This window comes from Miscanthus floridulus, chromosome 12 (assembly GCF_019320115.1).
Source record: "Miscanthus floridulus cultivar M001 chromosome 12, ASM1932011v1, whole genome shotgun sequence".
NCBI classification, from domain to species: Eukaryota; Viridiplantae; Streptophyta; class Magnoliopsida; order Poales; family Poaceae; genus Miscanthus; species Miscanthus floridulus.
In genome coordinates this window covers 32,912,457-33,056,635 of record NC_089591.1, presented here as the reverse complement: position 1 = coordinate 33,056,635, position 144,179 = coordinate 32,912,457, and the positions used below count along the sequence as shown (strand labels likewise).

General features: G+C 44.9%; 1 protein-coding gene, 3 long non-coding RNA genes and 2 pseudogenes across 18 annotated transcripts; 5 read left to right on the top strand and 1 right to left on the bottom strand.

Moving 5' to 3' along the window:
• The first annotated feature begins 69,105 nt into the window (after window positions 1-69,105).
• On the top strand, window positions 69,106-71,311 carry LOC136495405 (uncharacterized). 2 transcript variants are annotated; one of them, XR_010768993.1, is made up of 4 exons: window positions 69,106-69,306; window positions 70,331-70,528; window positions 70,878-70,924; window positions 71,222-71,311. It is a non-coding gene; the product is annotated as an uncharacterized lncRNA (long non-coding RNA). The 2 variants fall into 2 exon arrangements; XR_010768992.1 differs by lacking the exon at window positions 70,878-70,924.
• A 106-nt stretch (window positions 71,312-71,417) lies between these two features.
• LOC136495219 (uncharacterized) lies at window positions 71,418-72,782 on the top strand. The gene is made up of 2 exons (XR_010768930.1): window positions 71,418-71,707; window positions 72,385-72,782. It is a non-coding gene; the product is annotated as an uncharacterized lncRNA (long non-coding RNA).
• Window positions 71,976-120,813, bottom strand: LOC136495216 (uncharacterized). 14 transcript variants are annotated; one of them, XR_010768926.1, is made up of 8 exons: window positions 95,055-96,864; window positions 94,360-94,957; window positions 93,923-93,995; window positions 93,703-93,782; window positions 93,276-93,387; window positions 92,593-92,737; window positions 92,427-92,484; window positions 71,976-72,453 (listed from the first exon to the last, which is right to left on the bottom strand). XR_010768926.1 is itself a non-coding variant. In XM_066491206.1 (8 exons), the coding sequence occupies exons 5-8, from the start codon at window positions 93,281-93,283 to the stop codon at window positions 72,845-72,847; spliced, it is 291 nt and encodes a 96-aa protein (XP_066347303.1). In that variant the 5' UTR covers window positions 93,284-93,387; window positions 93,703-93,782; window positions 93,923-93,995; window positions 94,360-94,957; window positions 95,055-96,864; the 3' UTR covers window positions 72,613-72,844. The 14 variants fall into 14 exon arrangements, 6 of the variants coding, with proteins under 6 accessions (XP_066347299.1, XP_066347303.1, XP_066347300.1 ...); XM_066491206.1 differs by lacking the exon at window positions 71,976-72,453 and adding an exon at window positions 72,613-72,924; XM_066491204.1 differs by lacking the exon at window positions 71,976-72,453 and adding an exon at window positions 86,005-86,342.
• LOC136495218 (uncharacterized) lies at window positions 72,931-77,421 on the top strand. Its single transcript, XR_010768929.1, has 3 exons — window positions 72,931-75,807; window positions 75,895-76,013; window positions 76,131-77,421. It is a non-coding gene; the product is annotated as an uncharacterized lncRNA (long non-coding RNA).
• On the top strand, window positions 97,260-98,705 carry LOC136498242 (galactoside 2-alpha-L-fucosyltransferase-like; annotated as a pseudogene).
• A 3,341-nt stretch (window positions 120,814-124,154) lies between the features above and the next one.
• Window positions 124,155-125,600, top strand: LOC136495679 (galactoside 2-alpha-L-fucosyltransferase-like; annotated as a pseudogene).
• Window positions 125,601-144,179: the final 18,579 nt, after the last annotated feature.

The window sequence follows — 144,179 nt, the reverse complement described above, 5'->3', positions numbered from 1 at the left end:
ACTGGTATGACAGATGCAATGCAAGGCCGTGCAATAGAAAGCAAATCTGTTCTCTTTTGACGATACACCCGAACAACCAAGCCTGACAGATTTGGTGGTTGAACGGGTCCGTCGGCCATCGCCGTGCGACTGTACGACAAAGAACGGCATCGATCGACCATAGTATTTTATTGTCTGGAGTCCGGTCCGGGGTGCAATGCAACGCAATGACAATTGACAATGCATTGCTAGGTCAAAATATGGTCATTTCTATGGACTCCGCGACTAAACATTTTATTTTAACTTTTTATGAAATGAAAAACTTAGAAAATAGTTAGAAAATTATAGAAAATCCGTACTAGTTGAACTTGCGGACCGTGTTCAGCTCGGCGAGCATGTTCTCTGCCGAGCGGTAATGGACATCAAGGAGGAGCTTTGATTCTATGAGGGAGAGCGGCAACGGTCATGGAAGACCGTGTTCCCTTCCTCGTAGAATCGGAGCTCTTCCTTGACCAAGTACGGTGCCGTCCGGTGGAGAAATGCTCGCCGAGATGATCATGTAAGCAAGGTCAACTAGTACGGATGGTTATTTATTAAAACATGTTTTTGAGCAATAAATCCTGCTGGCCATCTTCTTCCTCTCCGAGCCTGCTCGAGAGCTTAAGTTCAAATTTAAGCAGTGTTCTTGCTCTTTCTCCATCCATTCTTCGATTCCTCCATCGATTTCTTCGATTCCTCCGTCGATTCTTTGGTTCTAAAGGTTACCAACTTCATACTCTCATGTTTCATCATTGTCTTATCCCATTTTGTTCACTATATATATATATGGTTCTTTATTGTGGTTTTTTTCATTTGTAAGCAATTTGAGCTCAAAATCACTTCAAGCTTGCATATTTACATGAAGGAAGGTTAAAGTAGCTAGTTGAACTAGCGGACCGTGTTCATTTCGGTGAGCATGTTCTCTGTCGAGCAGTAACGGACATCAAGGAGGAGCTTTGATTCTATGAGGGAGAGTGGCAACGGTCGTGGAAGACCGTGTTCCCTTCCTCGTAGAATCGGAGCTCTTCCGTGGCCAAGTACGGTGCCATCTGGTGGAGAAATGCTTGCCGAGATGATCACGTAAGCAAGGTCAACTAGTATGGATGGTTATTTATTCACACGTCCCGATATCGTCGCAGTAGTCTGTCAATCACCGTACCCAAACATAGTATATATATAAATATAAACGATAATCGATTGTTATGTGTGTACACTCCCATTCTTCTGTTAATTTGCGGAAATATCATGTGAATTACTTACCTGCCGCAGTAAAAGACGAGAACACAATGACCATTAAAAATATCATTGTTTAGAGATATAGATAATTTTATAGTTTCTTAATTTTATTTGTTTATAAAATGAGAAATTTATAGTGTATTAAAAAATGAGTATAGAGAGTAGATGGCAATTGCTTCTGGGTCCTCGGCCTCTCATGGGTTTCCAAAGCGACTTAGGCCAGGCCTCCCTCTCATTCCATGCGGCAAGTGTCGTGATGAGATGAAGATTGTGATGGAGTACCGAGTGAAGAAGGAGGGTCCCAACAAGGATCGTATCTTCTATAAGTGTCCGGATCGCAATGTGAGTTATTTTATCGTATTTAATGATTATGGTTAGTTTATACCTATTTTCATGATGGTTGTGATTAAAGTTCTAATTTTTTGTTTTAATTTTAGTGGGATGGCAGTGGACGATATTCAGGCTTCTACTGGGAGGAAGAGTATGTTGAACTCGTGCAAAAATATTTTGCACAACAGGCAGATACGGTGGCTAATGAGGCAGTGATCCAGCCGAAGAAGCCCAAAGATGCTGCACAATCAGAGGATCTGTCTGTTTTAGTTGAGATTGGTCGCTAAATCCTTGTGCTCCTGAAATGTATTTTAGCTTTAGTTCTTTTAGTGGTAGTTGGGATTGTCTACATTGTAGCGATGCTTTCATAAATTTGTACCTTTTGTGGTGGTACACATGTTGTATAAATAATTAATTATGATCTGGGTTTTAATATGGTATTTATGTCATGTAATGCAGATGAGCCGGCATTGGATGTACAATGCTGATCGCCGCTCCCAAGAGTTCATTGACGGCGTGCATTCTTTGTTACGTGCGGCCGAGGCAAACAAACGCGACGGTTTCATGTGCTGCCCATGTGTCATATGTAAGAATACGGTGGAATATCCTTGCTCAAGGACTCTTCATTCACACTTGTTCAAGTCGGGTTTCATGCCAAACTATATTTGTTGGACGAAGCATGGAGAAACTGGCGTTGTAATGGAAGAAGGTGAAGAAGAACAATGGGACGACAATGATATTATTCCCGATGGTGCGTGCTTCAATGATACTGCAATGGGAGAAGCTAAAGAAGAGGTAGCCACAGAAGATGAGCCTGCTGATGATCTTTGTCAGGTCATTCGTGACGCACAAAGAGAATGTGAAAGTGACAAGGAGAAGATCAAGTTCGAGCGGATGCTAGAAGATCATAAGAAATTATTGTACCCAACTTGTGATGCAGGGCAGAAAAAGTTGGGAACCACACTAGAATTGCTGCAATGGAAGGCAAAGAATGGTGTATCTGACAAGGGATTTGGAGAGTTACTAAAAATCCAAAAGAAGATGCTTCCAAAGGACAATGAATTGCCCGCCACTACCTACGAAGCAAAACAAGTTGTCTGTCCTATGGGGCTAGAAATCGAGAAGATACATGCATGTCCTAATGACTGCATCCTGTACCATGGCAAAGAGTATGAGAAATTGGATGCATGCCCGGTATGCCATGCATCGCGGTATAAGATCAGGCAAGATGACCCTGGTGATGTTGAGGGCGAACGTCCGTGGAAGAAAATCCCTGCCAAGGTTATGTGGTATGCTCCTATAATACCACGCTTGAAATGTCTGTTCAGAAATAAAGAACATGCAAAATTGTTGCGATGGCACAAAGAAGACCGTAAGGTAGACAATATGTTGAGACACCCTACTGATGGGTCCCAGTGGAGAGCAATCGATAGAGAATTCCTGGAGTTTGCAAATGACGCAAGAAACTTAAGGTTTGCTTTAAGTACAGATGGTATCAATCCTTTTGGAGAGCAGAACAGTAGTCATAGCACTTGGCCTGTTACTCTAAGTATCTACAACCTTCCTCCTTGGTTATGCATGAAGCAGAAGTTCATTATGATGCCTATGCTCATCCAAGGCCCGAAGCAACCTGGCAATGACATCGATGTGTACCTGAGACCACTTATTGACGAACTTCTCATTTTGTGGAATAAAGAAGGTGTACGTGTGTGGGATGAGTACAAACAGGAACACTTTGATCTACGAGCATTGTTGTTCGTAACAATCAATGATTGGCCTACTCTAAGTAATCTTTCAGGACAGTCAAACAAGGGATATAATGCATGCACACACTGCTTCGGTGATATTAGAGGTGTATTCTTGAAAAAATGTTGAAAGGTCGTGTACCTTGGCCATCGTCGATTTCTTCCTGCAAATCACCCTGTAAGAAAAAAAGGCAAGCATTTTAAAGGGAAGGCAGACCACCTGACCAAGCCTCGCAACCGAACCGGTGAGGATGTACTCAATACGGTCAATGATGTGAAAGTCGTCTTTGGAAAAGGACATGGTAGCCAACCTGTTCCGAACGACGCTAACGGTCACGCACCCATGTGGAAGAAGAAGTCCATATTTTGGGACCTACCCTATTGGCAAGTCCTAGAGGTCCACAGCTCGATCGACGTGATGCACCTTAATGAGGACATCGCCAAGATGGAGTCGAGGACAACTCCAATTCGAGAAGGGGAGGATGATGAGGACATCGCCACGCTGGACACACCGATGCCATGGTCTTCCCCAAGTTGCAATTCGTTTCCAACTCAGCTGCCACGTCGTCCTCGGATTCAGCAGACACGTCGTCACTGTTTCGATCATAACTTCCTCATACGACATCGAAACGGGCTGTTCTTGGATGCGTTGGAAAGGGGACGATGACGCCGTCGTTTTGGATCTGGTCCCAGCTCCAGAAGGTCCGTGGATCATTCTGTGTGACCATGGCAAGGTGCTGCGTCACCTATTTGGGCCAACTTGGCCATGTATTGTGTCGGGCCTTAAGCCCAAGTTGTGGGTGCCCAACCCCTGGCCGTCCCCAACCCTAGGTTGAGTCTTAGACTATAAACATAGCCGCCGCCGCTGCTACACAATTGGGTTTTTGTTTAGAGTTTAGTTTTCCCTCGAGAAACTGAATCGTTCATTGTAACTGTGGTGACAAATCCTTTTACAGTGATCCAGGGCCCCCGTTCTTGATCTCCTCCACTATGTCGATTAGTCCTTTGGAACCGAGTTCTTGAACCCTCTATTGATATTCGCGTCATTCATATTTGCAATTTCAGATTGCGTGTTTTACCTTCTTGCTTGTGCTCTTCGATTCGCTTGCAGGAAAAGCCTTCTTGGCGAGGTCAATCAAGTTGTGCTTGGTTGATAACCAACGGAGCGGTGGTGTAACGGTTGCAGGGTTCGAATCGTATCTGATTTGAAGCCGGATCGCCAACGTCGAGATCTCCACAAATCGAACTTACCGGCTACCTCTCGGAAGATCGGGCCTGTACTCATCACACCTGACGAAGAATCTTTGTGTGAACCTGCTAGGCTTCATGGGTGTGTATGGAAAGCCTAAGGACACATTTGAAGCACGACATGACCTGCGTTGTTTGAGAGAAAGAGACAACCTGCATCCAGAGAAGACAGATGATGGACACCATTACTTACGTCCTGCCAACTACACTCTAAGCAAAGAGGAGAAGGAAATCATGTTTGAATGCTTAAACAACATCAAGGTACCATCTGGATTCTCCTCGAATATAAAGGGTATTATAAATGTGCCAGAGAAGAAATTCTGTAACTTAAAGTCCCATGACTATCATGTTCTCATGACGCAATTACTTCTAGTTGCATTAAGAGGAATTCTACCTCCAAATGTACGTCTAGCCACCGTGAAGCTATGTGCATTCCTCAATGCAATTTCTCAGAAGGCAATTGATCCAACTGATCTAGCTAAACTATAGAATGATGTGGTTCAATGTCTCGTTAGCTTTGAGTTGGTGTTCCCTCCTTCCTTCTTTGATATTATGACACACCTCCTAGTTCACCTAGTCAAGGAGATTTTCATTCTCGGTCCTATGTTCCTACACAACATGTTCCCCTTAGAGAGATTCTTGGGAATCCTAAAGAAATATGTTCACAACCGTGCTCTCCCAGAAGGAAGCATCGCCAAGGGCTATGGAACAGAAGAGGTCATTGAGTTCTGTGTTGACTTTATTCCTGACCTTGACTCGATTGGTGTTCCTGAATTGAGACATGAGGGGAGACTAAGAGGAAAGGGGACACTAGGGAGGAAAACATATATTGGTATGGAGGATGATTATTTCAATAAAGCGCACTACACAGTTCTACAGAACTCCTCTTTGGTACATCCGTATATTGAGACACACAAGGATCTCTTACGATCCGAGTTTCTAGGGAAGACTGAAGCTTGGATTACGCGTAAGTACATGGAAAGTTTTGGTGGTTGGTTACGAAAAAAATGTCAAGGTGATGAGAGCATCCATGAGCAACTGTATTTATTGGCTATGCAACCATCATGGCATATCATAACATACAAAGGGTACGAGATAAATGAGAACATATTCTACACAGTAGCCCAAGATAAAAGGAGTACCAACCAAAATAGTGGTGTCCGCATAAATGCCACAGACCCGAATGGGAATAAGCAGACATATTATGGCCGCATAGATGAAATATGGGAACTAGAATATGCACCTACTTTGAAGATCCCATTGTTCAAGTGCCAATGGGTCAAGGTGACCGGAGGCGGGGTAACAGTAGACAACGAGTATGGAATGACAACAGTAGACCTTAGTAATATTGGGTACAAAGACGAACCATTCGTCCTTGCCAAGGATGTGAATCAGGTGTTCTATGTCAATGACATGTCTACCAAACCAAAAAGAGGGAAAAACGATAATGACTCAACCAAAGAGCCAAAGCACCACATAGTTCTTTTAGGGAAAAGAGTCATCGTGGGAATTGAGGACAAGTCGGACATGTCAGAAGATTATGAAAAGTATGACCGAATTCTACCCTTCAAAGTGAACAAAGACCCTAGCATCTTGGTAAATGATGAGGACACTCCATGGTTATGACGCGATCATAACCAAGGGACATACATAAAGAAGAAGTTCACTGCTGTGCCCATTTGATGATATAGTGATTTAATGTAGTGTGTGTTTGAGATATTATGTAATAATTGTGAATTCAGATGTTTATTATGTCGTATTTCAAATTAAATCAATGTTTGATTTGGTGGGATTTCTCTCTCGAAAAGTTAAATTAGGATATTGAGTGATGAAAAATTAAAATATTAACGTTAAAATGATGTGAAAACAAATTTCCTGTCCAAAACCAATAGTTTTAATAATTTTAATTAAACACTACATTTTTGCATTAACAAAATAATAAATATTAGTTACATTATGTTTTATAATTATAACAAAAAATAAAAAAGTTAGGTTATAGATTTTTCCTATGTGCAATAAAGAAAAAGAAAATCCATATTTTTAACAAAATAATTTTATGCCTTTTATTTAATTTACTATGTATTTAACAAGAAAATCCATATTTCTATTAAAAAAATTTGCTTAAAACAGGCGGGAAACGAAACTGCAGCCCACCTTTACTCCCGGGTGGGAAGCCCACCCGGGAGTAAAGGTGGGCTGCAGTTTCGTGGCCCGCAAAAAAAACCCTTACTCCCGGTTGGTAACATGCACCGGGAGTAAAGGGACATTTACTCCTGGTGCATGTTACCAACTGGGAGTAAAGGTATACCTTTACTCCCGGTTGGTAACACGCACCGGGAGTAAAGGGACATTTACTCCCGGTTGGTAATGCGCACCGGGAGTAAAGGACCTTTACTCCCGGCTGGTGGCTGGCACCGGGAGTAAATCTCCCTGGTATATAACCACCAGTGCCTGGCGCAGATCTATCCCCTTCTCTTCTTCCTCATCGAACACCGCCGCCCTTTCTCTCTTCTTCCTCGCGCCGCCGCCGATTCGTCTTCCCCTACGCATCAGCCCGCCCCCGTGACACCAGAGCTCACGCCTCACCTCGTGCGGCCCTCCACCGCCGACGACCTCACGCCGACGACCTCGTGTGGCCCTCCACTGCGTGCGCTCGTGGCCCTCCACCGCGCCCGCCCGAGGTGAGTTCTCTCGGCTTTCGTCATGCATGGTGAAACGGCGTCAGTGAGGGCCCGTGCATGGTTGGGGTCTTTTGCTGCTTGTCGTCCATAGCGGAGGAGCCATCAGCTGCTGCCGTCATCTTGGGGCAACGACATGCCATGGTTGTCATCACAGTTTCAACAATCATAACGGTGGCATTATTTAATTTGACAATAGTGGTCTAATTATACGATCAAAACTTGAAAAGTCATGTAATATATGTTATTGATTGACAATAAACGAAATGTTGCTAATAACATCACACTCAAACTATCATTTTTTAATAATACAATATATGTTGAAACTTAATTATCATGTCATTATTTTTCATGTTGTAAAGAACGAACATGATGCTAGTTTTTTATCAAAAAAAAGCAAAGCAGAACATGCAATGGAATGACACGGATGCTTCTCACATCGTAGTTTGATCGTGGCCATCCCCGTGACCAATAGCATAGTCACGAGCAAGCTATTCTCGCGGCCTATCGCCACACCCCTGCAGCGCGCATGGCCTCCATAGGTCGGAGCTCATGCATGCGGGATTGACGCAACACTAAACAAGGAAAGATATAACAGACTACATAATCACTTAGCTTGCTAAAACTTGCAACATCATGACATCACGCACCGACGACACCGCCCTGGCCCGCCTCACGTCGTCGTCGTCAGCACACCGGCCCGCCTCATGTCATCGTCGTCAGCACACCGGCCACTGCGCCGACACGTATATATACGTCATTTGTATTCATATGCATGTATATATATGTCGTGGAGCACCATCGCCCTCGTTTGCCCATGCGTTTCTATGTATATGGCAGAGCACCACCACCCTTGTTCACCCATGTGTACAAACATATATACGGCGGAGTGGAGCACCGCCACTCTTGTCACACCGCCCTCTCTCGTGGCCTAGTCGATCAACATTCGTATTATCGTTATCATTAACACTAAACAATCACACCAGGGTGAATTGCGTCGGTGACTAGGGCGAACCGTGTTGTTGATGTCACCGACGTGGTTCACCCTAGTCACCGACGCAATTTGCCCTCGGCCGTTTATGTATAGCCCTAATTCGCCCTAGTACCGACGCAGTTCGCCCTAGTGTGGCGAATTGCGTCCATGACCGAGGGGTAAGATTTAATAATGCATATTGTTCGTAGATTTTACGCATGTAAGCAAAGATTTGACATACTATATATTGGTTTTGTTTTTTTGAAGCTAGATGGCCGACCCGAGAAACATGGATGAGGAGGAGTTGATGATGAATTTAATCAACACTGGCACTCAAGTTGCCGGCGATGATGGTGCTAAAAATAACGTGCAAGAGGATGCAGATGACGGGAGTTAGTACTTAGCTCTTGAACAAAATGAGCAACAACATATTGGCCAAGTATATATTTTTTATTATTAGCTATATATTATCATATGTCTTATGTGTGCTCATGACATTAAAAATAATGTTTATGTTTTGTAGCCCTCTGGATCGACATCAACAACTATAACAAATAGTAAAAATGTTCGAGGTCCCAAAAAGCCATTGGAGGGCCGCTTCATCATCTCGGAGTTCAATGTGGATATAGGCGAACCGGGGGGGGGGCAAATAATATGAAATTCGTGCACCACTGTGGTTACCTTGTACGGGACCGGCTCCCGATCAGTACCCGCGAATGGAAGAAGACCAATGCTCCTCATATCAGTTTTGTCTCCGATCGTGATAAGACGTTAATTTGGAATGATGTCTTGGAACATTTCATGCTCCAAACAGATGGTTATGATGATATAATAGATGGTGATGAATTGAAGGAGCGAGTTAGGGATTGGGCAATGAACAAGATGGCCACCCAGTTTCAGACTTGGAAGAAACACCTATACACGACGTATGTCAAGAAGAACATAGCACCAGATTTTACTGTCCCAGCCCCGATCTCAAAGCAGAGGCCCTATTGGGATGAGTTTGTACAGTACAAGACGTCGGAAGAGGGTGTGAGTCGGGTGATAAAGAACCAACGTAATGCCCAACAGAAGACATACCACCATAACTTGGGATCAGGTGGCTACCCGACTGCCATTAAGAAGTGGAACAAAATGGAAGCAGACCTTCTTGCCAAGGGTATCACACCAGAATCACTCGAGTGGGGAGAGCGTGCAAAGAATTGGTTTTTTGCTCATGGGGGAACACTGGACCAGGAGACAGGGAAGTGCGTTTATGGCGCAAGACTGCAAGAAGCAGCAAAAAGATTGTTTTATGCTCAGAGAGCTACTGCTAGTGGTGCGTTCAAGCCCAACAGAGAGAAGGATGAACTAACATACGCCATCAGGACTATTGAACATGGTGGTCGAACTAGAGGCAAAGGAAGTGTCTCGTGGGAGCATGGATTCCCTCAGGACAGACCTTCCTACAGAAGCCATCAGAGAAAGAAGGAAGAAGAGGCACAACGGCTCCAGAGGTTGGAGGAAGCGGTGCGTGAAGCACAGGAGCGGGAAAAAAAACCTTGAAGTGAGAATGCAGGAGGAAATCAGAAGGCAAGTGCAAATAGCAGTGAGTGCAAGCAAGCAGACATCAGAGCTAGGAATCAACATTAGCCAATCTGTTCAGTTGAAAAGCAGCTGCGCTTCCATAGAGATACCAAATCAAGGGGACACAGGACTATGCTTCCCTGTGGATGATGTCACTGAACCTTGTACATCGTGTGAGCTACACATTCCGAAGGGGAATTCCACAATCAAGGTGGCTATCGGTCTTGTTAATCCTATCGACCGAACCAAGACACCAAGGATTTATGGGAATATAATCCAAGAAGGATATGCTACCATCTTGTTTTAGATAAAGCTAAAAAAGGTTTTAGTGATTTGCCTCTTGACATTCCTGGAGGTGATGGCGAGAAGACTCTAGGAGAAGCAGAGAAGACATTCATTCTATGGCGCAAGCGCTACATCATCATTCCCAGGATGTCGCCTCCACCTCCTCCTGAACTACCTCACCATAGGTGCGGATGAAAACACTATATCATTAATTTATATTGGCTTAAATAATTAACAATCTGCTCATAATAATATGTTATTCCTTTTTTTGTAGCAGATCCTCCCCCAACCTAAATCCAATTGTTCAATCGCTAGATCATCATAGTGCTCTATACGATGACAATGTGTTGGAAGGCAAGGCAGCATCGACACCATCTCCAAGGAGGTCACCAACGCCGCAGCCGCCACCTCCAAGGAGGTCTCCAACACCGCTGCCACCACCTCCAAGGAGGTCTCCAATGCCTCCCCCGCCCCCGCCTACCAAGAAGCCAAGTACTAGCAAGAGGCCAGCCCCGCAAACAAAGAACCAGTCCCCGCTGGCAAAGAAAGCCACCGTGAAACCAAGGGATATTCCCAAAATAATATCTGAAGAGAAGGAAGAAGTAACTGATGCATATAAAAAAGATATGTCTAGATTCTATGACAAACTTAAAAAGAATCAAGAAGCAAGGAGAAACTCGGAGAAACCGTACTTCTTTGTAGCTCCAGATATTCTAAGAAAAAGGTGGCTTCTTACCAGCAACAACAGTGGGAATCTCATAAGCCATCCAAATCAACGTTAACAGACTATGACCGCACTCTCACCAAGTCAATTGAGGCGGCACAGAAAAAGAAGCAGTCAGGGAAAGGAGTTACACAACTCGGACAACAATCGCACCAATTAGTCCCCCCGCTAGTTGTTGGTAATGAATATGGTTCGAATTTAGGATTAATGCATCAGGCAAACATACCTCCGGATGTCGATTTGGATCACCTTGGTGAATTTATTGATGAGACTGGTCTCGACCTTTACCAGATGTTTGGTGATGGAAACATTGAGAGTGCGGCGGAGGTTGATATTTGGAAGAAAAAATTTGTACTAGGCTAGAGTCTATACAACCCTCAAGCCTTATGTGATCTAGGGACGCAAATGTACCTACTAAACAAGTGGTACATGTAGGTGTCTATAGGTGGAGACTTCTGCATTGGTGTCAGAATTAGAGACGAACATTGGTTCCGTGGCGATGATGTTATGTATGTTGACTTTGCAGAATTTCATCAACTATGCCACCTGACCTCTCTGGACAAAGTTATCATTAGCTGCTATTGCCTGTAAGTAATAATTCTTTCAATCTATTATTAAACTCATCATATGTGTGTATATGCATATAAATTATCCTAACAAGTACTATATATATGCAGATTTACAATGACAGAGCTCAGAAAGGAAGGCTGTAATGAAATTGGTTTTGTTGATCCCCATATAGTATTCAAAGACCCAGTTACTCCAAAGACTAATTGGAAGTCTGAGTCAGAGAGTAACCTCATGAACTTCTTAGTGAACCAACACAAGAAGGATATACTCTTTCCCTACAACTTCAAGTGAGTGTTAATAATGTCGATCATCCTTAATGGCTCATATGTTGATTCTAGTTAATTAATGAGTGTTATGCGTTATATTCTATAAACACATGCAGCAATCACTGGATATTGATGGACATCGATCTGGTGAAAAGTCACTTGATAATCTATGACTCGATGAGAAAACCACAACAAGACTACCAAGATATGATAGATATTATCCAGAGGTAATTTTGGTATCTCTAGCAACTATATATACACACAAACATGATGATTAACTATATCTGATGACGTGGCAAATTTTTTATTGGGCAGTGTTTGGAAAACCTTTATTGAGAAGCAACACATGGGAAAATGCAAAGCGCCACTGAATGTAATCCCTTTGAAAGTAAGTCCCCTAAATCGCATCATCTTTATTAATTAAACATATAGCTTTCACCGGATCACCAGATTGGATGACAAATCTTTTTCTCGTAAAGTGGTGTCTGAGGCAGGAACAGGGGAACAACTACTGTGGTTACTATGTTTGTAAGTTTATCAAGATGGTCTCCCAAAGAACTCCTACAGAGAGACTCAAAGTACGTTAAAAATACACTATATATTCATTTAATTATTATTATTGATTGTGTTACTATGTCTTTATATATATATATATGTATGTACATATATTAATTTATTTTCCTTTAATTCAAACCTGTGGGCTCGATGGTTGGAGGAAAAGGTCATACGTAAGACCAAATCAAAGCAATTCAAGAGTCTATAGCCAGATTTTTTAATGAGCAGGTCATCGATTCCAAGGGCGAGTTCTACTTCGACCCAACACTGCCATGGAAGCCAAGCTAGAGGATGAGAGGAAACTTGTTATATCACAACAACTGTAATGCAATCTTTTGTAATATATGCACATGAAATAATATAATGTAAAATACACATATGCATGCATGCATGTAAATATATATATATGATGCATGCATGCATATATATATTTATGCTTGAATTGTGTGATTTAATACGTTCATTGTGCTTGAACCGAAACATACTATACGCGCGTATAAATATATAATTAGCAGCGTACAATACGACTTTGAAAACCTATTTTGAAAAGAAAACAAAAAAATGAAAAGAAAAGAAAAAAGAAAAAAACCTTTAGTCCCGGTTCGTATTACCAACCGGGACTAAAGGGTGCCGGCCATCGTGGCATGTCAGGAGGCACCTTTAGTCCCGGTTGGTGTTACCCACTAGGACTAAAGGTCCCCCTTTAGTCCCGGTTCCTAACCCGGGACTAAAGGACCCCCCCCCCCTTTAGTCCTGGATGCTTGCTCTCGGGTGGGGAACCGGGACTAGAGGGGGTTCCCCACCGGGAGTAAAGCTCTGTTCTCTACCAGTGGATACAGGATGTCTGTGCTAAGAGGGATGAGGTCATTCGCCTTGCTAAGGCTAGGGAGGCAGCTAGAATCCTAACTGTGTTTCAGGCTGCTAGGTAGGCAACGGAGTTTGATCGCAGAGCAGGAACTCATACGCCAGATTGAGGGGATTCAGCTGGATGTTCATTGTCTCAACAACATGGTGAACCCAATTCTTCCTCCAGCTCTAGCAGTGGAAGAAGATCCCAATATGTTGATTGCTAAGGACGATGGCATGGAGGTGGATGCTAAGGCTGAGCCGAGAAGGAGGTCAAGCCTTTTGAGGATGATCACAGTGATGATGTGTCCGACATCGACAGCGGCCACTCTGAGGAGTAGCTTAGCTATAGTACCTAGCTAGATGCGCTAGCTCTCTATCTTCGATCCTTTATGTATTGAACTCATAATTTAGGTTTCAATCTCATGATGTACTCCTTTGATATAATCTCGGAACCTTGCATGTTTAATCTATGTAATTGTTGAACCTTAATAAATGTCCAGTTTGTGTGCTGGCAAGTAATTGGCATGTACGGGAATGCATTGTGTGATTGCTAAGTAATATAATTGGTGATGTTGTGTTGTGGAAATGAATTATTATGCCTCTATTTTATTGTATGAATGTAAATTCTCTCGAGTAAATTTAGTTTGGCATAATTATATAATTCCTCTACAATTTTTCTGACATCATCAATAATTACTTGTGGTTGCAATTTTGCAGATGACGCGCACTCGTAGGGGAGTTGGTGGAGATGATGCGGGTGGTAGTGGTTCCCATGGCAATGATAATGAGGGCCTCCCACCACCACCGCATCCCATGCTAGCGGAGATGATGGCCCAGCTCATGGAAACCCAATGTTACATGGGAGAAGTGTTGCGTGGTCTTGCGTAGAATGCCGGCCATGGACGGCGAAGGGACCAACGCCAAGGGCCTGAACCTAACTAGTTTAGCGATTTTAAGGACTTTCTTGACACCAAACCTCCTATATTTAAAGAAGCAGAGGAGCCATTGCAAGCAGATGAATGGCTGAATATAATTGAACAGAAGTTCCGTCTCTTAAGGGTGACAGAGCACATGAAAGCAGAATATGTATCACACTAGTTGTAGGGGCCTATAGGCATTTGGTGGAGTCATCATTGATCCACTTTGCCTGAGAATGCTCAAATTACCTTGAACTAGTTTAATGCTGCATTTAGGGGACATTATATTCCCCTAGGTCTTATGGGCATGAAGCATATAGAATTCATGAAGTTGACACAGGGTACCAAGAGCCTAACTAAGTATCTACATGCCTTTAACAATCTGTCAAGGTATGCCACAGAGTTTGTTGACACTGATGCAAAGAAGATTGCTAGTTTCAAGAGGGGGCTTAGTCTGAAGCTGATGAAGACTCCAGCTAACAGCAAGTGTGCCACTTTCAATGAGTTTGTTAGTGATGCTTTAACTTAGAAAAATCAGAACATCTATTCAACATCTAAGAGTCGTAAGAGAGCTTATGAAGCAGGTGCATCTCAGTCAAAAGCTCCTATTACTGCGAGACCTTAGTTTTGCCCACCTGCTCCAAAGTATAGACCACCTCAGAAGAAGGTCTAGACCAGTCAGACCCAGAATGTGTATCACAAGGCCTTTTTTGTTGCTCTACCAAAGGGTAGCACCAAACAAGGAAGCTCCAGCGTTCCACCTAGCAACATGCCATGCTGGAACTACAACAAGCCTGGCCATTGGGCAAGAAATTGCCCCTATCCCAAGAAGAAGAACCAGAAGCACGATAATCCAAATGCACGTTAGGGACACATGTACTATACCACCCTAGAAGAGATCCCTTTAGGTGAGTTGTCATTGCGGGTATGTTTCTTGCGAACCAACACCCCGTAGTTGTTTTATTTGATTCAGGAGCTTCACATTCATTTATGAGTCAAATATTTGCATCCAAGCATGATCAAAGGGTAGTTACTATAGATAAGGGTGGTTATTGCATAAGTATAGCTAGAAATAATATCTCTACCAACCAGATAGTCAGAGATGTGTGCATCTCAATAAGCAACCGAGAGTATACCTCAGATCTTGTAGTATTGCTAGGGTTGGGGACAGATGTAATCTTGGGTATGAAATGGATGAGTCCCTATGGAGTTCTCATTGACACTTCGACTAGAACCATCATGTTGAGGGAACCCCAGAGTAACAATGCTTTCCTAGTGCCACTTCCAAGAAGTTTTGATCTCCAAAACTTAGCCTATGCTATTCAGACCATGACCCTCGATATTCTAGTGGTATGTGAGTTTCCGGATGCGTTTCTAGATGAATTGCTCGTGTTGCCACCCGATAGAGATGTAGAGTTTAAGATTGAGTTATTACCAGGTACAACAACCATTTCTCGAAGGCCATATAGAATGTCACCAAATGAGCCAGCTGAGCTTAAGGTTCAATTGCAAGAGCTTTTAGAGAAAGGTCTCATTCGATCTAGCTCATCTCTATGGGGTTGTCCTGCCTTATTTGTGAAGAAGAAAGACAAATCCTTACAGATGTGTGTGGACTACCGACCACTTAATACCGTAACAGTCAAGAACAAGTATCCTTTGCCTCGAATTGATATCTTGTTTGACCAGTTGTCAAGGGCCAAGGTGTTCTCCAAGATCAATTTGAGATATGGTTACCATCAGATTAAGATCAGGCCAGAAGATATACCTAAGACTGTTTTCTCCACTAGGTATGGCCCATATGAGTATTTGGTCATGTCCTTTGGGCTGACAAATGCTCCTGCATATTTCATGTATCTGGTGAATTCGGTGTTCATGTCCAAGCTAGATAAGTTTGTGGTTATGTTCATTGATGATATTCTGATCTATTCAGAAAACGAGGAGGATCACGCAGAGCACCTAAGAGTTGTTCTAACCAGGCTAAGAGAACATAAGTTTATGCTAAGTTTAGCAAGTGTGAGTTTTGGCTTCGGAAGGTACCTTTTTCTAGGGCACGTCCTGTCAGAAAATGGGATCTCCATAGACCCCTCTAATGTAACACCCTAGGTGTTTGTCACTAGTTAAGCAATGGGTTTAAACTCAACCATGGCATGTTAAGTGGTGATGGAGATGTTAGGTCAAACATATGAAAATGGGCCACCACTTAAACTTGGACCATGCACCATTGCTTACATGCTGCCCTTTCTAAAAAGTATGCTTGAGTAATGTTGGATGTGCTTCTTTCATGTTCCTCACATCAATTTCCACCCACATGGATGATTGGAAAAGTTTCATAAAGTTTGGAATCAAGAAGTCACATGAAATGACAAGTTATGTTCTCGCCTGAATTGCCTTATTAGGTGAATGAGAACATGTGATGACAAACAAACATTGCAACCTTGATCAAACAACTCTACTTATACTCATGAACAAAAGTTATGAAGGGTTCATGTTGAGCAAGTGGCCAGAAAATACTCCAATAGATCAAAAAGTGTAATTTAAGCTTTACCGTGATGCTACTTTGACCTATGTTGACCAATCAGTTATAGTGCTTTCATGGAGTTGCACCTTAAATCAAAGTTGAAGTTTGAGTAGAGTAGAACAAACTTTGTTTTTGGACCAAGAGCCAGATCAACTTGGAACTAAGGCGAATTGAGGCTCAAACGTTGAATCGGTGGCTGTTTTCGATACTTAGAATTTTTCTCAGTCTGGAATTCATCGTCGACTCGTCGTCGACATTGGCATTCTGCATTCTCTAAATTTCGTTAAGCAACTCAACTTGACCCCAAAATAAAGGTTGGAGCTAAGTTCATGGAGAAGAGCATATAAAAAGATGGCACACGTTGGACTTCGTTTTGACCATCAATTTTGGACTTTTGTTAATCGCTGTCAACGCACTGACACTATCACTTTGGGACATAATTACTTGCTGATCTATGGCTCTAATGACCTTGGTCCCTAAATGAAAAATGAAGAGAAGTTCACGTCCTTCAAACTCCATTTTAGGCCCAAAGTCCAATTCGCACCCGAGACAGCCCAAATCTGCTCCCCACCATGTCCACTCTGACGCCCGCCACCTGCTCGACCGAATGCCGACGTGGCGCTGTGCATGGATGCCGCGCGCCCTGCCTTCATGTCGGCGTGGTGGCAGACGCTCCCCCTCCACTTCTGCTCACTCCCTCTGCGCTCCTCACTCACCCTTTGTCGCTCTCTCGCACTGTGACGTCGCGCGCGGCCACGTCCGCCATGGCCGGTTGGTCGAGCTCACCACGACCGTGTCCCCGCTGCCTCCGAGCCCCCTCACAACCCACCACGCGAACCACCACCTCCGCCTCTTCCTCCTCTACGACTGGCGCACCTCTGCTGAGATGAAAACCACCAGAGCAGCCCAGTCATCGGAGCTGCTGCCGTCGCCGCCACTTGCTGCCATGGCCACGCTGCCACAAGCCACCTCGAGCCGAGCTGGGCAGCCCAGCGAGTGCGCGCGGCCGTGCTCGTGCTCCGCCGCCACTTCCCCCACTACCGACGAGCCTCCTTCGACCGGCAAACGGCGAGCTCCTATGCAGCCCTTCAAAAATCATGTCAGGGACCTCGTCTTAAAATTAGAGGAAAGGGAGGGACCTAACTGCATAGTCTGTGACCCAAATGAATAGTACCAATAAGGACCTATTTGTAGGAAATTAGCTGAACTTTGGAAATTCATAGAAAAATCATAAAATAGCAAATGAGGGCTTTTTGGAATCCTTGTGAAATTCGCTATGCACTAGATCTATAATATGACATGTTTTAGTTTAAAGTTTTAGCTGTAAAAATGGATTTGTGCAATTAGGATTTGAATGCTAGTCTTACATGTCCTTTTTTATAATTGCAGTTGTTTTGCTCAAATAATTGTGAAATTTTTGTGGAGTGCTACTAAGGTTATTCTTGATATGTGGTAAAAATGTCAATATTTTAGGTTTGATGCTTTAAGAGTTATAAAAATAACAAATGCCCTGTGTTGCTTTGCTCCTATTCTGAATAGGACTGCATGTTTGAATTAATTGGCTTAGTTAAGTTATGAATCATGAATTTATGATAATACATGAGTTGTAATACTTTTATTAAGCTTTTTAAAAAGCTAAATATCATGATTTTTGGTTAAGTAGATCTTGAGTTATACTCGCTTGAATCTCTCTGGCTGCTTCTGCCGAAACCCAGAGAGGGTTTCCTTGTTCTTATTGCGGGGCCTTCTTAGTAGTAGAATTAGCTTTAGGTGTTTACAACAAAGTTGTTTAGAATTTTCTAAGATTTCTAAAAAGTTTAGAACCACATTTATTGGACATGTATAACTCCATTTATAGCTGTTTAAAGTGGCATGTCAGTTTCTGTCTATGTTTTGGACATAGATGCAATTATTGGATTAATTGACCCTTCTAACTGTAGAATCATCTTAATATGAGAATAAGAAAGTTGTAGGTAACTTCCTAACCTTTTAAAAAAGTTATGGTTCATGTTTTTTGGAGGTCTAGAACTCTAGTTATACTTCTCTGAAGTTCCTATCAGTTTTCTGTACCACTGCTGTTGGGCCGCATTTGCAGTTTTTATTGTGCAATTATTTTCATGGTGTAAATGATGTTTACTTTGGTTGTAGTGAATACAAAAGTTGTATCAAATTTCATAATCTTTCTTGTGTTCAAATTTTAAGACCATAGGCCTGATAGTTTAGGAGTTACATGACTTTTAAGTCTTCTGTCAGGTTTTAATTGTATTCTGAGCAGATCTGAAAGATGCTAGTGTTTGATCTAGTTAAGATTTGAATCACATGTAGATGATAATAGAGTAGTTGTAGTGCTTTTGTTGAGATTTCCGAAATGTCTATGAACACCCTTTTTGGTGATCTAGATCTCTAGATACAACTGTCTGAAGTTACATGGCAGAATCTGTCCAAGTCTAGACAGAGGTGTTCAATTGGGCTTGATTGACCTTGTTAATGGTGGAATCACCTTGAGATGATAATAAACATGTTTTAGATAATTTAATAAGATTTCTATAAAGCTAAGGTTCATGATTGTTTGATTTCTGTAACTCCAGTTATGCCATTTTGAAACTACTACTACTTTTCTGTCCTAGTTCGGTGCAGATCTGAAACATTAGCATGTTTGACCTAGTTAGCTTTGGAATAAGCTTTTGGTGATAATAACAAAGTTGTGTATAATTTATGTATCTAGCTGCTGTTAAAATTTGATCGTATTTGGCCTTGTGGGTTGTGAGTTATGCCTGTTTAAATTTGGGTTTTAGAAATGGCTGCTCTCTGTCAATTGTGGATCAGTTTCTGTAAATGGGTATATTTGACTTAGTTAACTTGAGAATCATGCTAAGATAATTAAAGATGAATTGTAGAAAATTTCATAAGATTTCCATATTGTCTTGTTGCATGGCTATTGGATTTGTATAACTCTAGTTATGATCCAAACATGAAGCTGTTGTTTCCAGTCCAGAAATAGACATATGCTAGTTGTGGTTGTTTACTCCATGTGTTGCTAAGTGTGGCTTATGCCCTTGTTGATGGTCAAGTTATGATACTTGTGACCTTGTTAAACTTGTGTCATGCTTGATGTGCTTGCTCTCTATAGTTAGTTGTGTGATGTTAGTTAAATAGCTATTGGTGTCTATGTCTTGCATAATCTTGTGTTTGTCTTGAATGCTTAGGTGATGCATCTTGTGTTACCATTCATTACATTCATACACATGCATCTTGCATCTCATTTAGGTATGCTAGATGAACCACATGAAGGATGTGATGTAGAGCCAAACTCGAAGATTTGGTTTGGTTGATCTATCCCGAAGATGGAAGGACTAAGCAAGTGCTAGGACCAGAGATGTCACCAAGACGGTGCAAGCTAACTGAACTGACTTGTGTCAGATCCCAGGAAAGCCTCAGAGCATTCTAAGCCTCCCATGTTTTACAAATATCTTGAGTATCTTTTATTGTTGATGATGCATTAAGTATAGGAATTGGTTGGAACCAATTGTTGCATTATATCCTTACCTTGTCCAGATAAAATCATGTGAATCCTAATTAAGTGTAGGATTGAATGATGCTTAGCTATGCTTAGACCGGTAGAAGTCGGGTGATTTCCTGTCACCTACGAGATGTAGGATGAGCTCTGGTCACGGTTGGCTATATTTGCTATCATGAAAAAGAACCATGTGTTAATAATAAAAAGAGACCAGACGGGATGATGGTAGTGCAGCAACAAGGCATGGAGGTCTTGGGTGTGAATCTATCCCTATCTGTGTCGTTTAAGGACCGATACGCTGTGCGTCCTTATGTCAAGTTGAACGTAGCCTAACATTTAGCTGGTCGGATAACTCGTTCTGACCGCGAAGCCTAGTAGCTTGATTCAGGCCAGGGACACGAGCAGTTGGTCACAATCTAGATGGCAGTAAGGATGTGCGGAGAACCATTGGTGTAAGCCCAAGGGCGGGTTAAGTCACCGAGCACTCATGGCAGAGTGGTTCTCTGATTTTGCGGCACTGATCAGACCCGCGACTCCTGAATTGTACCAAAGGTGACTTATTTGCGACCCTGACGGGGAAGCAGGGTTTGTGTTAGGAATACCCCTCTAGCTAGATAGGAATCGATTCGAATCGTCGTCTCTCCCAGATAGTGAGAACTTGACTGAGCAGCGGCAACATAGATTCACTAAATTTAAAGATATGGTTAAAGGATGATGATGATGATGATGATGATAATGAGCCATGAAATACCTGACATGGTTATTATTGTTTGCAACTTAATCAAGTGATTGATTAGTACATGTGCTAATATAGATGGTAGGTAATGGCTAAAAGTCACTGCTAGTACAGGTGAATAATGCTAATGGTTACTCAAGTGTTTATGCAAAAAGGTTGTCTAGCAAGATCCACTGATAAAGCCTTGCATAATCCTTGGTGTCACTTTATTTCTGGTTTATGACGGATAAGTCTAGCTGAGTACATTCGAGTACTCAGGGTTTATCCCACCATGTTGCAGGTGAAGTTCTCGACCTGTTGAAGATGGTGGCTAACCGCCGGTGGGCTCGGTGATTCTATATTTACTTCTCATCTATATGCTTTTGTCTAAGGATGTCACTTATGCTAGCAATGTATTTGGAACTTATATTAAGGTAATCATTTGAAAGCTATGTTGTTTTCACTAAGTGGTTTTAAAACCCAAACTTGTACTATTATTTGTGAATCCATTTGTAATATTATTTCCGCTGAACCCTGCGTATGTGATGTGTATTTACTTAATCACGCAATCTTGGTTGTGATGTTGATTTACCGAGGTCTTTCGGGACACTCGGCAGACTACCAGGTTTATATGAGTGAAAGTATGTGTGTGTCAACATGTTAGCGGGGACAACCATACTTGATCTTATATAAATTGGGTGGTTCTGTCACATCTAAGGTGCAAGAAGTTATGGATTGGAAGGCCCTGACTTCAGTTCATGAAGTTTAGAGTTTTCTTGGTTTAGCAGGTTACTACCATCGGTTCATTCCGGACTTCTCCAAAATTCTCTAAGCCAATGACAAGATTGCTTCAGAAAGATGAGAAGTTTGTATGGACTCCAGAGTGTGAAGTTGCTTTTCACACTTTACGGACTTTGTTGACTTCAGCTCTAGTTTTGGCACAACCTGATATCAAGAAACCTTTTGATGTGTTTTGTGATGCATTAGGTACCGGTTTGGGATGTGTTCATATGCAGGAAGGCCAAGTCATTGCTTATGCCTCACGACAGCTGAAGAAGCATGAAGTCAATTACCCAACCCATGACTTGGAATTAGCAGCGGTTGTCCATGCATTGAAGATTTGGAGACACTATTTGCTTGGCAATGTGTGTCATATTTACATAGATCATTAGAGTCTTAAGTATATCTTCACTCAACCCAAATTGAATATGAGACAAAGAAGATGGCTAGAATTGATCAAAGATTACAATTTAGACGTACATTATCATCTTGGCAAAGCGAATGTTGTTGCAAACGCTTTGAGTAGAAAGTCTCATTGCAATTCTTTGTTAGAAGATGGCTTTAATTTGTTACACCCTGCTGTGCTACACAATATTATGATCAGTTGTTCTCTTGAGAGCAAGATCATCGAGCTTCAGAAGACCGATCCAGGTGTGTTCCACATCAAAAGAAAGATGAAAGAGCAAGAGACTAAGCATTTTAGGATCGATGAGAATGGTGTTCTATGGTTTAAAGATAAGGATAAGGAACTTAGAAACCAGATCTTAGGTGAGGCTCACTCTTCTAAACTATCCATTCATCTGGGTAGTAGTAAAATGTATCAAGACTTGATGACCCATTTTTGGTGGACCAAAATGAAGAAGGAAATTATAGCTTATGTTGCTAAATGTGTCTCCAATGCTGCACACAACAGACAGACGTGTCACAGCACTGAATAATAGCAAAGCAAAATTCCTAGCCAAACCTTTTTCATGATCGGTGCTACGGCCAAGCTGCTTGACCATCGACTGGCCCTCGGCCTCCACCTACTGGCGCTCCTTCTTGAATGCCTCAACCTTCACCTCTAGGTCCTCCCTGTGGTGGTGCTCTCAGAGCAGGTACGCCTAGAGGTCGTCCACCGACACCTACAAGTTCTTGTTCTCTTACAGCACCGGGGCCATCTCCTCAAGTTGCCACTAGCGCTGCTCAGACACCTTCATCACATTCTACAGTAGGCAAACAGATTAGCTGACCCTTTCTTTCTAATTTTTTTCCCTCAAGCTTACTTCAATGTGGGCTAGCATCGAAGTCGGATCGGCTCTCAGCTTTTTCACCTCCGAGCTCGCCTCCCTCTCCTCCCGCGTCTCAAACTCTTCACCACACTGAATGACGATGCGGAGGAGTTGGGGCGGTAGGGTGGGCTCTCGCACTATCTATTTGACCACAGCAACGGTTGATAGCAAAGATGCCCTCCTTGACTACTGCATGCTCGGACAGGGCATCCGAGCACCACCGCCGCTATTGATGCACCCGCAGACGATGCTTGTTTGGTAGCTATGGGTAGACCTTGTGCCACATTGCTCGGCACGTGCCCCGTAGGCTCCATAGTTGCCCCCACAAGACCACTCAATGTCACCACTGCATCCTGTAGTCCTCCACACCAAGATCGCCCTCGTCATGCAACCCACCGCTAGGTGATGCTAGTCTAGCTATTGAGGCTCTCCTGTAGTACGGTCGGTTGGCCCTATAGCTATTGATTGTTCCAAGGCAGGGGCAACTGGATCTGCTCTTGTCTGTGCTGGGTCAGCAGGGGGAACCATCAGCTCCCCTAAACACTTTTCATCGCTAGCAGCCGATGGCTGCAGTTCCTCCATACCAAAGCAAACTACCATATCGAAGCAACATAGCAAGTAAAGAAGGTACTTACAATTGTGACTCCCGTTGCGTAGCTCAAAACTGGTGCCCCCGCCTGCTACCCATCGGCCCACCACCCGAATCACTCGGCGTCTCCATCGTCACCGCTAGAGTCATCTACGTGGTCTCGAGGACTGCAGTGGCCACTTGCGCTATTACCACAGGGGGTGTAACTGTGATCTCAGGGGCTTCAGCAGGTGCCTAAGCTATTGATGCTGGCACCACATGAGTCATCGTAGTTGACAATGCCTGAACACTGCCAGGCATCATGGCCGTGGCTTGCCACATACATCACATCTTGCGGGTCTCCACTCCAGCTGGCATAGCCAGTGGTGGCGTCCTGTCCCTCAGAGTTGGTGGTGCTACCAACCCATCGTCATTCAACGAGCTTGAAACCACCATTCGCTGTCTTTGGGGGTGAATGGCAGCACCGATGTTCATCGGTCGCTCTGCTTGATAGGAAGATCCTGCCATCTTCCTTCTCTTCAAGAACAGCTCCTCGCTAGTAGGTCGCTTCCCCCAAAGTTTTTCATGAACATCTAGTGTCTTCTCACCTCCATCTTCATCGTCGTTATCATCTGATCTGTCCCCACCAGCCCCCGAGCTAGCTCGATGCTGGGACTGCTCGGCCAGGCATCAACTCCCCTTGGCCAGTCCACCGATGGCATGGCTAAGAAGTATGCCACTTAGTCCTGCCCATGGATCTTCAAGAGCACGAGTGAGTAAACCACAACAAAAAAGGAATTAGGCCAAACTAATACAAAGACTCTTACCGCTAGTGGGAGGTTCCGAACATTGAAGGCCCTCTGCTTTTCGTCAACCTTGCGGTACCCCACGAGGTTAAACAACACCCTAATCCACCGCTTGACTTCCTCTCTAGCAATTAGCTCAGCCACCTCTCGGGTCCCGTTAGTATCACCCTAGAATTCATAAGCAGGGTGTGCCCTCTCCTTCTAGGCTGGCATCACCGAAAAGTAAAGTTCATCGGCACTATGACCCCATCTACTCTACTTCGGTCAATCAACGCTAGGAGCTCCATCACCTGCTCCATTCCACTAGCACCAGGTCTCTCCAAACACCTAGCATTGCTCATGGGAATCTGATCAATGTTGTACGCCACAAAATGTCCCCCCTATGGCATGTAGAACCATCGCTGTGCCCAATACTTCACATTTGTGTTCAACGGGTAGCGATGTACTACCCAACCATCCCATCTCGTAGCTACAAGTATGTGCTACCCACAACCTTAGATCCAGATCCCCCATGAGATTTCAAACAAAAAATATGGCGGAAGAGATCAAAATGTGGGAGAATGCCAAGATAGTCTTCACAGAAATGGATGAAGACAGAAATGTGAAGGATGGAGTTTGGGCCTAGATTGCAAACACTAATGGCATAATACTCAATCAATCCATGAAGGAATGGATGGATCAGAACGCCAAATTCATGATAGAAATAATCTTCAAACACGACCAATTCATCACCGTGAGGGATAGGAAAGCTCTCACCGTGAGCAGGATGCCATCCTGCCATCACACTATCCAGCAGCATGTCATCCACCACCAATTGGTTGAGCGTCACCTCATTGCTAATGGAGCTCACCCATTCCTCGGCATGATTGAGCTCGCGCGATGCACTGTTCGAGCTGTTGTGGCTTCTCTTGGGTGCCATCCCATAGATATGAGGAATGGTGGGAGATTACGAGCTTGTGGTTGCTAAGATGGTGGAGCAATTGCCGAATGATGTGGTGGGGGCACGAGGAAGAAGACGAAGAGGTGGGAGCAAGGTGGAGAATGTGCACCGGGCCTACGACACTTTATAACGGTTCGACCCCTGACCCTTTGCCTTCTAGGGATTTTAGGAAACTGCACCTAACCCGCTGCATTCCCTCCTAAAACCACCGCACATTGATGGGCCGCTAAATGCGCAAGGTGGGCCACGACGTTAAATCACATGGAATGCGAAACAACGAAACAAATCTCCAGACTCAACGCTGGGTTAATGGAATTCGTTATGCATCTACGCCTAGATATTTTTCTTTGACCTTGCTACAACATTCCTTCATCATCTTCCAGCAAGCTCAAGGACTAAGTGTGTATACTTCACCTTGCGGTGAATGTACTAGTTCCCTGATTGCTCAATCTTTCGGCAAGGATGGGGATTGCATATTTTTCTTTGACCCTGCTACAAGATTCCTTCATCATCTTCCAGCAGGCTCAGGGACTACATTGTGTACAATGCACCTTGCGGTGCATATACTTTTCCTTCTTCATAGTGTGTTGACTTCATCAAGTCTCCACCTATGCTCTGCCCTAATGACCACGTCGTTAGGACCATCGCAATTGGCACTTAAGTGTGTACACTTCACTGACCAAGACTTCAAATGTTTTTACTTGAGCTCCTTACATCCTTATGGCAAACCATGACTTTGAGTGAGTCCGAGCTTGACGCCTAGTTAAACTGGTTGGATGCCTATCTCAGCGGCTTGGACACCCACTTCAACAGCTCGGACTGCTCGTTCGAACTGCTCAGACGCTTGCTTCAACAGCTCGGCCCCTATTTAAACTGGTCAGAAGACTGATCCTGATGAGTTGCTGCAAGTTAGATAACTCAAATGGACGCAAGATGGTGTTGCTTAGTGGATGGAAGGTGTTCGGAGACTAGCTGTGGGGGTATGACCCTTGGTACCCGCAAGGCTCCACATGGACCGAGCCGCTAGGGGAGGCCTAGCCCACAAGACTATGCATGGGTCACGCCATCGGTTGAGGCCTAGCTTGCAAGACAATGCCACACGAAATATGTCGCTAGACGATGTGCTTCACAAGGCAACGTAAAGATTATCGGTGATCGACGAAATCTGCTCGGATATGATAGATATTATACGATCTATAACTTCATATCTTGTAAACCGATCAGAATAGAAATAACCGATCTGTAACCCTACCCCCCCCCCAACTATATAAGGCGGGTAGGAACCCCCTCATTTTAATCAAATCATACACAATACAAACCACAAGGACATAGGACGTAGGGTATTACGTCGAGTTGACAGACTGAACCTATCTAAATCACTATCTCTTGCGTTCTGTGTCACCATCTAGTTCCCTCACGTGCACCTCCACCGATTCATCTACTACCATGGGCATACCCCTCGGTAGACTGTTGATCAGATTTTGTTGACAATGTCTATCTATATGCTTAGAGCTTAGTATTAACCATGTATTTGTAGGATCATCTGCTAATCCTAGCATAACTATTTTAGGATAAGCTAGCTCCAGCTTAGGAATATGCTTTTATTATGTACTCTTTCTTTTCTCTTTATCCTTGACATTGGCTTGAGTGTGTGTCACACTATCCCAATATTTATCCTGGCTTACCCCTGTTATGAACATTGGTCTATTGTATAGTCATGTTATTTTGTCCATGTCCCTATTAGAGACTTTATACCATGCCTTACTTTAGAAAAATATAAATTAATGATACCCTTAATACTTCTGGGTAAAATGCTACAACGGTAATTTTGTGTGCTTGCGGAATATTTTTGTATGCGTTAAGAAATACCAACAAGCATTTCTAGCACCATTGTCGGGGAAGACACTGGTTAAAAGAATCTAATAGGACATGTTCATGATAATATGCATGTGTAGTAGCCATTACTCATGCAGGCTAATCTTGCTTGTTTTCTCCTACTGTGGATGAAAACAGGATAGTGTATGACTGATTTTGCCTTGCTGACAAACTTCATCGAGAACCTAGAGGCACTCCTAAGGAAGAACCAATCTCATGTCGCTTCTTCTTCTGGCACTCTACCAGCAACTGAACCCATCACCCAAGCACCATCTGCTTCAACTACCATGGCCTAGAAGACGCTTTGTGTCCATGATCGCTATTGCCAACATGCCCATTAGGCCTGCTGTCGACCTAGGTAACATGGACTTTGAGCTTCAGACTAGCCTCATCACGATGGTGCAAGCAAATCCATTCTATGGATTGCCTAGTGAGGACACGAATGCACATCTCCAACACTTCCTAGAGCTGTGTGATGATGTCGCACAATAGGGCTCTATGGTGGTCTGGTAGGGCAGCTATAGCCTCCTAGGGCTTGATGGTGCTCCGACAAGCGTGACAAAGGGCGAAAAGCGGCGCCTTGGGGCTCGATGTGGCCGACCATGTGAACACGGTGGTCGTGGCACACGGGGTGGTCATAGCGGCATCGATAGTGTGCAACCGAGTGCTAGACAGGGCTCTAAAGGTCTCTAAGAGCGCCTTTGATACTCCTGTGAGGGTAGCTAGGGCAAAAGCGACGGTCTTTCACTTGCTGACGCTGGCTGTGGTGACAGCAGGTATGGAAGTCATGGTGCTACTACTATGTGCACGGCTAGAGCTCAAGATGGCTCATTTCCTCACGATTATGGTCAACGGTGATTCAACAAAGGTAGCTCCGGTGGCCTTTTATCGTAGCGGAGTCCCCACAATGATGTGGCTCACAGTGAAACTCCGGTGAAGCTTTGACGATAGCTAACTAGGGCTAGGGTAGGTCCTACAACCATCCGTCTACACGATGGGGTGCAAGAGGACACAACAGATGTCGTCAGCCCTCCTCATCTAGCTAGGTGGCCAAAATTGACTAGAACGACTTCGACACATCGGTGGCATGGCGCGTGGCCGTGCCATTCCCGACTAACGGAACCATGGCGGCTTTTCTAGCATGAGTTAGGGCTATGTGTGGCTCTCGGTGAGGCAAAGCTTGCTATGCTGGCGGTTCTACTGCTACTAGCCTAGATCCACCGGAACAAGGGCTCAGCACTGGCACAGACATCCCTGAGCCTAGGTGGCTCGGTGTAACCGTGCTATTGTCGTTGTGGTCGTGCATGCACATGTGGTACTCATTGACGCTGAAAGGCTCCACCTTTGAGCCTCCTAGGTGGGGAGAACATGGTGGCGGCAATGGCATGCACGCCAGCAAAAACATAGCAAGTGAGTGGTGACTCATCGTAGGGCTCATGGGGGTTAGGATAGCGGTGCGGTGGTGAATCGGTGCATTGATGAGGTAGTGCGGTGCCGTGTCGAGCTACTATGTTGCTATAGATGAATGAGGCATTGTCCTCAGCTCCGGTGGTGGCGAGTGGCTCCACAGCGGCATCCTCCTCCTTCCTCTCCTCGACCCTCCTCTCTGGCTTGGTATGGTGGGTGCGTTGCCCTGAAGTGGCAGCGGGGTGGTCTAGAGATGCTAGGGCATCGGAGGCAAGGTTTTATAGGCCAAGCTTAGCCATGGCAAGCGACAGATGGCAGGGAGAAAGGGAGGGACATGTGTAGGGTGATCAAAGCCCTCAGACTAGGGTTTGGGGCTCGGCGGGAGTGCTTGGACGCTTTGGCGCTCCAGATTTTGAGCCGGTGGGTAGTTAAGGGCGAGGATGGGGCGCCGTATAGGGTATCAGGACAGCGGGGCCACACAGTGATGTCATGGCCTCAGCGGGCCTTAGCTGGGGTAGGCTAGGGTGCCATGGATCATAGACCTGGTGGCCATCTGGGGGGCGCCCAAGGTGGTGACATATAGGAACAGCTGTGATGGCGTGGCCTCCTCTCGGATGCCCGTCAGCGCTCAAGCCAGTGAAAAAGTAGAGAAAGGGAGCGGTGTAGGGGATGACAGGTGGGGTTAGGTGGGCCAACCCATCAGCGACGCGCTGAGGGGGTAAAGGGCGTCGGTGGTGGCGTACACCAACCGGGTGCCTTCGGCTAGGCACGGGCGCGGGGCGAGTTGCGTCACGATCCGGTCTTGACATACTTGAAATCATCAGCATCAGGAGCAGCATTGCATTTGAATTTCAAATTCTAGAATCTAATTTGCACTGAAATCTACATTTAGTCTGCTCACTATTGATTTGACGGAGAGTCCGACAGAACCACCGGACTATCCACCAACTCATCTGCACGCTGTTGGTGGTCGTTAACTCAAATATTTAGCCCGCCAAAGTATATTAAAATGACAACAAATAAAATATATCTAAGCAAAATAGGTTTTTATCTAACAAGATCCACGAGTTTTGGTGCTCGAAGTTGTTTTGCAGGATATACTCAAAATACGCGTTAAAAGGATATTAAAAAGTACACATACAGCTCGGCGAAAATTGGGCAGGAAAGAAATTCGAATTTTGTGTCACAGCAAAACAGTCTCAATAAAGATTTGGAACAAACCATTGCGAAGAGCTCGTCAAGACGATCGAAACGGATATATTATTCGCTATATTTGGAGCTCCGAGTAAAAAGATATTGATTTTCCAAATATAAACAAAAGATATCCGTACAGCAGCCTGCACTCCATGCGTTTGAATTAGAAATCCACAGGCGTGTGCAGCAGACAAGGTGGGCCACGCAGGCCCCACTAACCAGCAGAGCAGGAGCCGACCACGTGTTTGGCCTATGGGCCTAAGCCACGCAGCCAGGACAGGCCGCATCCACCACAGAACCCAGCAACCATTTGATCCATGTGCAGCTAGGACATGGCGCTCAGGGAGGTTTTGTTTAGTACCATATTGATTAGCTAGGATTGTTTTCCACCAGTGATAACCTATAAATAGAACCTTCCCTCCCTCACTTGTAAAACACACCACAAGGAAACAACTCCACCACTCTTAAGATGTAGAATTAGAATAGTCTTGTTGGAAGTTAGGTAGAGTGCTCGAGTTTCGAAAAAGTCTTCAAGGTTTCGTATATTCTTTTATCATTCCTTTTGTAACACTTAAGTATTTAATATATTTATCTTCTCTAATTACTTAAATATTTTTTATGGTTATCTATTTTTGCCTTAGTTGGTTAGCTAAAGCATGGTTAGTATAGTGGTTTACACCTTGATCTGGGATCTCCGCTAGACCGAGTGGTCTAGTTGTCATATGTGGCTAGAGTAGTAATCGATAGTGTAGACGTGGTGTCTAGATTATAGATTACCCGAGTTTGCGCCCATCCCACGGATAGTTGTGATAACCCCGGAAGTGACAGCTTTGACCAGGCCTTTGTAATCCACCACGTTCCGGTTGGTGTTTTTGTAGAGCTTTTGGCAGCCTGACCCCGATCACCCCTTCCCAGTCTTTTCGAGGATCAAAAAGGAACTACTGCTCCAAAGTGTTCTTGGTGTGATCGCTATGTCTGACTTTCGCTTAGTTAAACCCTTTGGTCTGCCCTAAAATAGAACCACAGTAATAGAGAAGTAAATAGAAACCTTGAACTCTCTCGTTGTTCTCCCAGCTTATTATGTCTGCTCTTCTATCTTTTATGGAGTTCTCCTGCATGTGTCATTATACAAAACTCCTATTTTACCACCTACCACTACATCAGTCTAGCCGGTATACTAGTTTGTGGATACATGATGGTCAACTATCAAGTTCTTTAACCATTGCTTCCCTAAGGATAAATACGATACCCTGGAATACTCCTAGGTGAAAGCTATAACGGTATCCGTACGCTTGCAGATTTCTTTGTTTGCGTTAACAAGTACCAACACATGCCCTGATAGAATTCAGTCTCTGTCAGTTAAACTTCGACACCCAGCGTATATTCCGCCAACGGCTCGCACAGTCCACCAACACATCCCATGCAGTGAATGTGAGGTGTCACTTGAGAGTTCACCCAGGCCCCACAGCACATCCCAGCTATCCAGCTCGTGCTTCACCCAAGCCAGAGGCCACACCAGCTCACCCTTTCACTTTCACTCTCCCACTCTCTCTAGTTCATCCATCTCTCTCTCTCTCTCTACACTCTCACACACTCTCAAGCAAGAATAGGAAGGAGAAAGAGAAGGAAAGGAGGGGAGAGTTGGAGTTGTAGTAGCTGGTGATGGCCATGGAGATCACCTAGAAGCTCTCATCCACAAGAGGTAGGGGTTGGAAGAGGGAGGAGCCCTCTCACCCCCACCACAAGGAGCTAGGAGCATAAGAAAGCAAGAAACCAAACAAAGGATTTCTAGTCACCAAGGGAGAGATCCAGCTTCACCAACATCTTGGAGAGCTTCTCTTCTTCCTTTTGTAGCCCTTGGTATGGATTGAATCAAGCAAAACCTAGATTTTTGCCTTCATGAGCCAAAACCTAGGAAATGTCACTTTAGACCTAAGTGTGGTTTGCACACAATGTAGCTAGATTCACCTACCTAGTTATGCTCCATAGTACACTAGAAACTTACCCTAGTGATGGGTTGCACATGCAAGAAGTCTAGATGAAGATTTAGATTTTGAGTTGCTAGAGTTGTTCACTGTCAGTGATTTGATGGAGGGTCCGACCACACTAGCGGAGGGTCCATTGAATCCTGATGCTGTCTATCTAACCTTAAACAGAGCATATTTATAATTCAACAAAAAGTCTATTGCATCTGGCAGAGAGTTTGTTGACTTATAATTCAAACACAAAGAGCACAGGATACAGACTTAATCCAGTGGAGTGTCCTATAATCTCATCAGAGTGTCCGCTGAATTATAAGCCTGAGACAGTAGAAAACCCGAGTGTAGCCAGTTCTTGGTGGAGACTCCATCACTTGTGGTGGAATATTTCGCTGAATCTAAATGCTTAGCAGAACTGGTACCCTACAGACCGAATCTGACAAATGGTCCATCACCCTAACGGAACATTCTGATGATTCATAGCCAAGAACAATCCAGTTTCTCGAGAACATGGGTTTGGTACCAGATAGTCCGTGCCTAGCCACGGAGAGTCCAATGGCGCCAGTGTCCTATTTTCACTAAGTCCCTGAACCAACAGACGGTCCAACCCTTACACCAGACTATCTGATGTCTTAGACCGATAGTCCTATAGTGCTATGCTCAAACACTTAATACATGTCATCAATCATTAATCATACAATATCATTGCATGACATCTCATAGCATCAAGCATTTACTTTATGCATTGTACTCATCAAGCATCATACATATATAGGTGACAAGAATCACGAGGAGCCCACAGTTGAGGAGGAGCCTCAAGCGGTGGAACCCAAGGATCCCATCGACGATAACCAAGGCAGGCCTGTGGAGGGTACGGCCCTAGATAGCCACGACAGACTACATGGGCTACGCCGCCAAGGGTGGTCAACCCACAAGACAAAGAATTATGGTGCATGGTACTACTCGTCGTGTACTGTAAGACATCAAGGGTGATATCCTAAAGATGCTATGAGATCTATTATGATATGCTCGATCCCATAATTCCTATAATCTATTATTACTTACCGATTATCTCCTAGATCTAACCGACTTGTAACCCTACCCCCCGGTTATATAAGGCGGGTAGGAGACCCCCTCAAAACACACACAATATCATACGATAGACAATACAAACCAACAGACCACATGAGTAGGGTATTACATCGTGCAGATGGCCTGAACCTGTCTAACTCTTGTGTCTATGTTGCCTTCTTGTTCTTGATTACATGCACCTCCGTTGATCAATCTACCTTCGTGGGATACCCCTCGGAGGACTGCCAATGATATTCTATCTATAGTTGGCGCGCCAGGTAGGGGTGTGCATGCTGTTTCCATGACGAACAAGATTATACACTTTTTAGGCTCTTTGTCCTCTCCAAAGCCCGGCTAGATCTTTATGGTCGGATCGATCTCCTGGGTCATCAATGCTGATGGAGATGGAGAGATCATCAAGCTGGTGCAGATCGATTCTACACCAACAACACCAACACCTGCAATGACAGATTCGATCTCAGAACCACCTCCGAGGTTGTTTTCACCAACAACTCGCTGACTGCTGCCCCGCTACTCGAGAAAGCAGGTCGGCAACAATGATCTGATCGCATCCATCGATCAGGTTAGCCAAAAGTTCATCGACTGCCTCTCCCTCATGAAATTGGCTCTGACCACTCCGATTCGGCGCCGACCACCCTCTGGTTCTGATCTATCGGAGGCCAATCGAGAAACTCCAGGGGTTACGGCCACCATCCATCAGGATGCCCTAAGGGACAAATTCACTAACCAGATTGGAGAAATCTATCCTCTTGCCGACCCAATCGCTGATCAGCTCTCGCCGACTATCAACATGCTGCAAGTCGGCCAACATCCCGAAGAATCCCTCCACACCATTCTGGAGGAAAATCTAGACTCTGAGCCCTAGGTCTCTATGGAGATTGTCGCCGAAATCATTGCCATCTAACCTCCTTTTCCACCCTTCCATGGAGGTGGGATTTTTAATGTCAGCATTGACAGCCCTCCACGAGATGGAGAAACAGATGAGGACCGTGCAGCTCGTGTCAACAGAAATGCCAACCATGCGCAGCGCCGAGCGAATGAGGCCGCCATTGTGCTAGCCAAGGCTGCTCGCAACGGAGAACAACTTGACTCGCAAGGGAGACCATGCCCACTCCACTACAACCTCGATGATGAATTCATCCATGTTGATGGCCATGATGTCTACAAGACCCCAAGCGTCAACTTGGTCATGGCCGCTAATGAGCTCGCTCGGCTCGAGCAAACGCTAGAAGTCGCTAAGGTCGCCGCAATGCTTAAAGTTGTACACTGCCAGGTCAACAAGATCCACTAGGATCAGGGACCTTCCTACTCGACAAGCTCAAATCACCGATCCATCATGCCAAGATCTGATCGCCGCCCCGGTAGAAGCCGTTTCGCCGACCAACATCGTGATGATGGACAACCCCTCTAGGGGGGAGCTAGGGGGAACCGTATCAACAGCCCTCGCCAACTCGACCTAGAAGTCGATCAAGATGTCCGAGCACACATCAACAACCTCCGAGATGCACGACGTCATATCGATAGGTACTATTTCTCTCGGCATGAAGAGGAAGTACGCCGACGTCAAGAATACGAGCAAGAATTCGATAATCCAGATGCAGCCCTCCAGCCACTTAACGCCAGCAATCCTACTGATCCCGATAGTGATGATCTTGAAGGGCCCCGAGCATTCACGAGAGCACTTCGAACACTCTAGTGGCCCCATGGTTTCAAAATCACCAGGGTCGAGCCCTACGAGAGGTGGATGAACCCCACATAGTGGCTACAAGCTTATGCCACCGCTGTGTGTGCCGTCGGGGGAGATACCAGTGTCATGGCAAACTATCTTCCCATCATGCTCATGCTGACCACAATGAACTGGCTCACGAGCCTCACCCTAGATTCCATTGAATCTTGGGAACAGTTGAAGAAGGTCTTCTCCGACAATTACATGGCTATGTGTACTCGGTCGGTCACCAAGCACGATCTGAATCGCATTTATCAGAAACCATCCGAGCTCCTCCGTAGTTATGTCAGACAATTTTCCAAGATGAGGAATTCTATTCCCAATATCACAGAAGCAGAAGTCATCACTGCCTTTGTTAGAGGACTCCATCACCGTGACCTCCGCTCCGAATTCAATAGTAAGCCACCAAAGGGGATTGGCGAGATGATCACGACCGCCGATCAATATGCTGACGCTGAAGAGGCCAAAGTTTGCTTTAATGAAGATGCAGGCACTCACCGCCAAACTCATCGCAATGACGATCGCCTCGACGAACGACGCCATAGTGACCGCTGCTATGACGACCACGGCCACCATTAGGATAGTGGCCGTGATCAGCCATAAGGGTCTAAAGCTGGTCAGTATTGCCGCTGTCGACTAGACAACATCGTCACCACCGTTGATGAACCTCATGCCAAACATAACTACGATGAGCAGTACAAGAAAATCCTTAAAAGCCCGTGCCCCCTCCACAAGAACAGCAAGCACAAGATGGACTACCTTGGTTTCGCTAAGGAGTTCTAGGCCAAAAAGGAGGACAACGACAACAAAGACGGAGCCAGAGGTCGCTGACCACCTGGGGACAATAATAACACCTTCCAAGATCATGACAAAGTGGTCGCCACTATCTTTGGGGGCCTCACCGCCATCGAGAATAGAAGAGATAAAAAACTCACCACCCGCTGAGTGCTTGTCATCAACACAAAAGATGCTATCACGACCCCAGCTATTGCCCCTGGTCTGAGGTCCCCATCACCTTCACCAGGGCCGACCAATGGGCGAACATCTGTTACATAGGGTGTTTTCCCCTCGTTCTTGATGCAACCATCAAGAAAGTACTCTTTAGGAAAGTACTCATCGAAGGCGGAAGTGCCCTGAACCTCCTCTTCACCGAAGCCCTAAAGGAGCTAGGCCTTGGAGTAGAAGATCTCACTCCCTCTGACTCCTCCTTCCAGGGTGTGGTACCTGGCAGGGCATCCCAACTGCTTGGAGAGATCACCCTCCCAGTACAATTTGGCATGGTTAGCAACTTCCGTGTTAAGCACATCAACTTCTACTTCGCTAACTTCAACATCTCCTACCACGCCATACTTGGTCGGCCAGCTCTGGCCAAGTTCATGGCCATATCGCACTAGGCCTATCTGGTATTGAAGATGCCTTTGCCTGTAGGAGTTCTAGCCCTGCAGGCCAATCTCTCCATCATCTATGCCTACGAAATAGAGAGTCTCTCCCTCACTGAAGCCAGCGACCTCTCTATCCAGATGGCCAGCATGGTCACCAACGCCAAGATGGTGCTCGTCGATGACCTAGAAATCCTAGCGCTGGAGCCTCCTCGTGCCTCCGCCAAGTCTAAGGAAACGAAGGAGCTCGGCCCCAACCTCGATGACCCCACCAAGATCACCAAGATTGGGGCTTATCTCGACCCCAAATAGGAAAGCATGCTCATCTCCTTCCTACGTGCCAACGCCGATGTGTTTGCTTGGAAACCTGTAGACATGCCGGAGGTACCACAAGAGAAGATCGAGCACTCCTTGAATGTCTCACCGACCGCCAAGCTGATCAAGCAGAAGCTTCGATGATTCACGCCAGACAAGAAGTAGGCTATTAGGGTAGAAATAAAATGGCTCCTAGCAGCCCGATTTATTAAAGAAGTGTATCATCCTAAGTGGTTGGCAAACCCAGTCCTTGTTCAAAAAAAGAATAAAGAATGGAGAATGGACGTTGATTACACTGATCTCAAGAAACACTGCCCTAAAGACCCCTTCGGTCTGCCTCGGATAGACGAGGTTGTAGACTCTACCGCCGGCTGCGAACTCCTCTCCTTCCTTGATTGTTACTCCGGCTATCACTAGATATCTCACAAAGAGGACAACCAGATCAAAACATCGTTCATCACGCCTTTTGGTGCGCATTGCTATACCACTATATCTTTTGGACTAAAAAATGCTAGGGCAACCTACCAAAGGGCCATCTAGATGTGCCTTGACCAACAGATAGGCCGCAACATCAAAGCTTACATCGATGATGTGGTCGTCAAATCCAAAACCACCGACATTCTCATCGCCGACCTCGAAGAAATGTTCGCCAACCTGAAAAGATATAGATGGAAGTTGAACCCTTCAAAGTGCATCTTTGGAGTTCCATCTAGCATACTCCTGGGCTACGTCATCAGCACCCGTGGTATCAAACCCAACCCCAACAAGGTCTCCACCATTACCAATATGAAACAGTCGACCTATGTAAAGGATATACATAAGCTCACAGGGTGCATGGCTGCTTTTAGCCGCTTTATATCACGCCTCGACAAGAAGGGACTACCGTTCTTCAAACTACTCAAGGCCTTCGAGCACTTCTCTTGGTCGGAGGAGGCTAATACAGCCTTCGAGTAGCTCAAGTTGTTTTTAATGAAGCCCCCCAATCATGACGGCGCCTCAACCTGATGAAACCCTATTGATCTACATCACCGCTACCTCTCATGTTGTTAGGACAGCTATCATCATGGAGCACGAGGAGGTCTGACACGCCTATAAGGTGCAACGTCCAGTCTACTTCATCAGTGAGGTTCTTAATGAGTCCAAAACTCGTTACCCTCAGTTCAGAAGCTGTTATACGCCATTCTGGTCATGTTGCGCAAGCTCCGCCATTACTTTGAGTACTACAAGATCGCCGTGGTCACCGAGTTTCCTCTAGGGGACATCCTCTGTAACAAAGAGGCCAATGGCCGCATCATCAAGTGGGTAGTCGAGCTTGGCACTTATTCCAAGAGCCCATCCCCGCTGCTTGTCCTGAGCATCACAGGCATTGGTTGACTTCATCACTGAGTGCACCAAGATCCAAGAGCCCATCCCCGCTGCTTGTCCTGAGCACTAGATACTATATTTCAATGGTGCCCTCAACATCAATGGTGCTAGTGCCGACATTTTGTTTATTACTCCGACTAAGGACAAGCTCTGATACGTCCTCCGAATTCATTTTCCAACTTCCAACAACACCACAGAATATGAAGCATGTCTCCACGGACTTCGTATAGCCATCGAGCTCGACGTCAAATGCCACATGGTATACGAAGACTCCGCACTGGTCATCAACCAAGTCAACAAAGATTGGTCATATTCCTATGAGAAGATGGACGCATACTGCACCGAGATTAGGAAACTTGAAGGAAAGTTTTATGGTATCAAGTACCACCATGTGGTATGAGACCAAAATTAGCTCGCCGGCCACCTATCTAAGATAGGCTCTTCTCACACCACGATTCTACCTAGGGTCTTCATTCAAGACCTCTTTACGCCGTCTGTTAAGGAAGAGAAGGAAGTTCAAGAAATTCCCCCCGCTGAGCAGCTGGTACTTGTAGTACTTTCACCGGCCGTAGATTGGAGAGAACATTTCATCAAGTACCTAACCAACACTAATGTACCCATCGACAAGACTGAAACTAAATGTCTCATCCGTCGTAGCAAGCATTATGTGCTGGTAGACGGGAAGTTGATGAGGAAAAGCTCCAAGGAAGGGATGCTACAGAAATGCATCACCCAAGAAGAGGGAGTGAAATTACTTCTTGAAATTCACTCTAGCTCATGTGGCAATCACGCGGCCTCTAGAAACCTAGTCGGCAAAGCTTTCTGAGCTGGTTTTTACTGACCCGCTGCTATCTCCAACGTAGAAGACCTCATCCGACATTGTCAAGGATGTCATTTTTTCTCTAAGCAAATACACATGTCGGCGTAGGATTTGTAGACCATCCTAGCTTCTTGGCCTTTTACATGCTAGGGACTCGACATGATTAGGCCTTTCAAGCCTACGCTAGGTGGTTTTTGGTGCGTATACATCACCATTGACAAGTTCTCCAAGTGGATCGAATACAAGCCGCTTGTTTCGGCTACTGCAAAGAAGGCAGTCGAGCTCTTCGAAGATATCATCCATAGATTCAGTCTACCAAACACCATCATCACCGACCTCAGAACTACATTCACTGGTCACCATTTTTGGGATTTCTACAAAGACTGATGCATCTCCATCAAATATATCTCTGTTGCCCATCCTAGAGCCAATGGCCAGGTTGAATGGGTGAACAGCATGATCCTCGATGCCCTCAAAAAGAGACTATACCAAAAAGAGGAAAAGCATTTGGGCAAATGGCTCAATGAGCTTCCAGCTATGGTCTAGGGGCTGCAAACTCAAGCTAGTCGCAACACCGGTGTATCTCCATATTTTTTGGTCTATAGCTCAGAAGCCATACTTCCTGCGGACATTGCCTTCCGAGCACCTAGGGTGGAGCATTATAATGAAGAGCAAGCCACCGCTATTCGGATAGAGGACGTCGATAGAGCCGAAGAAGAACGTCTAATCACTTGCATCCGCATAGCCAAATACCAAAAAGGACTGCGAAGATACTACAATCGCAGTATCAAAGGTCGTTCATTTGTGGTTGGCAACCTCATTCTCCGTAGAAAGTAGAAAACCTAAGGGATGCACAAGCTCTCCTCCCCCTAGGAAGGGCCTTACGTGGTCAAAGAGGTTACCTGATCAGGGTCTTACCGGCTATGTGACATGGAGGGAATCGATATCCCCAATTCATGGCACATCAAGCACCTTATATGTTTCTATCCTTGAAACGCTCCAGATATGTACTCTTCACTCCATAATGAATAAAGTTTTTGTCGCCATAATTTGTCTCCATTATTTCTCCACTCCAGTTTAATCTCCATTTACGATTACCAGCTTCAAGCTACTCCTCAACAAACTCCGACAATTATACGTGATCTCCATAAATGCTTCACCCTGTTTCTCCATACTAAAATATCTTTAAGATATTCCACCAACCATCGAGCAGCAAACGTTCCACTCTGTGTTCTTTGGAGAAAACCTTGTCTCCGATCTCTCCCTACACGTGCTATGGGCTCCAGCGCTCTGCGTTATGGGTGGTCGGCTATGGTTCCTCGGTCATGTCTGTTCCCCCCACACGTGCACGGGCTCTAGCGCTTGATGTTATGGAATATGGGCTAGCCAAGGCCAAGAGCCCAGTAACAGACTAAGTGCTTGGATGCTACTTATACCATGTATAAATGCGTTAGGGTTAACAACACGTCTCTTTTTCACCACAAACACTAGCAAGCCGCCTAAACACGCATATGATGTCTACTTACAACATTTATACAAATACACAAATGTTTGCTTAGGCCCTCGTGCATCTAACTCCCCTTTCTAGTTGTTCCATATAGGTTCCTCCCCACTTAGGCTATTGAGCTTAGCCATCACCATCTCCCTCGCCGAACAGATCGACATTGCCGACCAGCTTCTTCGCCGCGTCCTCCACCTCTTTTTTCAACTCCTCCTTCATCGCACTCGTCCCTCTGGCGAATTCGGCCCCTATCACACAAAAATTGATTGTAGGGTAGTGAGACCGGACCACCGCCAGGGCATGCGTCACGACGGAGACAGCGACATCTCAGTTGAAGCCTTTGAAGTTCTCCCACGCTGCCTTGCACCTATCAATGATGGTGTTCGGATGAGGTGGCCTATCATCGGGCTAAGGAGCTACCTCCATATCAATACAGTCAAGCACCGGCCTGACTCTGGCCACCACGGTGTCAAATTTTCCCCTCTGGATTTTTGCCTCCATCTCCAGTGAGTCGAACTACGCCTTGTTTTGTCGACAGTGTTCTGCAGACACCAAAAGGATTCGTCAAATGAAGAAATCATATCAGCAACAACCCCAACCATGAATGACTCATCTTCTAGATCCTCGGCTAGTTTCTTCACTTGCCTATATGCTTTTTCCTTCTCCTCTTGGAGTTGACCAACGACTTGACGCAACCGGCCGAGCTTTGCATCTTGCTCTACAAACAAGCGGTCGATAGCAACATCAAGACTATTCGGCAATGCAAAACAAATTCACTGATCCACAATACCTTTCTTCTATTCAGAGACGCTTTTCAGCTGCTCAGAGGTGCGCTCTAGCTGCTCGGAGATGGTCTTCAACTACTCAGATAAGGTGCCCTTTTGGTACTCTAGGTCCTTGGTGTTTGATTCAGCAAGATCCCTTTCACACTGGGCCCTCTGGACGTTTTTCTCCATCAGTTTCATCGCCTCCCTCAGTTTCTCGTTCTCCTCAGCGAGGGGCTCCATCCTTTTGATCAACTATTGTCATTGTTCGGTAGTTAGCGCTATGCCCTGCAAAGCAACAAGATTATAAAAGACCATAGTCTCCAACGCCAAAGACGGACACTGCTGATGTAACACTAACCTCAATTTGCTTCATAGCCGTGCAAAGGGTGGACCATAGCCTCTTCACCTCCCTGGTGGTGTCCTCCTCTTCTACCACCACAACTTCCTCCCCTCGCTTGTGGAAGATACGGATAGTTTGAGGTCATGATCCTTCACGCTAAATCTCCTCGACCTCGTCCTCTTCCTCCATAGCCAGTGCTGCTTGTTGGGGGCTCGGTGGCCGCATAGAGCGACTAACCTTGCCCTGTGGCATCTTAGGGTGTGCCACTTGCTCCTCCGACGCTGCCAGCCTCTGCACCCTAGATTCTAGCATGACATTGGCAGCGCCCGCTTCCGCCTTTGAAGACTTGACGACTCTCGCCGTTGCTCCTGGCGTCTCCTTGGAATCGCCTATCATTATCGCTGACTGCTCTCCACCTCCAACTCTATCGACAGCAATGGTTGAATCCCCCGTAAACCAACAAGCGCCCGAGGACTCTAGGATAGAGTCTATCCACAATGTCTTCACGTTGGGACCAGCCCCTGGCTTCTCGCTAGTCTAGCCTGAAGGATTCAGATCCTCCGCACGCCCTGTTCTGCATTAGATTTGCCCATCGATCACCGCCACTATAAAGATTGGATAGCAACCGATCCCAAAGCAAAGATACTTACACATCAGCTTCCTAATGAATGGTTCTGAGTCAGCGCTACCTCCCCGAGCTCCCAGGCCCTACTCTGGGGTCGACCTATGCGTCCCGGGCTGGTGGTCTTATGGCCCTTGTCGTTGGTGTCTTCTCCACTGGCTGCTTCTTGGGGACTCGGCGCTGGACGTCTACGCCTCCCTTCGATCGTACCTCCACGTGCGTTCTACGCGATGACATTTTGGTGCTCAGAGGGGGAGCTACCGGTGCCTCATCATCGTTCGACCACTTGGATATTGCTGCACTCTACGTCCGAGCGGTCTGACTGCCACCAAATTAGATGTCAGCTGGCTCATGGGGAGCTACATCCATCATTCTCCTTTTCTTTTAGGCCGACTCATCTTCCATCGCCCTTTTCCCCTAAACTTTTTCTGATATCGGGGGGGACTCTCCTTTTGACTAGCACCTTCGCCTCTAGATTCGAATGAGGTGCTGAAGGCACCTTCCTCTGGCTGAGTGGTCAACCTAGCATCCACTACCTCTGGCCATTCGCTCCTCGGCACGCCCGAGAAGTACACCGCCCATTCCTACCAATTGATCTTTCCACAAGCGAATTAGTCCACTGCTCAGCACTGGCACAAGATAAAAAGCACCAGGAACAACAATCAACATTTTTACCTGAGGAGGCAAGTTCGAATAGTTGAAGGGTTTTGGCTGCCCCGGCATGGTGTACGACATGTTTGGAGCAAATAGTTCAGTGGCCTGGTGTAGCATAGCCTCCTTCATCAGGTTCTTCATCCTCTCCTGGGTGCCATCAGTATCTCCATTGAAGTCAAAGCCTGCATGAGCCCTCTCCTTGCAGGGCTGGACGTGGCGCAGTATGAAGTTCACCACCACCACCACTCCACTCATCTTCATGACCTTCATTAGCTCGAGGAGCTCCTTCACCTATTCCATATCAGCACTGGTCAGTTTCTCTGACCAGCTCCTTTGATTCTCTAGAATCTGGTCGACATCACATCGGACGGTAGAATCAGTTTGCTTCATATAGAACCACCTAGCATTCCACCCCTTCAGCGAGGTATTCAGCGACACAGGAATGTATCTGTTTGCCATCCCGTCGTGGAGCTATAGATACACACCACCGACAACTTTGGAACCGCCCCTTCCTTTCTCTTGAGCCGAAAGAGATTGAAATGGGGAAGAATGCCAAGATAAACCTCACAGAAGTGGATAAACATATAAATTTGCAAAATATTATTCAGATGAAGATTACATAAGCTCACTCCCCAATACTCCAATAGATCTTGCAAGAAAGGATGTACCAGAAGCCCTAATCCACGCTAGAAGTAATCTTAGAATACAATGAGTTCATCGGTGTGTGGCATCGGATAGGGCTCACCGTTGGCCGGATGCCATCCGACGATGACATGATCAGGAAGAACGCTCGCCTCTACCATCTCATTGAGCTCCGTCTCCTCCATGAGTGATGGTACCCATTACTTGTCATGGCTTGCCCCGGTGGCTGCCTTCTTCGTGTTACCACCTCCCCTCTTCGGTGCCATCCCTCAGATCTAGATCGGAACTGGTCCCTTTACATAAGCTTTTTAGCCCTAGCGGTAGAGCGCGTGTGAATGTGAATGGGGGAGCATGAGGGCGAGGAGGAAGATGAAGTGACAGAGTGTGGTGACGCAGTTATAAAGACACCCTCCTAACTTTTTGCATTCAAGGGTTTTTGGGAAACTGCACCATGCTGATTTACGCCCTTCCAAATTCCCCCAAGCGGCATGCTGGGCCGTTATCTAGGCTTCCATGCAACTACATTTCATATCGCCCATTTTTGCAACGCAACTCGGTACTACACACTGAATATTCGCCGACCTCTCCGTAATACCATCAAGGCTTAGTAATTTCTGCTGTACAGTCATTACTCTGGTTTTTTCTCCACCATTTGAGTAATCGGCACTTCTTGATTTATCCAAGATTTTCACTTGTGGCTCGGGGACTATGTCATCATTATGATTCAGTTTCTCACCATACTAGGGACTTTTTTCTGGTTACTGTTGTTTCTAACCCTAGCACCACATGACCACATCACCTACTGTCAGGCTTGGGGACTAAGTGGGCACACTTCACCTTACGGTGAGTGTGTTTTCTTTAATCTGTTCATTGGAAGACTCCATGCCTCCTGAAGTTGAAGAAGATTATCTCCCTTTCTCATGGTTGGACTCTAAGTGGGCACACTTGGTTCACAGCGAAGAAATTTTCGATTTTGAACTTGAGCTCCTTACATCCTTCTGGCAAGCCTTACTTGGTAAGCCCGGGCTCGACTAGATAGTTAAGCTGGTCAGTTACGGTCCACAACTACTCGATGACTCATAAGGATGGTCGGACTATGAGTCTGACTGCTCGGCTTTGTTTACACCTGCTCGGATAAGCTGAAGATGGCTTTGCCCAGCAGATACAAGGCTCTCGGGGACTAGCTATGGGGGGTATGACCCCGGATACCTAGGGCAGACTACCTAGGCTATGCCACTAGGGGTGGTCTAGCCCACAATATGAAGACTTATGGTGCACAGTACTGCTCGGCGTGTACCGCAAGACATCAAGGGCGATATCCTAAAGATGCTACGAGATCTGTTAGGATATGCTCAATCTCATTATTCCTGTAATCTGTTATTACTTACCGGTTATCTCCTAGATCTAACCGACTTGTAACCCTACCCCCTAGTTATATAAGGCGGGTAGGGGACCCCCTCAAAACACACGTAATATCATACAATAGCCAATACAAACCAACAGACCAAAGGAGTAGGGTATTACGTCGTGCAGATGGCCCAAACCTATCTAACTCTTGTGTCTTTGTTGCCTTCTTGTTTTTTATTACACGCACCTCCGCCAATCAATCTACCTTCATGGGATACCCCTCTAAGGACTGCTGATGATATTCTATCTATAAGGCCCCTATGCATCCCTATGCTTTGCTAAATGCATAATGAACTATGGTTATCTAATGCATCAATATGTTACTATATGACTAGATCAACCATGAGTTACCTACTTGAGCTATCACACCTTGATGATGCCACAACACTCAACCGTTGCTTGAATTTCTTTATTAATTCATGCTTAGTATGCTTAGATCTTAGAGTCGAGCTAATGATGGGTTACTCATTACTCACGCGATGTTAGACATGTTTGTCCACTAAAGCAACATTAATGAGAATGATCTAAAACTTGACCAATGGTGAATAGTTGATGTTGAATGGTCAGCGAGGGGTTGGGTCATGGCCAGAAGAGGGTGATTCTTGAATGACATAGCTCGCTAACCGATTAAGGATCGTGTATCTGTGGTAGTGAGTTACGAACATAAAATTGTACAGACCACTTGTTGTTTATGGAAGTGACAAGCCAAGTAACTAATTGCGACCATTTTGTTCACAAAACTAGCAAGAACAAAGACGGTGCCCGTTAGATGGTAGCATTAACTAGGAACCGGTTGAACCTTTTGTGAACACCTTGGTCAGATTAGGGAAAGGTTGAGACATTAAGGTATCCCTTTTATGCCAATGGGTCTTATGGGCGATATCCCTTGTTTCTGGTGGGGTTAACTTGCACCCCTCTGTAGAGTGTTTATTTGAAAGCAATAAGTTCTAACTTCTAGATGCGAACTAGAGTTGGTTTTGATTTTAGAACTCATGGAAGATCGAGTTCCAACTTGCTAATGGCTTAATTATTTTACCTATGCTATGCTTGCAAATGCTAAGTCTTAGGACTAGCCTATTATTTATGATTTAAATGCTTTTATGCAAAACAATGTAATCCTTGCGACTACCCAAATGCATAATTCTTGTTTATTATATTGGGTAAGTCCTACGGGGTACATTTGATTACTCACCCTATATAATCTTGAGTTTTGTGGGTACCATAGCTCCTATACATGGTTTCTTCTATGCTCTTGAGTTCCCGGTGGATCAGGAGTGGTGAAGGAGTTCATGTTCGTAGATGTGCGGATGTGGCACACCCATACATTAGTTATCATAAATAATGTTATGTTGAAAGACTTCCACTAGAACTTTGATGGTAGAATGTGATGTGTGACTCGTGTTATGAACTAAGTTTGTGAACCATGGTTTGTAAACCAATGTACTTGAACTTGCAATGTAACCTATGTGTGGTTGTGATGTACTCTCTCTCTTTGACTGATCTTGGATGAAGGTTGGTGTGTAGTACATCTTATGGGAGGTGTACTAGGATGTCGCACCCGATTTTCTGAAGAATACCAAGCGCTAACTATATGTGTGCCCAGGATGTCTAAACGACACATATAGAAACAAATGCTTTATTATATACTATTGGTATTTACTAACACACATAGATAAATCCACAAGTGCACGGATATAGCTATAGCTTTCACCCAAACGTATTCCAAGTATCGTATCCATAGGGAAACATGTGAGACTAACTATGGTCTAACTTAACTAAGGGTAGCAACAAGGTTAGGATAAACAGAAGTGTAGAGAGGGTAACTAAGGTTCTTTAGTTCTGACTTTGGTAAGCTATGTCTTCTACTGTTCAACTGGGTACATTACTAGGGAAAAACACCAGTAGTGGATGCTTTGCTTCGTAACTGGGTCCTACTTGGCCTACAAATGGGAGGTGGACTACAGAGGACTCAACGAATGTGTCACACTTGCGTTCTAACGCTACTTTGTGATCTACCACTGATCCGGAATGCAGGGTGCATCCATGATTAACCCAAGTCTAAGCACCATGCTTACACTTATGATTAATACTTTACACTCCTAGAAAGATAATAAAGCACTCAAAAGAGTTGTGATCCTAATAAACAATATAAACAAGATGCTTACTAGAATCATAACTTGATTACCAGAGAAGTCTCAAAAGCAAGCTCAAGTAGAACTTGATTCCACCAAGGTACAAGCCGTAGAGAGAGCACCAATAGGCTGGCACTTCCTATAAACTCTTCCCTCACACTCTATCTCACCATTTCTATTTACAAGACTAGATCCTATAGAGGACTAATCTTCTCTTGATACCTGACTCTAATCCTAATGAGGAGGATATGAATTAGGGTTTTAGGTTGGCTCTCTAGAGGGGGGTACAGGGTTGTATATATAGGGGGTAGCATCAATTCTAGACCCTTGGATCAAACTGACTTGAATAAATGGCATAGATACGATCTTTAAGGCAGTGGAGAACCAACGTAGCAACAGGAGACTGAGCGGTGGGCCTAGGGGACCGGTCGGTCTATAGGTGGGACCGGTCGGTCCCACCTGGTAGCCTCTCACCCTCTGCCATGGTGTGGTGTCTTTTGGTGTCTTCTAGATCCTTCTAGTGTTGTTTATGCCGTGAATAAGTGCGATTAATTCTGACATATAGGTCCACCTTGATGGCTTTCTGAATAAACCCTGCTAAAAACATAGATTCACCAAAAGTCATGGAATTTGTTAATTTAAACCCCTAAACCTTTGTTGGTGATTATATTCATGCCCTTATACATGTTACATTGATGGTTTATAATGTTCGTTATCTACTCGTCCCTGAGCAATGCTAAACTCAGCAAATGGATCAGGAGTTGCATCGATGCTTTCATGCCTTGAAAGTACATAGATGTTCAATCAAGAATTCTCCTCTAGATTAGAATAAACATATCTGACTTTCAAACTCACGCATATTACCTTCAACCATGGGGCTTCTTAGCCTTCACTTGGGTCTTGAGCAATTGAAAGACAAAATGATCAAGTCAAGCACTATGTCCCAAGTTCTTTGTTCCACCATTGTTTCAGAGTTTTTATAAGTTTTCAAAATAAAACTTAGAGATTCCATTGTATGACACTCTCAAGTCTCTCATTATATGTGGTATTTGTGGAACCTCACCAAGGCAATAAAGATGCTATGCCTTTTTGTTCCTACCACTAAGGCTTTATGTGGAGTTCATAGGTAGGGAGAAAGCTAGAACATACTTGCAATGCATATATTGTAAAGTCAAACCTCGGATTCAAAGAGAAATGAGTCTTACAATCAAATCAAGATGTGCATGTGTGTGGAATATATGGTGGCGAACCTAATTCTACTTTGCTCCTTGAAAACATCTCTCTTTTGAAACTTGGAAAGATTTGCTAGAGAACAGGGGCTATCTTGTTCATCTCTTTTTTTAAGGCGCATCTAAGTACCCATTGTTTTGAATATCTCGGACACTTGTCCATTTTTTTCTCAACTCTTTTTTCTATTCTTTTTTTATGAATAACTTTTGCATAGCCCATGCCTTTTTTCTACAACAAAACTTTAAGAGATAGCAACAAGAACTTAGAGCATTTATTTGGTGGATGAAAAACCTATCAAGCATATTTTTGTGTTCACTCCCAGTGTAGGAGTAGAACATTTTTGGGTGGATCTAGATAAAAGGCCTGTTTTTACGCCTACCCCCAGTGTAGGAGTAGTGCATATGTGGGTGGTGTGTACATGATCTTAATTTTAAGAGCATGACAAACCTCTCATAAGGGTCAACAAATCTTGACAAAACTCAATGCAAAAGCAAGCAGCATATATGTGGAAGTTTTCCTAGCCTAGTTAACATGTATGGCTCTGGTGGGAATTTAAGCTTTGTCATACAAGAACTCATCATTTAGCATTTTTGTGTTTTTAAAAAGTAAATCTCTAGAACTTTAGTGCCACTTAGAACAAGATAAACAACAGCTCAAACCTTCTCATATCATATCCATCAATTACCTAGACTTAGATCAAGCATATGCTACCCATGAGTTTCAAGTTCAGAGTAAATCCTTATATCAAAACAATTTTATCCAAAACTCTGAAGAATTTGAGGCTAAAAACTAGGTACTTGAAAGGAATTACAACAGAGTAACTATTCATCATTTCCTTTTCAGAGATTATTCTGAGTCCTTTTTTATTTTATTCAGCTCTTAAAAATAAATTAAATCGAACTAGACACACCTTTATTTTGTTTCCATTTTACTAGATCACACATTTTTACTATAAATGACTAATGCAAAGATAAAATTTTATTTTATTTTTCATTCATCATTTTTTAACTAATTAAAAGAAACTAAAACTAAAACAAAAAGGGGAAAGAATACTTACCTAGATACACGAGAGTACTTCTCCCCCAAGCTAGCTCTTTCGGTGAGGGTTCGATATTGTAAATCCTTCGAACTAGACTTCTCCTTATGAAGTTCATTGATCAAGTACCTCGGTTTGCTCTAAAGACGAGGATTCTTGTGGTGACGCCTCTAATGGTAATGTCACCTTCTTCCACCAAACCCGTCTTGATTTTGAGTTTTGATTTTTGTTTGACAGGTTTAGAACACTTGTAGAAATTTGCAGAATCAACTGACTCTCCCATACTTTACTTGAAGTGTGTCCTGCTCATATAAACAAGGTAGAGATCAAGTGCATGGGCTCTGTTGGTGGGAAAACACCAATAGAACCAAAACTTTACTTATTCCTCTCTAACCTTAGGCACATTGAACAAGATGAAGTTGATGTTATGTGCTTTGTTCAATTATAACATGGGTGATAAGATTAGAAGATTGAGTATGAATGTAGCATTTAAGTATATTTGGCCAAAAGGGTTGAATTGCTGAACCCATGGAACGATTGTCTATCTATACATAATGTATCAATCAATCTTTACATGATTATGACTATCATCTTCTAGAGATAGGATGTGCACTTTTTAGTTCAATTGGTTAAGGCTATGAGATCAAAAAAAATAGTGCTAGTAACAAGCTTAAAGAACTAGACATGTTGAGTTAATCAGATTGGATCAAGTAAGTTGTAACTCAAACATGTTTGTTTTTTTATTTATGTGCCTACTAGAATCAAGAAAAAACTTTTTAAATTATGACCATTTACCTTAGGATGTTACCTTTGTCCTTAGAGCATGATGACACCATGTGACAAAAAGTAGATGACTCATGATGGTCCTTACCTTTTGCTCAAAGTTTTTCCTTGTTCGACTAGCCTCATAGCTTGAGCCGTTCATGAGCTTCTTGTCTCCAAGATTGCACCCTTTCTTTTTCATCCTTTTGTCATGCCATCTTTCTACTCTTTAATCTTGCCATTTTGTTGGACCTTCCGCCTCACCCTTTATTTTAAGCCTCAATGCTTTGTTTTCACAAATGATCTCCTGTTGGTGAGGATTTATTAGGTCTGTTGATCAAGATCTCTCCTTGCATTTAGCTTTTCTTTGCATCATCTGATCCAGGAAATGAGGATGCTACAAGTTGCATGTTCTTCTCTCGTCAACCTCTCTTTGATTTTTGTTGATTCTTGGTTGACGAGATGTTGTTCATTGGAGCTGCAAACTTGAGTTCCTCCATTCATGATGAATGAGTTGTGTCTTCTTTTCACAAAGTTATTAGAGTTCATCATGTGACTTGCTTCATCTTTGATTTGAATTCATCTCATGACTTACCCAAATTGAATTGAGAGTTTTCTGCAGGGGTTAGTCCAACAAAATATCTAGTGACTACTAAAGCATACTATTGGCTCAAAAATCAACCTAGACACCACGTCTAATTTGATTTAGGAAGGCATTCTAACCTAAGCACCATGCTTAATTTAAAAGCCTTTGGAAGTACGATCAGTACCCCTAAACTAAGCTACATGCTTAATTTAAAAGATGTATGAACATACTCCAAACCTTAAGCATACTATAGCAAACAAAGGTAGCATGAAAGCATTATAGAGATTTATTCAAATAGAGATGAAAGAGCATGGTTGTTATTTAGCAAATTGAGCATGGCTTAAAGGTAGAGACAACTAAAATAATTTAGCAACATGGTAAGAGATGTTTTTTAGAGAAGTCTATCCCCTAGCTTGAATTTTGTAGAAAAATCATGTTTGGATGGATATAATTAAATGTTGCATGATAATTGATTGGACATACCTTGCGTCATCATCCTTCATTCTTTTTGCTTCAAACCTAGAATGGTTAGTGACAAAAATACCCAAAGGAATATTTTCATAATTATATTTCTATTCTGATTTCACAAGGGCATTACAGTAAAAGGTGAAAGCTCGTGTTGTCCCCCGAAAGTGTTTGTTTTAGGATAGAAGCTCATCCTTGGGAAACCTTCGAATCACGCTAAGTTGGTGAGGTGGTTTCCCCTCCAACACCAACCTTTGTGTACCTATCTCAAGATTCATGCCAACGAGATTTGTAATATTTATGATAAACATATGCATCAACAACCACCCTTTCAAAATTTTTGTGAATAGGGACTATGAGGGGGTTGATGATCTCATATGTAGCAATGTTGGAGAGACCAATTGATTCAGGAGATTTCTCATGTGAGCATGGATTTGATGAGGCATTTATGAAATAACTTCCATGCTTGTTGATGCCATCTTCCTTTTTAGGCTCCAAGGTTGTTTCTTTATGAATGTCTATAGGTGGAAACATTATCTCCATCATTCCATGCCTATGACATTCATTGGTCATTTTATTGCTCAAGATTTCCCTTGGATTGGTGACTCTTAGGTTAATCTTGTCCAATGCCTGATCCATCCATTCAATGGCAATGGCACATAAGTTCTTAATATCCTCTATCCATTATCGTTGCTCTTCTTTTTCATCCTTGTGGCCTTCATGACTCTTATGCTTTGGGTGTCTTGGTGGATTTCTAGGATTATCATGAGTCTCAAGAGAAAGAGAATAAGAGGAATCATCGGGTCAAAGATGGGTTTGAATGAGACATCAAATGTGGGCATAGAAGGGGTGAAGATAGAAATTGCTTCTAAATGACTTGGCTCTTGTTGATGGTAGTTAACATTCATCATAAACCATCAATATAACTTGTATAAATAGCTAAAATGGATCACCAATGTAGACTTAGGGGTTTAAACTAAAAAATTTCATGAGTTTTGGTGAATCTGTATTTCTAGCAGGATTTAATAAGAAAACCATCAAGGAGGACCTATTTGTCAAAGGAAATCATGGAATTCCACCGCGTAATCGACATGGGAAGACTCTAGAAGACTCCAGGAGGCTCTCCACTAAAGCGGAGCCCATGCCCTAGACATGTGGGGCTGATCGGCCCCACCTATAGGCCGGCCGACCTATGGGCCCCCCATGTCAGCCTCCCATTACTATGTCGATTCTCCACCGCCTTAAGGATTGTATCTCCGCCGTTTATTCAAGTCGGTTTGATCTGAGGGCTCAGGACTGATGCTCTATCCTATATATACCAGCTTGCACCCCCCTCCAGGGTAGATGCATCATTTGATCCTAAGAGCTGAGAAGCTAGAAACCCTAATTCATATGTCCACCAGGATCAGGGCTAGCAATCAAGAGAAGATTAGTCCTCAATAGGATCTAGTCTTGTATTAGAGATAGTGAGATAGAGTGAGAGGGAAGAGTTTGGAGGAGTCCTGGCCTATTGGTGCTCTCTCTATGGCTTGTACCCTGGCGGAATCAAGTTCTTCTTGAGCTTGCTTCTAAGATTTCTCTAGTAATCAACTTCTAATTCAAGTAAGCATCTTGTTCATATTATTCTTCAGGTTTGTGACCCTCTTTTGAGTACTTTAATCCTTGTAGCTCCTAGGTTAAAGTAGTATTCATAGTGTAAGCATAGTGCTTAGACTCGGTTACTCATGGATGTACCCTATTTTTTTGATCGGTGGTAGCTCGCGAGGGTGACGCTTATAGCCTCGTTGAATCCTTTGTAGTCCACCTCCCATTAGTAGGCCTAGCAGGACATTTTTGCTATAGGAAACATACTTTGCCTATGTTTTCTCTAGTAATATCCCCATAATTGAACAATAGAAGACAAAGCTTCCCAAAGTTGGAACTAGAAGACTTTAGCAGTCTCCTTTATGCTCCTATTATCTAGCCTTGATTGTGAAGTTGGAATAAGTTAGATTTGGTTATTCTCACACATTTCCTTGATTTTGATATAAACTGGGTACTCCCGATGAAGTGCTACATCGGTATAATATCCATGCGCTTACAGATTATTCTATATGCATTAATTTATACCAACAAGCATTTTTGGCGCCATTGCCAGGGAAACGGTTGCTGAGTTAACTTCGAACCAAGCTTATCCTTGTATCATTATTCTTTTATCTTTTATCTTTCCTTTCTTTTTTACTATGGATCTAGAATCCACCCCTATCTACCAATTGGAGTGGTTGTGATTTGACTATCAAAACTTCATCTTCTTGTTCAGGAGATGATTCATTCTCTTCCTCAGGGAGTTCATTATGTGTAACACCCTCGGTGTTACACCCTAAATCATTTACTAAAACATGTCATGAGCATCATGTTTATGTGTTAATGCATGTGATAAAATGTGTAGATAAATTTCTTGTAACTGAAAATGATCAATAAAAATGTTAAACGAAAGTTGATTCGATAGTTCATGTATATCAAGTAGGGTTTAAAACTAATTTTTATTCAACAAAAATGCTATAGAACATATATGTGGCGCTTAAATAAAGTTTGAAACTTGAACTTTGTAGATGAAAGTGAAATACTTGCTATCAAAAAATGATATTACTAGCTAATATTTCTACTAGCCTAGAAATTACAAATTGAAATCAAGTTCAGCTCAAAACTTGGAAATTTTTCAAGTTTGTCAACAACTAGACATTGCTATGTTTGGCAAATTATTTTGAGAGATTGTGTTAAGGGGTGGTGTAGTGTTATAGCTCAATTTGGTAGTCTCATATGCCATCTTGAGTATGGTGAAGATGGTTAAGGTCTAGAAGCAACCGTTTAGTTTTTATAGGCACTTTAAAATTCGTGCACGACACGGTTTTGGGCTAGTTGGCCACGTGGGTGCGGTCACCATGCTCAGGCGTTCGGTGTCTCCATGTTGATTGTCCCATGTGCACATGCGCTGCCATGTGTGGCCGGCCATGGCTGCTTTGGTCTAGTTGTGGCCTGGCCGTCACTGGCTCCTGGCGCGCGGAGCCGCTGCTGCTACTTGCGCAGCTGGGCGGTGCTGCCGCCAGCCCCACCACGCTGCCATACTGTGACCCGCCCCACATCGTGCCGCTGCCACTGCCGGTGTTGTCGCCTCGCTGTCATGTCTGTGCCTCACACTGCATCTTTGCGCCGCTGTCGGCCCACTGCGATGTTGCCTCTACCGCACGCATGTGGTCAAGCTCGCCGTCGCCATGCCATTAATGGCACTACGACGCGGGGGCCACGATGGTCACAAAAGAACGCTCCTATCTACTAGCGCCTGCGTGTGGGACTCCACGATCATGTCGACTATGTCCCACCATGGCAAGGACAAGCCAAGCCCACCTGTCGTGCCCCGTCTCTCTCTTTCTCTCTTTCTCCCTCTGCTGCCGCTGTTGAGCTACGCCATCAAATTACTTAGCGAGGATCACCTCCATTCAATTCATCACATCCATGGCTTCACCATCATGTCCTCTTGCTACCTGACCCCACCTAGCCTTGATACGCACATGGCCAAGCTCCAATTTTGAAGTTTCCTCACCGACGTCCCAATAAGTCTACGTCCGACCGTGGATGTGGGCAGCCCTCCTACCGTCCCTCCCAATCCAATTAACCTGCACCACCAGCTTTGCCTCACCTCCCTCTCCAACTTGTGAACATCAATGGAACCGCTATCGCCTTCCCGTCATCGCTGACGTGACCGTGCCGCCGCAGTGCGTCGCCCCATGACTCAGCAGCATGTGGCCAGCCCTCCTCTGTCATCCTCCACCCTAATCGTCACCTCGACTTGGTCCATAGTAGTATACTGATGCTCCCTCGCTCGCTAGTTAGGTTCTTAGGTGCTCTAGATTGTCGGGGCAACTGTGCCGCCGTTGTGGATGGTCATGCGTCGCTACAGCTCACTCTAGCGCCTCCCACCACCCCTCGCCGTGGCTTAGCATAGCCGCTCGGGTCAGAGATGGTGATCGACCTGTTAGGTGGGTCTGCATAGGTCCCAAGTGGTCGGCGTAGGCACCTAGTGCTGCCACTCACCGTGCTATTATGCACTGAGTTGTCGGGATGCGTGTGGGGGAATTCTAGGAAAGCCAAGAGATTAAGTGAAGGTTTAAGAGAGGGGGAAATAGTGTAAGTACTTAGTCATAATTTTAGAGAAGTTTGAGGTCTCTTTTGCAAAATCGCCAACACATGTGAGATTCCTCGCTGTGTGTCATCTCGCGTTGCAGGCCGACCTCGCGTGGGCCACGCGGGAGTTTTCGTTTTTCTTTTACAAAGGAATTAGAATTAGTTTTCTAATTTAATTTTTTAGCTAATCTTTGGTAAATCATATAAAATCATGTAGGTGTCCAAAAATTGTGAAATAAATTTTGTTAGGTTTCAAAATTGTGCTCTATCTGTTAGTGTATTTAGTTCATATATATACATGTTGATACCAGGAGCTATTAAATCATTTGAGAGTGCTTAATATTATGAGGTTAAATATTGTAGGAATTTTTGTGGTAAATGGGTGATAGCTTTAGTCCTGAAATTTTTATGGTAGCTTCATTGTATTATTATGTGCTCACTGTAATATTTGTAGCTTTAGAATAGACTAAGCATTAGGGTAGTTAAATGCTCTTTGTTTCAAATATACATTAAATCATTAGTGGAAATAAAGATATATCCTTCATTTGTAAAGCTAGGTGTTTGTTAGTTGAACCCAACACTTTGCTTGGTAAAATCATAGTTAGCTTAGTACCTTAGTCATTAGAGCTAGCTTAGTGGTTTAGTATGTGTATTCTTAGTTTAGGAGTTGCTATTGCTTAAATGCTAAGTGTTGCATCATCATCGCATGCATATAGAGAATGAGTTGGCGGAGATCATGACCACCGGCGATCATGAGTTTGAGGAGATCGTCGAGGAGTATGAGGAGGAGATTTTCATGTAGGAGGAGGTCCTAGAGCTGCCACTAACTAACTTAGCTGACACCACGCCTACTCAAGGCAAGCTCCAGTGCATAACCCTTATTTTTGGATAATCATTGTTTATATATGTTATGTGCATTTATGTTATAGGAATTTTATGGAAACCACATGCATAAGTGGAGAAATATGACAAAGGAAAGGGATCAACTAAAATTTGGTGATTGAAAGCTCTAGTTTGGTTGTGGTGAATTGATGAAACTCTAAGTGCTAACCTAGTTTACCAAGTGATCATGAGATCGGTAGCACATTCTAAGTGATGAAGCAAATGAAAATCATGACATGATGATGGCGATGCCATGGTGATGATCAAGTGCTTGCACTTGAAAAGAAGAAAGAGAAAAACAAAAGGCTCAAGGCAAAGGTATAAATGGTAGGAGCCATTTTATTTTGGTGATCAAGACACTTAGTGAGTGTGATCACATTTAGGATCGATAGCCATACTATTAAGAGGGGGTGAAACTCGTATCGAAATGCGGTTATCAAAGTGCCACTAGATGCTCTAACTCATTGCATATGCATTTAGGATCTAATGGAGTGCTAACACCCTTGAAAATGTTTTTGTGAAAATATGCTAACACACATGTGCACAAGGTGATACACTTGGTGGTTGGCACATTTGAGCAAGGGTAAGAAACTTCATCGGCGGAGTGTCCGACGGTGCCACCGGCACCCTATATAGAAAAGATAGAGGTCACTATAAGTGACCGGATGCTGGCCTCGGTTGGACCGGCGTGTCTGGTCAGTAGAAGCTGCAAAGACACTGGCGTCAGTCTCTGATTAGACGTTGGGTCATTTAGTGATTGGACACTGGAGGGTTGTGTCTGGTCCTGCTGATGTGGCAGCGCATAGGGGAGACGTCGAGTGACCGGACGCTGGGTTAGTCCAGTCGAGCATGATCGAACGCGTCCGGTCATGTTTTCTCATTTCTGGATGCTTACTAGAAACGACCGGACATTGAGGTATAGTGTCCGGTCACTTCGCAGCAGCGCATCCGGTCATCACTTGATCGTTGAGATCGAGCAAACAACATTTGAAGCTGCTGACACATGTCATGCATCGGGCGACCGGACGCTGGGGTCCTACATCCGGTCACCCCGTGTTGTGTCCAGTGAAGGGGTACAACGGCTCTATTTCATGGTGGCTTCTATTTAAGCCCTATGGCCGGCTCAAGCTCACTCTCTTGGCCATTTGCATTGACATAGCAACCTTGTGAGCTTAGTCAAAGCCCTCCCACTCATCTCCATCATTGATTCATCATCTTTGTGAGATTGAGAGAGAATCAAAGTGCATTGCTTGAGTGTTTGCATCTAGAGGCACTTGGTGTTCATGTTTCGCTGTGGGATTCGCTTGTTACTCTTGGTTGTTGCTGCCACCTAGATGGCTTAGAGCAGTGAGGATTGTCGAGCGGAGGGTGGTGATTGTCTCCGGCTCTGATCGTGGTGATTGTGAGGGGTTCTTGACCTTTCCCCGGTGGAGAGCCAAAATGTACTCTAGTGGATTGCTCATGGCTTGTGTGATCCTCATCTTGTGTTGGTTGTGCGGCATCCTATTGAGGGTTTGGCGTGTGATGCCAATTAGCACGTGAACCTCCAAGTGAGTGAATTGCCACAACGAGGACTAGCTTGCCGGCAAGCAAGTGAACCTCGGTAAAAATCATTGTATTCATCATTTGATTCTGAGGTGATTGGTCTTCATTGGTATTCATTCTTGTGATTGATTGGTTCACTCCTCTACATGGCGGTATAAACAAATTGCTCACTCTCTTTATATTACCGCAAACTAGTTGTCAAACTCTTTAGTGAGCTAGTTGTGAGAGCTTGTTAGTTTGGTTAGTGTGGCTCTTTAGTTAGCCTTTGAGAGCACACTAACTTAGTGTAGTGACATAGCCTTTGTGTGGATAGAAACTTTATAAACTAGAATTGTGGTAGGTGGCTTGCATTTTTAGTAGGCTAGCGCAACACTTGCTTCACGTCATAATTGTCTAACCGGTTTGTTAAGTGTTGTTGTAGAAATTTTTAATAGGCTATTCACCCCCCCTCTAGCCATTAGGACCTTACAGGAGGTCAGCTCTAGGGACTGATGCGTGGGCTCGGGAGCCCCCGAGCCCCAAAACACCGAGGGGAAACTTGTCTTGTTGTGTCATGCCTTGTGCGTGACCCTGTTAGGGGAGCAACTATCAAGGCCACGCCCAAGGTGCTATGTCGAGGTTCCCTCGAGCCTCGTGGCTCGGGGTGTGTCTTCTTGTGCCTGGGCCTTGGCAGGCGTCGTAGGCCGAGTAGGAGCCAAGGCTCGGGCTTAGGTTTCCCATCGATCGGGAGCATAAGGCTCGGGCCTGAGCCCTGAGTGGAGGCCTTAGCAGGCTTAGGCTTGGGCTAGTTCCTTAGTCTGAGGGTGTGCGCAAGCGTACCCAATGGGTATGGCCCCTAAGCCCTCGGGCGGTCCTGGAGGGATCGGTCAGGGGATCTCCTTGGTCTAGAACCATAGATTTTGAGGCTTAACATACCCTTATGTTAGGATCTCGTCACTGCTTTAAGATTCAGGCCTTACGGAGGGCAGACTAGAGCACCCCCAAAAGGCCCAATGCTCTAGCCCCCTTCTATCCATGTTGCTCAAAAACAACATTTTAACCTTTGATTCCATAAGTCATTAATCAAAATTAACATTATAACATTTGGTGATTGCAAGCTAAGCAAAGCTACCCATATGCATAAACCTAGGGTAAACTAGGAATAAGGATATCAAAAGTACTAGGTGAACTCCTTCAGGGTTCATCATATTAGACACATGCATATGAAAGTGATTATAGGGTTATTAGGTAACAAGGGAACTCATGTTACACTTGCCTCCAATCATTTTCTTAGACTTCTCCAACTTTCCTTCTAGATCTTCCTCGAACAACTCCTCTTCTATCGATAGCAATAATCGGCACAAGCTACACATACAAACCTAAAACAATATACCAAGCATTATAAAAAACAAGCTACAAGGGTTTTGAAAGCATATGGCTTGTTCTATGATCATGTGAGCACAAAAACTAACCAAAATAGGAGCCACAATTAAAAGATGTTAGAGTTGAAAGGTATAGATCGGAAGGATTGAATTCATATGAGCAAGGTGGAGTTTGGACTCGAAGAAACATATTTATCATAACAAAAAGGGTTGGATATGTGTATAGGTTCCTTGGAAACATATCATGATAAACTAGTGCACTAAGGTGGATGCTAGATTAAAGGGAAACACGATTATGGTGATTTGTGCATCAGTTGAGCGTACCCAGTGGCGGACAGTGGTGGGTAGCAGTGGCTATGGCCATGAAAATGCAGAGACACATTGAACTTGTTGGCATAGAACTTGGTAGAATCATGTGCAACTATGATACACATGATCATGGTAGAGAGCTTAGCGATTCATGTAGCAGTTTATCGGGGAACATGGTGAATCGCCGAGGCATCCAGAATATGCATGTCAGCGGTCGGCAACGGATATGATGACTATTGCATGATTATAACAAAAACAAATGGTGATTCATTGAGTGGGGTTGCAAGGCACTGCATGGAACATATTGTGGCAAAAGGACATGATGTTTTGACCATCGGTTAGGCACGGAACGAGATTGCAAGGTGGCACTATGTGGCTATTGACATGGCAGGAGCAGCGATAGGGTGATGTTTATATCTTTAGTGTTGTGGTTCATATGACTAAGCCAACTTGCAGAGATGTGTGCAAGTATATGATACACATTGTGGTCGAAGGGCTTGACCACCTGATGAGATCCTAACATATGTGTATGTTAAGCCTCAAGATCTATGGTTCTCGATCGAAGAGACCCCTAGCCGATCCCTCTAGGACCGCCCGGGGGCTTAGGGGCTATACCCATCGAGCATGCTCACATGCACCCTCGGATCAAGGAACCTACTCGAGCCCTAGCATGCTAAGGCCTCTGCTCAGGACTCATGGGCTCGCTCGAGCCTTAGGCTCCCGATCGATGGGAAGCCTGAGCCCGATCCTTGGCTCCTGCCTAGCCTACCACACCAGCCAAGGCCTAGGAACAAGAAGACATGCCTGAGCCATTGAGGCTTGGGGGCTCCTCGACGTAGTACTTTGGGCGCGGCCCTGCTGACCGCTCCCCTAACAGGGTCACGCACGGGGCGTGACATAAGAAGACAAGCTCTCCTTGGCCACTAGGGGCTCAGGGGCTTCTGGGCTGGTGCATCAGCCCCTCGAGCCGAACTCCCTCGCCACCAAGAAGACTACAGAAGGTGCGCCTGGTCCAAGCCAACATAGCCTGACACTCAGTGTGTTAGAACAGGCTAGCCAGATGACTCCCAAGGCTTCTTCGGCCCCATGACATCGCCATGGTCCACAGAGTGACGCTGCAAGACCCTCCTAGACTCCGGCTCATGTAGACCATAGGCTCGTCCCCTCCCCCCAAACCACCATGTACCCAACCTATCTAGATATATAAGGGGTAAGGTCAGATCCTAGAGGGGGGAGGATGATCCCAGACAGATCATTACATTCCTCATTGATCTGCTACTACTTAGGACCAAGAGCAGAGCTACCTAGAGAGGGTCACTGAGAGCTCCTCTACCACACCCATCATCTTCCTCCTTTCCGATGAGGGGAAGGCTCCACCGGCGGTGACGCAACCTTAGGATTAGCATCGAGCTAACCCCCTAGCAAATCTCTCTTCCTCCTGTACACTCCGTTGTAACCCCCAATTTTGGGCCTTCTTGAGTATAAGGATCATCAGCTACTAGACATAGGGCACTAATCGGCCCAAACCAGGATAAACCATTGCGTCCTCTCAGTGATTCTTATGTTCTTGAGTCCACCCGAGACACAAGAGACACATACTCTGACACCAACTCGAACAGCAATGCTTGCTATGGTTCTAACCCCGCGACAGCTAGCGCGCCAGGTAGGGGGCAGTGTCAAGTGTGATTCATGCTCTACGGTGGCCAAAACCACCTACCTGATCACCGGTGCAATCGGCACAGCCCTAGACGGCGGTGTCCGCTTTCCTAGTAAGTTCTTCATCATAGCCGGTGCCTTCACTCTAGGCCAGGTCCTCTACTTTTGCAGCATGGCCTACATCGCCAGCTACTACGGTGAGTTTCATCCACCCGTGGGGGCCGCGCCAGTGGGCGCTGGGTCCTCGGCGCCATCCCCTCCACTGGATCTTTTAGGAGTGGAGCTCCCGGTACTGACTTGGCGTATCCGTCATGACTCAAGCCTGCACCCAGCCCTGATGAGCCAGCATCGGAAGCCTACACGGTGGTCAACAATTTGCTCCTAGGTGAACGTCACATGTGCGAGCAACGTGCCCTCGGCACCTTCTTGCACGGAAGCGCCGCGCGAAGGAAGAGCGATGCGCCAAAGGAGCTAACACGCGAACTCGACAAATAGCTAAGAGAACCCTTTATCATTCATTCCTTGCTCCCTAGATCATCGTTAGGAGGGAGACACGCTCACCTCGCTCAGAGCTGACTCGCTTTCGAGCCATGGACCTTCTCACCCCGGCCTCATGGTCGGGGGGTGGAACCACCCTGTCCTTCCTCTCAAGACCACTAGACGGGATAAGCCAATGCCCTAACGCCAAATGGGCATGACCTAGGCTAATAGAGCTAACAGCTATTAATATTTCTTAACGTCGCTACTTAGAACAAGGTTTTGAATTTAATTTCTAGCAACAATGCTAGAAATGCTTATTAGTATTTACTTGTGACTTGAAAGAATAAATGTATAAATGATAGGGATCTACAAGCGCACAGATAATATACCATCGTAGCACTTTACCTGGGAGTATTCCAGGTATCGTTATTTATATTTTTACCACAGGGAAGGACGTGCAGTTGGAATATATTGATAACTTATATGCAAGATGGAGAGATAAACCATAACCAAACTTCTACTCACAATATGGGTAAGTCAAGAGATAAAGGTATATGATAAATAATGATAAATGATAATTAATCACTCAGAGTACTCCTTTCTATGGCATTAGCATGGCTAAGTAGAATATTAGAGGAATAATTTTGAAACGAACTAGGATTTCAAAACTTGAAATCCCGACTCTCTTGCCCCTCTATGATAGTCCTAGGATACCTCAGCTATCACGGGTGTCCATTTTTCAGCTGATTACAAAGTCATACAACAACATAGTACAAAAATAGGAATACAACTAACCTAAATACAAGCTCTCTAGGCTAGGATCAATCAAAACACTAAGGCTCTACTCATAGCAGCGAAGCTTGGTGAAACTCCAGTCCATGGGCATCCTTGAGAGTAGATCGCAAACCAACTACTATTCTCAACATCACTGCAAGACAGGAAATCTACACACCACCAGATGTGTGCAAGCCATGGTCAGCACCAATGAGCTATAGTGGAAAATAGAAAAATAAAGGGATCTAGCGATCCTATTAGTTTGGCTATAGTTTGCATCCTTAGCGCATGCAGAAGCATCAAAATATATAGTGTATCTTCTCAAAATCCCAACCCATTCACTCATTCTCACCATCCACTCATCATCACATCTCACCGCTCATCATCCCTCACATCACATCTCATCGCTCATCATCCCTCACATTACCCTCATACTCTCAGTCTAAGCGATGAGACAGCCTCCGCAATGCCCCTGATCTCAACGGCCTCTGGCTAGACCTAAACTTCAGGGGGAGAGAAGCTAAAGGGCCAAAACAGCTCACAGAAACAATCGATCCTGACCAAAGAATCATGGCTATACGTGTAGATTTAACTCTACAGAGTGTGTGTATACCACAAGATCTTCGTCCTCGACGTTGTACACCGTCTAGGTGAACATCGTTCAAGAATTAGCGCTTTCCTCACCAGACTGCCCCCAAGTGGAGTTGCATACGACACGACACATATGCTTGGGATCATGATTAGGGTAGCCGAAAACCCCATCAGCATCCTTCTCACTGTGCTCCTAGGGCTAAACCCCATGTGCCTTTCCTCCCACAAAATTAGCTTAGTCCACACTAGCTCAATAGAGCGGGCCCCACCATCATTTGAGGCTCGTGGCGTGCATGTTTAGATATTCCTGATCACTAGGCATCAGCCCTACCCTTAATTGGCTCGAGCAAGCACCTTCCACCAAATCACGTGGCCCCATGGGTGGTCACCACCATAACGCCTGTCACATATCCGTCATGTCCATCATATCACAAGAACTAGAACCAGGGCTCTCCATGCACCATGCGCACCCCTCCAAGATAATCCTCTCGCTCCAGCCGATATCACTAAAGAAATAAGTCAAGGCAAGGAATATCTCTAGAGCTCCTCAAACACCTCCACCCACATGGAATTCAATGCTCCCGTCACGCCAACCAACCATCCATCCCATGGGGAAGCCTCACGGCCTACCCCGTTCCACCAACCACCCAAACAACAACCATCACATAACGTAACAAGGAATATATGTAATTATGATGGAAGTAAATGCAAGCAAACAGGTAGAAAATATATAATTGCGAGCGTGTAGCTAGGTAGTCAGGGTTGAAAGGTTTCAATCAAGGCAATCAAGGCTCAAGCAATAGCATGCATCACATATTCTAGCAAAGGATTAAAAGTAAAGCGCTAGCAATTCTACTTTGCAATGCCTAATAGGATTCTCTAAGATAAGGTGCTGCCATGACACCTGCGATGTCGAGAAAGTTGTGGTATGCATCTCCATCAATTGAGGTTGTCCACCATCAGGATCCATTGCATCCGGGTGCGTCGTCGAATCCATCCGAGCTCGAGTTGTCGCTACGCAAGAAAAAGCCAAGAACGACCACCAATAAGAACCAAATAAAACCACGACAAAACCTAACCCAACTAGACTCAAAAACTACACTAGGAGATAGGGCAGAGTTTTAGAAAATTTTTGAAATAGGTTTCATAATTTTTGGAGCTAGGATGAATTTTCTATGAATTTCTGAAGTTGGATTGGTTTGCTGAAAAGCAGGTAAAAGAAAAAAGGGAAGGGACTTGGCTGGGCCGGCCTGCACTGACAGGCCCAACAACAAGGAAGAAGGGAGGGGGCTGATGCGAGTGTTGCAGGCCGAGCTAGGCCTGGCGCTGCCATAGGGCCCAGAGGGAAAAGGAGAGGGAGAGCCGGGCTGGGCCAAGGCCGGCTTTTTGGTTCAGACGCAGGACAGGGTCTCCATGAGCATCAGGTGTTTGACGGAAGGCTAGGTGGCACGTCCCTAAAGTGCGTGCATGCGCAGTCGCTGCCGTGAAGGCCTACGACGGCTCCTGCTCCGAGCTATGGCTATGGTCGGCCAGAGGTGAGGAAAAGGTGAAGATCGCCGGTGCGGGGTCAAGGCCGTGGTGGGTGCTCGTGGCTATGCCCAGTGGCTTGTAGGAACATGGCGACACTGGGATGGTATGGCTGGGCAGGACGAGGTAGGGCCTAGGGCCGATGAAGGCACGTGCCTGGCAGTGCCCGACTGAAGAGCCCGAGGGCGTGGACGCTGGGCGCGCTCGGCTCGTGATGGTGCCACGTGGCGAGGGAAACGGAGACGGGATGCTCCTGCGTTCCTAGTGCAACCACGAGCGTGGCCGGTGACGGTGGCCGTGTGTGTGGCGAGGAAAGGGTCACCGCGGCTTGAGGAAAGGCTTGGATCAGTGAGCACGGCAGCGCCGATATCGCGTCCTCGGCGGAGCCTGGCCGCATGTCGCACAGCGGCGTCAAGGTGCCGGTGCCAACAATTATTTGTAAACTCGATTTGAATGAGGTGAGAGAGAGTTAGGTTTTTGTTTTAGGAAATAATAAATCAAGTGTAGGGGTTGCATGTTGAATTCGAGTGCGACTCGAATTCAACCAAAGTTTTAATTTATCTGCAAAACCTTTTATTTGAAAACTCCCCTTGTCATGTCGTTGACTTGGCCTGGCCAACTTCACGACAAGTGGTTCGTTGTAAAAGTTTTAAAGCTCGGATTTTGAATTTGAGGCCGGAAGGGAAAACATTTGACTCAAGTTTGACCCAACATTTACATGCAACACACATTCAGGCAAAAAATTTAAAAAGTTGGGATTTTTCTATTACACAGAATTACGGAATGTTACAGTCCTCCCCCCTTACAAAAATCTCGTCCTCGAGATTAAGGTGATACTCAGTCGGTGAAGAGGTGGGGGTGCTACTTCCAAAGTTCTTCCTCCTCCCAAGTTGCTTCTCTTTCAATGTGGTGGCTCCATTGAACCTTGCACATGGGGATGGTTGTTCTTCTAGTTTCCTTAACAGCTCGATCCAGAATCCTGATAGGATGCTCGACATACTCAAGCGTGTCTTGTAGATCTAGGCTTCTGTCTAAACTTGTTCTTCTGGAACTCTCAGGCACTTCCTCAGCTACGAGACATGGAACATAGGGTGTACTCTAGCTAGGATAGGTGGCAGCTCCAATTTGTAGGCAAGTTTCCCAATTTTCTGCACGATCTTGTAGGGGCCTACAAAGTGAGGTGCTAGCTTTCCTTTGACGTGAAACCTCACGGTGCCTCTGAGGGGTGACACCTTAAGGTACACATAACCTCCAACTTCAAAACTGATATCTCTTCTTCTCTTGTCAGCATAGCTCTTCTAACAAGTATAGGCCATCTTCAGGTTCTCTCTGATCTTAGTCACTTGCTCTTCAGCATCTTTTATCTTCGTATATCCAAAGAACTGTCTCTCTCCAACTTCTGACCACATGAGTGGGGTCATGCACTTTCTGCCATATAGAGCCTCAAATGGTGACATCTTCAAGCTTGCTTGATAGCTGTTGTTGTAGGAGAACTCAACAAAGGATAGACTTCTCTCCCAATTAGATCCATAAGTCAAAACACAAGCTCTACGCAAGTCTTCTAGAATCTAGTTCACTCTTTCGGTCTGACCATCAGTCTGAGGGTGGAAAGCTATGCTATAATCCAGGGTGGTACCCATGGCCTTGTGAAAGCTCTTCCAGAACTTAGCTATGAACTGAGGTCCTCTATCCGACACAATGGTCTTGGGAGCTCCATGCAGACGTAGGATGTTGTCAACATACAAGTCTACAAGCTTATCCACGGTGTAAGCTATTCTCACCGAGATGAAATGAGCCACTTTGGTCAAGCGATCAACTATGACCCACATCGAGTCATTTCCCTTTTGAGAGCGGGGCAATCCACTTATAAAGTCCATGCTGATATCTTCCCACTTCCATACAGGAATGTCCACGGGCTAAAGCAATCCTGCAGGCCTTTGATGCTCAGCCTTCACTCTTTGGTAGGTGTCGCATCTAGCCAAATAGGCTGTGATATCAAACTTCATGTCCTTCCACCAGAATCTTTCTTGAAGATAACAATACATTTGGTGCAACTAGGATGAATTGGATACCTTGAGTTTTGTGCCTCTGACAAGATGGTAGCTCAGATCTGATCATCTTGTGGAACACATAGCCGATCCTTCAACCATACCGTTCCTCGTTCATCAATCCGATAGTTCTAAAGCTTCTTTCCTTCCATTAGATTCTTGATTTTCCGAATCTCCTTGCATGACTTTTGAGCTTCTCTAATCCTATCTTCTAGGGTATAGGTGACTCGAAGGGTGTGAAGATAACCACTGTCACAAGCTTCAATTCTAAGCTTCTAAACTCTTCATGCAACTCAGGCAATCGCTCTTTGGCAACCAGACTGCTGCAATAGCTCTTTTTGCTTAAAGCATCTGCCACTACATTGGCTTTTCTAGGATGGTAATGAATCTCCATATCATAATCCTTGATCAATTCTAACCATCTGCGTTGTCTCATGTTTAGCTCATTCTGCGTGAAAAAGTACTTGAGACTCTTGTGGTCGGTGTAGATATCACACTTGTTGTTGATCAAGTAGTGCCTCCAAATCTTGAGAGCATGAACAACTACAGCTAACTCAAGGTCATGTGTGGGGTAGTTCTTCTCATGATCTCTCAATTGTCGTGATGCATATGTTTTGCAAAAAAAACTCCATATTCTTAGAAACGAACCCGCAATTCTGATTCATTCCAATAGCCTCATTCCCGTCGACTCTTTGTTCCTCTTCCTCCCCTATCTACCTCGTGGGAGGGCTTGCCAAACCCTAGCCTCCGTCGCCTCTTCCCTCCTCTCCTCTCCTATCTGCCTCGCCGTGTCGCAGTGCTCATGTGCTCGGAACAACTACCCGGGTACTCCCTTATGCGGAACAGAAGGCGAGGTCCTCCACGTGATGTCGGTGTCGACTGTCAGATCCACGACAGATCCATGCCGGGAGATGAGGAGCGGTGGAACCACCTCCTCTATGGCGGCGGAGACCTACGGCGAGGTCGAGATCAAGGCGCGAGAGCTCGGTGAAGGGTCGAGATGGCGACTAGAGGGGGGGTGAATAGTCTTTTCTAAAACTTAATCGTGTCGGCTAACCGATACAAGTGCGGAATTAAAACTATCGGTCTAGCCAAGACTATACCCCACTATGTATGTTCACTAGCACCTTACAAAGATAACAATTATGCAACAAAGGTGCCGGGCTAGTTAGAGCTCTCCTAAACAATTCTATGAGCAAGGTTACACAAACCTATGCCACTAGTACTTTAAGCAACAAGGGAGCTCCTACACATGCTAGTAAGCAAAAGCACAAAGCTAACGATGCTCACTAGCAATGCTCAATAACAAGGCAACCAATGCCTAATTAGAGAGCGCAAATACTTAGCTACACAAACTAAGCAATGTGACTAACAAGGTTACTAAAACCAAATTAGCCACGCAAGGGAGCTACTTCTATGCTACACAAGCAAGAAGGTAATTAGCAAGCTACACAAGCTATCTAATTACAAGAGCAACTACACAAGCTTAATATGTATAAAAGTGATTGCAAGCTTGTGTAATGGGGATGCAAACCAACGGGAAGAACAAGGTTGACACGATGATTTTTCTCCCGAGGTTCACGTGTTTGCCAACACGCTAGTCCCCGTTGTGTCGACCACTCACTTGGTGGTTCGGCGGCTAATTAGCATCACCCACTAAGCCCGCACATCGGGCGCCGCAAGAACCTACCCCTTGAGTGAGGGTAGCTCAATGACACGCTTTACTAGAGTTGCTCTTCGCAGCTCCCGCGGGGCGAGCACAATGCCCCTCACAAGCACTTCTCCGGAGCAATGCATAAGCTTCTTGGGCGCTTCGACGGAGACCACCACCAGGCCGTCTAGGAGGTGGCAACCTCCAAGAGTAACAAGCACCACCGGCTTGCAACTCGATCACCTAGTACCACTCGATGCAACCTCACGATGCAATCGCACTAGAATCGCTCACTCACACAATCGAATGATCACTATCAAGTATATGTGTGATGGAGGGCTCCTAAGCACTCACAAGCATGGACACTAAGTCCCTTGAGGTGCTCAGCACCAGCCATGGCCGAGGGCCACTTCTATTTATAGCCCCAAGGGTTAAACTAGCCGTTACCCCTTCACTGGGCAACGGTCGGGCCGACCGGACGCTCCGGCCGTGTTGACCGGACACTGGACCTCAGCGTCCGGTCGCTCGCAGACGACCATGTGTCCCGATTCCAACGGTCACTTGACCTGACCGGACGCTCCAACTTCAACTGACCGGACGCTGGACCCTCAGCGTCCGGTCGTTTCCAGTAAGCTCCCGAGCATGACCGGACACGTCCGGTCGAACGCGATCGGACGCAGCCAGCGTTCGGTCACACTCCAGCTACTGCGTCACCGTACGTCAGCCTGACCGGACGTAGCCTTCCAGCGTCCGGTGCATTTAGATCCAGCGTTCGGTCAGTTGACCGACGCCAGCATCTTCGCGACCAACTCGTTCTCAGTTCTAACTTTTTCACCCTTGCTCCAATGAGCTAACCACCAAGAATTTGCATCCGGCGCAATAGAAAATAGGCATTCCATTTTCCCAAAAGCGCCGAATCCCGCCGAGCTTGCGAGGCGGGAGGGAGAGAGGGACCCAAACCCATCTCACCCCTGCAAACACCACCTCCTTTGTAAATGTGCCAACACCACCAAGTGTACACCACCATGTGTATGTGTGTTAGCATTTTCACAATCATTTCCCAAAGGATGTTAGCCACTCAACTTGCCACGCCACTCGATCCTAGCGACAATGCAAAGTTAGATCACTCGAGTGGCACTAGATGACCGATATGCAAACAAGTTTGCCCCTCTTGATAGTACGGCCATCTATCCTAAACCCGGTCATAAACTTCTCTACACACCTATGACCGGTGAAATGAAATGCCCTATGTTATACCTTTGCCTTGCGCATTCCATTCCTTCTCCTTCAATGTCGATGCAACACATGCACCAACACGATCAACAATGATATGATCCACTTCATATCATCACATGATCATATTGGTTCATCGATCTTGACTCTACTTGCTCTTCACCGTTGCCATCGTACATCGGCGCCAAGTCTTGCTCAAGCTTCACCGCCACGCGGTCCATCACTCCAAAGCCTTCAACTTGCCCTTCACGCTTGCAACCGGTCCATCAAGCCAAGTCTTGTCTTGATCTTCTCCACCTTGATCACATGACTCAATGTCATGTCTCATGTGCATTTAAGCTCCTTCATCATCACATGTGTGAGCTTTGCAACATCTCCAAGCCATTTTCACCTTCATGGCATATGTTGCTCACACACATGTACCTGTGGACTAATCACCTGTGTATCTCACATAAACACAATTAGTCCACCTAGGTTGTCACTCAATTACCAAAACCAAACAAGGACCTTTCACTCAGGCTTCCTTGACGGGCTTCCGCCCACCTCGGGCGCCCTCATCCCGGCGGGGTGCGTCCCTGGTCCGGTGACCTCGTCTTGGCTCTACTCAGCCCTGCTGCCTCGACCTCTGCGCCTCCTCTACCTTATCCCTGCTGTCTTGCCTCGACCTCGGCCCTCCTCGCCCGTAGATCCAAGACCTGTTCTGTTGCCCACCGCAAGGTATGCAAAATTGCAAATCCTAGCTTGCTCTGCTATGCTCAATCGAATGTACTAGGGCTTATGCAAATTCTGAGATAAATAAACATTGTGTGTTGCCGAACGCAAGGTATGCAAAATTGCAAATCCTTGCTTGCCCTGCTCTGTTCAATCGAATGTACTAGGGTTTATGCAAATTATGAGATAAATAAACATTGTTTTGTGTAGATAGTTATCTAGGAATTGTATACATATATATATATATATATATATATATATATATATATATATATATATATATATATATATATATATATATATATATATATATATATAACTACTGTCCTGTAGCCGGCTACAGAATAACTTATTCTGTAGCCACTTTGAGTTACGATAATTACTATGTTAATTTACGAGATTATAGTAACTCCTTACTAAGTGGTTTAATATAATGTGTTATAGTAACCCAACTATCGTAAATATGTATTGACATTATGGTAAATTAGTATATAAAATTATAGTAAATGGAGGTGGCTACAGAATAACTTATTTTGTAGCCGGCTACTGAATAGCCTCTCCCTATATATATATATATATATATATATATATATATATATATATATATATATATATATACATTTGTTTTTCTTATTTGCACCAAATGAATTAGACAGAATGTACTAGGGTTTATACAATTTCTGAGATAAATAAACATTGTTTTCCATTGGTGTAGGAGAGTTATCTAGGGTTTGTACAATAACTTGTACAGATCTGTATATACTTGCAACCAAACTTTTTCTTATCTGCACAAATGAATTAGAAATAATAAACTATGGTTTATGCAAATTCTGAGATAAATAAACATTTTTTTTGCATTGGTGTAGAGAGTTATCTATGAATTGTACAGTAACTTGTATGGATCAGTACTTTTTCCTTTTGCCAATTGTCCAAACCAAATGTAGAGAGTTATTTCTGTAGGGGATTAATTCAGCATTCATATTGAAGTCCAGATTTTCATTTGTTCTGACAAATGTTTTGCATATTTCAGGTCTCACACTTTTTAACTGGAAATCTCTTCTCACAGTGGCAAGTGTGTCTGTCTGTTAGCTTTTCCCCCATCTACCACTAGATTTGCCTGATGGATGTGAGTTCTCAAGAGTTGAATTTTTCATGTCAGCAATTTTGGGATGACAGATAGGTGCTTCTAGCTGCTCGGGGAAGAGGTGATCCCACAAATATCTGCTTGGTAAGAACTAATAGTTTGTAGCTCTATACCATGCAGTCAGATTATTATGTACTAATGACAATGTTTACTTATACACCATACTATAATTGGGTATAATCTAATATATAGAACAAACATGAAGTAATCCATGTTATATTAATAATACAGTTCAGTTGTTAATATAATTGCTATTGTCCCCACAACTGGCCTAGAGATGAGTTTCGTAATATGAATCGAAGCTGTAATGTACTACATGATTGAAATTTCTTTGGCGGTCATGGAATATCCAAATATGAATCAAAGCTGTAGTGTCCTGATGTTTGCTAATAGATTTCTTTGATATCTGGTACTATCAATGCCAATGGCGCAGGCATGCTTGGACTTGGACAGTGCGCTCTGCTTTGGATTAGTGAGAATGTGATATTTCTTTTGCGTTCCTAGTCTATTGTACTGTAACAATCAATTTATTGAATGTTTCTTTCAGTGCCACATGAGTGTCTGTGTGTCAATTAGACAATCGTTGTTCCATTTGTCTTGATAAATCATAGTACGAATGATACAGGCATGCTTAGACACCACACTATGCTGTCCATGACGATTTCTTTATCAATCATTGAGTATGCTAATATGGTCCCAACTACTAGTGTCGGCACAGGAGTTTTCCTTCTCTACTTGGTGGTTTACTGTCTGTGTGTTTGGTAACTTGCTCTGCAGCTGACTACCGAAGCTGAAGTCGGTGATGCACTCGCAGAGGCATTTCAGAATGGACTTGTCAAGAGGGAGGATATATTCATCACAACCAAGGTAATCTGAATTACAAAATGCTACCTTCTGTATTCTACTGCAGAGTTTTTTTTTTGCCCCACTCTATTCCATAATCAAGTTTGGAATATGTTCTCATTGCAGCTGTGGAACTCAGATCATGGCCATGTGCTTGACGCCTGCAAGGATAACTTGAAGAAGCTGAAACTAGATTATCTCGATTTGTATCTTATTCACTTCCCAGTAGCTACTAGGCATACATGTAAGTTCACTGCCCAATGGGTCCCTCACAGAAATGTGTATTTCTGTAGGAGTTGGCACTTCTTCTAGTGCTCTTGGTGATGATGGCATGCTAGACATTTCCACTATTTCATTGGAAACATGGCATGCAGTGGAAGAACTTGTTTCCATGGGACTGGTGAGCAGCATTGGAATCAGGTAAATCGAACCAACATTTTTTTTCTGTTGAAGTGTTGAGTGTTGAGTCTAATGGGTGATGCCAGTCCAGCGAAGTACCTCCCTCCCTCGCTGCCTCTGTGTGTACTGTAGTTTAATGCAAAAACTACCCCAGTGTGGCAGCTCAGCCTGGACAAACTCACATTTTCATAGGGTACGTAACGTAAGACCATCGTAGACGATGATAGATATTGGTATGTTGATGTAATAAAGTATTCAAACTGTTAGCTTTGCTGTTGACAATGCTATAGTGTATGTACAACACAGTGACAAAGAATACTCGAAGGGAACTTGTCTGGCACCCAGTTTTTGTTTATTGTGGGAGAAAAGGTGGCTATAGCTTTATTCTTAAAAGACAAGATGTACATGGCACTCCTAACCAAAACTGAACAAAAATATATGTCTGCAGCTAATAGAATTGCTAACAGATGAAGGAAACTCACACACTCACAGCTACACACCAGTCATCAAGGTGGATGTCATTTCAAATCTCCATTACAACCAGCTCTAGACTATCAACCATCATCCCTGTTTAACAAACTGGAGTACATTTTGTTTGGATACTTTGCAATATCATCAGTTCTGGTGCCAATGTGATCAGCTAACCTGGCATTGTGGTAGCAATACCAATGTGATCATCTAACTTAGCATTGTGGCAGCAATACAATTTGTAGAGCTTGGCTGAGAAGTACAGCAAGACGCTGGCGCAGCTTGTCCTCCGGTGGGGTCTGCAGCGTAACACAGTGGTGAACCCCATGACCTCCAAGGTGCAGTAATACATTAGCACACCACTTAACCTTCACTTTGGGACATGTTTGGTTTCAAGCGGGAGCAATTGCCAAGTGAGGACATCGCGCTTTCATCGCGCGCGCAATGAAAGCGTGATCAATACAAAGGATCTAGATATTTGCTGGGGATGTGTATATTACATTTGTTGAAGTTTGGAACAAACCGAGGAGGGTACATTACATGTGTCACCACTTGCAAACAGGTTTATTTGCAGATGTATGCATGCTTCCTGCTTGTAGAATAAAGGCAAGTCGACCTCAATGACATACAAATCGCTGCTGAATTTTTGAAGCCTTCTTTTATCCTACTGTATGAGTAGCTGATCATATCTCAAATTACGTCGATCATACTACAGCATAAAAGAACTGCCCAATTTTGAGGCACTCCCAATGTGTTTTGAGATGTATAGACTGAAATGAGCACATGAAAGATAAATGTTAGGTAAATGTATGAGCGCCAATGTTTTTAAGGCGTCGCTTTGGCGTCGCTTTGGCGTCGCCTAATCGGCAAGGCGCTACAGGCAGGACGACTTGGCGGACGACTCGCCTCAGATAGGTATGGCGTCCGCCTTACTACTATGGCGTCCGGAAGTCGTCGATTTGGCGTCCGATTCGTCAAAATCGAGCAAGGCAGGCGCCATACGGGGATGGCCACAGTAGGAAAACGCGGGTGTGCAGGCGCGCCGCGTGCGGGAAAGCATAGCGTGCGTGGGAGACTAGGCGCGCGGGGAGAGAGGAGCGCATGAGAAATCAGGGAGCAGAGAGAGGAGCGCTCGTAGGGAAGACGGACCTACCTGCTCGCCCGCACCGCCGGTAGAAGCTGCTGTCACCGAGGCTCCGCCTCCCCCTCCCCTGTTCCCCATTTGCGTGAGGAGCAGCCGCCGGCGGGCTACTGTTTCCCCGTCGCCTCTTCTGGTCCTCCGTTGAGCAAGACACGAGCCACTTCGCCTCTCCCTTCCCTCTTCCTCACCCGCGCGAGGAGCAGCCACCGGCGGACTGCTGTTTCCCCACCGCCTCCTCTGGTGAACATCGAGCAGGAGCAGGACCCAAGCCGCCTCCTCTAGTCTTCCCTCGAGCAGGGGCAGGACCCGAGCCGCCGCCTTCAGTCTTCCCTCGAGCAGGAGCAGGACCCGAGCCGCCTCCTCCAGTCTTCCCTCGAGCCAGGTACTCTGCTCCTGCTCTGTATTTTTCTAGCGTCTTCTGTCTTCTCTCGAGCAGGACAGCAGCATGCTGATTTGTTTATATTTGCTTTGCTTGGTGCTTAGTGCTCAGTGCTCACTGCTCAGTGCTTATTGCTTAGCCTCTTCTGGTCAGTGTTCAGTGTTAATTAACTATTTGTGTCCACTGTCCAGTTGTCCATTAGTGCATAGTGTTAATTAATAATTACTTTGCTTGTCGTGTTTCACAGGAGTCCATCTAAATGACAACACAAGACACTGTCAGTCCACAAAGTGTAGGCTCAGGTACTGCTGAATATGATCCAAGGACAGATCCAAAAAGGAAGGCCAGGTCTGGTGATCCTGGGTGGAAGTATGGCTTCTGGCCAGAAATTGGCAACAGAGATTTGGTTGAGTGTATCCTCTGTGGAACTCAAGTAAAGTCTAGAATCAAGAGATTGAAGGAGCATCTTGTAGGTGGATATGGAGATGCTCTCAAATGTGAGAAGACAACAATAGCAATTGCTGCTGAAATGGAAGCAGCACTAGTTCAGGGAAGAAGGAGAGCACTAAACCTAGATGATGATGATGATGGTGTTCAAGTGGTGGAGGTTCAAAACAATGCTAATGCTGCCTCTCAGTCATCTGGTACAACTGTGCAACATCCAAGTTCAGGGACAGCATCCAAAAGGAAGCAATCTGCTCTCAAATTTGCAAATCTACCACCTAGACCAAAAGAGAAAGAGAAGAAGTCAGTGATTACCATGCTTCGGAAAAAACCTGAAGAAGTGGTTGAGGAAAGGCATTCTAAGAATGGACCTGCACAAAGCAGTGTGGAGGGAAGGATCAGGACCAAGGAAGAAAGAGATGAAGTCAATATGCATGTGGCCAATTTCTTCTATGAGTGTAGAATACCACTCAATGCTATCAACTCAAGGAGCCTTGAGATTATGTGTGAGGCCATTGGGTAGTATGGACCTAGATACAGACCTCCTAGCTACCATGAGGCGAGGGTGCCATTGCTTGGAAAGGCTGTGGAACAGGTCAACAAAATAAAGGAGAAGCATGAGGCTGCTTGGAAGCAATATGGCTGTACACTAATGTCAGATGGGTGGACAGATAGGCGGGGCCGTCACCTCATTAATTTCCTAGTCAATAGTCCATAGGGGACTTTCTTCTTGGAGTCTGTTGATGCATCCAGTGAAGTACATGATGCACCAATGTTGGCAGATTTACTACAGTAGAGAATTGATCTCATTGGAAGAGACAAGGTTGTTCAAGTGGTCACTGACAACGGTGCTAATTATAAGGCAGCTTGCAAGCTTCTTATGGAAAGAATTCCAACACTGTTCTGGACCCCTTGTGCAGCACACTGTTTGGACCTCATGCTAGAGGACATTGGCAAAATGAAGGAGTTTAGCAAGCCTATTGCACGCGCAAGACAAGTTACTACCTTTATTTATAGGCACGGGAGGCTTCTTGATGCAATGAGGGAGAAGACAGGAGGTAGAGATCTTGTTAGACCAGGAGTAACTCGTTTTGCTACTGCTTTCCTCACTTTGCGCAGCCTACACACTCATAAGGATGCTCTGAAATTCCTATTTGTAAGTGATGACTGGACTAAGTCCAAATTGGCAAGAACAGAAGCAGGAAAGAAAGTGCATGACACCATCCTTTCAACCAAATTTTGGAACTCAGTTGAGGACTGCCTGAGAGCATCACAGCCCTTATTGTTTTGTTGAGGATAGTTGATGGGGATGAGAGGCCAGCAATGCCAGAGGTTCAGTTTTGTATGGAATATGCAAAGAAAAAGATTAAAGAAAATTTCCCTATTAGGGGAAAGGCAGACTTGCTTTAAGCGTATCTTGGCAATCATTGACAAGCGTTAGGAAAGATCAAATGGACCAACCATTATATGGGGCAGCACTATATTTGAACCCAAACAAGTATTTTGACCTGAAAACAGATGATGTTATGGCTGGTAAGCTAAGGTCTGCATTTACTGAGGTTCTTTCAAAAATGGTGCCTGACCAAGATCTTCAAAACAAGATTGATGACCAAGCTTTGGAATATGAGGCCTTAAGGGGTAGCTTCAGCAACAAAATTGCAATCAACAACATCAAAACCAAGTCTCCTAGTAAGTTATTCACTGACTGTACAATCTGATTTTTTTAGTCTTTCCTAATTTCTAACATGAAAATGTTTATTTGGTCACTTGATCTAGTTGAATGGTGGCGTTCATATGGTGGCAAAGCCGTAGAGCTTCAAAGATTTGCAAAATGTGTTGTTGGGCTTTGTGCTTCGGCTTCAGGTTGTGAGCGTTGTTGGAGCACATTTGAGTCAGTAAGTAATCTGTCAATTACATAAGTACTCAATTATCCCAGTTCAAGGAATAAATAAAATCTACTATCTATTAATGATTGCTAAATATTTCTTTTGTTTGCATTTTTACCATTGTAGATTCATACTAAGAAAAGAAATAGGTTAGAGCATAAAAGGCTTAATGATTTGGTCTATGTTCAGTACAACTGAAAGATGGTAGTGAGGTTTCAAAAGCGACATGAGAAAGGAGTAGGCAGCTTTGATCCTTTGTGTTTGGAAGACTTTGATTGAAACAATGAATGGGTTGATGTGGATGCAGAATCAGTCCATAATGGCCGTGGACTTGAAATTACATGGGATCAAGTTGATGAGGCTGTTGGTGCATCCCAAATGTATCATGGTCGTAATTTCCCTAGGGCAGCCCGCGGCGATGCAACTAATATTGATAGAACTTATACTCGTAGGCGGTCTGCAGCAGCTACTGCCCCAATTAGGAGGACTTATGAACCACAGGAGGATGAAGACATGGAAGATGATAACTCTGATGAAGAATAGCTGGTTGATGATGTGGAAGTTGATGACTATGGTGAAATTGCACCTATTGTTGCTGACGAAAGTGATCAAGCTGCAGCTGGTGGTGGCAATTCAGATCCTTTTGTGATGGAGGATGACTTCTATTGACTTAATGATGCTTGAGAGTTGTGAGAGTATTTGTGCCAGACTATTTATGCACTAGTATTGTAGTAATGTGGAATGTGCTCACTGAGCACTCTAGTTATCTTGTTTAGTGGACTATTGTAATATTGTTGAACTATGTAACACCCCGGTGTTATGCTAGCATTTAGGCACTGCAAATCATGCATATTGTGCATCATCAAGCATCCTAAGTATCCATGCCTAACTATCTAAATGATAACTAAAACTATGCTTCGAAACGTATGAAACATGCTCGTGAAACAAGAATGTTGCATACACTTGTTTAGAGTTGTTTTTGCCCTAATTATGCTTGCTAGGTTAGTAAAACATATTTGGCTATCATTGTAAATCATCTAGAATTATTTAGCACAGTTTTTGGAGCAAAGCTTGTATTCAAGCTTTTGACAAAATATGCATTTGAAATCTTTATTGAAAATGGTAAAAAATTCTACCTATTTAGCTTTTGCTTCCCAATTTAAAATCTATGCAAAATTTTTAGTTGGTCCCTAAAGCAAAGTTGTAGAGGATTAAATTCTAAGCAACTTTTATTTTTGGTACATTTTCAAAAGATGTCATTTTCTTGCTCAAAATGATATTTGAAAACTGGTATTTGAAAATTTCTTCAAAATAGAATTTGAAAAAGGGTTTTCTCCTTTCACGGGCCGCCGCCTCCTTTCTGGCCCGCCAGCCGAAGCCGGCCCACGCTCCATGCCGTCCCGCGCTGCGCCTTCGCCGCGGCCCAGCCCAACTCGCGCGCCTGGCCTGCCTCCGCGCTGGCCCGCTCGCCCGGCCTGCCTCCGTGCTACGCCACACCATTCCCGCGTGCCGCGCCCGACCGCGTCAGGGCGCGCTCGCCGCGTGGCCGCCATGCGCCAGCGACGCACGCCGCGCGGTAGCCCCGGCCTGCCTCGCCCTCCCTGTGCTCCGCCTTCAAAGCTGTCCGAACGCGCGCACGCCACTCCACCCCGCATGCCATCCCGTCTCCTCCTCCTTCTCTCCAGTTCAGAGCTCCGCAGGAGCTCTCGCCACCGAACGCCGCCACTGCCCCGCCGGCGACGTACCCCTCCTTCCACGCCTTCTTTCTTCGATTCCTGCCGCCAGCAGCTCCGCCTTGAGTCCCTGCCTCGCTTGCGCTCGCTCGCGGCCGCCGTCGTCGAGGTAAGGGCCGAGCTTGGCCGCCTCCTTCCTCTCCGGCGAGTGCGCTGCCACGGCCGCGTGGTCCGTCATGCCGCCGGGCCAACGCCACCCTCCTAGTCGGTGCGGCTCGGCGTGGTGTGCATGCTGGCACCGCCTGCGTCACCGGGAGAGCTCGCCGCCGGTGAGCACCGGAAGGCGGGGCTCCTCCCCAGTTCTTGGGTCGCTGACCCGTGGGGCCGCAGGGCCCAGCCGTAGTGGCCGGTGGAAGTTCCGGGTGCACAGCACCGGGTGCACCCAGCAATTTTGTCGGCTGGTTTTAAAAAGGAATTAAGAAATGAATTTTCAGATTTCTATTAAATACTTTAGAAAATGTTTGTGTACTCATTTTGGCTCTAAATTTGTTGAAACAAATTTTTCTAGGTTCCTTATCACTAGATCTACATGATAAAAATATTGTATGTTATTTTTGAGATACTTTTCTATAGAGCTTTATTTAATCCTTGATATTGCTGATATCTTGAAAAATGTGTAGTAAAACCTATATGCTGCAAAAAAAATATGCTTCCAAGTGTGTTATTCTTCTTGTGTAATGTACTTCCTAGGAAAAATATATGCCATGCATGTCCTGTAGAAAAAGTATGAGGTGTAGTTCAAGTGCCTTTAATGGCTGATTTTTGTTATTTTTGCTAGAGAGCAAAATTTGTATAAAACATACATGTGATAATTTTTGTACAGTGATTGTATGCTATGAAGATCATGGAAAAAATACTAAATCTGTTGTTTGACACTTTTCATAATACAAAGTATTTTCACATTCATAATTAGGTCCAAGCTTGTCTTTTTGTGTAGGCTATTCCACTTATCCAAATGCCATAAAAATCTGATGGTAGACTACTTAGGGTAGTACTGTGCTATGGTAATTTTCTAAGATTTTTCTAAGTAATAAAAATAGATGTTGCTATTCAAACCTATTATTAATTAGGGTTTAATCAAGTGTTGCTTTGTGTATGCTTAAGAATTTAGTGAAGCTTTGGTGTATCTTTGAAGCATTTAATGAGATGTGTTGACTTAGCATATTAGTAGTAGAAGAGAATGCAGTAGATGACATGTGCTTGTAGTATATGTTCTTGGATGATGTTGACTACCTTGCATTCAAGCATATCCATTGTGTTCATTTCATCCGATGCACTTTTTGCATAAGTACTTACGCACATGCATCATATAGGATCGCAAACCAAGAGCCTAGTCGTTATACCCGAGGAGCCCAAGGAGCAGCTCGAGGTGCAGCCGCAGGAAGTGACCGAAGCCGTCGAGGAGGACGTTGAGGAACTTCCGGAGTGCCCCGATCACCGCCCGAGCTCCTTCGAGAGAGGCAAGCCCTGGAGCATTTTCTCCCCGGTTTGCAATTATTAATTAAATGCTTTACTTTAATTGATGCATTACGTTCAGGAGTTGTTTGCAACCGTTGCTGCATTATACCTTGTCTACCTTTGTTATACTATATCCTTGTTACCCTTGGTATCCGCAGTTCGAGTCAATGCTTAGCTGGCTTAGACCGGTAGAAGTCGGGTGATTTCCTGTCACCTACGAGCTATAGGTGGTTACCTGGATCTGCTTGGATAACTATGTAGTCAAGGTATAACTAAGTGTTAAATGAAGTTGAGACCGGACGGAGACTTACAGAGTTTTGGACTGTAGTGCTTTCCGTCTGTGTCGATTAAGGACCGACCGTTGTTGGGCCTCGAGTCATGTTGAACGCATGCCTTACATTTAGCTGGCCGAATAAAGTACCTTTCGACCGCGAAGCTGGGAGATTATTCGGGCCGAGTAGATTGCCCGCAGCGCACTGTGCCGGAGCAGGTGTGGTAGGACACGGGGGCGAGATGATAAGACCAAAGTGCAGTCGGTCGGCCCCCGGGTACATGTGGTTCCTGGCAAACTCGAGATTCCTGGATAGTTGACTCGGTGACCAATACCTCACTTTAGCGGGTGAGTAAGGTTTATGTAAGGAATAAATCACCAGCTGGTTAGGAATCGATTCGAATCACCATCGCTCCTGGATAGTGAGCACTTGACTTGAGTGACTTCATCGTAGTAATGTTGATGGAACAAGTGGACAGTTATAATGAATATGACATTATGGAAGTTGTTAATGATCATTGGTTATCATTATTTGCTTAATCATATGCTTGCTCTAGTATAGGTGCAAATATAGTCGACAGGTTAACAATAATTAACTTGACAATAATGCTTTTGCAAAGGTTCTTAAAATGCTAAAAATGCCTCTTTTGCAAATGAGTCAGCTACCCTACTATAAAGCCCTTCATAATCCTTGGTGTCACTTTATTTTCGGTTGTGTCGGGTAAGTCTAGCTGAGTACCTTCTCGTACTCAGGGTTTTATTCCCACTTGTTGCAGATGGGCAGATGTATTACGGCTACTGTATCAACTGCCTTTATCCTGCGATGGATGATGCTTAGGACCATGGGCATGGTCATTCCTTACGTCTCGTCTGATGCTTTTGTTGGAGATGATCATTAGTTGGCACTGTATTTGAACTCCGTGTGAGTGTGTGGTTTTGAACAAATGGCTTCCGCTACTTTTATTCGAACTCGTTTTGTAATAACTATGTTTAAACTCTGATGTATCTATGATGCGAACTTTTATGTAATATGTGATGGTGACCGCTAAACTTATTACGATCTTGGCTGGTATGTAAGTTGGTTTGAAATCCTTCATGATTTCACAGACTACTGGGTTATACGGGCTTAAGTTTACTAAATCGTCTGCTCTGGCGGATGATTTTCTTACTTAATTTCGTATAATTGGTCGGTTCTGTTACAAACTACTTGTGTAATGGTTTTATTTGTGGCAGTGTGCTTATCTACTCGTTAATCTTTACCTGTCCCTCAACTAATTTCTATTTTTGCTGGTGCCATATTCCCTATGAAATACCTAGGTACTAACCTGAATTATCTCTCGTTGCAGTGTATTGTTGGATGCACACTTGGGGCTGCGGGCTGCACAGGAGAGGACAACACCAAGGTATGACATGCTTCCAGTTCTCTAGTCTATACTACTATTGGATGGCCGTAAGGCGTCGCCTCGCCTTACGCCTTACTCGCTTTAGCGTAAGGCGGTAGTTGGTCGCCTCGCCTCGCTTTACCACCTTAAAAACATTGATGAGCGCAGCAAAAAAGGTGATCAAAAGAAAGAACCAAGTCCAAACTTTCAAGAAATATCCCCAAACACAGACTTGGGGTTCTTGCATCATATTTATCTTTCATTGCTCATACGGCGTGCTATTGTATGAGTGCCACTTGTTTGAGTGGTAATGTATGGATCATTTGCCTCTACGCCTCGATAAGTGTGAGTTGTGAGAGCATGATCAGATACACCGCCGAGCTAGGGTGGAATGCTTATATGATGCTAGAGTAATTACATGTTCTACGCATGTTTTACAAAGGTATCTCATGTGTGGGTATTCCGTCTGTTGAGGCGATGCCGTCAATAGGATGATGGTTCGGGTAGTTACTACCGTTGTACATGTATCTAGGGATTCGTGTAGAGCATGTAGATAAAAATTTACTACTTTTATGCATTCATTGGGAATTGGGCTAAAATGAATCTTCTGCAGGTACATAACAACGTTATCGTGTAGAACGTATTAGATACGTATTTGAGAGATCGTTTGTATGCCACCGAATTCGTCACTAGAAATTATTTATTTCATAAGTTTATGAGAACGTACGGCACGTACATACATCATATTATTTGTGCATTTCCTTCATGTCATGCATTCCTCCCCTTATAAATTGATTATCTCATTTTGATAAAAGTTGTATCACCAGAAATATATTCCCATGAAGTAATAAAAGAAATTTTGCTATAGATGGCCCGCACGAAGCAGACCGCCCGTAAGTCCACCAGAGGAAGAGCACCACAAATTATTTATTTCATAAGTTTGTGAGAACGTACGGCACGTACATACATCATATTACTTGTGCATTTCTTCATGTCATGCATTCCTCCCCTTATAAATTGATTATCTCATTTTGATAAAAGTTGTATCACCAAATATTTCCCATGAGTAATAAAAGAAATTTTGCTACAGATGGCCCGGCACGACAGCCAGGTGACCGGACCCGTAACGTACCACTACGGAGGAAGAAGCACCTCGATGTCAGTTGGCCCTGAGGGACACCGCAACCACGGACACCTTCTTGGGACGAGTTTGGCATGTCCGAACCTTGCTTGGGAGAGTGCTCCATGATGTGGGGGTTAACCAGAGGGTCAAGAGCCTGTAGTACTCTTGGAATGAGAGCAGTTAGTAGAGAATGGACCTTGGCAGTAGTAGAGGATCATGGCATTCCTACTCTTGGTGATCGCTCAGAGTGGGGATGGAATTGGTACTTGGAGTTTGAGGGGTCGCACTTCTCGTTGAGGCGCTGTAGAGTGACTACTTCTTCCGTGTCATCAGGGATATCATGAGCAGATTTCCCTAGTGAGCTTGCAGCAGCTCTAGCTGGCACCTTTCCTAGGGATGATCCTTGTGATGCTATTTGGGTTCAGCCTCAGGGAAGTGCCTTGGTCAGAGGTCCAGCTGAGGGACAGGCTAGCGACAACCATGCTATGAGTGCTATGTTCGCCGCCATCAGAGCGTATGAGGGTCTTGAGAGTACCTACTGGACTTTGACTGGCTTACGTAGTCATGATAAGCTCAAGGTAGGAAAGCAGAAGAAGAAGCAGGCACGTGCTATAGCTAGTTTGTAGGAGCAGTTGGCTGATATGAACTTACAGCGAAACCAGGCGGTTGAGAGAGGTGATAGAGCTATGCAGCGGGTGCATACGTTGACTCAAGCCAACAACAATGCAGACCGCATGATTGGACAGTTGGTTCAGGAGAGGAATGAAGCCTGGACTGAGAGGGACCTTCTGCTGCAGAGGGTCGATGAGCTAGAGGAGTACAACGTCAACCTGCACGAGGAGTTTCACGCGCTCTACAATGGGGTTGGCCCATATGCTCCTCTAGACTGCCGCTGGCATGGACATCGACGACGAACAACGAGGACTGAGCCTGTAGTTTCACCTAGGGGCGATGGTGACGTCTCCGACCCCGACGACGGCCCCGAGGAGTAGGCTAGTTGCCTTGCGCTAGTGTTTAGGTCCTGTCGCGATGACCTTTCTTTTGTTGGCATGTAACCTAATGTATCTTGCTTCGAACTTATGAGACTTGGCATGTGATTGGAACTTGGCTAGTAATGCGATATCTGAACGCATAAAAGTCCAGTGTATGTATGCTGGCAATTTGGTTGTATGGACGCGATGTTTGCTTTTGAAGTAATTTAATTAGTGATGTTGTTTTAATTGGGATGCGATTATTGTGCCTCTGTTTTATTGTATGAATTTATTCTCTCCAGTAAATTCAGTACGGCATAATTTTTCCTTCACTCACAATTATTACAGCTTCACTCAATCATTACTTGTTGCTGAAATATGCAGATGACAAATACTCGCCGTACCACGTATGAGGCCGCTGAGACCGGTGCTAATGGTGCGGGGACCGGTGGTGGTGGTGGAAACCACGGCAACAACAATGAGCCTCCCCATGAACCGCATTTGCCACCTCCTCCCCCGTTTACCCCAGAGGTGTTCCTCGCACAGTTGCTCGGGAGTCAGCGCAACACGGAACAGTCCCAGAAGAACATGGAGGATTTTCTACGTACCATCGCCAACAATGTTCAGCGTGGTAACAATCAGGGTGGTGGCATTGGGGTGAATCAATACAGCAGCTTCAAAGATTTTATGGACACCAGGCCACCAATATTCAAGGAAGCAATAGAACCACTTCGATGCTGAAGAATGGATCAACACTATGGAAGATAAATTCCGTGTGTTGAGGATGACTGAGGTATTGAAAACTGAGTATGCTGCACATCAGTTGCAAGGACCAGCGGGAATGTGGTGGAAGCACCATCGCACAACCTTCCCTCCAAATGCTCAGATTACATGGAGAGAGTTTGCTGAGGCCTTCCGTGGAGTTTATATTCCACCCGGGCTGACCGAGATGAAGTTGGGAGAGTTCTTGGCGTTGAATCAGGGCACCAAGACCTGTGACGCAATATTTGCATGCCTTTCAATAACTTGTGTCGTTATGCTCCCGACATGGTTGACACTGATGCTAAGAGAATCGCCAGTTTCAAGAGAGGACTCAATCCAAAGATGATGAAGCATGTGGGTACCAACACCCGCGCCAGATTCAATGACTTCATCAGTGATTGTCTGAAGCAGGAAAAGAACAACAACGCCAGCACCGCAGCTAAGACTCGCAAGAGAGCCCTAGAAGGTGGTCCTTCCCAAGCAAGAGCACCTGCGGGAGGTCGTCCTCCCTATCGTCCATCAGCACCTGGCGCTAGGTTCAGGCCACCTCAGCAGAGAGGTCAGAAATTTCAGGGGACCCAGAAGCCTTACAAGATGGCAGTACAGTCTAACAAGGCAGCCGCAACTGTGGTACAGGGCAGCTCCAAGGGAGCTGTGGGATCTGCTGGTACAGTGAGGGGACCCTGCTACAATTGTGACCAACCCGGCCACTTCTCAAGGTTCTGTCCTTATCCGCCCAAGAAGAAGCAGCAGACTTATAATGCTAGGGTGCATAGTATGACTGTGGATGAGATTCCTGAAGGAGAGCCCGTAACCGCTGGTAAGTTTCCTATCAACGAAAACCCTACAGTTGTTCTATTTGATTCTAGGATCATCGCATTCTTTTATGAGTCAAGCATTTGCACGGAAACATGAACAACTATGCACAGAATTGGGTTATGGTTACCGTATAAGTTCAGCAGGGGCTGATGTTTTGACCAACCGGATGGTTCGAGGGGCAACCCTTGAATTAGGTAGCAGGAAGTTTCGAGTGAACTTGATAGTTATGCCTGGACTAGTTTTGGATGTCATTATAGGGATGAATTGGATGAAGGATTGGGGAGCAGTTCATAGATACCGGAAGTCGGGTACTTACCCTTAAGGATCCCCTGGGTGAGGGTACTTTCCAAGTACCATTGCCTCAGAGAACAGACCTTATAAGTGTTACATGTGCTACTGAAGTTATTCCTATTCATCAGATTCCGGTAGTGTGTGAGTTTCCGGATGTATTCCCGGATGAGCTACCTGGTCTTCCGCCAGATAGGGATATTGAGTTTGGAATTGAGTTAATCCCTAGAACAGCTCCGATTTCAAGGAGACCCTATCGGATGCCTCCCGATGAATTAGTTGAGCTGAAGAAGCAACTAGAAGAGTTATCAAAAAAGGGGTTTATCCGGCCAAGCAAGTCTGAATGGGGATGTCCCGCCTTGTTTGTGAAGAAGAAGAAAGAGGGCACGTTGAGAATGTGCGTAGATTACAGGCCACTTAACGCTGTAACCATCAAGAATAAGTATCCCTTGCCTCATATTGATGTTCTGTTTGACCAGTTAGCCAAGGCTAAGGTGTTCTCAAAGATAGATTTGAGATCCGGTTATCATCAGATCAAGATTAGGCCACAAGATATACCAAAAACTGCATTTTCCACCAGATATGGGTTGTATGAGTATCTTGTCATGTCCTTTGGCTTGACAAATGCTCCTGCATACTTTATGTTTTTGATGAATACAGTTTTCATGCCAGAATTGGATAAGTTCGTGGTTGTGTTCATCGATGACATTCTGGTGTACTCCGAGAACGAGAAGGATCATGAAGAGCATCTGAGAATTGTCTTGACCAGACTTAGAGATCATAAGCTATATGCTAAGTTTAGCAAATGCGAATTCTGGTTGAAGAAAGTTCCTTTCCTTGGTCACATTCTGTCAGAAAATGGAGTTTCAGTCGATCCAAGTAAGGTGCAAGAGGTTATGGATTGGAAGGCACCGACCACAGTTCCTGAGATTAGAAGTTTCTTAGGATTAGCCGGTTACTACCGTCATTTTATACCAGACTTCTCGAAGATTGCCAAGCCTATGACAAGTCTACTACAGAAGGATCACAAGTTTGTGTGGACAGAGGAGTGTGAAGCAGCTTTCCACACCTTGCGGAAACTGTTGACCACTGCTCCTGTTCTAGCACAACCAGATATTGAGAAACCATTTGATGTGTTTTGCGACGCATCGAAAACTGGATTGGGCTGTGTTCTTATGCAAGAAGGGAGAGTCATTGCTTATGCCTCACTGTCAATTGAGAAAGCACGAGGTCAACTATCCGACACATGATCTTGAACTTGCTGCAGTTGTGCATGCCCTAAAAATTTGGAGACATTATCTACTTGGTAATGTGTGCAACATTTTCACAGATCACAAGAGTCTCAAGTACATCTTTACCCAACCAGAGCTGAATATGAGACAGCGAAGATGGTTGGAATTGATCAAAGATTACAACTTGAATGTGCAATATCATCCTGGAAAGGCCAATGTAGTGGCAGATGCTTTGAGTAGAAAGTCGCATTGCTTGAATGTGCAGCCATTACTTGAAGATGGGTTCGATCTGATGCATCCTGCTGTGTTACATAGTATTCAGATTAGTTGCTCTTTGGAGAGTAAGATAATAGAAGGCCAGAAAACCGACAAGGGATATTCCACATCAAAGAGAAAATAAAAGAAAAGCCATCAAAGCACTTTAAAGTGGATGAACAGGGCGTGTTGTGGTTTGACGACCGTCTTGTGGTTCCCAAGGATCGAGAGCTTAGGAATAAACTCATGGATGAAGCTCACCTTTCTAAGCTATCTATCCATCCAGGAAGTAGTAAGATGTATCAAGAACTAAGACCTCGTTATTGGTGGACCAAAATGAAGAAAGAAGTTACAGCATATGTTGCCAGATGTGACACGTGTTGTAGAGTGAAAGCTATTCATATGAAACCTGCCGGTTTGTTGCAACCTTTGTCCATACCTAGTTGGAAGTGGGATGATGTAAGTATGGATTTTATCTCGGGTTTGCCCATGACTCAAAAGGGACATGATTCGATTTGGGTGATTGTGGATCGTCTTACCAAGACCGCTCATTTCTTACCTATCAAGACAACTTATCGACCACCTCAATATGCCGAGAAGTATATTGCAGAAATTGTGAGGTTGCATGGTATACCAAAGACTATAGTATCTGATAGAGGGCCACTAGTTCATGGCTCACTTTTGGGAACATTTACACAAAGGCTTAGGAACTAGTTTGATTCGTAGTACCGCTTATCATCCTCAGACAGATGGTCAGACTGAACGAGTGAATGCTGTTTTGGAGGATATGTTAAGAGCCTATGTGTTGTCTTCTAGGGGATCATGGGAGTCATGGTTACCATTAGCTGAGTTTGCTTACAATAATAGTTATCAAGAAAGCATCAAGATGGCTCCATTCGAAGCTTTGTATGGCAGAAAATGTAGAACACCATTGAATTGGGTCGAGCCAGGAGATAGAAGGTATTATGGCATTGACTTTGTAGAAGAGGCCGAAGAAGAAAGTTCATATTATTCAACAAAATATGAAGGCGGCCCAATCGCGTCAGAAAAGTTATGCAGACAGAAGAAGGAGACCCCTTGTGTTTGAAGTTGGTGACTATGTTTATCTGAAGGTCACGCCAATGAAGAAGAAACGGTTTGGAGTCCGAAGAAAGCTTGCAGCTAGATTCGTAGGACCATACAAGATCTTGGAAAGAAGAGGTCCAGTAGCTTATAAGTTAGAGTTACCTGAGACCATGAGTACCAGTCTTCCCTAGTTTTCCATGTATCACATCTCAAGAAGTGTTTGCGTGTTCCGGAGGAAAGAATAGAACCTCGGGGCATCCAACTCAAGTCAGATTTGGTGTATCGTGAGCAACCGGTCCGTGTGTTAGACACTAAAGAACGTGCTACTCGGAATAGTGTGGTGAAAACATACAAGATACAGTGGGATCATCATGATGAGGGAGATGCAACTTGGGAAACGGGAGAATATCTACAAAAAGCTTATGAAGATTTTTATAACAAATGGTTCGTAGCCCAAATCTCGGGACGAGATTTTTATAAGGGGGGAGGGCTGTAACACCCTGGTGTTATGCCAGCATTTAGGCACTGCAAATCATGCATATTGTGCATCATCAAGCATCCTAAGTATCCATGCCTAACTATCTAAATGATAACTAAAACCATGCTTCGAAACGTATGAAACATGCTCGTGAAACATGAATGTTGCATACACTTGTTTAGAGTTGTTTTTGCCCTAATTATGCTTGCTAGGTTAGTAAAACATGTTTGGCTATCATTGTAAATCATCTAGAATTATTTAGCACAGTTTTTGGAGCAAAGTTTGTATTCAAGCTTTTGACAAAATATGCATTTGAAATCTTTATTGAAAATGGTCAAAAATTCTCCCTATTTAGCTTTTGCTTCCCAATTCAAAATCTATGCAAAATTTTTAGTTGGTCCCTAAAGCAAAGTTGTAGAGGATTAAATTCTAAGCAACTTTTATTTTTGGGACATTTTCAAAAGATGTCATTTTCTTGCTCAAAATGATATTTGAAAACTGGTATTTGAAAATTTCTTGAAAATAGAATTTGAAAAAGGGTTTTCTCCTTTCACGGGCCGCCGCCTCCTTTCTGGCCCGCCAGCCGAAGCCGGCCCACGCTCCAGTCCCGCCGCGCGCCTTCGCCGTGGCCCAGCCCAACTCGCGCCTGGCCTGCCTCCGCGCTGGCCCGCTCGCCCGGCCTGCCTCCCGCGCCCCGCCGTTCCCGTGCCGCGCCCGACCGCGTCAGGGCGCTCGCCGCGTGGCCGCCATGCGCCGGCGACGCACGCCGCGCGGCAGCCCGGCCTGCCTCGCCCTCCCTGTGCTCGCCTTCAAAGCTGTCCGAACGCGCGCACGCCACTCCACCCCGCACGCCATCCCGTCTCCTCCTCCTTCTCTCCAGTTCAGAGCTCCGGGAGCTCTCGCCACCGAACGCCGCCGCTGCCCGCCGGCACGTACCCCTCCTTCCACGCCTTCTTTCTTCGATTCCCCGCCAGCAGCTCCGCCTTGAGTCCCTGCCTCGCTTGCGCTCGCTCGCGGCCGCCGTCGTCGAGGTAAGGGCCGAGCTTGGCCGCCTCCTTCCTCTCCGGCGAGTGCGCTGCCATGGCCGCGTGGTCCGTCATGCCGCCGGGCCAACGCCACCCTCCTAGTCGGTGCGGCTCGGCGTGGTGTGCATGCTGGCACCGCCTGCGCCACCGGGAGAGCTCGCCGCCGGTGAGCACCGGTCGGCGGGGCTCCTCCCCTGTTCTCGGGTCGCTGACCCATGGGGCCGCAGGGCCCAGCCGCAGTGGCCGATGGAAGTTCCGGGTGCACAGCACCGGGTGCACCCAGCAATTTTGTCGGCTGGTTTTAAAAAGGAATTAAGAAATGAATTTTCATATTTCTGTTAAATACTTTGGAAAATGTTTGTGTACTCATTTTGGCTCCAAATTTGTTGAAACAAATTTTGCTAGGTTCCTTGTCACCAGATCTACATGATAAAAATATTGCATGTCATTTTTGAGATACTTTTCTATAGAGCTTTATTAATCCTTGATATTGCTGATATCTTGAAAAATGTGTAGTAAAACCTATATGTATCAGAAAAATATGCTTCCAAGTGTGTTATTCTTCTTGTGTAATGTACTTCCTAGGAAAAATATATGCCATGCATGTCCTGTAGAAAAAGTATGAGGTGTAGTTCAAGTGCCTTTAATGGCTGATTTTTGTTATTTTTGCTAGAGAGCAAAATTTGTATAAAACATGCATGTGATAATTTTTGTACAGTGATTATTGCTATGTAGAATCATAGGAAAAATACTAAATCTAGTTGTTTGACACTTTTCATAATACAAAGTATTTTCATGTTCATAATTAGGTCCATAGCTTGTCATTTTTGTGTAGGCTATTCCACTTATCCAAATGCCATAAAAATCTGATGGTAGACTACTTAGGGTAGTACTGTGCTATGGTAATTTTCTAAGATTTTTCTAAGCTATAAAAATAGATGTTGCTATTCAAACCTATTATTAATTAGGGTTTAATCAAGTGTTGCTTTGTGTATGCTTAAGAATTAGTGAAGCTTTGGTGTATCTTTGAAGCATTTAATGAGATGTGTTGACTTAGCATATTAGTAGTAGAAGAGAATGCAGTAGATGACATGTGCTTGTAGTATATGTTCTTGGATGATGTTGACTACCTTGCATTCAAGCATATCCATTGTGTTCATTTCATCCGATGCACTTTTTGCATAAGCACTTACGCACATGCATCATACAGGATCGCAAACCGAGAGCCCAGTCGTCATACCCGAGGAGCCCGAGGAGCAGCTCGAGGTGCAGCCGCTAGGAAGTGACCGAAGCCGACGAGGAGGACGTTGAGGAACTTCCGGAGTGCCCCGATCACCGCCCGAGCTCCTTCGAGAGAGGCAAGCCCCGGAGCATTTTCTCCCCGGTTTGCAATTATTAATTAAATGCTTTACTTTAATTGATGCATTACGTTCAGGAGTTGTTTGCAACCGTTGCTGCATTATACCTTGTCTACCTTTGTTATACTATATCCTTGTTACCCTGGTATCCGCAGTCGAGTCAATGCTTAGCTGGCTTAGACCGGTAGAAGTCGGGTGATTTCCTGTCACCTGCGAGCTATAGGTGGTTACCTGGATCTGCTTGGATAACTATGTAGTCATGGTATAACTAAGTGTTAAATGAAGTTGAGACCGGACGGAGACTTACAGAGTTTTGGACTGTAGTGCTTTCCGTCTGTGTCGATTAAGGACCGACCGTTGTTGGGCCTCGAGTCATGTTGAACGCATGCCTTACATTTAGCTGGCCGAATAAAGTACCTTTCGACCGTGAAGCTGGGAGATTATTCGGGCCGAGTAGATTGCCCGCAGCGCACTGTGCCGGAGCAGGTGTGGTAGGACACGGGGGCGAGATGATAAGACCAAAGTGCAGTCGGTCGGCCCCCGGGTACATGTGGTTCCTAGCAAACTCGAGATTCCTAGGATAGTTGACTCGGTGACCAATACCTCACTTTAGCGGGTGAGTGAGGTTTGTGTAAGGAATAAATCACCAGCTGGTTAGGAATCGATTCGAATCGCCATCGCTCCTGGATAGTGAGCACTTGACTTGAGTGACTTCATCGTAGTAATGTTGATGGAACACTTGGACAGTTATAATGAATATGACATTATGGAAGTTGTTAATGATCATTGGTTATCATTATTTGCTTAATCACATGCTTGCTCTAGTATAGGTGCAAATATAGTCGACAGGTTAATAATAATTAACTTGACAATAATGCTTTTGGAAAGGTTCTTGAAATGCTAAAAATGCCTCTTTTGCAAATGAGTCAGCTACCCTACTATAAAGCCCTTCATAATCCTTGGTGTCACTTTATTTTCGGTTATGTCGGGTAAGTCTAGCTGAGTACCTTCTCGTACTCAGGGTTTTATTCCCACTTGTTGCAGATGGGCAGATGTATTACGGCTACTGTATCAACTGCCTTTATCCTGCGATGGGTGATGCTTAGGACCATGGGCATGGTCATTCCTTACGTCTCGTCTGATGCTTTTGTTGGAGATGATCATTAGCTGGCACTGTATTTGAACTCCGTGTGAGTGTGTGTGGTTTTGAACAAATGGCTTCCGCTACTTTTATTCGAACTCAGTTTTGTAATAACTATGTTTAAACTCTGATGTATCTGTGATGCGAACTTTTATGTAATATGTGATGGTGACCGCTAAACTTATTACGATCTTGGCTGGTATGTGAGTTGGTTTGAAATCCTTCAGTGATTTCACGGACTACCGGGTTATACGGGCTTAAGTTTGCTAAATCGTCTGCTCTGGCGGATGATTTTCTTACTTAATTTCGTATAATTGGTCGGTTCTGTTACAAACTACTTGTGTAATGGTTTTATTTGTGGCAGTGTGCTTATCTACTCGTTAATCTTTACCTGTCCCTCAACTAATTTCTATTTTTGCTGGTGCCATATTCCCTATGAAATACCTAGGTACTAACCTGAATTATCTCTCCGTTGCAGTGTATTGTTGGATGCACACTTGGGGCTGCGGGCTGCACAGGAGAGGACAACACCAAGGTATAACATGCTTCCAGTTCTCTAGTCTATACTACTGTTGGATGGTCGTAAGGCGTCGCCTCGCCTTACGCCTTACTCGCTTTAGCGTAAGGCAGTAGTTGGTCGCCTCGCCTCGCTTTACCGCCTTAAAAACATTGATGAGCGCAGCAAAAAAGGTGATCAAAAGAAAGAACCGAGTCCAAACTTTCAAGAAATATCCCCAAACACAGAAAAATCAGGCAAGCAAGGGGCCCATATCACAAGGGGTACGAACTAATCTGGAGCCTTAAAATCAGCCTTAAAATCAAAAGAGATGACACAAAAACACTAAGTGGAAATTAATGCACAGGCAATCAATTTAGGAGGAAATGATTTCTAGAAAGCTATTCACAAAGATCATCAATAGAATGATCAACTGGTAGAAGCATGTACGATCATTATCCCTATAGGAAAACCACCAATTTTCTGAAGCCTTGTGATCATGTGCAGGAATCCTCATCAATGTGAGATAGAATTGAATAAACGATTATCTCAAATAGAACCTCACCTGATTGTCGAAGTAGCAGGCAGATACATGCTGAACTCAAAGGTATTGTTGAAGTAACCTGCACAAACTTCAGTTTAGAAAAACTATAAGCAGTACCATATATGTGCAGGTCATCTGAAATTAGAATTATAAAAAGAGGTTGTCGCGTTTCATCTGGCTGGTCTACCCTGTATGACTGGGTGACACACTGACATAGTGACAAAAAATACTTGTTCCCAATCCATTTCAGCACAACATTCAGTATCATTCCATAGGATTCCTCTGTTTCCATTTCCATGATATCCTTGCTTTTATCTTCAAAAGAGTTTTGCCTGAAACCAAAAATAAGAAATATGGGACTTTATGGCAACTACAAAAAGCAGACATTGTTGCTTCAATGTCTCAATTTGCTGACCTATTTTTCAACTATGGGGAAATTTCAGTTTGAGACACAGGGAAAGAACTTGACACAGTAGAGGAAGACACTTAAAAAAGCAGAAAGACAATATGTCGCAACAGAGCATGTCATTAGTTAAGACTGGACATAAAGGTATAATCATGATAAACAGCAGCATGGTATGCTTTGCATATTCATCTGTGAAATCAGCAGTGGGAAGCCGCAAATAAGAGAGAAAAAGCAACCAAGGCTGTACAAGGACTATAAGTGAAGTAAGGGGAAAAGCAAAATTGAAAGCAACCTGCATCTCCGGTACTGACAAACGAAACTGAAAATAAATAGTCTGTAACTCTGTATCCATCACAGATCACAGAACGCATGAAACCTGAGTTGTGCTAACCGCTATCTTCATCAAGAAGTAACCGAAATGAATAAAAAACAATTTAGAAGCATTTCAGAGTCAAGCTCTTCACCCGTCCATTCAGTTTGAATGCATGCTGAATCCTTTTTCACCTCTTACTTGCTATCTGATTGAATGCACGTAAGGACAATAGAGGAGCAGTCAACAGGGTTTAGGCTGTGTGCCTGCAACAATAATAAGGGCGAACGAATGGAATTCACAAGAGTAAAGAACATTTCTATGTCAGCTAGACTTAACAACTACAAAAGGAAAAGACACCACTGGATATATATTTAACCTTGACATCCCCCTTCCCTAAATTTCTTTTGTTGACCACGTGTAGTTGTTAATAAGATAGAAATCAAGAGAGCAGAACATATGAACCTAAAGAAGCTTATCATTCACAATGCTGCAATAGGAGAAACGATAAACGACATGAGCATAGATGACAGCACGAGGTTCTGAATCTAATCACATGGACCAGTGAGGTTGTGACATACCTTTTGCATGTAATGTGCACAGAAGTGTCATCTACCGGTTTAGCAGCTGTCTCTTTTTCCTGGGAATCCTTGTCTTCCAGCTGTGTATATCAGCAAAGAAAAAGAAGCATAAGTAATGTAGGGATATATGCTGTCTGCAAAAGTGTTAGCTTCAGTGGACTGGTACAGGCAGTATCTAGGATCCTAGATTTGTGACTTGTGATGTGAATTCTGTGGATACCTGATCATCATCCCCCCAAAAGAGCCTCAAGTCAAAGTTTGGTTCAATAGCTCATGACGTCTTTCCACAGTTACTGAACATAATAGAAAGGACAATTGTTATACCAATCCGGCACACACCTTTCTAGGAAACCATCTACTATCAACCTATTTCTAAAAAAGGGAACCTACGACAATTTTACTAACACTAAAAATATTTGTTCCTACTCAGAACATAAAAAACAAATGATCATTATATATGACAATTAGCAAAGATTAGCTTGGAAGGGAAAACTGTCATTTCGATGAAAGCAAGGTGTCTGTAACTCATTAGAAACCTCTGTCTAACTGAAGCCTACACAGAGTGCTGGATTGTTTGCTAATATTTTCTTGTCTCTAGAAAATGAAAAAAAAAACCGCCATCTATTTATTCTGGAAGGAAGCGACAAACCACGCTACCTGGTTAGTGGGAAATTGTTTGCACCGAAGTAGTGATGAATTAGAAGGTGTGACTTGGTGTCGTTATTTGGCAGAGATGAGCCTATAGATGGGAAAAACACAGTAAGAGGACAAGTATATAGGTCTCCAGCGGCAGAGATTGATATGGCACAAGGTAAATGGAGAAATTTGACAGATAGGGAGCAATGTAGAGGCTTATATTGTGCGGCAACAAGAGGAATGATCAAAATAATGAAAATCCATGCTTCCAGGTCATGCTGGTTAGGATCATCTATGTATCTACGCTAATCATGAAGCCAGTAACTAACAATGATCATCCTATCTGCAAATACATATAGTGGCATAACTATTCGAAATTAGTGTTAAGACCAAATCTGATCAGATGGAAATAGAAGCAACAACATGGCCAACTCCTGTCCTATTGAATTTCGATAATAGCAGTCCGTAATCTAAAAATGCTACATTCAAAAACACGAAGAGAGCCTGATTCATTCAAATTTCAGAGTAGGCATAGCCAAAAACACCAGAGAGTCATAATGACTGGAGCATAGTAAAATTGCAATTTGATGCCCTGAAACCCCAACTCCAATACTGTATCCTGCATTTATAGCAAACAACAACAGCCAAAAATGGTTCAAGCAAACTTAAGCAAAAACAAAGGAAAATGTAGCAGAAAAGGCATAATATATACTAACCTGCAAATTGTACTGACCAGCAGGGGCACCTTAGCGTATGTTCCCCATAGAACCAGGAGAAGGGCAACATGGTGTTGGATTAGTGCATTTGCAAGAAAGTGGAGAGAGATGGATAGGAATAAACACGTCATTGGCAATGGGGTGTGTTCAGTAATAGAACATCCAACAAATTATGTGAAGTAAAGACATCATTGACAATGGACTTATCCTCAGTAACAAATGCATAAAGTGCAGGAACTAATGAAAACAAAACAACACATGCAGAAGAGAATTGCCAAGATATAAGAATCACTGGACACAGCAAGATTCATGGAACGATGAAATAACTAATCACCATTGCACAATTCCATTGTCTCAGTCTAAAACACTTCATCATCACACAATCCCAAAACCTCGGTAGATAACATGACAACAAAGGATATCAGTTCTGCTCATGACCTGCACATTTTAAAAACAAGAGAGTGGCAGGAGCCAACGGCCTCCTAAGGGAGGGGGGCCAAGATCCTCAGTGAGGAGAGGGAGCTGAGGGAAAGAAGGGAAGGGGGAGAATATGGTCCCTTTTTTTCTTCTTGTTCAGCCCGAAGGTCTAACATCAAGTTTTAAACCAGGCACCAGCGGTAGCTTGTACATGGCAAATTTACCAAAGATAAGTTCATGCCATGCACCAATTGGCTTCCCCAAACAGAAACTGCATGAACTCTCAATCTGGAGATAAAAGTGTGTATGCAAAATCAGGGGCGGGAAAAAGGCAAAAAAAATCCTGGAATCGAACCAGCTAACTGGAGACAAATGAAATGAACCTGAAAGTAGCAAAGAACAGATGCTACATGGCTTGGCGAGGGCATTTATTTTCTGAAACATAAAACTACAAAAGCCAACATTGAAGATGAGCAATTCAATAGCCTAAAACTGAGTATGAAAATTTTACTACCCACTCAATCCAACAATTAAGAAAATCTATAGGCCAAAGCTTAATTGAAGGAAATGATGTAACAGTATTTTTTTCTATATGTTTGCAGGACGATGATTCCAAGAACAACTCTGAAGAAACTATCTATATTTTTTCTTAGCTTGTCTATATTCCTAGGCGCAAATCGGAGTAGATACAGGAAGAAAAAAATTGTTTAGCATCCTCACCTGTGCTGCTGTTGTGGGCATTCTACGAAACACATTATATGCAACTGGCAAAAAAATCTTTCTTTGCTCTTAAATTCAATCAAGACTTGCTGCAAAGGAACTGCTAGACTGCCCAAGTGTTGTAGTTAGCATCCATATCTTCCAGTGCTAGATCGCACACACCTTTCTCTAGCAGCGAGGTCTAGGCATGGCATGACTGCAATTGCTCTACGCTTGAGTAGACGGCCGGCAACAGCAGCTCCAGACCAGCCGACGCTGCGGCAGCCCAGAGCTGTTGCCGTTCTACGCCTATGCTAATCAGCGGGCAACGCACAACCACAGGGATGTATTCATTCACACAACGTACTAGAGAAAGGCCGTGCAGGTCTCCATTGCAGCAAGCACACGCGGAGAGAAGGAAAAGGTGGGAGAGGGGAGACGACGACACATGGTGGTGCGTGGCGAGGAGCTGCGGCGCCCCAGGACGTCCCTATGCCGCATCCCTCGACGCCGGAAGCTGCGAGAGGATGCCACCAGGCCAGATCCCGTGGGGGAACGAACCGATCCGGCCATGGAAGCCCTGGATCAGGTTTTAGAGGCCCCAGATCAACCCAGCAAAGAACGGCAACAAGCACAGACCGACGCTCGACCCCAGCCCCGGCGAAATAAGGAGAGGAGGAGCAAGGGAGAGAGGCCACACCGTCGAGCCGGGGCGCGCTCGCCCCTGGGGTGCCGCCGCGCCAGTGGAGGGGGCGCTTGCCCAGGGCCGCCGCAGGGGGCGCGCTCGCCCTAGCGCCGCCGGCCGACCCCACACCGGGGGGAGGGGTGCTCGCCCGTCTGCCGTGTCGCGCCGAGGTCGGATTGGGGGAGGCGGAGGAAGCGACGAGAAGCGTCGGGACGAGAAGAGGACGACGGTTTTTGTTTGAAGTGGACGGGGCTTTTACATTTTTACCATTATTAAGATTAGTGTTTATCCAATTATTACGCTTAGTTTGGCACTTACAATAAGTTCTTAATTTATCACATTTGCACATATGGCACGCCATGCTAGCCCGACACGTTGGCGCCCGGTCAGCATAGGCACGCGAAATGTCCTTGCTGCCCCTGGCCTGCTTATCTCTCTCCATCTCTGACAACCGGGTCCTGCAGCTCCCTCTCACAGTCAGGTGGGCCCCACTCGTCAGCTTTGTCTTCCTATCGTCATCGGAGCCTTCGGATTCGCCGCTCGAGAGCCGCGACATCCTCCTCGGCGGCCTGCTCTCGCCGGACGTCAACGAGAGCACCTGCCTGAGCCGGTACCTCTCCTCGCTGTACCGCAGGGCGTCGCCGTACCTCGTGTTGCAGCTACGCAAGTATGAGGCGCTCCACCGCAGGTGCGGGCCTAGCACGCCCTTGTACGACAAGTCCGTGAGGCAGCTCGCCTCCGCCACAATAGTATGGGCCTCGCCGAGTGCAGCTAGCTCATGTGGACGCCCGGCAACCACCTCGGTGACCGCATGGTCTCCATGGCGTCCACCTTCCTCTTACGCGTTGCTCACCCGCCGCGTCTTCCACATCGACATGGCCAAGGACATGGCGGGCCTCTTCTGCAAGCCCTTCCCGGGCGCGTCCTGGGAGCTGCCCCCGGGCTTTCCCATGCACAACCTCACGCAGCTCCGCCGTAGCAGCGAGCATAGCTATGGGAGCCTGCTGGGCGCCAAGAAGATCAGCAACGACAACCCCGTCGGCGTGCGGTCCGAGTCGCTGCCGTCGTACGCGTACCTCCACCTGGCGCATGACTACCAGCTGCCCGACCAGCGCTTCTTCTACGACGATGACCAGACCGTGCTGGGGAAGGTGAACTGGCTGCTGCTGCGCTCCGACCTCTACTTCGCGTCGGGGCTGTTCCTCATGCCGCAGTTCAAGGACGAGCTCTGGTGGATGTTCCCGGGCACGGACACGGTGTTCCACCACATCGGAAGGTACCTATTCCACCCGTCCAACAAGGTGTGAAAGATGATCCAGGGGTACTACACGTCGTACATGGCCAAGTTCGATGAGAAGATTGGGCTTAAGATCATGACCCTCGCTAGGAACCCCGTGTCGATGGAGGCGTACTTCAACCAGATCACGACATGCACGAGCCAGGAGAAGATCCTGCCCGAGGTAGATCCCAAAGTGGTGTCAAGTGAGCACGCGGCGGCTGCGATGTCGTCCAAGGTGGTGCTCGTCATCTTGGCGCAGCCGAAATACGCCGAGAGGCTCAAGTCCATGTACTACGAGCAGGCCACGGTGACCGGCGAGCATGTCAGCGTGCTGCAGCCACCGAGAGCCGGAAACCAGCCGCAGAACCACAAGGTGCTGGTGGAGATGTTCCTGCAGAGCTACTGCGATGTGTCCATGGTGAGCGAGTGGCCAACAGTGGGCTACGTCGGGTTGAGCCCGTGGCTGCTACTACCACCAAGGAGGATCTTGCGAGGAGCTCCGCCGCCGCTGGGGAGCTCGCATGGGGAGCAGCTGCTCCGGCGAGGACCTAGCTATCGGGGATGGAGCTAGAAGACGAAGCTGACGCCAACGGCAGCAAGGACATTTGCATGCCTATGCTGACTGGGCGCCAACATGTCGGGCTGGCGTGGCGTGCCACATGCGCAAATGTGGTAAATTAAGAACTCAAAGTTCTCTCATATGGTAAAGTTGTAAGTGCCAAACTAAGAGTGATAATCAGATGAACGCCAATCTTAATAATGGTAAAAATGTAAAAGCCCCAAAGTGGACGAGGGTGTGGTCTGCTGAGGAGGGAGATATTTACCACAACAGTGAAGGTGAATGAGTGGCTGAGGTTTACCTGACTTGGCCTATCTCCCGTGCCGGGGTTAACCTTAGCATTGTAGGGGAGATGTGAACATATCAGGCCTTTTATCTCTCTAAAAGAGAGCAATGCAATCTGATTATAAATGTAACTATATGTCTGCAAGATTAAAATGTTTGGAGTACATAGTGTTAACATGTACTCTTATTGGTTCATTCTCGAATGGATTGTGTCGATTTTATGTTGCTAGCAGTTCCATATGGATAGCTTGATTTTTGAGGCATTTTTAATAATACCTCCATTAATGTTTGAAGGCGTTGCACAGAACGCCTCTAAATAGTATTTTAGACAGTCAGAAAATGCCTTTAAATGTAAATATTAAAAGATATTTTGGAAAAATGCCTCAAAAGACCTTTTCCTTCCATTTTTAGACATCGTTTTAATAAATGCCTCGAAAGGTCTTTGAGGGTGCTTTGACCATTTTTGGAGCATTTGTAAATGACTCCTATAATGCGACGTGCTGTAGTGAGCCGCATCTCCAGGTGGCCACGGACGGCCTCGGAGCTAGGTGGCCGGCCATGGCGGCGGCTCGTTGCTGTAGTGGATGCTCATGGCGGTGCTATAGGTGCTTGTAAGGAAAATGGACCCTAGGCCCATTTACTTTGGATTTTGGTGTTTGATGACCAACACAACCAAATTGGACTAATGAATTTGCAAGTGTTTGTTTTATAGTCCAACAGGGTGCAAGACATGACTTGGACGAGATGATCCGATGATCAACACCTTAAGAAAGACCTTAGGAGCACAAGAAAAGACCCAAGATATCAAGCAAAGTCCAAGCATGAAGATAGGAACCAAGCCGTACGCAAGATCATGAAGAAACGAGCTCGCAGAAGCGACCGGACGCTGGACCAGATGCTGGAAGCGCGACGGTAGACAGGCGACCGGACGCGAGGACTGGACGCTGGCGGCAACCGACCAGACACAGAAACACAGCGTCCGATCGAGTACAGAGAGGTTCCAGGAGCGCGAAACTGCGACCGGACGCTGGTAGCGTCCGATCGGTAGTTCACGGCTGCAATGGTCGAGACGACCGGACGCGTCCAGTCAGGACGATTCAGTGTCCGATCAGTAGCTGTTTCGCGGGAATTCGACCCCAATGGCTACTTTCTCAGTGGGGCTTATAAATACAACCCCCAACCGGCCATTTGAGCGTGTGGAGCTGAGGAAACATACCAAGGGTGTTGATACACCATTTTAGTGATCTCCACATACATAGTGCTTAGTGTCTTATTAGGTGATTAGCATAAGTGCTTTGCGAAGTGCTTAGGTTGATTAGACCACCGCTCATACGCTTGCTCTAGGTGTTTGCCTAGTGTTTAGTGAGGTTTGCATACCTCTTGCCACCCCGTGCTTGCGAGCACAAGTGTTGTACATCGGAGGGGCTTGAAGTCTTGCGAGATCACACCAACCGCGTTTGTGGTGTGGCCGCCACCGTGTACCGGAGGGAACAAGGCCCACGGCGTTTTGGTCGGAAGCTTGATAGTGAAGACGGCGGGGAGCATCTGAGAGAGGCTTGCCAAAAGGCACATCGGAGACCCACTTGCGCGTGGGGAAGGCCTGAGGCTATCCACGGAGTTACCCGACCGGGAGCTTGGTCCTTGCGAGGGATTCCTTGCGAGGGGCTCCAACGAGGACTAGGGGGAAGCTTGCGCGCTTCTCGATACCTCGGTAAAAATACCAAAGTCGTCGACGGGAGTTTGCATATCTCTACCTTGCTCTTTAGCTTCCGCATTTACATTGATTACTTTACTACGTTTGTGGTAGAGATAACAATACACTAGCAAAACCATAGTTGCACATCTAGATAGCTTACCTATTGCATAGGTTTTGCTAGGGTTAGAAAAAGAGGCCATAGTTTAGAGTTATAATTTTAAGTTGCCTAATTCACCCCCCCCCCCTCTTAGGCGTCACGGTCCCTTCAATTGGTATCAGAGCCGGTTGGTTCATATTTGGACCTTTGGCTTAACCGCCGTTGAGCCGACGCTACTTAGAGTGGTTGGGATGGATACCACTAGGCCTCCACAATTTGACGGCACTAACTTCCTCTATTATAAGGCTAGAATGGCTTGCCACCTTGAGGCGGTTGATTTAGGTGTATGGAGAGTCACTCGTGACGGGATGAAACCCATCAAGAATCCCGAAAAACCCACAAAGAGTGACGAAAAAGAAATGCATTTCAATGCTAGAGCTAAGAATTGCTTGTTTGAATCCTTTAGCATGGATGTGTTTAACCAAGTGTTCACCTTAAATACGGCACATGAAATTTGGTTAAAACTCCAAGAGCTCCATGATGGCACAAGTAATGTCCATAAGCAAAAACATTGTCTAGCCAAGCAAAATTATGATTCCTTTGCTATGAATGATGATGAGCTTGTTCGTGATATGTATTCTCAATTGAATCTAATTATCAATGAGCTCCATTCAATAGGATTATTAAAGCTAGATGATGCGGACATCGTAAGGAAGATCATCTCCGTTCTACCACAAAAGAAATATGCAAGCATCATCACCATCCTTCACAACATGGAGAACTTGAGCACCATGACCCCGGGCATTGTCATTGGCAAGCTAGTGGCATTTGAAATGTCACGTAAGATGGGTCAAGGAGAAGCATCTTCATCAAGCAAAGGCAAAGCTCTCGCTTGTAGTGAGAAGAAAAAGATGAAGGGCAAGAAAGTTGAGTCAAGCTCAAGCTCAAGCTCCTCAAGTGAAGAAGAAGATGAGGATGATGATGATGATGAAGATTCAAGTGATGATGATCAATCTTCCTCCTCCACCTCCGACCTTGATGAAGAATCAATCAAATTAATCAACAAGGTGGAGAAGATGATCCAAAGGCTCAATGTCAAGGGTGTGCCCATCCAAATTCAAGACCTCGTTTTCACTAATCAAAGAAACGAGCAAAGAAAGAGGGGATGCTATGGATGTGGCAAGTTGGGGCACTTTGTGGAAGTTTGTCCAAACAAGTCCACACCCAAGACAAAGAAGAAGGCGTGCAAGAACAAAGCCCTCATATCAATAAGGTCATGGGATAATTCTTCAAGTGAAGAAGATCATCACAAGAGGCAAGGGCGCAAGCACTCATCATCAAGCTCTTCTCGTGTGTGCCTTATGGCACGAGGTAATGAAAGCTCATCCTCTAGTGAGAGCGATAGTGATGATGATTTGCCTTCTTATAATACAATTGTGCAACAAAATCTTAAATATGCTAAAGTTTGCACTAGTCAACAAAAGAAGCTCAAATCCTTAAAAGAAGAGCTAGGTAGTTCACAAGAAGCATACAAGAATTTGCTTGAACAATATGAAAACTTTGCAAATCTCAATGTTGAACTATCTACTAAAATTGAGCAACTTGAGGCTAGTGCAACAACAAGTGCATGCACAATTAATGATAAGCAACTTGAAAAGAAAAATGAAAAATTAAAAGAAAAGTTAGCTAGCTCACAAAATGATTATCAAAGTTTGCTTGCTAAAATGGAAATCATGTGCAAACATTGTGATGAGCTAACAAATAAAGTTGCCAATCTTGAGGCCGTCAAAAATACCCCCACCAAGGCATCTAAAAGAAATGACATAATTAAAAAGGATGCATCTACCTCTTGCAATAATTTATGTTTAGACTCACCTTTGTGCAACCAAGCTTGTGTTGAGAAAGTGATTGTAGATACATGCACACAAGAGGTTGCAAAAGAGAATGAGCAACTCAAGCAAGAAGTAGCTCGCCTCACCAAGGACTTGACTCAAGTGAAAGGCAAGGCGAAGCAAACCCAACTTCATCAAGATAACACCGTCAAGGGAGTGAAGAAGCTTGATGAAGGACAAACCGTGGTTTGCTACGTGTGCCGCAAAAAAGGCCACAAGTCCTATGAGTGCAAGGTGAAGAATGGGGGAGGAGCAAAGAAGAAGGAGAAAAAGCAAACAAGCAAGCTCTCCAACACCTACACCAACAAGGTGGACAAGAAGGCCTCCACACCTTATCTCTTGAAGAAGAAGAAAAATGACAAGGTGGTGGCCATCAAGGTGAACAAGCAAGCAAACAATGGGGTCAAACGCTTTTGGGTGCCAAAGGAAATCATTTCCAACATGAAGAGCACCAAGAAGGTTTAGATCCCGAAAGGGAAGTGAGAAGTCCATCGGACCACAGGGAATTTGGAGACTTGGCAAAGTTTGGGTGCATTACATGGGGCGCATCATGAAGGACAAAATAATTGCCAAGTAGGTTAGTGAATACTATGGACCCAAATTCCCCTTCCCATGTTAGGTAACTAGATGTCATTACTTTCAATTAGCAGTTATTTCAATTGGTATTGTCTTTCAATTGGTATACTCTTAAAGCATCTAGTTATCTTTTATGCCTAATGTTTGCATTTACATACTTAAATATTCTGTCATGCATTCAATAGGGGTCAGAGTCCTCGCACTGAAATTTTAAGTTGCCTAATTCACCCCCCCCCCCTCTTAGGCGTCACGGTCCCTTCAGTGCTCATCGTGCTCGTCGCGCGTATTCGATGTGAGTGGACGCTCGAAGGCGCCTAGCTAGGTGGCGGATTAGAAGTTGGGAACAATGGCGAGCGTGCGGCTAGAGAAACGCGACAGATGGTGGAGGACGGGGCGGAGTCCTCGCACTGAAATAGAGACGTGGGGAGTCTGTGGTTCCACCGGCAACCGCATGCCCACTCGCCTCCTCCATGTTTGATGCGGTGGCATGGCTGAAAGCCCTAGTTTGGTTTTAGATAATTGATGAAACATAGGACTAACCTTTGATCTAAGTGTATCAATTAGATAAGGTGGTTCAATCCAAGTGGTGAAGCAAGTGAGAGGTCCATGGTGATGAAGGTGGATATAAAATGAAGATGGTCAAGCTTCAATTTGGAAAAGAAGAAAGAAAAAAACAAAAACCGAGAAGATCAAGGCAAAGATATAAGATATATTTTTGTTTTGCACTCAAGACACCATAGAGGGTGTGAGTGACTTAGGATCGATAGCCATACTATAAAGAGAGGAGATCTTTGGCCAAATGGTTTATCGAGTGCTACTAGGTGACATGATTCTTGCATCTGCATTTAGGAACCTAGTGTGCTAACTTTGACCCTTTGTAAAATGCTTTGAAAAATGCTAACACACGTGCACACAAGTTCTACATAGTGTGGTTAGCAAGTTGAAAGCAAGGGCTAAGTGGTTGTGGACTTAGAAAAATAAAAGGAGGAGATAGTCCATGACCAGACGCTGACCGCGGGATGACTGGACTCACCCCGGCGCGTCCGGTCAATTATAGCGAAGTGGGGCGCTGCGGCTGAGAAGGGCAAGGAGCGATCGGACGCTGCCATCGGCGCGTCAGGTCACTTCTTCAGGCAAGCGGACGCAGGGGTCAGCGTGCGACCAAACGTGCAATGGCTGCGTTAGGTCACGACTGACGTACGCTGACATCGATAGGGTTCTCGTAGGTAGAGACGCGGGGAGCTGACCGGACTGCTGTGCGCGTCCAGTCACTCATGACCTGACGTGTCTAGTCGACAAAAAACATCTCTAGACTCTTACTGGAATCGAACAGACGCGGCATGGCTCTGCGTCAGGTGCGTTGGAGGCGCGTTGAACGTTAAGTGACCATTGGCATCTAATGGCTGAGGTTTAAACGGGAACATGTGGCGGCTATCGGAGCGATCGGATGATGACCGACCGGACGCTGGGTTGCGTCCAGTCACCCCGAGAGTGTCCAACGGCTCTTTGAGTCTTGGGGCTCTATAAATAGGAAGGTACCGGCTTGGAGCTTACTCTCTTAGCACTTTGACATTCCTAACATCCTTGTGAGCTTAAGCAAACACCTTCTACTCAACTCCATCATTGATTCATCATCATAGTGAGATTGGGAGTGCTTCCAAGTCCATTTGCTTGAGTGATTGTATTTAGTGGCACTTGTGGATCATTATGCATGCAGATTTCTTTTGTTTCTCTTGGTGGTTGCCACCACCTAGACGGCTTGGAGTAGCGGAGGAGTTTCGGCACGAGTTGGTGATTGTTCGTGGTCGACTTCGGTGTTTGTGAGGGGTCTTGTACATTCTCCGTCAGAGAGCCGAATGGTAACTCTAGTGGATTGCTCGTGTTATTGAGTTACCTCACTTGTGGGTAGGTTCTTACGGTGTCCAATTATGTGAACGAGGTTCATGCATCACCTCTTAGCCGGCGAACCAGTGTTGGTCGACACAATGGGGACGTAGCGTGATGGCAAGCACATGAACCTCGGGAGAAAATTGGTTGTCTCTTGCCCTTTGATATTCTCCTGGTGATTGATTGGTATTCATATTGTGATTAGTTCATCCCTCGACGCGGCGGTATAATCACCTCACTCTCTTCATTTGTCGGGTTCATAAACCCGGGGTCCCTCGGGGACCGGCTTCCACGCCAAGGCTCGGCCTAGAAGAACGTCCTTTTCTTTCTTCTGGACCGGCCCAAGAGTCTGAACTCAACAGACCAGAGCACTCGCTTCAGGCCCTGGCCGCCATCGGCCCATCTTTCCAACAAGAGCACCAGCTCAGGCTTAGGCCAGCTCCGAACGACCTCTCCGATCGAAGCGCTAGTGTCAGGCCCCGGCTGCCTCCGCACGGCCTCCACTCGGAAAGCCTGACCCAAGGACCGCCTCTGACTCTGACCCCATGTCTCCGACCAGGATTCATAGAAAAACACCGCCATCACTATTCTCCGACTGGCGTGCCAGAACCGACTGGGGACCATCCGACCAGGGACGTCCGCTCGGAAAGAACCAGAAGGCGTGCGGAGAAAGGCAAGGCATGGCTCACAAGTCAACACCACTGTACCAGGGACCTTACCCTGCACGAAGCAGTGCTCTACAGCCACCCTGACACAAAGTATTGTAGGGGCCGCTAGAAACTCCCATATGGTAAGCCCTCTCCGCGTGTCTCTGGACAACGATTGCGGTATGGACTTCAGGATTTGCCATACCGGGAGAACATAGCATAGCTCCTCACATGCCACTAGGCATCTAGAAGTATTCTGCAGGTACCGGTGTCATTCTTCCTGGAGAAGATAGCTCGACCTTCCGTACACATATGACATCCTACAGCGACATCGACAGTATTGGGGGGCTTCAATCATTATCCAGTTCTCATCACCGTAGGCAGCAAGACTTAGAAATATCTGTACTCTCCCCCTCTCACCTGTAAAGCCATCCCCTTTATCTATAAAAGGGGATGCGCTCCCTCCCCCGAAGGGGAGATCGATTTCTTCAAGCCCAGACTCACTAGATCGACATCAACGCTCTCAACCACAGGACCGCCAAGTTCTGACCGCGACCCTTCCGGTCGGAGCCGACCGAACCTCTTGTACACCCCATTCTTCCTCCTTCTTGTTTGTACCCCCACTACAGACTTCGAGCACCTGGGCTTAGGAATAAAGTCGTCGACCGACCCCGACTGGACGTAGGGCACATTGGCTGAACCAGTATAAATCATATGTCATTGAGTGCTAGGCCACCTCTGATCACAACGTACAGCAAAACTATAAATATTTAGTTGATCACTTTCTACACCGACATCATTACTTTCTGGCAAACTAGTTGTAGCAAGCTCTTTAGTATAGCTAGAATTGAGAGCTTACTTAGTAGCTTAAGTTTATCTAGTGGAGCTCTTTAGTATGGCAAATTTGAGAGCTCTTAGTGAGTAGCAACTTAGCTCTTATGTGCCTAGTGATCATAGCAACTAAAATTATTAGAATAGGTGGCTTGTAACCCTTGTAAAAGCTAGAGCAAAATTACATTACATCATTTGTTGTATGAATCAATTGCTCTAGTTGATTTATAGATTTTAAATAGACTATTCACCCTCTCTAGCCATATTAGGACATTTAAGTGGCGGCACCTTCAATTTTCGAAATGGCGTGCGTGCGTGCCGTTCACACAAGACACCCGGTGCTACAGATGTGGCCGTTGCTAATGCGCAATCTAGTCCTAATTTTTAAAAAATGTTGGGACATTTAATGGTTCCAACGGCTACGATTGAACATTATGATAGAGGAATGAATAAGTCGCTCACGAGCCGGTTCGGCAAGCTTTTGTTTCTAAAGCCTTTTGCATTTAGGGTGATTCATCCTTAGTTTTATTTTTCTGATTTTATCAAATGATGTAATTATGTTATCAGATGAAAGAAAGCTGGCCGGATGGTATTAAAAAAAAGAATAAAACTGCCTTTTTACCATTTGCATGATCTCTCGTCCTCTGACTATTCCCTTTTTACTATTTGCATGATCTTCACCCGTATCTCATTTTTAGAATTGGCAGGATAATGGCGAGACATGACAAAAGAAAAAAAAAACTCTGCGCGATCTCCTGAAACAGTTAATTTCTTCCGCATATATAACTTTTTTTCTTGTACTGGTGTAAAAAAACTAAGCAGCGCATACTTGTAAAAAAACTAAGCAGCGCATACTTTAGATATCAGCTATAAAAAAAGAGGCACGGTTTCACACCTTTCAACATATACAAATAAATTATGCTCTGGTTATCAAAACTTTGGCACCGGTAGAGACTTCCTCTTGTAACGGAGAAAAATGCATGTTCGTTTTAGTAAAGAATTTGCAAAAGCAGCTTATAGATCATGGATTATAGAATAAGGTTATGTTTGGTACAGCTCAGCTTCACTATTAAACCTATTTTTTTAGAACACAACTTTATAAGTAGCTTTCTCGGTGAAACTGAACTATTTAAAAAAATATTTGGCAAAATATAGTTTCATGCATGGTTGAGAGAGGAAAATAAGAAAAGCTACTTTTCAGCTTCACCTCTCTCTGCTCCTTTGTGAGAGAATAAAAAAACTTTACCAATGAAGCTATTTAAAATAGAGTGCTTTGCAAAAAAAAAAAAACCAGCTACAATAGCTCATGAAGCTATCCATGAAGCTATGCTAAACATGGCCCAACTGTTTAAGGTCATGAAAACAGATGCTCTCTATGCGCCGCCTACACCTGGCAGGAAGGGTATAGGTTCAGCCTATATCTAGAAGACTAAGGGTGTGTTTAGTATAGCTTCCTCTCGAACTTTCGCAAAACTTTTCTACAAAACATGTTTAGATGAAAATAACTTATTCCTAAAAGCTGTTTTTAGCTCCTCACATGCACAGTTCTCAAATAAAGCTGGACGAAGCTAAAAATACTAGCTTCTCTCAGCTTTCTCTCGGCTATCTTATCTAAAAAGTTATTTTACCAAACGTTTTTAAAACTGCTCTACCTTCACTGGTCCTCTAAAATATCGAATACACTATATTCTATAGAATAGGACAGAAGGAGTAGGAATACACAATATTCATTTCTAGATATAGCCACTTTCCATCCACAACCAGAAACTCAGTACTTGTTTACTCCATCTGTTCTAAATTATAAGACACTTTACATTCTAAATTATAAGACGCTTTGACTTTTCTAAATACATTATCTTTACGGTGTACGTATCTAGACATAATGCATATCTAAGTATATAGTTCTAAATTATAAGACGTTTTGGTTTTTCTAGATACATTATCTTTACAGTGTACGCATCTAGACATAATACATATCTAAGTATATAGTAAAAGTTATGTACGCATCTAGACATAATGGATATCTAAGTATATAACAAAAGCTATATATATCAAAAAGTCAAAACCTCTTATAATTTGGAATGAAGAAGTATTATTTATCTGAAACTGCGGATGCAATTGTCCATTTTTTTGCTAATGTATACATGGGCAAATATAGCCTGGCCCAATTATTTTGCCCTAAAAACTAGCGGGGTCTGTCTAAGCCTGGCCCAAAAAGCAAGCCCAACCTATGATGTGCGACGTTAAAAGCGAGAGCCCAGCACAGCCTGTGTGACGTTCTGCGGCAAGATTTACCGGCCTGAAGAAATGAGCATTTCGGGCTTGTTTGGTTGTAGCCCTGAATCATTTGCCTGAAGAAAGATGTTGCTTGTATGTTGCCTGAAATCCATTCGATTTTGCCTGGCCAGGCAACCGCATGGGTGACTGTTTGGTTGAAGCTACTGCCTGGAAAAGAGAGTTGTGGGCCCCCTGGAGAGTTTTCACGGTGATTAAAGTCCAGGCAACTGCAAGCAGCAGCTAGGCAGTCGATTTTGGTTGCCTGGGGAAGAAGAATCTGCCCGGCCCAAGCTGCTGCCCAGGGCTTCAACTAAATACCTGCCAGGCAACCAATCTCAGCCCCGGGCGATGAAAATTGAACGTCTGGGGACTCTGCCGGGAGCCGGAGATGCCTGGAAGGCAACATCCAAACAGACCCTACAGGCAACAGATTTTTTAGGCAAAAGTGACTCAGGGCTGCATCCAAACAGACCCAAATTCTTGCTCGGGTCTATTGCTGCCTGGTTGTAAGGTCGAGATGGCGGACTAGAGGAGGGGTGAATAGTTCTTTCTAAAATTAATCGCGTCGGCTACCGAAATAAGTGCGAAATTAAAACTATCGGTCTAGCCAAGACTACACCCCTCTATCTATGTTCTCTAGCACCTTCCAAATATACTAATTAAGAAACAAGGTGTCGGGCTAGCTAGAGCTCACCTAACCAATTCTAGAAGCAAGGTCACCACAAACCTATGCCACTAGTACTTCAAGCAACAAGGAAGCTTCTACACATGCTAGTAAGCAAAAGCACAAAGCCAACTAAGCTCACTAGCAATGCTCAATAACAAGACAACCAATACCAAATTAGAGAGCGTAATTACTTAGCTACACAAACTAAGCAATGTGACTAATAAGGTTACACAAACCAAATTAGCCACGCAAAGAGAGCTACTTCTATGCTACACAAGTAAAAAGGTAACTAGTGAGCTACACAAGCTAACTAATTACAAGAGCAACTACACAAGCACAATATATATGAAAGTAATTACAAGCTTGTGTAACAAGGATGCAAACCAATGGGAATACAAGGATGACACGATGATTTTTTTCCCGAGGTTCACGTGCTTGCCAACACGCTAGTCCCCGTTGAGACAAGCTCCAAGGTTACCGCCGGTCCTCTTGCTAGTGGTGACCCACAAGTCACACTCTCCCACGTGGAGTGCTTATCACAAGCTCTAGCACTTGACCCGGCCAGACCACTTGTCGCCCTTGGCGTCTCCCTTTACTAGAGTTGCTCTTCGTGGCTCCCGTGGAGCGAGCACAATGCCCCTCACAAAGCTCTTCTTTGGAGCACCGCACAAGCTTCTTGCGGGTTTGGACGGAGACCACCACCAAGCCATCTAGGAGGTGGCAACCTCCAGAGTAACAAGCATCACCGGCTTGCAACTCGATCACCTAGTGCCACTCAATGCAACCTCACGATGCAATCGCACTAGAATCGCTCTCTCACACAATCGGATGATCACTATCAAGCATATGTGAGATGGAGGGCTCCCAAGCACTCTCAAGCATAGACACAAAGTCCCCTGAGGTGCTCAGCACCAGCCATGGCCGAGACCATCTTTTATTTATAGCCCCATGGGCTAAACTAGCCGTTACCCCTTCACTGGCAAATTTTGGGACGACCGGATGCTCCAGTCAGATCGACCGGACGCACCCTGCCAACGTCCGGTCGCCCTACGCCATCCACGTGTTGCTCTGCGTTCAACCGGAGCCACCAGATCTCAACGGTTAAGTTACGACCGGACGCTGCACAGTGAATGACCGGACGCTGCTGCGCCTGAGTCCGGTCGTTTCCAGAGAGCTCCCCGAGCCTCGGTTTTGTGACCGGACACGTCCGGTCCACCATGACCGGACGCAGACCAGCGTCCAATCAGTTTTGTTGCCGCGTGCCTAACTCCAGTGCCACCAATGTCACCATACATCAGTACTGACCGAACATGCCCAACCAGCATTCGATCACTCTTCGCACCTAAAAGCATCTAGGCCCCTAGTTGGGTTTTAGTGATTAATGACAATATGTGATTACTATGACTAACGTGTGTTTTGCAGAGGCAATTAAGTTAGGTCATGATAATGGAGATCGATTGGGCTATCATGGTGGTCATGCCCCTACGACGGAAATCGTTTTGGTTTTCAAAGGATGGATGGCAAGGTTAAGGATGGACTAGTTCTAAGTGTCGATTGGAGTTGAAGAGACACTTAGAGTAGTTTAGGACTTTTTTCCTTTGGCCATACTATTAAGGGGGGTATAGATGGGTAGCTTGACTTAGGTGAGTCTAGTGAGTTAGGTGTGGTGTACACTTGCTAAATCTAGCACTAGGTAGCTCCTAAAAAGCCCTTAGATCTATTGGAGCAAACTTCATTCACATATGATCGAGAGTTGGAAGTGAATGGAGGGTCAAATACTGACCGGACGTTGGCTCCGGGGTGACCGAATGATGGCCCAGAGTCCGATCAATTCATTTGATCAAGGTGAAATCGTCTGGTGTGATTGGACGCTGTGAGGTGAAGTGATCGGACGCTGAGTCCCAGCATCTGGTCAACTCCAGTAAGGTTCCATAGAGGGAAAATCACGACCGGACGCGTCCGGTCAGTGTTGACCTGACGCTGTCCAGCGTCCAGTCACAACTTAATCACTGGAGTTCGAAGAGAACTGACCAGAGCATCCGGTCAACATGACTGGAGCATCCAGTCACCCCCGCAAAGGCACATAACGGTTCGTTTTTTAGCCGGGTTTATAAATACTTCCTCCACTCATGTGTGGGGGTACTTTTGCTCATTCCAACAACTGAGAAATACCTTGAGAGTGCCAAGAAGAGCAAGGTCCTAGTGAGGTGATTGAGATTTGAGAATCCCAAAGAGAGCCCCTCATTAGTGAGATCAAGAGTAGCATAGTGTGCATCCACCCTTCTCATTAGGCTTGTCATGGTCAAGTGAGAGTTCGTGCTTGTTACTCTTGGTGATCGCCACCACCTAGATGGCCTGGTGGTGATTGGGAGTTTGGTGATCAAGTGTGGAGCTTGTGGATGACCTAACTCAAGTTGTGAGCAATTGTAGGTGATTCACCGCGATGGAGTGTCAAAGAATCAACCCGTAGAGAGCACTTGATCATTGTGTGGATCAAGGGGGAGCTACACCCTTGCATGGGTGCTCCAACGAGGACTAGTGGAGAGTGGTGACTCTCCGATACCTTGGCAAAACATCGCCTTGTTCCTCCTTCTCTCTTTACTTTGAGCAATTCAATTCTTGTCATTTACATTCATAGAATTGCCATGCTAAAGTAAGATTGGAACATAGGTTGCTAAACTTTTGTGCGATAGATCAATAGAAATACTTTCTAGGCACAAGAGGTTAATTGGGCTAACCGTAGGACTTAATTATTGCAAGAAATTTAGAATTAGCCCAATTCACCCTCTCTTGGGCATCTTGATCCTTTCAATTGGTATCGGAGCCTCGTGCTCATGTATTTAGGCTTAACCGCCTAGAGAAAGATGTCTCACGGGGATGGACATCCTCCTATCTTTGAGGGGGATGATTTCCTATATTGGAAAATCCGCATGGAGGCGTATCTAGAAGCTCTAGATGTTGGAATACTTAGAGCCACCTCACAAGGCTTCCCAAAACCTTGGGATGCTACACACCTATAAGGCGATGAGGTGAATTATAAAAAGTGGAATGCAAAGGCTTGAAACACCATCTTTAGAGGCCTTTGCAAAGATGTGTTCAACCGGGTGAGGGAACCACAAAGACGCCCATGCACTATGGTCGGACGTTGTGTGCTCTATGAGGGAACAAAGAGTGAGTGTGAGGAACGCTATCATCTTGTCATGAAAAAGCTTAACTCTTTTGAGATGCTTCCCAAATAATATGCTAATGAAATGTACTCACACTTGAATGTTCTTGTAGAGGAAGTCAATGAGCTTGGGACTCACTCAAATGCAACATCCGATGTTGTAAGAAAGATCTTGAGTGTCCTCCCCATTGACAAATATGGACATATTGTGACCGTGCTTCATCAAGGTGATCTTTCCACCGCTACACCGACACAAATCTTGGGAAAGATCAATGCTCATGAGATGTACATGCACATCACACCTCAAGATGGCTCATCCTCTAACAAGAAGAAAGACAAAGACTTAGGCATTCAAGGCTAGCCAAGAAAGGGCAAAGCAAGACTTGAATATGAGAGCTCAAGTGATGATGAAGTTGATGATGCAAGCCTTGCTCTCATGGTGAAAAGAACCACCAAGATGCTAAAGAAGCTCAACAAGAGTGGCATCAAGTTCGATGGCAAGAAGAAGAAGTTCTTCACAAGCTCTAGAAGGAAGCCAATCTCGGAGATGGATTGCTACAATTGTGGAGAACTTAGTCATCTAGCACATTAATGCACAAAGCCCAAGAAAGACAAGTACAAGAACAAGTACAAGGGCAAGAAAGATGACTCAAGCAATGAAGAAGAAGATGAGAAGAAGAAAAACAAGCCATACAAGAAGAGAGATGGCAAGAAGAAGGACTTCCACAAGAAGAAGAAAAGTGGAAAGGACATACATCGTCGGTGATTGGCTCACGGACATTGATTCATCAAGTTGCTCATCGATGATGATAGTGATAATGAGAAGGTGGCCTGCCATTGTGATTGACTCCTCATCATCTTCACCAACACCACCGATTATCATCCCCTACACACCTATGCCTTATGGCCAAGGGTGAACTGAAAGGTATCAAATGATGATGATAGTAGTAGTGATGATCATGCTAACAATGATGATTGTGATAGTGATAGTGATGATGATAATTTGAATCACCTTCATATGATGAACTTGTCAAATTGCTAAACAAATATACTAGAATCATTAGAAAGACTAGAGCTAAGAATGATAAGCTAGAAGCTAAGAATGATTCTCTTTTAGCTAAATGTGATGTATGCCGAAAAGGCTAGTGTTGAGCTTAGAGAAGCAAATGATGCTATATCATCCAAACTCAAGGAGCTCAAATCTTCTAAGAAAGAGCTTAAAGATAAAAATGATAAACTTGAGAGAATACACAATGAGCTCATCACTAGCCACAACAAGCTAAAAGAAGAATATACTACTCTTAAGATTAATCATGATAATCTTGATCATTGCTCAAGAATTTCTATCCAATGAGCCACATGATGCTACTAACAATGTTGTTAAGATTGATATAGCTACATCATGTGATGATTTGATCATTGAGAGCATTGAGCAAAGCTCTAGTAGCAAGGGCAAGCAAGTGGTTGAGGCCTGATGATTATGATGAGTTTGTCAAGCTCAAGAATGACAATGAAAAGCTCAAGAAAGATCTTGAAGAGATCAAAAGCCACAACACTATTGTGCTAGAAACTCTTGATCATGATAGTGATTTGACTCTTGAGAATGAGAAGCTCAAAGAAGAGAACAAGAAGCTCAAGGAAGAGAAAAATAATGATGCTCTCAAGGAAGAGAACAAGAAGCTCAAGTTGGAGAAAGAGCATCTCAAGATTGGATTGAGCAAGTTCACAAGAGGCAAACATCTTCAAAGTGAGCTACTAATGAACACCGTCATGAAGATGGATAGAAGTGGCATTGGGTACTTGGCAAACCAAGAGAAGAAGGCTCAAGCTCAACAACAACACAAGTCAAAGCCAAAGCTAAAGAGATGTTTTGAGTGTGGACAAGAAGGCCACTTTGCTCATGAGTGCCAAACTCCACCACCACAACCCTTGCCCAAGCATGCTAGACCTTTTGCCTTCAATACTCATTACATGCTTAGAAAGGATTCTAGTGGAAAGATGAAAGTCATGTTCTTAGGACCTCCAAACAAGAATAGGCCTAAGAAAATTTAGGTTGTAAGGTCACTTGTTGAGAAGGTGAAGGGCCCTCAACAAGTTTGGGTTCCTAAAGCTTAATCTCTTGTGTGTAGGTGAACTACAAGACCGGTGGAAGTCATTGGGTTATTGATAGTGGTTGCACAACATATGACGGTGATCCTCGTATGTTCACCTCACTAGATAAAGAAGTAGATGGACAAGAAAGAATCACATTTGGAGATAATTCAAAGGGCGAGGCTAAAGGATTGGGCAAAGTGGCAATATGAAATGTCATTCTATCTCAAATGTGCTATATGTTGCTTCATTGAGCTTCAACTTGCTATCCGTTGGACAATTATGTGATCTTGGCTTCCAATGCTTGTTTACCGAGAAGGAAGTTGTTGTATCTAAGAAGGATGATGATCAAGTGATGTTCAAAGGATTTAGATACAACAATCTATATCTAGTGGATTTCACCTCCGAAGATGCTAACTTGAAGACATGCCTATTCACCAAAACAATACTTGGGTGACTATGACATAGAAGACTTGCTCATGTTGGGATGAGCTCACTCAAGAAGCTAATGAAGAATGATTTGGTGAGAGGGCTGAAGGATGTGAAGTTTGAGAAAGACAAGCTTGTAGTCTCGCGCGCCTAGCCTGCCTCCGCGCTGGCCCGCTCGCCCGGCCTGCCTTCGCGCTGCGCCGCGCCGTTCCCACGCGCCGCGCCCGACCGCGTCAGGGCGCGCTCGCCACGTGGCCGCCATGCGCCGGCGACGCACGCCGCGCAGCAGCCCCGGCCTGCCTCGCCCTCCCTGTGCTCCGCCTTCAAAGCTGTCCGAACGCGCGCACGCCACTCCACCCCGCACACCATCCCGTCTCCTCTCCAGTTCAGAGCTCTGCGGGAGCTGTCACCACCGAACGCCGCCACTGCCCCACCGGCGACGTACCCCTCCTTCCATGCCTTCTTTCTTCGATTCCCGCCGCCAGCAGCTCCGCCTTGAGTCCCTGCCTCGCTTGCGCTCGCTCGCGGCCGCCGTCGTCGAGGTAAGGGCCGAGCTTGGCCGCCTCCTTCCTCTCCAGCGAGTGCGCTGCCGCGGCCGCGTGGTCCGTCACGCCGCCAGGCCAACACCACCCTCCCAGTCGGTGCGGCTCGGCGTGGTGTGCATGCAGGCACCGCCTGCGCCACCGGGAGAGCTCGCCGCCGATGAGCACCGGTCGGCGAGGCTCCTCCCCTGTTCTCGGGTCGCTGACCCGTGGGGCCGCAGGGCCCAGCCGCAGTGGCCGGTGGAAGTTCCGGGTGCACAGCACCGGGTGCACCCAGCAATTTTGTCGGCTGGTTTTAAAAAGGAATTAAGAAATGAATTTTCAGATTTCTGTTAAATACTTTGGAAAATGTTTGTGTACTCATTTTGGCTCCAAATTTGTTGAAACAAATTTTTCTAGGTTCCTTGTCACCAGATCTACATGATAAAAATATTGCATGTCATTTTTGAGATACTTTTCTATAGAGCTTTATTTAATCCTTGATATTGCTGATATCTTGAAAAATGTGTAGTAAAACCTATATGCTGCAGAAAAATATGCTTCCAAGTGTGTTATTCTTCTTGTGTAATGTACTTCCTAGGAAAAATATATGCCATGCATGTCCTGTAGAAAAAGTATGAGGTGTAGTTCAAGTGCTTTAATGGCTGATTTTTGTTATTTTTGCTAGAGAGCAAAATTTGTATAAAACATGCATGTGATAATTTTTGTACAGTGATTGTATGCTATGAAGATCATGGGAAAAATACTAAATCTGTTGTTTGACACTTTTCATAATACAAAGTATTTTCACATTCATAATTAGGTCCAAGCTTGTCATTTTTGTGTAGGCTATTCCACTTATCCAAATGCCATAAAAATCTAATGGTAGACTACTTAGGGTAGTACTGTGCCATGATAATTTTCTAAGATTTTTCTAAGCAATAAAAATAGATGTTGCTATTCAAACCTATTATTAATTAGGGTTTAATCAAGTGTTGCTTTGTGTATGCTTAAGAATTTAGTGAAGCTTTGGTGTATCTTTGAAGCATTTAATGAGATGTGTTGACTTAGCATATTAGTAGTAGAAGAGAATGCAGTAGATGACATGTGCTTGTAGTATATGTTCTTGGATGATGTTGACTACCTTGCATTCAAGCATATCCATTGTGTTCATTTCATCCGATGCACTTTTTGCATAAGCACTTACGCACATGCATCATACAGGATCGCAAACCGAGAGTCCAATCGTTATACCCGAGGAGCCCGAGGAGCAGCTTGAGGTGCAGCCGTAGGAAGTGACCGAAGCCGACGAGGAGGACGTTGAGGAACTTCCAGAGTGCCCCGATCACCGCCCGAGCTCCTTCGAGAGAGGCAAGCCCTGGAGCATTCTCCCTGATTTGCAATTATTAATTAAATGCTTTACTTTAATTGATGCATTATGTTCAGGAGTTGTTTGCAACCGTTGCGGCATTATACCTTGTCTACATTTGTTATACTATATCCTTGTTACCCTGGTATCTGTAGTCGAGTCAATGCTTAGCTGGCTTAGACCGGTAGAAGTCGGGTGATTTCCTGTCACCTGCGAGCTATAGGTGGTTACCTGGATCTGCTTGGATAACTATGTTGTCATGGTATAACTAAGTGTTAAATGAAGTTGAGACCAGACGGAGACTTACAGAGTTTTGGACTGTAGTGCTTTCCGTCTGTGTCGATTAAGGACCGACCGTTGTTGGGCCTCGAGTCATGTTGAACGCATGCCTTACATTTAGCTGGCCGAATAAAGTACCTTTCGACCGCGAAGCTGGGAGATTATTCGGGCCGAGTAGATTGCCCGCAGCGCACTAGTGCCAGAGCAGGTGTGGTAGGACACGGGGGCGAGATGATAAGACCAAAGTGCAGTCGGTCGGCCCCCGGGTACATGTGGTTCCTGGCAAACTCGAGATTCCTAGATAGTTGACTCGGTGACCAATACCTCACTTTAGCGGGTGAGTGAGGTTTGTGTAAGGAATAAATCACCAGCTGGTTAGGAATCGATTCGAATCGCCATCGCTCCTAGATAGTGAGCACTTGACTTGAGTGACTTCATCGTAGTAATGTTGATGGAACAAGTGGACAGTTATAATGAATATGACATTATGGAAGTTGTTAATGATCATTGGTTATCATTATTTGCTTAATCATATGCTTGCTCTAGTATAGGTGCAAATATAGTCGACAGGTTAACAATAATTAACTTGACAATAATGCTTTTGCAAAGGTTCTTGAAATGCTAAAAATGCCTCTTTTGCAAATGAGTCAGCTACCCTACTATAAAGCCCTTCATAATCCTTGGTGTCACTTTATTTTCGGTTATGTCGGGTAAGTCTAGCTGAGTACCTTCTCGTACTCAGGGTTTTATTCCCACTTGTTGCAGATGGGCAGATGTATTACGGCTACTGTATCAACTGCCTTTATCCTGCGATGGGTGATGCTTAGGACCATGGGCATGGTCATTCCTTACGTCTCGTCTGATGCTTTTGTTGGAGATGATCATTAGTTGGCACTGTATTTGAACTCCGTGTGAGTGTGTGGTTTTGAACAAATGGCTTCCGCTACTTTTATTCGAACTCGTTTTGTAATAACTATGTTTAAACTCTGATGTATCTGTGATGCGAACTTTTATGTAATATGTGATGGTGACCGCTAAACTTATTACGATCTTGGCTGGTATGTAAGTTGGTTTGAAATCCTTCGTGATTTCACGGACTACCGGGTTATACGGGCTTAAGTTTGCTAAATCGTCTGCTCTGGCGGATGATTTTCTTACTTAATTTCGTATAATTGGTCGGTTCTGTTACAAACTACTTGTGTAATGGTTTTATTTGTGGCAGTGTGCTTATCTACTCGTTAATCTTTACCTGTCCCTCAACTAATTTCTATTTTTGCTGGTGCCATATTCCCTATGAAATACCTAGGTACTAACCTGAATTATCTCTCCGTTGCAGTGTATTGTTGGATGCACACTTGGGGCTGCGGGCTGCATAGGAGAGGACAACACCAAGGTATAACATGCTTCCAATTCTCTAGTCTATACTACTGTTGGATGGCCGTAAGGCGTCGCCTCGCCTTACGCCTTACTCGCTTTAGCGTAAGGCAGTAGTTGGTCGCCTCGCCTCGCTTTACCGCCTTAAAAACATTGATGAGCGCAGCAAAAAAAGGTGATCAAAAGAAAGAACCGAGTCCAAACTTTCAAGAAATATCCCCAAACACAGAAAAATCAGGCAAGCAAGGGGCCCATATCACAAGGGGTACGAACTAATCTAGAGCCTTAAAATCAAAAGAGATGACACAAAAACACTAAGTGGAAATTAATGCACAGGCAATCAATTTAGGAGGAAATGATTTCTAGAAAGCTATTCACAAATATCATCAATAGAATGATCAACTGGTAGAAGCATGTACGATCATTATCCCTATAGGAAAACCACCAATTTTCTGAAGCCTTGTGATCATGTGCAGGAATCCTCATCAATGTGAGATAGAATTGAATAAACGATTATCTCAAATAGAACCTCACCTGATTGTCGAAGTAGCAGGCAGATGCATGCTGAACTCAAAGGTATTGTTTAGTAACCTGCACAAACTTCAGTTTTAGAAAAACTATAAGCAGTACCATATATGTGCAGGTCATCTGAAATTAGAATTATAAAAAGAGGTTGTCGCGTTTCATCTGGCTGGTCTACCCTGTATGACTGGGTGACACACTGACATAGTGACAAAAAATACTTGTTCCCAACCCATTTCAGCACAACATTCAGTATCATTCCATAGGATTCCTCTGTTTCCATTTCCATGATATCCTTGCTTTTATCTTCAAAAGAGTTTTGCCTGAAACCAAAAATAAGAAATATGGGACTTTATGGCAACTACAAAAAGCAGACATTGTTGCTTCAATGTCTCAATTTGCTGACCTATTTTTCAACTATGCGGAAATTTCAGTTTGAGACACAGGGAAAGAACTTGACACAGTAGAGGAAGACACTTAAAAAAGCAGAAAGACAATATGTCGCAACAGAGCATGTCATTAGTTAAGACTGGACATAAAGGTATAATCATGATAAACAGCAGCATGGTATGCTTTGCATATTCATCTGTGAAATCAGCAGTGGGAAGCCGCAAATAAGAGAGAAAAAGCAACCAAGGCTGTACAAGGACTATAAGTGAAGTAAGGGGAAAAGCAAAATTGAAAGCAACCTGCATCTCCGGTACTGACAAACGAAACTGAAAATAAATAGTCTGTAACTCTGTATCCATCACAGATCACAGAACGCATGAAACCTGAGTTGTGCTAACCGCTATCTTCATCAAGAAGTAACCGAAATGAATAAAAAACAATTTAGAAGCATTTCAGAGTCAAGCTCTTCACCCGTCCATTCAGTTTGAATGCATGCTGAATCCTTTTTCACCTCTTACTTGCTATCTGATTGAATGCACATAAGGACAATAGAGGAGCAGTCAACAGGGTTTAGGCTGTGTGCCTGCAACAATAATAAGGGCGAACGAATGGAATTCACAAGAGTAAAGAACATTTCTATGTCAGCTAGACTTAACAACTACAAAAGGAAAAGACACCACTGGATATATATTTAACCTTGACATCCCCCTTCCCCAAATTTCTTTTGTTGACCACGTGTAGTTGTTAATAAGATAGAAATCAAGAGAGCAGAACATATGAACCTAAAGAAGCTTATCATTCACAATGCTGCAATAGGAGAAACGATAAACGACATGAGCATAGATGACAGCACGAGGTTCTGAATCTAATCACATGGACCAGTGAGGTTGTGACATACCTTTTGCATGTAATGTGCACAGAAGTGTCATCTACCGGTTTAGCAGCTGTCTCTTTTTCCTGGGAATCCTTGTCTTCCAGCTGTGTATATCAGCAAAGAAAAAGAAGCATAAGTAATGTAGGGATATATGCTGTCTGCAAAAGTGTTAGCTTCAGTGGACTGGTACAGGCAGTATCTAGGATCCTAGATTTGTGACTTGTGATGTGAATTCTGTGGATACCTGATCATCATCCCCCCAAAAGAGCCTCAAGTCAAAGTTTGGTTCAATAGCTCATGACGTCTTTCCACAGTTTACTGAACATAATAGAAAGGACAATTGTTATACACTTACCAATCCGGCACACACCTTTCTAGGAAACCATCTACTATCAACCTATTTCTAAAAAAGGGAACCTACGACAATTTTACTAACACTAAAAATATTTGTTCCTACTCAGAACATAAAAAACAAATGATCATTATATATGACAATTAGCAAAGATTAGCTTGGAAGGGAAAACTGTCATTTCGATGAAAGCAAGGTGTCTGTAACTCATTAGAAACCTCTGTCTAACTGAAGCCTACACAGAGTGCTGGATTGTTTGCTAATATTTTCTTGTCTCTAGAAAATGAAAAAAAAAAAACCGCCATCTATTTATTCTGGAAGGAAGCGACAAACCACGCTACCTGGTTAGTGGGAAATTGTTTGCACCGAAGTAGTGATGAATTAGAAGGTGTGACTTGGTGTCGTTATTTGGCAGAGATGAGCCTATAGATGGGAAAAACACAGTAAGAGGACAAGTATATAGGTCTCCAGCGGCAGAGATTGATATGGCACAAGGTAAATGGAGAAATTTGACAGATAGGGAGCAATGTAGAGGCTTATATTGTGCGGCAACAAGAGGAATGATCAAAATAATGAAAATCCATGCTTCCAGGTCATGCTGGTTAGGATCATCTATGTATCTACGCTAATCATGAAGCCAGTAACTAACAATGATCATCCTATCTGCAAATACATATAGTGGCATAACTATTCGAAATTAGTGTTAAGACCAAATCTGATCAGATGGAAATAGAAGCAACAACATGGCCAACTCCTGTCCTATTGAATTTCGATAATAGCAGTCCGTAATCTAAAAATGCTACATTCAAAAACACGAAGAGAGCCTGATTCATTCAAATTTCAGAGTAGGCATAGCCAAAAACACCAGAGAGTCATAATGACTGGAGCATAGTAAAATTGCAATTTGATGCCCTGAAACCCCAACTCCAATACTGTATCCTGCATTTATAGCAAACAACAACAGCCAAAAATGGTTCAAGCAAACTTAAGCAAAAACAAAGGAAAATGTAGCAGAAAAGGCATAATATATACTAACCTGCAAATTGTACTGACCAGCAGGGGCACCTTAGCGTATGTTCCCCATAGAACCAGGAGAAGGGCAACATGGTGTTGGATTAGTGCATTTGCAAGAAAGTGGAGAGAGATGGATAGGAATAAACACGTCATTGGCAATGGGGTGTGTTCAGTAATAGAACATCCAACAAATTATGTGAAGTAAAGACATCATTGACAATGGACTTATCCTCAGTAACAAATGCATAAAGTGCAGGAACTAATGAAAACAAAACAACACATGCAGAAGAGAATTGCCAAGATATAAGAATCACTGGACACAGCAAGATTCATGGAACGATGAAATAACTAATCACCATTGCACAATTCCATTGTCTCAGTCTAAAACACTTCATCATCACACAATCCCAAAACCTCGGTAGATAACATGACAACAAAGGATATCAGTTCTGCTCATGACCTGCACATTTTAAAAACAAGAGAGTGGCAGGAGCCAACGGCCTCCTAAGGGAGGGGGGCCAAGATCCTCAGTGAGGAGAGGGAGCTGAGGGAAAGAAGGGAAGGGGGAGAATATGGTCCCTTTTTTTCTTCTTGTTCAGCCCGAAGGTCTAACATCAAGTTTTAAACCAGGCACCAGCGGTAGCTTGTACATGGCAAATTTACCAAAGATAAGTTCATGCCATGCACCAATTGGCTTCCCCAAACAGAAACTGCATGAACTCTCAATCTGGAGATAAAAGTGTGTATGCAAAATCAGGGGCGGGAAAAAGGCAAAAAAAATCCTGGAATCGAACCAGCTAACTGGAGACAAATGAAATGAACCTGAAAGTAGCAAAGAACAGATGCTACATGGCTTGGCGAGGGCATTTATTTTCTGAAACATAAAACTACAAAAGCCAACATTGAAGATGAGCAATTCAATAGCCTAAAACTGAGTATGAAAATTTTACTACCCACTCAATCCAACAATTAAGAAAATCTATAGGCCAAAGCTTAATTGAAGGAAATGATGTAACAGTATTTTTTTCTATATGTTTGCAGGACGATGATTCCAAGAACAACTCTGAAGAAACTATCTATATTTTTTCTTAGCTTGTCTATATTCCTAGGCGCAAATCGGAGTAGATACAGGAAGAAAAAAATTGTTTAGCATCCTCACCTGTGCTGCTGTTGTGGGCATTCTACGAAACACATTATATGCAACTGGCAAAAAAATCTTTCTTTGCTCTTAAATTCAATCAAGACTTGCTGCAAAGGAACTGCTAGACTGCCCAAGTGTTGTAGTTAGCATCCATATCTTCCAGTGCTAGATCGCACACACCTTTCTCTAGCAGCGAGGTCTAGGCATGGCATGACTGCAATTGCTCTACGCTTGAGTAGACGGCCGGCAACAGCAGCTCCAGACCAGCCGACGCTGCGGCAGCCCAGAGCTGTTGCCGTTCTACGCCTATGCTAATCAGCGGGCAACGCACAACCACAGGGATGTATTCATTCACACAACGTACTAGAGAAAGGCCGTGCAGGTCTCCATTGCAGCAAGCACACGCGGAGAGAAGGAAAAGGTGGGAGAGGGGAGACGACGACACATGGTGGTGCGTGGCGAGGAGCTGCGGCGCCCCAGGACGTCCCTATGCCGCATCCCTCGACGCCGGAAGCTGCGAGAGGATGCCACCAGGCCAGATCCCGTGGGGGAACGAACCGATCCGGCCATGGAAGCCCTGGATCAGGTTTTAGAGGCCCCAGATCAACCCAGCAAAGAACGGCAACAAGCACAGACCGACGCTCGACCCCAGCCCCGGCGAAATAAGGAGAGGAGGAGCAAGGGAGAGAGGCCACACCGTCGAGCCGGGGCGCGCTCGCCCCTGGGGTGCCGCCGCGCCAGTGGAGGGGGCGCTTGCCCAGGGCCGCCGCCAGGGGGCGCGCTCGCCCTAGCGCCGCCGGCCGACCCCACACCGGGGGGAGGGGTGCTCGCCCGTCTGCCGTGTCGCGCCGAGGTCGGATTGGGGGAGGCGGAGGAAGCGACGAGAAGCGTCGGGACGAGAAGAGGACGACGGTTTTTGTTTGAAGTGGACGGGGCTTTTACATTTTTACCATTATTAAGATTAGTGTTTATCCAATTATTACGCTTAGTTTGGCACTTACAATAAGTTCTTAATTTATCACATTTGCACATATGGCACGCCATGCTAGCCCGACACGTTGGCGCCCGGTCAGCATAGGCACGCGAAATGTCCTTGCTGCCCCTGGCCTGCTTATCTCTCTCCATCTCTGACAACCGGGTCCTGCAGCTCCCTCTCACAGTCAGGTGGGCCCCACTCGTCAGCTTTGTCTTCCTATCGTCATCGGAGCCTTCGGATTCGCCGCTCGAGAGCCGCGACATCCTCCTCGGCGGCCTGCTCTCGCCGGACGTCAACGAGAGCACCTGCCTGAGCCGGTACCTCTCCTCGCTGTACCGCAGGGCGTCGCCGTACCTCGTGTTGCAGCTACGCAAGTATGAGGCGCTCCACCGCAGGTGCGGGCCTAGCACGCCCTTGTACGACAAGTCCGTGAGGCAGCTCGCCTCCGCCACAATAGTATGGGCCTCGCCGAGTGCAGCTAGCTCATGTGGACGCCCGGCAACCACCTCGGTGACCGCATGGTCTCCATGGCGTCCACCTTCCTCTTACGCGTTGCTCACCCGCCGCGTCTTCCACATCGACATGGCCAAGGACATGGCGGGCCTCTTCTGCAAGCCCTTCCCGGGCGCGTCCTGGGAGCTGCCCCCGGGCTTTCCCATGCACAACCTCACGCAGCTCCGCCGTAGCAGCGAGCATAGCTATGGGAGCCTGCTGGGCGCCAAGAAGATCAGCAACGACAACCCCGTCGGCGTGCGGTCCGAGTCGCTGCCGTCGTACGCGTACCTCCACCTGGCGCATGACTACCAGCTGCCCGACCAGCGCTTCTTCTACGACGATGACCAGACCGTGCTGGGGAAGGTGAACTGGCTGCTGCTGCGCTCCGACCTCTACTTCGCGTCGGGGCTGTTCCTCATGCCGCAGTTCAAGGACGAGCTCTGGTGGATGTTCCCGGGCACGGACACGGTGTTCCACCACATCGGAAGGTACCTATTCCACCCGTCCAACAAGGTGTGAAAGATGATCCAGGGGTACTACACGTCGTACATGGCCAAGTTCGATGAGAAGATTGGGCTTAAGATCATGACCCTCGCTAGGAACCCCGTGTCGATGGAGGCGTACTTCAACCAGATCACGACATGCACGAGCCAGGAGAAGATCCTGCCCGAGGTAGATCCCAAAGTGGTGTCAAGTGAGCACGCGGCGGCTGCGATGTCGTCCAAGGTGGTGCTCGTCATCTTGGCGCAGCCGAAATACGCCGAGAGGCTCAAGTCCATGTACTACGAGCAGGCCACGGTGACCGGCGAGCATGTCAGCGTGCTGCAGCCACCGAGAGCCGGAAACCAGCCGCAGAACCACAAGGTGCTGGTGGAGATGTTCCTGCAGAGCTACTGCGATGTGTCCATGGTGAGCGAGTGGCCAACAGTGGGCTACGTCGGGTTGAGCCCGTGGCTGCTACTACCACCAAGGAGGATCTTGCGAGGAGCTCCGCCGCCGCTGGGGAGCTCGCATGGGGAGCAGCTGCTCCGGCGAGGACCTAGCTATCGGGGATGGAGCTAGAAGACGAAGCTGACGCCAACGGCAGCAAGGACATTTTGCATGCCTATGCTGACTGGGCGCCAACATGTCGGGCTGGCGTGGCGTGCCACATGCGCAAATGTGGTAAATTAAGAACTCAAAGTTCTCTCATATGGTAAAGTTGTAAGTGCCAAACTAAGAGTGATAATCAGATGAACGCCAATCTTAATAATGGTAAAAATGTAAAAGCCCCAAAGTGGACGAGGGTGTGGTCTGCTGAGGAGGGAGATATTTACCACAACAGTGAAGGTGAATGAGTGGCTGAGGTTTACCTGACTTGGCCTATCTCCCGTGCCGGGGTTAACCTTAGCATTGTAGGGGAGATGTGAACATATCAGGCCTTTTATCTCTCTAAAAGAGAGCAATGCAATCTGATTATAAATGTAACTATATGTCTGCAAGATTAAAATGTTTGGAGTACATAGTGTTAACATGTACTCTTATTGGTTCATTCTCGAATGGATTGTGTCGATTTTATGTTGCTAGCAGTTCCATATGGATAGCTTGATTTTTGAGGCATTTTTAATAATACCTCCATTAATGTTTGAAGGCGTTGCACAGAACGCCTCTAAATAGTATTTTAGACAGTCAGAAAATGCCTTTAAATGTAAATATTAAAAGATATTTTGGAAAAATGCCTCAAAAGACCTTTTCCTTCCATTTTTAGACATCGTTTTAATAAATGCCTCGAAAGGTCTTTGAGGGTGCTTTGACCATTTTTGGAGCATTTGTAAATGACTCCTATAATGCGACGTGCTGTAGTGAGCCGCATCTCCAGGTGGCCACGGACGGCCTCGGAGCTAGGTGGCCGGCCATGGCGGCGGCTCGTTGCTGTAGTGGATGCTCATGGCGGTGCTATAGGTGCTTGTAAGGAAAATGGACCCTAGGCCCATTTACTTTGGATTTTGGTGTTTGATGACCAACACAACCAAATTGGACTAATGAATTTGCAAGTGTTTGTTTTATAGTCCAACAGGGTGCAAGACATGACTTGGACGAGATGATCCGATGATCAACACCTTAAGAAAGACCTTAGGAGCACAAGAAAAGACCCAAGATATCAAGCAAAGTCCAAGCATGAAGATAGGAACCAAGCCGTACGCAAGATCATGAAGAAACGAGCTCGCAGAAGCGACCGGACGCTGGACCAGATGCTGGAAGCGCGACGGTAGACAGGCGACCGGACGCGAGGACTGGACGCTGGCGGCAACCGACCAGACACAGAAACACAGCGTCCGATCGAGTACAGAGAGGTTCCAGGAGCGCGAAACTGCGACCGGACGCTGGTAGCGTCCGATCGGTAGTTCACGGCTGCAATGGTCGAGACGACCGGACGCGTCCAGTCAGGACGATTCAGTGTCCGATCAGTAGCTGTTTCGCGGGAATTCGACCCCAATGGCTACTTTCTCAGTGGGGCTTATAAATACAACCCCCAACCGGCCATTTGAGCGTGTGGAGCTGAGGAAACATACCAAGGGTGTTGATACACCATTTTAGTGATCTCCACATACATAGTGCTTAGTGTCTTATTAGGTGATTAGCATAAGTGCTTTGCGAAGTGCTTAGGTTGATTAGACCACCGCTCATACGCTTGCTCTAGGTGTTTGCCTAGTGTTTAGTGAGGTTTGCATACCTCTTGCCACCCCGTGCTTGCGAGCACAAGTGTTGTACATCGGAGGGGCTTGAAGTCTTGCGAGATCACACCAACCGCGTTTGTGGTGTGGCCGCCACCGTGTACCGGAGGGAACAAGGCCCACGGCGTTTTGGTCGGAAGCTTGATAGTGAAGACGGCGGGGAGCATCTGAGAGAGGCTTGCCAAAAGGCACATCGGAGACCCACTTGCGCGTGGGGAAGGCCTGAGGCTATCCACGGAGTTACCCGACCGGGAGCTTGGTCCTTGCGAGGGATTCCTTGCGAGGGGCTCCAACGAGGACTAGGGGGAAGCTTGCGCGCTTCTCGATACCTCGGTAAAAATACCAAAGTCGTCGACGGGAGTTTGCATATCTCTACCTTGCTCTTTAGCTTCCGCATTTACATTGATTACTTTACTACGTTTGTGGTAGAGATAACAATACACTAGCAAAACCATAGTTGCACATCTAGATAGCTTACCTATTGCATAGGTTTTGCTAGGGTTAGAAAAAGAGGCCATAGTTTAGAGTTATAATTTTAAGTTGCCTAATTCACCCCCCCCCCTCTTAGGCGTCACGGTCCCTTCAATTGGTATCAGAGCCGGTTGGTTCATATTTGGACCTTTGGCTTAACCGCCGTTGAGCCGACGCTACTTAGAGTGGTTGGGATGGATACCACTAGGCCTCCACAATTTGACGGCACTAACTTCCTCTATTATAAGGCTAGAATGGCTTGCCACCTTGAGGCGGTTGATTTAGGTGTATGGAGAGTCACTCGTGACGGGATGAAACCCATCAAGAATCCCGAAAAACCCACAAAGAGTGACGAAAAAGAAATGCATTTCAATGCTAGAGCTAAGAATTGCTTGTTTGAATCCTTTAGCATGGATGTGTTTAACCAAGTGTTCACCTTAAATACGGCACATGAAATTTGGTTAAAACTCCAAGAGCTCCATGATGGCACAAGTAATGTCCATAAGCAAAAACATTGTCTAGCCAAGCAAAATTATGATTCCTTTGCTATGAATGATGATGAGCTTGTTCGTGATATGTATTCTCAATTGAATCTAATTATCAATGAGCTCCATTCAATAGGATTATTAAAGCTAGATGATGCGGACATCGTAAGGAAGATCATCTCCGTTCTACCACAAAAGAAATATGCAAGCATCATCACCATCCTTCACAACATGGAGAACTTGAGCACCATGACCCCGGGCATTGTCATTGGCAAGCTAGTGGCATTTGAAATGTCACGTAAGATGGGTCAAGGAGAAGCATCTTCATCAAGCAAAGGCAAAGCTCTCGCTTGTAGTGAGAAGAAAAAGATGAAGGGCAAGAAAGTTGAGTCAAGCTCAAGCTCAAGCTCCTCAAGTGAAGAAGAAGATGAGGATGATGATGATGATGAAGATTCAAGTGATGATGATCAATCTTCCTCCTCCACCTCCGACCTTGATGAAGAATCAATCAAATTAATCAACAAGGTGGAGAAGATGATCCAAAGGCTCAATGTCAAGGGTGTGCCCATCCAAATTCAAGACCTCGTTTTCACTAATCAAAGAAACGAGCAAAGAAAGAGGGGATGCTATGGATGTGGCAAGTTGGGGCACTTTGTGGAAGTTTGTCCAAACAAGTCCACACCCAAGACAAAGAAGAAGGCGTGCAAGAACAAAGCCCTCATATCAATAAGGTCATGGGATAATTCTTCAAGTGAAGAAGATCATCACAAGAGGCAAGGGCGCAAGCACTCATCATCAAGCTCTTCTCGTGTGTGCCTTATGGCACGAGGTAATGAAAGCTCATCCTCTAGTGAGAGCGATAGTGATGATGATTTGCCTTCTTATAATACAATTGTGCAACAAAATCTTAAATATGCTAAAGTTTGCACTAGTCAACAAAAGAAGCTCAAATCCTTAAAAGAAGAGCTAGGTAGTTCACAAGAAGCATACAAGAATTTGCTTGAACAATATGAAAACTTTGCAAATCTCAATGTTGAACTATCTACTAAAATTGAGCAACTTGAGGCTAGTGCAACAACAAGTGCATGCACAATTAATGATAAGCAACTTGAAAAGAAAAATGAAAAATTAAAAGAAAAGTTAGCTAGCTCACAAAATGATTATCAAAGTTTGCTTGCTAAAATGGAAATCATGTGCAAACATTGTGATGAGCTAACAAATAAAGTTGCCAATCTTGAGGCCGTCAAAAATACCCCCACCAAGGCATCTAAAAGAAATGACATAATTAAAAAGGATGCATCTACCTCTTGCAATAATTTATGTTTAGACTCACCTTTGTGCAACCAAGCTTGTGTTGAGAAAGTGATTGTAGATACATGCACACAAGAGGTTGCAAAAGAGAATGAGCAACTCAAGCAAGAAGTAGCTCGCCTCACCAAGGACTTGACTCAAGTGAAAGGCAAGGCGAAGCAAACCCAACTTCATCAAGATAACACCGTCAAGGGAGTGAAGAAGCTTGATGAAGGACAAACCGTGGTTTGCTACGTGTGCCGCAAAAAAGGCCACAAGTCCTATGAGTGCAAGGTGAAGAATGGGGGAGGAGCAAAGAAGAAGGAGAAAAAGCAAACAAGCAAGCTCTCCAACACCTACACCAACAAGGTGGACAAGAAGGCCTCCACACCTTATCTCTTGAAGAAGAAGAAAAATGACAAGGTGGTGGCCATCAAGGTGAACAAGCAAGCAAACAATGGGGTCAAACGCTTTTGGGTGCCAAAGGAAATCATTTCCAACATGAAGAGCACCAAGAAGGTTTAGATCCCGAAAGGGAAGTGAGAAGTCCATCGGACCACAGGGAATTTGGAGACTTGGCAAAGTTTGGGTGCATTACATGGGGCGCATCATGAAGGACAAAATAATTGCCAAGTAGGTTAGTGAATACTATGGACCCAAATTCCCCTTCCCATGTTAGGTAACTAGATGTCATTACTTTCAATTAGCAGTTATTTCAATTGGTATTGTCTTTCAATTGGTATACTCTTAAAGCATCTAGTTATCTTTTATGCCTAATGTTTGCATTTACATACTTAAATATTCTGTCATGCATTCAATAGGGGTCAGAGTCCTCGCACTGAAATTTTAAGTTGCCTAATTCACCCCCCCCCCTCTTAGGCGTCACGGTCCCTTCAGTGCTCATCGTGCTCGTCGCGCGTATTCGATGTGAGTGGACGCTCGAAGGCGCCTAGCTAGGCGGCGGATCAGAAGTTGGGAACAATGGTGAGCGTGCGGCTGGAGAAACGCGACAGATGGTGGAGGACGGGGCGGAGTCCTCGCGCTGAAATAGAGACGTGGGGAGTCTGTGGTTCCACCGGCAACCGCATGCCCACTCGCCTCCTCCATGTTTGATGCGGTGGCATGGCTGAAAGCCCTAGTTTGGTTTTAGATAATTGATGAAACATAGGACTAACCTTTGATCTAAGTGTATCAATTAGATAAGGTGGTTCAATCCAAGTGGTGAAGCAAGTGAGAGGTCCATGGTGATGAAGGTGGATATAAAATGAAGATGGTCAAGCTTCAATTTGGAAAAGAAGAAAGAAAAAAACAAAAACCGAGAAGATCAAGGCAAAGATATAAGATATATTTTTGTTTTGCACTCAAGACACCATAGAGGGTGTGAGTGACTTAGGATCGATAGCCATACTATAAAGAGAGGAGATCTTTGGCCAAATGGTTTATCGAGTGCTACTAGGTGACATGATTCTTGCATCTGCATTTAGGAACCTAGTGTGCTAACTTTGACCCTTTGTAAAATGCTTTGAAAAATGCTAACACACGTGCACACAAGTTCTACATAGTGTGGTTAGCAAGTTGAAAGCAAGGGCTAAGTGGTTGTGGACTTAGAAAAATAAAAGGAGGAGATAGTCCATGACCAGACGCTGACCGCGGGATGACTGGACTCACCCCGGCGCGTCCGGTCAATTATAGCGAAGTGGGGCGCTGCGGCTGAGAAGGGCAAGGAGCGATCGGACGCTGCCATCGGCGCGTCAGGTCACTTCTTCAGGCAAGCGGACGCAGGGGTCAGCGTGCGACCAAACGTGCAATGGCTGCGTTAGGTCACGACTGACGTACGCTGACATCGATAGGGTTCTCGTAGGTAGAGACGCGGGGAGCTGACCGGACTGCTGTGCGCGTCCAGTCACTCATGACCTGACGTGTCTAGTCGACAAAAAACATCTCTAGACTCTTACTGGAATCGAACAGACGCGGCATGGCTCTGCGTCAGGTGCGTTGGAGGCGCGTTGAACGTTAAGTGACCATTGGCATCTAATGGCTGAGGTTTAAACGGGAACATGTGGCGGCTATCGGAGCGATCGGATGATGACCGACCGGACGCTGGGTTGCGTCCAGTCACCCCGAGAGTGTCCAACGGCTCTTTGAGTCTTGGGGCTCTATAAATAGGAAGGTACCGGCTTGGAGCTTACTCTCTTAGCACTTTGACATTCCTAACATCCTTGTGAGCTTAAGCAAACACCTTCTACTCAACTCCATCATTGATTCATCATCATAGTGAGATTGGGAGTGCTTCCAAGTCCATTTGCTTGAGTGATTGTATTTAGTGGCACTTGTGGATCATTATGCATGCAGATTTCTTTTGTTTCTCTTGGTGGTTGCCACCACCTAGACGGCTTGGAGTAGCGGAGGAGTTTCGGCACGAGTTGGTGATTGTTCGTGGTCGACTTCGGTGTTTGTGAGGGGTCTTGTACATTCTCCGTCAGAGAGCCGAATGGTAACTCTAGTGGATTGCTCGTGTTATTGAGTTACCTCACTTGTGGGTAGGTTCTTACGGTGTCCAATTATGTGAACGAGGTTCATGCATCACCTCTTAGCCGGCGAACCAGTGTTGGTCGACACAATGGGGACGTAGCGTGATGGCAAGCACATGAACCTCGGGAGAAAATTGGTTGTCTCTTGCCCTTTGATATTCTCCTGGTGATTGATTGGTATTCATATTGTGATTAGTTCATCCCTCGACGCGGCGGTATAATCACCTCACTCTCTTCATTTGTCGGGTTCATAAACCCGGGGTCCCTCGGGGACCGGCTTCCACGCCAAGGCTCGGCCTAGAAGAACGTCCTTTTCTTTCTTCTGGACCGGCCCAAGAGTCTGAACTCAACAGACCAGAGCACTCGCTTCAGGCCCTGGCCGCCATCGGCCCATCTTTCCAACAAGAGCACCAGCTCAGGCTTAGGCCAGCTCCGAACGACCTCTCCGATCGAAGCGCTAGTGTCAGGCCCCGGCTGCCTCCGCACGGCCTCCACTCGGAAAGCCTGACCCAAGGACCGCCTCTGACTCTGACCCCATGTCTCCGACCAGGATTCATAGAAAAACACCGCCATCACTATTCTCCGACTGGCGTGCCAGAACCGACTGGGGACCATCCGACCAGGGACGTCCGCTCGGAAAGAACCAGAAGGCGTGCGGAGAAAGGCAAGGCATGGCTCACAAGTCAACACCACTGTACCAGGGACCTTACCCTGCACGAAGCAGTGCTCTACAGCCACCCTGACACAAAGTATTGTAGGGGCCGCTAGAAACTCCCATATGGTAAGCCCTCTCCGCGTGTCTCTGGACAACGATTGCGGTATGGACTTCAGGATTTGCCATACCGGGAGAACATAGCATAGCTCCTCACATGCCACTAGGCATCTAGAAGTATTCTGCAGGTACCGGTGTCATTCTTCCTGGAGAAGATAGCTCGACCTTCCGTACACATATGACATCCTACAGCGACATCGACAGTATTGGGGGGCTTCAATCATTATCCAGTTCTCATCACCGTAGGCAGCAAGACTTAGAAATATCTGTACTCTCCCCCTCTCACCTGTAAAGCCATCCCCTTTATCTATAAAAGGGGATGCGCTCCCTCCCCCGAAGGGGAGATCGATTTCTTCAAGCCCAGACTCACTAGATCGACATCAACGCTCTCAACCACAGGACCGCCAAGTTCTGACCGCGACCCTTCCGGTCGGAGCCGACCGAACCTCTTGTACACCCCATTCTTCCTCCTTCTTGTTTGTACCCCCACTACAGACTTCGAGCACCTGGGCTTAGGAATAAAGTCGTCGACCGACCCCGACTGGACGTAGGGCACATTGGCTGAACCAGTATAAATCATATGTCATTGAGTGCTAGGCCACCTCTGATCACAACGTACAGCAAAACTATAAATATTTAGTTGATCACTTTCTACACCGACATCATTACTTTCTGGCAAACTAGTTGTAGCAAGCTCTTTAGTATAGCTAGAATTGAGAGCTTACTTAGTAGCTTAAGTTTATCTAGTGGAGCTCTTTAGTATGGCAAATTTGAGAGCTCTTAGTGAGTAGCAACTTAGCTCTTATGTGCCTAGTGATCATAGCAACTAAATTATTAGAATAGGTGGCTTGTAACCCTTGTAAAAGCTAGAGCAAAATTACATTACATCATTTGTTGTATGAATCAATTGCTCTAGTTGATTTATAGATTTTAAATAGACTATTCACCCTCTCTAGCCATATTAGGACATTTAAGTGGCGGCACCTTCAATTTTCGAAATGGCGTGCGTGCGTGCCGTTCACACAAGACACCCGGTGCTACAGATGTGGCCGTTGCTAATGCGCAATCTAGTCCTAATTTTTAAAAAATGTTAGGACATTTAATGGTTCCAACGGCTACGATTGAACATTATGATAGAGGAATGAATAAGTCGCTCACGAGCCGGTTCGGCAAGCTTTTGTTTCTAAAGCCTTTTGCATTTAGGGTGATTCATCCTTAGTTTTATTTTTCTGATTTTATCAAATGATGTAATTATGTTATCAGATGAAAGAAAGCTGGCCGGATGGTATTAAAAAAAAGAATAAAACTGCCTTTTTACCATTTGCATGATCTCTCGTCCTCTGACTATTCCCTTTTTACTATTTGCATGATCTTCACCCGTATCTCATTTTTAGAATTGGCAGGATAATGGCGAGACATGACAAAAGAAAAAAAAAACTCTGCGCGATCTCCTGAAACAGTTAATTTCTTCCGCATATATAACTTTTTTTCTTGTACTGGTGTAAAAAAACTAAGCAGCGCATACTTGTAAAAAAACTAAGCAGCGCATACTTTAGATATCAGCTATAAAAAAAGAGGCACGGTTTCACACCTTTCAACATATACAAATAAATTATGCTCTGGTTATCAAAACTTTGGCACCGGTAGAGACTTCCTCTTGTAACGGAGAAAAATGCATGTTCGTTTTAGTAAAGAATTTGCAAAAGCAGCTTATAGATCATGGATTATAGAATAAGGTTATGTTTGGTACAGCTCAGCTTCACTATTAAACCTATTTTTTTAGAACACAACTTTATAAGTAGCTTTCTCGGTGAAACTGAACTATTTAAAAAAATATTTGGCAAAATATAGTTTCATGCATGGTTGAGAGAGGAAAATAAGAAAAGCTACTTTTCAGCTTCACCTCTCTCTGCTCCTTTGTGAGAGAATAAAAAAACTTTACCAATGAAGCTATTTTAAAATAGAGTGCTTTGCAAAAAAAAAAAACCAGCTACAATAGCTCATGAAGCTATCCATGAAGCTATGCTAAACATGGCCCAACTGTTAAGGTCATGAAAACAGATGCTCTCTATGCGCCGCCTACACCTGGCAGGAAGGGTATAGGTTCAGCCTATATCTAGAAGACTAAGGGTGTGTTTAGTATAGCTTCCTCTCGAACTTTCGCAAAACTTTTCTACAAAACATGTTTAGATGAAAATAACTTATTCCTAAAAGCTGTTTTTAGCTCCTCACATGCACAGTTCTCAAATAAAGCTGGACGAAGCTAAAAATACTAGCTTCTCTCAGCTTTCTCTCGGCTATCTTATCTAAAAAGTTATTTTACCAAACGTTTTAAAACTGCTCTACCTTCACTGGTCCTCTAAAATATCGAATACACTATATTCTATAGAATAGGACAGAAGGAGTAGGAATACACAATATTCATTTCTAGATATAGCCACTTTCCATCCACAACCAGAAACTCAGTACTTGTTTACTCCATCTGTTCTAAATTATAAGACACTTTACATTCTAAATTATAAGACGCTTTGACTTTTCTAAATACATTATCTTTACGGTGTACGTATCTAGACATAATGCATATCTAAGTATATAGTTCTAAATTATAAGACGTTTTGGTTTTTCTAGATACATTATCTTTACAGTGTACGCATCTAGACATAATACATATCTAAGTATATAGTAAAAGTTATGTACGCATCTAGACATAATGGATATCTAAGTATATAACAAAAGCTATATATCAAAAAGTCAAAACCTCTTATAATTTGGAATGAAGAAGTATTATTTATCTGAAACTGCGGATGCAATTGTCCATTTTTTTGCTAATGTATACATGGGCAAATATAGCCTGGCCCAATTATTTTGCCCTAAAAACTAGCGGGGTCTGTCTAAGCCTGGCCCAAAAAGCAAGCCCAACCTATGATGTGCGACGTTAAAAGCGAGCCCAGCACAGCCTGTGTGACGTTCTGCGGCAAGATTTACCGGCCTGAAGAAATGAGCATTTCGGGCTTGTTTGGTTGTAGCCCTGAATCATTTGCCTGAAGAAAGATGTTGCTTGTATGTTGCCTGCAAATCCATTCGATTTTGCCTGGCCAGGCAACCGCATGGGTGACTGTTTGGTTGAAGCTACTGCCTGGAAAAGAGAGTTGTGGGCCCCTAGGAGAGTTTTCACGGTGATTAAAGTCCAGGCAACTGCAAGCAGCAGCTAGGCAGTCTTTGGTTGCCTGGGGAAGAAGAATCTGCCCGGCCCAAGCTGCTGCCCAGGGCTTCAACTAAATACCTGCCAGGCAACCAATCTCAGCCCTAGGCGATGAAAATTGAACGTCTGGGGACTCTGCCGGGAGCCGGAGATGCCTGGAAGGCAACATCCAAACAGACCCTACAGGCAACAGATTTTTTAGGCAAAAGTGACTCAGGGCTGCATCCAAACAGACCCAAATTCTTGCTCGGGTCTATTGCTGCCTGGTTGTAAGGTCGAGATGGCGGACTAGAGGAGGGGTGAATAGTTCTTTCTAAAATTAATCGCGTCGGCTAACCGAAATAAGTGCGAAATTAAAACTATCGGTCTAGCCAAGACTACACCCCTCTATCTATGTTCTCTAGCACCTTCCAAATATACTAATTAAGAAACAAAGGTGTCAGGGCTAGCTAGAGCTCACCTAACCAATTCTAGAAGCAAGGTCACACAAACCTATGCCACTAGTACTTCAAGCAACAAGGAAGCTTCTACACATGCTAGTAAGCAAACGCACAAAGCCAACTAAGCTCACTAGCAATGCTCAATAACAAGACAACCAATACCAAATTAGAGAGCGTAATTACTTAGCTACACAAACTAAGCAATGTGACTAATAAGGTTACACAAACCAAATTAGCCACGCAAAGATAGCTACTTCTATGCTATACAAGTAAAAAGGTAACTAGTGAGCTACACAAGCTAACTAATTACAAGAGCAACTACACAAGCACAATATATATGAAAGTAATTACAAGCTTGTGTAACAGAGAATGCAAACCAATGGGAATACAAGGATGACATGATGATTTTTTTTCCCGAGGTTCACGTGCTTGCCAACACGCTAGTCCCCGTTGAGACAAGCTCCAAGGTTACCGCTGGTCCTCTTGCTAGTGGTGACCCACAAGTCACACTCTCCCACGTGGAGTGCTTATCACAAGCTCTAGCACTTGACCCGGCCAGACCACTTGTCGCCCTTGGCGTCTCCCTTTACTAGAGTTGCTCTTCGTGGCTCCCGTGGGAGCGAGCACAATGCCCCTCACAAAGCTCTTCTCTGGAGCACCACACAAGCTTCTTGCGGGTTTGGACGGAGACCACCACCAAGCCATCTAGGAGGTGGCAACCTCCAAGAGTAACAAGCATCCATCGGCTTGCAACTCGATCACCTAGTGCCACTCAATGCAACCTCACGATGCAATCGCACTAGAATCGCTCTCTCACACAATCGGATGATCACTATCAAGCATATGTGAGATGGAGGGCTCCCAAGCACTCTCAAGCATAGACACAAAGTCTCCTGAGGTGCTCAGCACCAGCCATGGCCGAGACCATCTTTTATTTATAGCCCCATGGGCTAAACTAGCCGTTACCCCTTCACTGGGCAAATTTTGGGACGGACCGGACTGCTCCAGTCAGATCGACCGGACGCACCCTGCCAACGTCCGGTCGCCCTACGCCATCCACGTGTTGCTCTACGTTCAACCGGAGCCACCTGATCTCAATGGTTAAGTTACGACCGGACGCTGCACAGTGAATGACCAGACGCTGCTGCGCCTGAGTCCGGTCATTTCTAGAGAGCTCCCCGAGCCTCGGTTTTGTGACCGGACACGTCCGGTCCACCATGACCGGACGCAGACCAGCGTCCAATCAGTTCTGTGCCCGCGTGCCTAACTCCAGTGCCACCAATGTCACCATACATCAGTACTGACCGAACATGCCCAACCAGCATTCGATCACTCTTCGCACCTAAAAGCATCTAGGCCCCTAGTTGGGTTTTAGTGATTAATGACAATATGTGATTACTATGACTAACAGTGTGTTTTGTAGAGGCAATTAAGTTAGGATCATGATAATAGAGATCGATTGGGCTATCATGGTGGTCATGCCCCTACGACGGAAATCGTTTTGGTTTTCAAAGGATGGATGGCAAGGTTAAGGATGGACTAGTTCTAAGTGTCGATTGGAGTTGAAGAGACACTTAGAGTAGTTTAGGACTTTTTTTCCTTTGGCCATACTATTAAGGGGGGTATGGATGGGTAGCTTGACCTAGGTGAGTCTAGTGAGTTAGGTGTGGTGCACACTTGCTAAATCTAGCACTAGGTAGCTCCTAAAAAGCCTTTAGATCTATTGGAGCAAACTTCATTCACATATGATCGAGAGTTGGAAGTGAATGGAGGGTCAAATACTGACCGGACGTTGGCTCCGGGGTGACCAAATGTTGGCCTAGAGTCCGATCAATTCATTTGATCAAGGTAAAATCGTCTAGTGCGATTAGACGCTGAGTCCCAGCATCTGGTCAACTCCAGTAAGGTTCCATAGAGGGAAAATCACGACCGGACGCGTCCGGTCAGTGTTGACCTGACGCTGTCCAGCGTCCGGTCACAACTTAATCACTGGAGTTCGAAGAGAACTGACCAGAGCATCCGGTCAACATGACTGGAGCATCCAGTCACCCCGCAAAGGCACATAACGGTTCGTTTTTTAGCCGGGTTTATAAATACTTCCTCCACTCATGTGTGGGGGTACTTTTGCTCATTCCAACAACTGAGAAATACCTTTGAGAGTGCCAAGAAGAGCAAGGTCCTAGTGAGGTGATTGAGATTTGAGAATCCCAAAGAGAGCCCTCATTAGTGAGATCAAGAGTAGCATAGTGTGCATCCACCCTTCTCATTAGGCTTGTCATGGTCAAGTGAGAGTTCGTGCTTGTTACTCTTGGTGATCGCCACCACCTAGATGGCCTGGTGGTGATTGGGAGTTTGGTGATCAAGTGTGGAGCTTGTGGATGACCTAACTCAAGTTGTGAGCAATTGTAGGTGATTCACCGCGATGGAGTGTCAAAGAATCAACCCGTAGAGAGCACTTGATCATTGTGTGGATCAAGGGGGAGCTACACCCTTGCATGGGTGCTCCAACGAGGACTAGTGGAGAGTGGTGACTCTCCGATACCTTGGCAAAACATCGCCTTGTTCCTCCTTCTCTCTTTACTTTGAGCAATTCAATTCTTGTCATTTACATTCATAGAATTGCCATGCTAAAGTAAGATTGGAACATAGGTTGCTAAACTTTTGTGCGATAGATCAATAGAAATACTTTCTAGGCACAAGAGGTTAATTGGGCTAACCGTAGGACTTAATTATTGCAAAGAAATTTAGAATTAGCCCAATTCACCCTCTCTTGGGCATCTTGATCCTTTCAATTGGTATCGGAGCCTCGTGCTCACTGTATTTAGGCTTAACCGCCTAGAGAAAGATGTCTCACTGGGGATGGACATCCTCCTATCTTTGAGGGGGATGATTTCCTATATTGGAAAATCCGCATGGAGGCGTATCTAGAAGCTCTAGATGTTGGAATACTTAGAGCCACCTCACAAGGCTTCCCAAAACCTTGGGATGCTACACACCTATAAGGCGATGAGGTGAATTATAAAAAGTGGAATGCAAAGGCTTGAAACACCATCTTTAGAGGCCTTTGCAAAGATGTGTTCAACCGGGTGAGGAACCACAAAGACGCCCATGCACTATGGTCGGACGTTTGTGTGCTCTATGAGGGAACAAAGAGTGAGTGTGAGGAACGCTATCATCTTGTCATGAAAAAGCTTAACTCTTTTGAGATGCTTCCCAAATAATATGCTAATGAAATGTACTCACACTTGAATGTTCTTGTAGAGGAAGTCAATGAGCTTGGACTCACTCAAATGCAACCATCCGATGTTGTAAGAAAGATCTTGAGTGTCCTCCCCATTGACAAATATGGACATATTGTGACCGTGCTTCATCAAGGTGATCTTTCCACCGCTACACCTGACACAAATCTTGGGAAAGATCAATGCTCATGAGATGTACATGCACATCACACCTCAAGATGGCTCATCCTCTAACAAGAAGAAAGACAAAGACTTGGCATTCAAGGCTAGCCAAGAGAAGGGCAAAGCAAGACTTGAATATGAGAGCTCAAGTGATGATGAAGTTGATGATGCAAGCCTTGCTCTCATGGTGAAAAGAACCACCAAGATGCTAAAGAAGCTCAACAAGAGTGGCATCAAGTTCGATGGCAAGAAGAAGTTCTTCACAAGCTCTAGAAGGAAGCCAATCTCGGAGATGGATTGCTACAATTGTGGAGAACTTAGTCATCTAGCACATTAATGCACAAAGCCCAAGAAACACAAGTACAAGAACAAGTACAAGGGCAAGAAAGATGACTCAAGCAATGAAGAAGAAGATGAGAAGAATAAAAACAAGCCATACAAGAAGAGAGATGGCAAGAAGGACTTCCACAAGAAGAAGAAAAGTGGAAAGACATACATCGTTGATGATTGGCTCACGGACATTGATTCATCAAGTTGCTCATTCGATGATGATAGTGATAATGAGAAGGTGGCTGCCATTGTGATTAACTCCTCATCATCTTCACCAACACCACCATTATCATCCCCTACACACCTATGCCTTATGGCCAAGGGTGAATGAAAGGTATCAAATGATGATGATAGTAGTAGTGATGATCATGCTAACAATGATGATTGTGATAGTGATAGTGATGATGATAAATTTGAATCACCTTCATATGATGAACTTGTCAAATTGCTACACAAATATACTAGAATCATTAGAAAGACTAGAGCTAAGAATGATAAGCTAGAAGCTAAGAATGATTCTCTTTTAGCTAAATGTGATGTAGCCGAAAAGGCTAGTGTTGAGCTTAGAGAAGCAAATGATGCTATATCATCCAAACTCAAGGAGCTCAAATCTTCTAAGAAAGAGCTTAAAGATAAAAATGATAAACTTGAGAGAATACACAATGAGCTCATCACTAGCCACAACAAGCTAAAAGAAGAATATACTACTCTTAAGATTAATCATGATAATCTTGTCATTGCTCAAGAATTTCTATCCAATGAGCCACATGATGCTACTAACAATGTTGTTAAGATTGATATAGCTACATCATGTGATGATTTGATCATTGAGAGCATTGAGCAAAGCTCTAGTAGCAAGGGCAAGCAAGTGGTTGAGGCCGATGATTATGATGAGTTTGTCAAGCTCAAGAATGACAATGAAAAGCTCAAGAAAGATCTTGAAGAGATCAAAAGCCACAACACTATTGTGCTAGAAACTCTTGATCATGATAGTGATTTGACTCTTAGAGAATGAGAAGCTCAAAGAAGAGAACAAGAAGCTCAAGGAAGAGAAAAATAATGATGCTCTCAAGGAAGAGAACAAGAAGCTCAAGTTGGAGAAAGAGCATCTCAAGATTGGATTGAGCAAGTTCACAAGAGGCAAACATCTTCAAAGTGAGCTACTAATGAACACCGTCATGAAGATGGATAGAAGTGGCATTGGGTACTTGGCAAACCAAGAGAAGAAGGCTCAAGCTCAACAACAACACAAGTCAAAGCCAAAGCTAAAGAGATGTTTTGAGTGTGGACAAGAAGGCCACTTTGCTCATGAGTGCCAAACTCCACCACCACAACCCTTGCCCAAGCATGCTAGACCTTTTGCCTTCAATACTCATTACATGCTTAGAAAGGATTCTAGTGGAAAGATGAAAGTCATGTTCTTAGGACCTCCAAACAAGAATAGGCCTAAGAAAATTTAGGTTGTAAGGTCACTTGTTGAGAAGGTGAAGGGCCCTCAACAAGTTTAGGGTTCCTAAAGCTTAATCTCTTGTGTGTAGGTGAACTACAAGACCGGTGGAAGTCATTGGGTTATTGATAGTGGTTGCACACAACATATGACCTGGTGATCCTCGTATGTTCACCTCACTAGATAAAGAAGTAGATGGACAAGAAAGAATCACATTTGGAGATAATTCAAAGGGCGAGGCTAAAGGATTGGGCAAAGTGGCAATATGAAATGGTCATTCTATCTCAAATGTGCTATATGTTGCTTCATTGAGCTTCAACTTGCTATCCGTTGGACAATTATGTGATCTTGGCTTCCAATGCTTGTTTACCGAGAAGGAAGTTGTTGTATCTAAGAAGGATGATGATCAAGTGATGTTCAAAGGATTTAGATACAACAATCTATATCTAGTGGATTTCACCTCCGAAGATGCTAACTTGAAGACATGCCTATTCACCAAAACAATACTTGGGTGACTATGACATAGAAGACTTGCTCATGTTGGGATGAGCTCACTCAAGAAGCTAATGAAGAATGATTTGGTGAGAGGGCTGAAGGATGTGAAGTTTGAGAAAGACAAGCTTTGTAGTGCATGTCAAGCCGGTAAGCAAGTTGTAAATACTCATCTAACCAAAGCTTTTATGTGAACCACAAGAGTGCTAGAACTCCTTCACATGGACTTATTTGGACCAACAACATATAAGAGTTTGGGAAGAAATCTTTATTATCTTGTGATTGTTGATAACTATTCAAGATACACATGGGTATTCTTCCTTCATGACAAATCCAAAGTTGCATCATGCTTCAAGAAGTTTGCCAAGAGAGCACAAAATAAATTTGAAATGAAGCTAAAAAAGATTAGAAGTGACAATGGTAAAGAATTTGACAACACAAACATAGAAGCCTATTGTGATGAAGTTGGCCATCCACAACCAGAAACTCAGTACTTGTTTACTCTATCTGTTCTAAATTATAAGACACTTTACATTCTAAATTATAAGACGCTTTGACTTTTCTAAATACATTATCTTTACGGTGTACGTATCTAGACATAATGCATATCTAAGTATATAGTTCTAAATTATAAGACGTTTTGGTTTTTCTAGATACATTATCTTTACAGTGTACGCATCTAGACATAATACATATCTAAGTATATAGTAAACGTTATGTACACATCTAGACATAATGCATATCTAAGTATATAACAAAAGCTATATATCAAAAAGTCAAAACCTCTTATAATTTGGAATGAAGAAGTATTATTTATCTGAAACTGCGGATGCAATTGTCCATTTTTTTGCTAATGTATACATGGGCAAATATAGCCTGGCCCAATTATTTTGCCCTAAAAACTAGCGGGGTCTGTCTAAGCCTGGCCCAAAAAGCAAGCCCAACCTATGATGTGCGACGTTAAAAGCGAGCCTAGCACAGCCTGTGTGACGTTCTGCGGCAAGATTTACCGGCCTGAAGAAATGAGCATTTCGGGCTTGTTTGGTTGTAGCCCTGAATCATTTGCCTGAAGAAAGATGTTGCTTGTATGTTGCCTGCAAATCCATTCGATTTTGCCTGGCCAGGCAACCGCATGGGTGACTGTTTGGTTGAAGCTACTGCCTGGAAAAGAGAGTTGTGGGCCCCTAGGAGAGTTTTCACGGTGATTAAAGTCCAGGCAACTGCAAGCAGCAGCTAGGCAGTCGATTTGGTTGCCTGGGGAAGAAGAATCTGCCCGGCCCAAGCTGCTGCCCAGGGCTTCAACTAAATACCTGCCAGGCAACCAATCTCAGCCCTAGGCGATGAAAATTCAAACGTCTGGGGACTCTGCCGGGAGCCGGAGATGCCTGGAAGGCAGCATCCAAACAGACCCTACAGGCAACAGATTTTTCAGGCAAAAGTGACTCAGGGCTGCATCCAAATAGACCCAAATTCTTGCTCGGGTCTATTGCTGCCTAGTTGTAAGGTCAAGATGGCGGACTAGAGGAGGGGTGAATAGTTCTTTCTAAAATTAATCGCGTCGATTAACCAAAATAAGTGCGAAATTAAAATTATCGGTCTAGCCAAGACTACACCCCTCTATCTATGTTCTCTAGCACCTTCCAAATATACTAATTAAGAAACAAAGGTGTCAGGGCTAGCTAGAGCTCACCTAACCAATTTTAGAAGCAAGGTCACACAAACCTATGCCACTAGTACTTCAAGCAACAAGGAAGCTTCTACACATGCTAGTAAGCAAACGCACAAAGCCAACTAAGCTCACTAGCAATGCTCAATAACAAGACAACCAATGTCAAATTAGAGAGCGCAATTACTTAGCTACACAAACTAAGCAATGTGACTAATAAGGTTACACAAACCAAATTAGCCACGCAAAGATAGCTACTTCTATGCTATACAAGTAAAAAGGTAACTAGTGAGCTACACAAGCTAACTAATTACAAGAGCAACTACACAAGCACAATATATATGAAAGTAATTACAAGCTTGTGTAACAGAGAATGCAAACCAACGGGAATACAAGGATG

Bases quoted from the DNA above. Each gene is read 5' to 3' on its own strand.
- LOC136495216 (XM_066491202.1), bottom strand. The intron at 92,485-119,368 runs GTTACTAAACAA...AAGTTTGTGCAG, and splicing joins TAAAACTGAAGTTTGTGCAG to GTTACTTCAACAATACCTTT. The intron at 72,454-92,426 runs GTGAGGTTCTAT...GTTACGCTGCAG, and splicing joins CCTGCTACTTCGACAATCAG to ACCCCACCGGAGGACAAGCT.